This window comes from Phyllobates terribilis, unplaced genomic scaffold, assembly GCF_046119375.1.
Source record: "Phyllobates terribilis strain yellow unplaced genomic scaffold, ASM4611937v1 Scaffold_10__3_contigs__length_209671492, whole genome shotgun sequence".
Taxonomy (NCBI): Eukaryota; Metazoa; Chordata; class Amphibia; order Anura; family Dendrobatidae; genus Phyllobates; species Phyllobates terribilis.
In genome coordinates this window covers 134,287,536-134,431,714 of record NW_027362770.1, presented here as the reverse complement: position 1 = coordinate 134,431,714, position 144,179 = coordinate 134,287,536, and the positions used below count along the sequence as shown (strand labels likewise).

Genomic DNA, 144,179 nt, shown 5'->3' with positions numbered 1-144,179 from the left:
AATTTGATGGCAATCTCGCAGAGCGTTGTTGAAATTTGGCGCCCATAACGCTGATTGGTCGCGGGCGTCGACCGCGACCAATCAGCGTCGTATTAGTGAGGACCGGGGAGCGGCGCTGCCTGTGCTGCTACTTCCGCTGCGAGAAGCCGGGAGATGAGCGGCTGCTCGCAGCAGAAGTATCCCGACCGGCGGCGCCGCACCCCGGTCCTCCCTTCACACTTGTCCTCTGGAGATCAGCGGGCCAAGCCACTGATCTCCCAATGTTAGCCGCATGGAGGTGAGCGGCGCCGCCTGTTGGGGTACTTGTGCTGCCAGCAGCGGGGAGATGAGCGGCTAGCGCTGGTCATCTCCTGGCTGCATCGCCGCTGACCTCCGTCCGGCAGATGAGCCGCTAACGGCCGCCATCTTTTTCTGAAATCCCGCGTCGCTGATTGGCCGTGGCCGGACCAATCAGCGACGCGGGATTTCCTGGACAGACAGACGGGATAAGACGATTATATATATATATATTATATATATATATATATATATATATATATATATATATATATATATATATATATATATATATATATATATATATATATATATATATATATATATATATATATATATATATATATATATATATATATATATATATATATATTATATATATAGACTAGATGGTGGCCCGATTCTAACGCATCGGGTATTCTAGAATATGTATGCGGCCGACCGGGCGCAATCAGCAGAGCGGTATTTTAATTTGACGCCAATAATGGTGATTGGTCACGGCCGCGACCAATCAGCAGAGCGATGTTTAAATGTGGCGCCAATAATGCTGATTATTCGTGACCGGTAACCGCGACCAATCAGCAGAGCAGTGTTTAAATTTGGCGCCAATCTCACTGATTGGGCGCGGCTGGCGTCCACGACCAATCAGCACAGCGGTGTTTACATTTTGCGCCAAGATCACTGATTGGTCGGGTGCAGAGACCGCGACCAATCAGCGAATCGTATTGGTGAGGACCAGGGAGCGGAATCGTATTGGTGAGGACCGGGGAGCGCCGCTGCCTGTACCGCTACTTCCGCTGCGAGAAGCCGGGACATGAGCGACTGCTTGCAGCAGAAGTATCCCGACCGGCAGTGCCGCTCCCCGGTCCTCCCTTGACACCCTAGCCGCTGATCTCCCGACAGTAGCCGCATGGTGTTACTAAGGTCCGGACATTTGTGTTCAAAATCGCTGATTAGTCGCGGGCGCTGCCTGTGACCAATCACCCATTTGGGCGCCACATTTAAATATCGGCCGCGACCAATCACCGATCTTGCAGACACATTTAAACACCGCTGTGCTGATTGGTCGCGGACGCTATTTAAATGTGGCACCCAAATCGGTGATTGGTCACGGCCGCTGCCCGCAACCAATCACCGATTTGGGTGCCACATTTAAATAGCGTCCGCGTGTTTAACTTTTGGGCCAAGATCAGTGATTGGTTGCGGCGAGAGATCGCGACAAATCAGTGAATCGTATTGGTGAGGACCGGGGAGCGGCGCTGCCTGTGCGGCTACTTCCGCTGCGAGAACCCGGGACATGAGCGGGCGCTCGCAGCAGAAGTATCCCGACCCGCAGCGCCGCTCCCCGGTCCTCCCTTGACACCCTAGCCGCATGGAGGTCAGCGGCGCCGGCGGTCGGGAGATGAGCGCTTCGCGCCGGTCATCTCCCGGCTGCATCGCTGCTGAGCTCCGTCCCGCAGATGAGCCGCTAACGGCCGCCATCTTTTTTCAGAAATCCCGCGGCGCTGATTGGCCGCTGCCGGACCAATGAGCGACGCGGGATTTCTTGGACAGACAGACGGGATAAGACGATTATATATATATAGATTCTGGGGGCAGCATAAATGTAAGATTTCAATTGCCAGCTGCCTATTTGTTAAATGCACCATCCCATAATTTAATCCCAATAAAAAAAATAAATAAATAAAAAAAAAAAATAAGAAAAGTCAACATCAGGTCAAGCCTGATTCCCGTACTGACACCGCTGGAACGGCGCCGACACTGAAGGGAAGTATAGGTGTCATTATTTTTACTGGGGGGGAAACATAGGGATTGAGAAGGGGTTATCCAAGTAGTGGAACTGAATGAAGGTTCCTGCGTGCATTTAGTGCTGAGCGGCATCATGACAATGTGCCAGGTGTCTACTTTCCACAGACCCTGGCAGCCATTGGCTCCCTGCGATCGTATCTCACCAGTTAAGATCCATAGGAAACCATAAAAGTTTTCTTACATACTGCAATAGTATTATATTGCATTATCAGTTTAAAAATAAAAAAAAGGGAAACAAAAATAAAGAAACATTTGATATCACCATAAAAATCCAATCTATCAAAATAAGAAGAAACCCATAGGGCAAAGAAAAAAAAAAACAATCAAAACGTTGTATGTGCCCCAAATTGGTATCAATGACAACATGAAATAAAGAAATATCTCTAATATATTTCTCTCATGTATAGTATGTATAATAGTATGTATATACAGTGCTGGCCAAAAGTATTGGCACCCCTGCAATTCTGTCAGATAATACTCAATTTCTTCCTGAAAATGATTGCAATCACAACCGGAAGCGGTTGTTCGCAGTTATTTTGGCTAAAGGTTGTGCAACCAAGTATTAGGCTGAGGGTGCCAATACTTTTGTCTGGCCCATTTTTGGAGTTTTGTGTGAAATGATCAATGATTTGATTTTTTCTTCATTCTCTTTTGTGTTTTTTTCCTTGCAAGCAAATTAAATGAAGAGAATAATACCAAAGAATTTGTGATTGCAATCATTTTCAGGAAGAAACTGAGTATTATCTGACAGAATTGCAGGGGTGCCAATACTTTTGGCCACCACTGTATATATACACACACTACCGCTCAAAAGTTTAGGGTCACCCAGACAATTTTGTGTTTTCCATGAAAACTCATACTTTTATTTATCAAATGAGTTGCAAAATGAATAGAAAATATAGTCCAGACATTGACAAGGTTAGAAATAATGATTTTTATTAGAAAGAATCATTTTCTCCTTCAAACTTTGCTTTGGTCACAGAATGCTCCTTTGCAGCAATTCCAGCATTGCAGACCTTTTTCTAGCTGTGAATTTGCTGAGGTAATCTTGAGAAATTTCCCCCATGCTTCCAGAAGCCCCTCACACAAGTTGGATTGCCTTGATGGGCACTTTTTGCGTACCATACGGTCAAGCTGCTCCCACAACAGCTCAATGGGGCTGAGATCTGGTGACTGCGCTGGCCACTTCATTACAGATAGAATACCCGCTGCCTGCTTCTTCCCTAAATAGTTCATGCGTAATTTGGAGGTGTGCTTTGGGTCATTGTCCTGTTGTAGGATGAAATTGGCTCCAATCAAGCGCTGTCCACAGGGTATGGCATGGCGTGGCAAAATGGAGTGATAGCCTTCCTTATTCAAAATCCCATTTACCTTGTACAAATCTCCCACTTTACCAGCACCAATGCAACCCCAGACCATCACATTACCTCCACCATGCTTGACAGATGGCGTCAGGCACTCTTCCTGCATCTTTTCAGTTGTTCTGCATCTCACAAATGTTCTTCTGTGTGATCCAAACACCTCAAACTTTGATTCGTCTGTCCATAAAACTTTTTTCCAATCTTCCTCTGTCCAATGTCTGTGTTCTTTTGCCCATATTAATCTTTTCCTTTTATTAGCCAGTCTCAGATATGGCTTTTTCTTTGCCACTTTGCCCTGAAGGCCATCATCCCGGAGTCGCCTCTTCAGTGTAGACGTTGACACTGGCATTTTGCGTGTACTATTTAATGAAGCTGCCAGTTGAGGAGCTGTGAGGCGTCGATTTCTCAAACTAGAGACTCTAATGTCCTTGTCTTGTTGCTCAGTTGTGCGGCGGGGCCTCCCACTTCTCTTACTTCTCTGGTTAGAGCCCGTTTGTGCTCTCCTCTGAAAGGAGTAGTACACACCGTTGGAGGAAATCTTCAGTTTCTTGGCAATTTCTCGCACAAGAATAGACTGTCGAGTTTCACATGAAAGTTCTCTTTTTCTGGCCATTTAGAGAGTTTCATAGAACAAACAAATGTAATGCTCCAGATTCTCAAGTAGCTCAAAGGAAGGTCAATTTTATAGCTTCGCAAATCAGCCAAACCGTTTTCAGCTGGGCTAACGTACTTGTGCAAGGGTTTTCTAAACATCCATTAGCTTCTTACACAGTTAGCAAACACAATGTACCATTAAAACACTGGAGTGGTGGTTGTTGGAAATGGGCCTCTATACACCTGTGTAGATATTGCAATAAAAACAAGCCGTTTGCAGCTAGTATAGTCATTTACCACATTAACAATGTAGAGAGTGTATTTCTGATTCATTTAAGGTTAGCTTCATTGAAAAAAAATGTGCTTTTCTTTCAAAAATAATGACATTTCTAAATGACCCCAAACTTTTGAATGGTACTGTGTGTGTGTGTGTGTGTGTGTGTGTGTGTGTGTGTGTGTGTGTGTGTGTGTGTGTGTCCTAGATCTGAATGAAATATTCTCATTGAATACTTTATTCTGTACAAAGTTGAATGTGCGGACAACAAAATCACACAAAAACCATCAATGGAAATCAAATTTATTAACCAATGGAGGCCTGGATTTTGAGTCACCCCCAAAATTAAAGTGGAAAAACACACTACAGGCTGATCCAACTTTGATGTAATGTCCTTAAAACAAGTCAAAATGAGCCTCAGTATTGTGTGTGGCCTCCACGTGCCTGTATGACCTCCCTACAACGCCTGGGCATGCTCCTGATGAGGTTGAGTATTGTGTGTGGCCTCCACGTGCCTGTATGACCTCCCTACAACGCCTGGGCATGCTCCTGATGAGGTTGCAGATGGTCTCCTGTGGGATCTCCTCCCAGACCTGGACTAAAGCATCCTCCAACTCCTGGACAGTCTGTGGTGCAACGTGACGTTGGTGGATGGAGCGAGACATGATGTCCCAGATGTGCTCAATCGGATTCAGGTCTGGGGAACGGGCGGCCAGTCCATAGCTTCAATGCCTTCATCTTGCAGGAACTGCTGACACACTCCAGCCACATGAGGTCTGGCATTGTCCTGCATTAGGAGGAACCCAGGGCCAACCGCACCAGCATATGGTCTCACAAGGGGTCTGAGGATCTCATCTCAGTACCTAATGGCAGTCAGGCTACCTCTGGAGAGCACATGGAGGGCTGTGCGGCCCTCCAAAGAAATGCCACCCCACACCATTACTGACCCACTGCCAAACCGGTCATGCTGAAGGATGTTGCAGGCAGCAGATCGCTCTCCACGGCGTCTCCAGACTCTGTCACGTCTGTCACATGCGTTCAGTGTGAACCTGCTTTCATCTGTGAAGAGCACAGGGCGCCAGTGGCGACTTTGCAAATCCTGTTTTTCTGTGGCAAATGCCAAGCATCCTGCACAGTGTTGGGCTGTGAGCACAACCCTTATCTGTGGATGTCGGGCCCTCATACCACCCTCATGGAGTCGGTTTCTAACAGTTTGTGCAGACACATGCACATTTGTGGCCTGCTGGAGGTCATTTTGCTGGGTTCTGGCAGTGCTCCTCCTGTTCCTCCTTGCACAAAGGTGGAGGTAGCAGTCCTGCTGCTGGGTTGTTGCCCTCCTACAGCCCCCTCCACGTCTCCTGGTGTACTGGCCTGACAGACATAGTGAAAACCTTCTTGCCACAGCTCGCACTGATGTGCCATCCTGGACGAGCTGCACTACCTGAGCAACTTCTGTGGGCTGCAGAGTCAGTCTCATGCTACCACGAGTGTGAAAGCACAACCAACATTCAAAAGTGACCAAAACATCAGCCAGAAAGCATTGGTACTGAGATGTGGTCTGTGGTCCCCACCTGCAGAACCACTCCTTTATTGAGTGTGTGTCTTGATAATTGCCAATAATTTCCTTCTACTGTGTATTCCGTTTGCACAACAGCATGTGAAATTGATTGTCAATCAGTGTTGCTTCCTAAGTGGACAGTTTGATTTAACAGAAGTTTGATTTACTTGCAGTTACAGTACAGACCAAAAGTTTGGACACACCTTCTCATTTAAAGATTTTTCTGTATTTTCATGACTATGAAAATTGTACATTCACACTGAAGGCATCAAAACTATGAATTAACACATGTGGAATTATATACTTAACAAAAAAGTGTGAAACAACTGAAAATATGTCTTATATTCTAGGTTCTTCAAAGTAGCCACCTTTTGCTTTGATGAGTGCTTTGCACACTCTTGGCATTCTCTTGATGAGCTTCAAGAAGTAGTCACCGGAAATGGTTTTCACTTCACAGGTGTGCCCTGTCAGGTTTAATAAGTGGGATTTCTTGCCTTATAAATGGGGTTGGGACCATCAGTTGTGTTGTGCAGAAGTCTGGTGGATACACAGCTGATAGTCCTACTGAATAGACTGTTAGAAATTGTATTAAGGCAATAAAAAAGCAGCGAAGTAAAGAAAAACGAGTGGCCATCATTACTATAAGAAATGAAGGTCAGTCAGTCCGAAAAATTGGGAAAACTTTGAAAGTGTCCCCAAGTGCAGTTGCAAAAACCATCAAGTGCCACAAAGAAACTGGCTCACATGAGGACCGCCCCAGGAAAGGAAGACCAAGAGTCACCTCTGCTTCTGAGGATAAGTTTATCTGAGTCACCAGCCTCAGAAATCGCAGGTTAACAGCAGCTCAGATTAGAGACCAGGTCAATGCCACACAGAGTTCTAGCAGCAGACACATCTCTTCAACAACTGTTAAGAGGAGACTTTGTACAGCAGTCCTTCATAGTAAAATAGCTGCTAGGAAACCACTGCTAAGGACAGGCAACAAGCAGAAGAGACTTGTTTGGGCTAAAGAACACAAGGAATGGACATTAGACCAGTGGAAATCTGTGCTTTGGTCTGAGGAGTCCAAATTTGAGATCTTTGGTTCCAACCACCGTGTCTTTGTGCAACGCAGAAAAGGTGAACGGATGGACTCTACATGCCTGGTTCCCACCGTGAAGCATGGAGGAGGAGGTGTGATGGTGTGGGGGTGCTTTGCTGGTGACACTGTTGGGGATTTATTCAAAATTGAAGGCATACTGAACCAGCATGGCTACCACAGCATCTTGCAGCGGCATGCTATTCCATCCGGCTTGCGTTTAGTTGGACCATCATTTATTTTTCAACAGGACAATGACCCCAAGCACACCTCCAGGCTGTGTAAGGGCTATTTGACCAAGAAGGAGAGTGATGGGGTGCTACGCCAGATGACCTGGCCTCCACAGTCACCAGACCTGAACCCAATCGAGATGGTTTGGGGTGAGCTGGACCGCAGAGTGAAGGCAAAAGGGCCAACAAGTGCTAAGCATCTCTGGGAACTCCTTTAAGATTGTTGGAAGACCATTTCCGGTGACTACCTCTTGAATCTCATTAAGAGAATGCCAAGAGTGTGCAAAGCAGTCATCAAAGCAAAAGGTGGCTACTTTGAAGAACCTAGAATATAAGACATATTTTCAGTTGTTTCATACTTTTTTGTTAAGTATATAATTCCACATGTGTTAATTCATAGTTTTGATGCCTTCAGTGTGAATGTACAATTTTCATAGTCATGAAAATACAGAAAAATCTTTAAATGAGAAGGTGTGTCCAAACTTTTGGTCTGTACTGTATATTCTGTTTAAGTGTTCCCTTTATTTTTTTTGAGCACTGTATATTATCTATCAATGTCTGTTTGCCATCAACACAATCACACTGACTACGACTATAGTTTCCAGGTCCATTTTATGAAACAAAAAAAAGTATTTTTTTTTCTCCACCTCCCCCAAATTATAAAAATTAGTCAATAAATTACATGTGCCCTTAAATTAGAAAAAAAAAAAATTCCATTCATACCATAAAACAATTAGTTACAGCACTCGGGATGCAGTAGCACAAAATTAATTTTTTCCCCTTCATAAGAGATGCTTGTGCAAAAAGTAAAAAAAAAAAAAAAAAGTACATGTTTGATATAAGTGCAGCATTCTGCTCCGTAGAATAAAGGTAACTTCATAGTTCTACTACACGAAAAGGCTACAAAAGAGCAAGAAAAGGCTAGAAAGAGCAAGAAAATGCTACAAAAGAGCAATGATGGAATTTGCAGTATTTTTTATTTTTTTATTTTTAAATCTCTTTACGCAAAAAAGATTTATAAAAGTTAATAAATGATATGTGCCTAAAAATGGTGGCATAAAAAGAGAAAAAAAAATATAATATATATAAAATATTATTATCTCTTTGAATAAAATCAAATATTAATCATTACTTGATCAGTAAATATCAAAACAGGCCCGATTGTTTGTAATTGAGGCATATTACTCTTCCCTGCTATCAAGAAGCCCCGGGAATGACTTATTCCATACCTTCCCCATATGGCGTGTGTTCTCAGCCACTGACTCGGAGAGGCCTCCATGCCGAACATCACTGCATCGCCGTAATCCACAAACGGCCGCTGGTTCCTTGGGGTTAAAGAAAATAGGATCAGAAAAGAAATTTCCCAAAATTCCATAGTGGCAGACTACCACTAGGGGAGCCGTAATAGGGTCATCTATGGCACAGAGTGTCTCTGCAAACCCGAAATGGTGCAATTCCAGAGGGGTATTTTTCGGCTTTCTTCAAGTGATATTGGCCATGCACAGGTCGTAACGTAGACCATGACGCGCTCAGTATTCACCTCTGACAGATGTGATTTGCACATTTTACTAGGAGGTCCATGCAATGAACAGCAATGATTCCCATCACAACCAGACTCAGGGGACCCAACTGCAAGATAAAAGAGGGGAAAAAAAAAATCAATGGAAAGAATAATAATATAATTCATTATACAGAGTTACTGAATGGACGCAGATCTGAACATGCTCAAAAACAGCAATCATTACAGGGATTGTAGCAAGTCTGTAAGTTATATTCTAAGTTACTGATCACTGGCAGGTGACTGCACAGACCCCCGCAGATCTTGGAGAGGAGGTGGAGAATGCACACTGCTCCATCATTGTCTGGGGGGGGCTTGGAGACAGGATCCAGCCCTTCCATCTCCGGCACTCCCATAGGAAATGAATAGAGCGTGACCTCCAATCCTTTCAGTAAAGACTCTTGGGATCACTGGGGGTCCCAGCAGTCAGACACCAGTGATAAGTAAGCTACCCCTTATCCATGGGTCAAACATTGGCTGGCTGCTCATTTCAGTAGCTAAACCAGCCCAATGCATGGCAGAGAAGGGGGCTGGCTTGGGTAGTTAGCCAGCCCCCTCCATACACAGCACTAGTGACATATTGGATGTAGAGGAGCACAGGACCGGTTATAGCTAAAGATAAGAACACCATTATAAATAGCAAAATAGTATTTAGTGGAGTAAATTTATATCGAGAACATCTGAAGATATTTTTTTTTTTTTTTTTTTTTTTTAGGTGCAGAACCCCTTTAAATCACAAGATGGTCTATGCTCCTTCGTACGATGAGCAGTAGATTGGTGAACACTTCCTGTGCATGCAGAAGACCTTCTTTCTTCTATATGGTCTTGTTTTTCTGGTAAGGTCTTCAGAAGCGGGCCATTGTCTCACTATCAAAATCCGTTCCAATCAAGCAAATGAAACAAAGCTGCAATACCAGGGTCAGCCACTACAAAATGTAAGGCGCTGTGCCTGGAGACCCATGAAGAGGCCCCATCGATGGCTCCGGTCTCTGCGATCATCTGGTCAGTGGGGTGTTGGAGAGTCAGACTTTCGCAAATCTGATATTGAAGATCAGTCCTAAAGGTCACCAGACAAATTAGACTAAAATCTGCCAATATCAGCCTTGATCATATGTCTACGGGGGCCTCCAAACTCTACAGGGGTCAGAGAAGGGTGCGACCTGTTGAATTTCAGCAGCTGACCCTTTTGTTCCGGCAGCAATTCTCTTAGCTGAACGTTCCCATGATCGAGGGGACAGTTAGTCAGAAGAGTTGAACGTCAGATGAACGACTGTTTGTAGGCCTAAAAGTGGATGTTCCCTTTCAGTAAATGCGGGTCCTCGGCTGCATGTTCTCATAAAGAAATAAACCGCGTTGTACTCACCGTCCCCGGGTCCACCAGCGAGTCTCGCAGCTGCCCCTGGTGTCTGGAATTGGCTGCAGCAGATCGGTGAGCTCAGCAGCTTTGAGTGGAGAGTTCTGTCTACACCGACTGAGCAGCAGAGCCCACCGACTGAGCAGCAGAGCCCACCGACTGGCTGACATCTTGCATGCTGAGAATCCCGTGATACCATTGGCCTGGAACGGAGATACTGTGGTAAGAACTGAAAGAAGGGGGGGGGTCTTCCATGCTGGTACACAGCAGGTTATGAGGTTTCATAAGGAGGGGGGTCTACTCCTTTAAAAATGTGTTGAATATATCTAACATATTCCTACATCCTGTGATGAAGCTGGTTTCCATTCTCTTGAGGAGTAAAGCGCTGCCCCTCGTCCTTCCAACCTTCGGGCCCCTGTAGAGTGGCTGATGAGGACGGGCATGTGACCAGACGTGTTACTTGACTACCTCTGCTTAGTGGCTTAGTAAAGTGTTAGGTTAGAGGTCGCTTCACCACCAGCGGCTAACTTATAAATGGGAGCAACGGCCCCCGAAGACTGGAACAAACAGGGGGGAAGGGGCAGCTCCTTACTTGTCAAAGGGACAGGATTTTAGCAAGGGATATAAGAGTAATTGGTATATCTGCACCATTACAGCACATTATCTGTAAAGTGGCCCATCCCTTTAAAGAGGACCACCAAGGTCCCCCTTTGAGGAATAGTTTTTTATTATGTTTTTTTTTTTTCAACTTAAATGCATGCAATGGTGTCTAAAAATATTTTCTGCAATTAAAATTTTGCATCGTTTGCCTCATCTATTGCTGGCTGAAAAAGGAGTTAACTGAATATCCAACAGTGAGCTCATCAGATTGAAAGACAAGGAAGTTAGTAATGCTTAGCTGTCTTTCTACAGTCCCTTCAGCAGATTTATCACCACAGCTGAAAGGAAGTCTGTAAAAGATAAACGGTGTAAAATTTGCAATACAACCCAATTGCGTAGCCCGAACTATATGCATGTAAATAATAATGACCAGAAGGTGGACAATCCCTTTAAGTGCAGCTTCCAGCTATGTCAGGCCTGATGCATAACACTGCCTCCAGCTTTGTGCCATTACCTTATCGCTCAGCGACCGCTGCAGAAAGAACATCTTTTTTGATCTTTTTGATAAAGAAAGAGTCAATTATAACCACAAAAAAATGGAGTCATTTGTCATCAAAGCCAAGTGATGCACAAACAAGATAAAAAACAGAAAGCTTTCTGTCTCTCCAGTCATCCAGATAAGTAGCCGATAACTAAGCGTAGCGTGGCCGTAACATGAGCAGCGTCCTGTGATCTGAACGCCGCGGAGAAGAAATATATACAAAGCAAAGGGAGACGCTCCTCATTACAGCAAAATCATCTCAATTTGTTAGATTGTTCATTGTACTTAATTGTTCTCTGTTATCAGCCTTGTCAAGGTGCGGACAGATCGGCTGTAGTGTTATTTAATGGAATTCAATGGTATTACAACCAAGGACATTAAAGGGAATGTGCAGAACTTATAGATCGAGGACATATCCCTAGGACTGCCGCATAAATGGGACGCAGAGCTGAGCTCTGTGTACGGACTGGCCGGCGGCTCTACCCACCCGAGCGTGACAGCTTCATAGAAATACATGTAGCTGTCACACTCAGGTAGGAGTGTGTATGTGTGAGTGTGTGTTGTGGAGATGAGTGGGGCATTATACTAAGTGTGGTTTCTACCGTGGGAGTAAAATGTGAGGGTCAATGAACTGTAGAAAAGCCATGAAAAGGGCATCAAAGTGAGCAACCTAAATGAACCCCCTTAAGGGCTTCATTAGGGATTAGGGTCATTAATTCAAGCCCCTCTCCCTTTCTTTAAAAGTTGGGCAGTACGCCCTTCTGTGTCTGTGTGTTGACCAGTTCATTTTGAGGGGTAGTAAGGGGACAATTCAGACTCTCACTATGGGACCCTATGATTTCTATGTACACCCCCTTATAAACTCCTAGGTTCTTTAAGAGCAATTTAGGTTTTCCATACCACAATCCCGGCATTTTTCACAGCCAATGGTAGGCCGAGGAGTCCGGTCCCAATGTTCCCTTTTAGTAAATGGATCAAAGTCTGGAACCATCTGTAGGAAAACAGAAGAGGAGGGTATCACAACGAAATCAGGATATACAGTTTTCAATAGGCACAATGTAACACTCATGAGTACATGGGAGATTTATGATTTGGGACTTTACAGTGTTACTATTTGATGCTCAGGTCTTTCACTTCTTGAGGCTGCAGTTTGTGCTCCACAGCAGCCATTCCCTCCTTCAACTGTGGTCAGATAATTACAGGCAATTTATTGGCTGTGGAGGTCACATGTGATGAGGCAGCGTCAAAGGACGATTTATTGGGAATCAGTATCAGTTTCTGATCGTGGACAACCCCTTTAAGGGCAGGGTAACATAGGTGCTGGCTCTTGTGGTTTTCTTTATGTATAGGGTCAGTGCTTCTGTACACTACAATGCCTGTAGGTCTGTGCTGGGTACGCGGAGCTCAGTATGAGAGAAGCGAGCCTTTATCCCCTTCCCGACATGGCTAATTTTAATTTTTTAGCGCTTTCGTTATTTCCTCCCCTACTTCCAAGAGCCGTAACTTTTTTATTTCTCCATTGACATAGCCATATGAGGCCTTTAGGCTTAATACTAGACTCGCGCTTCCTGTTCTGTACATGAGAATTTTCAGCAGTCTCATTATCATCACAGAGGACTATGATGAAAACCATTCTGAAGAAATGATAGTGACCGCTCACCATTTCCCCCTCCTGTCACTATGACCTTAGATTGAAACACAGCGTGCATCTCCTGTAGAAGTCAATGACTTTGAGTCACCATTTCTGTCTAGAAGACGGGAATAATAGGGTTTATTTTTTTGAGGATGACACCGGTATAGTACACGCAAAATGTTCAGAAGTTACAAGCTGACGTGTACAAACGTTATGCATCTGGGTACTAAAAATTATGCCAGCATCATATGTTCTAGAGCAGGGGTCCTCAAACTACGGCCCGCGGAGGACTTTTATCCGGCCCGCCGGGCTGTGGGCAGAGGGGAGCGGTGCCATTGCCCGCCCTTCCTCCCACTTTCTCAGAGCCCCGGCAGCCCGATACTTACCTCTCCCCGTGCCTCCGCAGATCCGCTGTCTTCCTGGTCTGCGCTCCCTGTGACGTCTCAGGTCACAGGGTGTGGTGACGTCTTTACACCGCGCCCTCCCCTGAGCCGTCACAGGCAGAGCAGAGAGGGACGACGCCGGAGACGCTGGAGTCCGGACCTGAGCAGCGGCAGCAGGCAAGGAGGGAGGTGAGTATTGGATTTTTTTTTTTTTTTTAAATGTATGGAGGTATGGGACATAATATTAGGGGTGACATGCTGCATGGGGCATTATATGGGGGGGTGACATGCTGCATGGGGCATTATATGGGGGGGTGACATGCTGCATGGGGAATTATATGGGGGGTGACATGCTGCATGGGGAATTATATGGGGGGGTGACATGCTGCATGGGGAATTATATGGGGGGGTGACATGCTGCATGGGGAATTATATGGGGGGGTGACATGCTGCATGGGGAATTATATGGGGGGGGTGACATGCTGCATGGGGAATTATATGGGGGGGTGACATGCTGCATGGGGAATTATATGGGGGGGTGACATGCTGCATGGGAAATTATATGGGGGGGTGACATGCTGCATGGGAAATTATATGGGGGGGTGACATGCTGCATGGGAAATTATATGGGGGGGTGACATGCTGCATGGGAAATTATATGGGGGGGTGACATGCTGCATGGGAAATTATATGGGGGGGTGACATGCTGCATGGGAAATTATATGGGGGGGTGACATGCTGCATGGGAAATTATATGGGGGGGTGACATGCTGCATGGGAAATTATATGGGGGGGTGACATGCTGCATGGGAAATTATATGGGGGGGTGACATGCTGCATGGGAAATTATATGGGGGGGTGACATGCTGCATGGGAAATTATATGGGGGGGTGACATGCTGCATGGGAAATTATATGGGGGGGTGACATGCTGCATGGGGAATTATATGGGGGGGTGACATGCTGCATGGGGAATTATATGGGGGGGTGACATGCTGCATGGGGAATTATATGGGGGGGTGACATGCTGCATGGGGAATTATATGGGGGGGTGACATGCTGCATGGGGAATTATATGGGGGGGTGACATGCTGCATGGGGAATTATATGGGGGGGTGACATGCTGCATGGGACATTATATGGGGGGGTGACATGCTGCATGGGACATTATATGGGGGGGTGACATGCTGCATGGGACATTATATGGGGGGGTGACATGCTGCATGGGACATTATATGGGGGGGTGACATCCTGCATGGGACATTATATGGGGGGTGACATCCTGCATGGGACATTATATGGGGGGTGACATCCTGCATGTGGCATTATATGGGGGGGTGACATGCTGCATGGGGCATTATATGGGGGGGTGACATGCTGCATGGGACATTATATGGGGGGGGTGACATGCTGCATGGGACATTATATGGGGGGGGGTGACATGCTGCATGGGACATTATATGGGGGGGTGACATGCTGCATGGGACATTATATGGGGGGGTGACATGCTGCATGGGACATTATATGGGGGGGGTGACATGCTGCATGGGACATTATATGGGGGGGTGACATGCTGCATGGGACATTATATGGGGGGGTGACATGCTGCATGGGACATTATATGGGGGGGGTGACATGCTGCATGGGACATTATATGGGGGGGTGACATGCTGCATGGGACATTATATGGGGGGGGGTGACATGCTGCATGGGACATTATATGGGGGGGGGTGACATGCTGCATGTGGCATTATATGGGGGGGTGACATCCTGAATGGGGCATTATAAAAACAGGGGAGTGATATCCTGCATGGGTCATTATATGGGGGGGGGGTGACATCCTGAATGGGGCATTATAAAGACAGGGGAGTGATATCTTGCACGGGGCATTATATGGTGGGCGAAAGGGAAATCCTGCATGGGGCATAATAAAGGGGGGGGGGGGGGGACGACAGCCTGCATAGGGCATTATAAGGGGGAAACAGCCTGCCTATTGAGGACCTATGCTGCCTATTGGGGACCTATGCTGCCTATTGGGGGACATTTACCTGCCTATTGAGGACCTCTGCTGCCTATTGGGTACAGTTACCTACCTATTGAAATACCAGTTGATTTAACTTTACTTGTTCTTCATTTTAAATACTGTATTTGTTCCTGTATTGTTTTTTTCTACTACAAAATAAGATATCTGCAGTGTGCATAGGAATTTGTTCATAGTTTTTTTTAAAAACTATATTCCGGCCCTCCAATGGTCTGAGGGACCGTGAACTGGCCCCCTGTTTAAAAAGTTTGAGGACCCCTGTTCTAGAGGGAGAAAAACTAGGAGAGTCACTTATAGAGAAGGATCTGGGTGTACATGGAGATCACAGACTAAATAACAGCATGAAAGGTCAAGTAGCCACTTCTAATGAAAACAGTATACGGTCATACATTAAAAAAGGTATTATTAAAGTTGTGGGACAGGGACGTAATACCGCTACTTCAGCGTGACCTCATCTGGAATAGGAGGTTCATTCTGGGCACCGGTTCACAGAAAAGTCACAGCAGGAATCCATGATGGTTTCAAGAGAAGCCTAGATGTTTTTTTGTTGTTTTTTTTTTTTGTTTTTTTTAGAAGATAATAAGATACTTAAATAAATGTACAAGGAGTAGCGGCTCTCCTTGTGCAGTGACATGCCAAGAGGAGCATTGCATGGCCTATAAGTCTCCTTACACTGCCATGTCTCCTTACACTGCCATGTCAGACAAGTCACCCTCCACAAGGAGAAACATTACCACTTAGACCCCAGTCTAATCATATAGCCAAATTAGATATATTTTGTTTTGCACTGAGGAGGAGCAACAACCCAAAACACGTGTCTGAAAATAGAGATTCTGGTTTGGCTTTTTTCCTAAGTCACATGGCAAGGCTCGTTAAAGGGTCGACAGTCGAACTTGACAGTCATGTGTCTTGTCAACCGTACTAGCCATGTTATTATAGTGCACTCTCCATTCATTTCTATGGGAGATGAACAGAAACCACAATAAGAAGATAACGGTCCAGCCATGAACTTACGTGGTGCTGCTGCTTCCGTGTTCTCCGAGCCTCTCGTACTGGTTGGGTCGGGCTACGAAGCTATTGATGATCCCAGGAGAAGATTCCTCGCTGGGACTGACCTCTGTGGAGCTGTAGTCATTGTATGCGTCACTTCTCAGCCTGGTGGTCGCCATGATTCCTAAACCAACAGAAGAGTGAAGAGTGTAAAACCAAGGAAAGCAAAGTACTGGGCTCTGGAGACAGCACATCTACTTAAAGGGAATCCGTCAGTAGGATCAACCCTTCTAAGCCGTCTATATGAGCACACAGGTCATAGGAAGCTGAATGTGACACCTTGATATCTGTGATCTGATGTCTTGTTCCAGAGAAATCCACATTTTTCTTAATATGTAAATGAGCTGATAAAATCTGTGGGCCGGACATAGATCTCCCTGAGAATCTGCCTCCAGAGCTTATGTTAAATGAAAGGAAGCATTACCAGTGTGAGACATGTAATGACTGACATGACAGTCTGCTCTCGGATCTTCATGTCTCACACTAGTAACGCGCTCTTTCAGTTAACCTAAACTCTATTTGCTTACAAGGCATCACCTGCTGACTAGACATGAGCGGCCTTGCTCAATGCCCGTACATTTAGTGAGGCCGGACATGTCTAGTTGGATTGTGGCTGGATCTATTCAAATCACATACTTGCGGTCCTATAACCGCCTGCTCCCAGCAAGGAGAATCCTGACAGTGCGTGCTGTGATGATTCACTTGGACAACCCCTTTAAAGGATAGTAAACTATCCCCTGTCCTATGGATTCCCACTGGAACCCCAAGAATTGGGTTCTAGATCTCAGGAATCCAGAATGTTGAATAGATCGGAGGTGTGTATGCTTGACCTTTCCGCAACCCAATGTCTATGAGACTGCAGAAAATAGCAATGGAAAAAAAAAAAAGAAACCGGTCACCGTTTTGATTTCAACAGATTCTGTATGAATGTAAAACAATCCCGGGCGATAACCGTCACGCCACTGTGGGCTGCTAAAGAAGCTGCCCGAAACCGGGCGAGGATCATGCACAAGTCCTATCTGATAAGTGGGACCCTGCACAACAATAATGATGGCAAATCAGACAATTGCCTGACAAACTAGACCGCCGCCGGCACGTGGGGCTATCCCTGACAATCTAGACCGCCGCCGGCGCGTGGGGCTACGCCTGACAAACTAGACCGCTACCGGCCCTATGCCTGGGACACTAGACCGACAACGTGTGGGGCTACAGCTATCTTATGCCAAAAGTCTCAAAAAAATAACCAATATACATCAGTCGTCTGCAATCAGTATGACTACAACTCCCAGCATGCACTACCAGTCATTATCACAGGTAGGGAAGTCGTCTTATCAGTCCAGCTAAATCCTTGTTCACACGTTCAGTATTTGGTGAGTTTTTTACATCAGTATTTGTAAGCCAAAACCAGGAGTAAATGAGAAATCCAGAAGTGGTGACGTGTTTCTATTATACTTTACCTCTGATTGTTCCACTCCTGGTTTTGGCTTACAAATACTGACCGTGTGAACATGACCTAATAGGTAGAAATATATGTCCAGCAATTATCGCAGAAAACAGGTCCCTTCATAGCCCCATATAAAAAGCTAATATACTGATGTCGGTGCAGTGATTCTCCATTCATCAGGGAACCTGCTCACATTTGGTCTGGAGATTGCACAATCTGAGACTTTTGCACTGAATTAATATAGGGAACTTACAAATCAGAAACCAGCAAAAAAGTGCAGAGTCGGGAGCACAGTGCTACATGACACACAAAGGGGCTGATTCAATATATATATATATATATATATATATATATATATATATATATATATATATATATATATATATATATATATATATATATATATATATATATATATATAATCACACACACTGATAAAAAGAAAAAATAATTATAAATATTTTAATAATATTGCAATTAACCTCCTTATTCCCATTTGAAAATAAAGGAATTATACAAAGATAAATAAAATAAGTATATACATTACCACAGCACCCAGAAAATTCCAATCAAAATTATTTAACCCATGTGGTAAACGCCATAAAGGAACGGGAAAAAAAAAAAATTGCAGGTTGTTTTGGAGTTCTTGCATTTCCCTCTAAATATAATAAAAAGTTATAAAAGAAAAAAAAAAAAAAAAAAAACTTATTTACCCTAAAATGGTGTCATTAAAAATTTGAGTTCACCATGGAAAAAAAAAAAAAGCCCCCCACAACCCTCTGATGACATAAAAATAAAGAAATTAAGACTCAGAAAATGGCGACAATTTTTTTTTTTAACCAACTTCTGAATCTTTTTAAAGCACTAAAATTATTATAATAATAATAATAATAATAATAATAATAAATACACGTCTAGTTTCTCCATAATGGTGCAGACCTGGAGAATCATATTTAAGGGTCTTTTTTGGCTGCACAATAAACGCTGTAAAAACAAAACCCCAAAACAATGTCGAAATTGAGGTTTGGGGGGTTATTGCAGGGGGTCCCATTTCAGCACATTTGGTTTTAATTAACCTGCTTTTCAGCAGCCTGTACCTTACACCTGCCTGCAGGCAATATGGGGGAACACAGCAGTTATTTCTTGGACAGGTGGATCCAGGAGGGTCATGAGAGCTGCTGAATGCTCCAGGAAGACCCTCCTTACAGTATCTGCACCTTCCTGCTCTGATATTATGCATTTCCATATGATAAATCACAATATTGACCCTCGCTGGCCCCCGTACTGCCGATATTGCCCTTCTAACTGACCATATCACCACACTGACCCTCTCCGGCCGCCGTACTGGCCGGCTAATTCCACGCTCCCCAGTACTTACATGCTCAGGGCCCCGCGGTCTCGGCAGTGACACCAGCAGCAGCGGTCTTCACACACTTCCTGCTCCTCCGCTCTGTCAGCTCCTCATCATTACCTCCAGCACCAGCAGCAAACACTACAGTCACGTGAGGGGCTGATCAGCTGATCGTCGCCATGACAACTGAATTATAATTTATTTTTTTTTTCTTCCTTTTGAACCTCGGAAACTTTATTGTTTTATCTACAAGGAAGAACCGTGTCCCTGTTTAGGCGTTTATGTCGTTATTTATTTATACCTTTATGTCTTTTCCGTGAATATTATTTATATAAAGGCTGTCAAAGTAGGTTTTGTGTTTGTCGCTTTACTGACGGGTTACTTGCAATAAACAGTTGCTTACACTAGGTGGCGATAGAGCCTAATAGAAAACTATAGTGTCATGGAGTTAGCCGGCCACTTGGTGGCGCTGTGTATACAAAAATAGATAGAAAGATTATTATTATTATTTATTATTATAGCGCCATTTATTCTATGGCGAGATAGCTAATTATGGCAGACAGAAAAATAATGTTTTGCTTCTATAGGGACCGTGCCTATATATAGTCTGTATAAGGGAAAATATATCAGAAGGAATGAAAATTTATTAAAGGGGTGGTCGCAACATAAATTATGGTTAAAGGGGTTATTCACTATCTGGACAACCCCTTTTTTTTAAGGTAACATGTTTTCTGATTGGAGTCGTTCTCTTTCTTCTCCATCTTGTCCAGACGCCATGATGACTTTTCCCATCCACAGCCGTCTCTGCAGACTCCCTTCATCTCCAGTCTTCTGCAGCACATCCCGACATGGTGCCCTTAACAATAAGCATTATAATGCTCCTGCATAAAAATATCTGCCCTACGCTGAGCCCCTGAATAATTGCCCCTCACTATATTCCCTGCACAAAGTATGACCCCCACACTGTCCCTCATATGGTACATAGTGTTGAGCGAGCACTAAAATGCTCGGGTGCTCGAAGCTCGGGCCGAGCTCACTGTGATACTCGGGTGCTTGACCCGAGCAACGAGCCCAATGTTAGTCTATGGGAGACCCGAACATTTTTGCGGCGGCTCCCCCGGCAGTCTGTAGAAAGCCTAAAAAGTGCCCAAAACGATAGTGACAGTGCTCAAATGACATGGGGACAGCATGGGGATCACCCCAGGAAGCATTTCTGACCCCCAGGTCACTGCTGTCAACAACATGGTCAGAGGTATTAATACACTTTTACAGGCTCACAATAAAACGTTCAAAAACGAAAGTGAAAGTGCTTTCCTGTGAAATATGTTAACCCCTTAACGACCATGGGTCTTTCTGTTTCTTCCCAGAGCCAGAACTTTTTTAATTTTCGTTCAATATGGCCATGTGAGGGCTTATTTTTTGCGGGACGAGTTGTACTTTTAACCCCTTAAGCCCCGCGGGTGGTTTGCACGTTAATGACCGGGCCAATTTTTACAATTCTGACCACTGTCACTTTATGAGGTAATTACTCTGGAACGCTTCAACGGATCCCCCTGATTCTGAGATTGTTTTTTCGTGACATATTGTACTTCATGATAGTGGTAATATTTCTTCGATATCACTTGCGTTTATTTGTGAAAAAAACGGAAATTTGGCGAAAATTTTGCAATTTTCAAAATTTGAATTTTTAAGCCCTGAAATCAGAGCGATATGTCACACAAAAGAGTTAATAAATAACATTTCCCACATGTCTACTTTACATCAGCACAATTTTGGAACCAAAATTTTTTTTTGTTAGGGAGCTATAAGGGTTAAAAGTTGACCAGCGATTTCCCATTTTTCCAACAAAATTTACAAAACTATTTTTTTTAGGGACCACATCACATTTGAAGTCACTTTGAGAGGTCTTTATGACAGAAAATACCCAAAAGTGACACCATTCTAAAAACTGCACCCCTCAAGGTGCTCAAAACCACATTCAAGAACTTTATTAACCCTTCAGGTGCTTCACAGGAATTTTTTGAATGTGGAAGAAAAAAATGAACATTTAACTTTTTTCACAAAAATGTTACTTTAGACCCAATTTTTTTTATTTTCACAGGGGTAACAAGAAAAAATGGACCCCAAAATTTGTTGTGCAATTTCCCCTGGGCACGCAGATACCCAATATTTGGGGAAAAAATACTGTTTGGGCGCACGGCAGGGCTCGGAAGGGAAGGAGCGCCATTTGACTTTTTGATTGTAAAATTTGCTTGAATAATTAGCGGACGCCATGTTGTGTTTGGAGAGCCCCTGTGTGCCCAAACTTTGGAGCTCCCCCACAAGTGACCCCATTTTGGAAACGAGACCCCCCAAGGCACCTTTCTAGATGCATAGTGAGCACTTGGAACCCCCAGGTGCTTCACAAATTGATTCGTAACAATGAAAAAGTGAAAAAAAAAAACACTTTTTCATTTTTATGAATCAATTTGTGAAGCACCTGAGGGTTCCAAGTGCTCACAATGCATCTAGATAGGTGCCTTGGGGGGTCTAGTTTCCAAAATGGGGTCACTTGTGGGGGAGCTCCAATGTTTGGGCACACAGCGGCTCTCCAAACGCAACATGGTGTCGCTAACAATTTGAGCCGATTTTCCGTTAAATTTGTTAGAGGACACCATGTTGCATTTAGAGAGTCCCTGTGTGCCCAAACATTGGAGCTCCCCCACAAGTGACCCCATTTTGGAAACTAGACCCCCCAAGGCACCTATCTAGATGCATAGTGAGCACTTGGAACCCCCAGGTGCTTCACAAATTGATTCGTAACAATGAAAAAGTGAAAAAAAAAACACTTTTTCATTTTTATGAATCAATTTGTGAAGCACCTGGGGGTTCCAACTGCTCACTATGCATCTAGATAGGTGCCTTGGGGGGTCTAGTTTCCAAAATGGGGTCACTTGTGGGAGAGCTCCAATGTTTGGGCACACAGGGACTCTCTAAATGCAACATGGTATCCGCTAACAAATTGAATGGAAAATCGGCTCAAATTGTTAGCGGACACCACATTGCGTTTGGAGAGCCCCTCTGTGCCCAAACTTTGGAGCTCCCCCACAAGTGACCCCATTTTGGAAACTAGACCCCCCAAGGCACCTTTCTAGATGCATAGTGAGCACTTGGAACCCCCAGGTGCTTCACAAATTGATTCGTAATAATGAAAAAGTGAAAAAAAAACACTTTTTCATTATTACGAATCAATTTGTGAAGCACCTAGGGGTTCCAAGTGCTCACTATGCATCTAGATAGGTGCCTTGGGGGGTCTAGTTTCCAAAATGGGGTCACTTGTGGGGGAGCTCCAATGTTTGGGCACACAGGGACTCTCTAAATGCAACATGGTATCCGCTAACAAATTGAATGGAAAATCGGCTCAAATTGTTAGCGGACGCCACATTGCGTTTGGAGAGCCCCTCTGTGCCCAAACTTTGGAGCTCCCCCACAAGTGACCCCATTTTGGAAACTAGACCCCCCAAGGCACCTTTCTAGATGCATAGTGAGCACTTGGAACCCCCAGGTGCTTCACAAATTGATTCGTAATAATGAAAAAGTGAAAAAAAAAACACTTTTTCATTTTTACGAATTAATTTGTGAAGCACCTAGGGGTTCCAAGTGCTCACTATGCATCTAGATAGGTGCCTTGGGGGGTCTAGTTTCCAAAATGGGGTCACTTGTGGAGGAGCTCCAATGTTTGGGCACACAGGGACTCTCCAAATGCAACATGATATCCGCTAACAATTTGAGCCGACAATTTGTTAGCGGATATCATGTTGCATTTGGAGAGTCCCTGTGTGCCCAAACATTGGAGCTCCCCCACAAGTGACCCCATTTTGGAAACTAGACCCCCCAAGGCACCTATCTAGATTCATAGTGAGCACTTGGAACCCCAGGTGCTTCACAAATTGATTCATAAAAATGAAAAAGTGTTTTTTTTTTCACTTTTTCATTTTTACGAATCAATTTGTGAAGCACCTGGGGGTTCCAAGTGCTCACTATGCATCTAGAAAGGTGCCTTGGGGGGTCTAGTTTCCAAAATGGGGTCACTTGTGGGGGAGCTCCAAAGTTTGGGCACAGAGGGGCTCTCCAAACGCAATGTGGTGTCCGCTAACAATTTGAGCCGATTTTCCATTCAATTTGTTAGCGGATACCATGTTGCATTTAGAGAGTCCCTGTGTGCCCAAACATTGGAGCTCCCCCACAAGTGACCCCATTTTGGAAACTAGACCCCCAAGGCACCTATCTAGATTCATAGTGAGCACTTGGAACCCCAGGTGCTTCACAAATTGATTCATAAAAATGAAAAAGTGTTTTATTTTCACTTTTTCATTTTTACGAATCAATTTGTGAAGCACCTGGGGGTTCTAAGTGCTCACTATGCATCTAGATAGGTGCCTTGGGGGGTCTAGTTTCCAAAATGGGGTCACTTGTGGGGGAACTCCAATGTTTGGGCACACAGGGGCTCTCCAAACGCAACATGGCGTCCGCTAACAATTTGAGCCGATTTTCCATTCAATTTGTTAGCGGACACCATGTCGCGTTTGGAGAGCCCGTGATGTGCCTAAACAGTGGAGCTCCCCCACAAGTGTCCCCATTTTGGAAACTATACCCCTCAAAGATTTTATTAAGGTGTATAGTGAACATTTTGAACCCAGAGGTACGGCACATTATTTGTTTACATTAGGTCATCATATTGAATAAGTTGTCATTATTCTTGAGCGCAAGTGCTCGCTACTTGAGTTTGCATCGGGTACTCAGGTATGCACCATATACAGCGTGTGCTCGAGTGACATGCTCGAGTCCCTGCTCCGCATGTTTCACGGTTATTATACACCCAAAAAAAAACATGCGGGGATCGCTCGTGCATGGCAGGCAATCCCCGTAAAGTTTTTTGGCCGCGAAGCATATGGGGCAGAGACTCGAGCATGTCACTCAAATACCCACGATACTAAATGCATACCAGAGCACCCGATGCAAACTCAAGTAGCGAGCACTTGCTCTCAACACTAGTCGCCATATCGTCATCTTTTTTTCTTACTTTTGAAAAAAATCCCAACCCCAGCCCTAACCCTAGCACAACCCTAGCCCCAGCACAACCCTAGCCCCAGCACAACCCTAGCCCCAGCACAACCCTAGCCCCAGCACAACCCTAGCCCCAAACCCAGCCCTAACCCTAGCCCAATCCTAACTCAAGAGTTTATTTTTGACGCCGTTCCTTGTGCGGTATAAGTGATTAGACGACTTTATTCTTCGGGTCGGTGTGATTACAGCAATGCCAGAATCATATGGGGTTTTTATGACTGACAGCTGTCACACACTAAAAGACGCATTTTTTGTAAAATCTAGTTTTTGCATCGCCATATTTTGAGAGCTATAATTTTTCCAGATTTTGGCAGACAGTCATGTGACGGCTCGTTTTTTGCGGGATGACTTGACGTTGTTATTGGTGCCATTTTCAGGCACGTGACATTTTTTGATCGCTTTCTATTCTGATTTTTGGGAGGCAGAATAAACAAAAACCAACAATTCAGGAATTGTTTTTTTTTTTTTTTTTTTTATTCTGTTCCGCGTGTGGTAAAATTGATGAGGCAGCTTTACTCTTCGGGTCAGTACGTTTACAGCGGTACCACATTTGTATCATTTTTCTATGTTTTGGCGCTTATACACAATAAAAGCTATTTTATAGAAAAAAATATTTTTTAGTATCGCTTTATTCTGAGAGCTATAACTTTTTTATTTTTCGGCTGATGGAGCTATATGGCGGCTTGTTTTTTGCGGGACGAGATGACGTTTTCAGCGGTATCATTTTTATTTATATGCGTCTTTTTGATCGCGTGTTATTCCACTTTTGTTTGGCGGTATGGTGATAAAGCATTGTGTTTGCTTGTTTTTGTTTTTTTTTTTTTTACCGTGTTCACTGAAGGGGTTAACTAGTGGGACAGTTTTATAGGTCAGGTTGTTCCGGACGCGGCGATACCAAATATGTGTACTTTTATTGTTTTTTTTTTATTTTTTTTATAATAATATTTATTGATGGGTACATTATATTTTTATTTTTGGTGTATTATTTTTTTTATTTTTTTATAATATTTTTGCACATTTTTTTTTTTTTTTTTTTCCACTTTCACACAGTTTATACACTTTATTACTTTGTCCCACTCTGGGACTTTCACTTTTTTTTTCTGATCGCCTGCATGGCACAGGAATGGAGCACCATCCCTATGCCATGAAGGCTGTCAGAAGTGCACAGTGTGAAGATTGCTTGGAGATGCACTGCGCATGTCCAAGCAATCTTCCTGCTCTCTGGTGACCCGGATGTTGTCATGACGACATCGGGTCGTCATGGCAACACCCGGGAAGCCTTTGCAGACTGCGCTGGAAGCCGGAAGAGGAGGTGAGTATCGCCGATCACCTCCCCTTGCCCCCGCAATGCCGCAATCGACTTCGATCGACTTCGATCGCAGCATCGCGGGGGTTAATGTGCTGGGAGCGGTGCGTGACCGCTCCCTGCACATAGTACCGGGTGTCAGCTGTGACAATCAGCTGACACCCGGCGGCGATCGCACCCGCACAGCCTGTGTGCGCGCGCGATCGCCATGACGTACTAATACGGGTCTGGCTCTTAAGTCCCAGGGCACAGACGCGTATTAGTACGTCAGATGTTATTAAGGGGTTAAACACCATCACTGGTTTTACCATATCGTGTGCTGGAAAATGGGAAAAAAATTCCAAGTGCAGTGAAACTGCAAAAAAAATGCAATTCCACAGTTGTTTTTTGGGTCCTTTTTTTACCACGTTCACAGATTGCTAAAACTGACCTGCCATCATTATTTTCCAGGTCGTTACGAGTTCATAGACACCAAACATGTATAGGTTCTTTTTTATTTAAGTGGTGAAAAAAAAATCCAATGCTTGCTAAAAAAACAAAAAAAAATGACGCTATTTTCCGAGACCCTTAGCTTCTCCATTTTTCGGGATCTGGGGCCAGGTGAGGGCTTATTTTTTGCGTGCCGGGCTGACGTTTTTATTGATACCATTTTGGGGTAGATCCGATGTTTTGATCGCCCGTTATTGCATTTTATTGCAAAGTTGTAGTGACCAAAAAAACTTAATTCTGGCGTTTAAAATTTTTTTCTCGTTACACCGTTTACTGATTGTATTAATTCTTCTTTTATATTGATAGATCGGGCGATTCTAAACGCGGCGATACCAAATATGTGTATGTGGTTTTTTTTTATATATATATATATATATATATATTTTATTTTGAATGGGGCGAAAGGGGGGTGACTTAAACTTTTATATATTTTTTATTTTTTAAAAAACTTTTTTTTTACACTTTCTGCTTGCTTCTATAGTCTCCAGAGGAGACTAGAAGCAGCAGTTGTCGGATTGCTTCTACTGCATACAAGCGATGAGCAGATCGCTTGTATGCAGGAGAAATGCTCACTTGCTTTGAGCGCTGACCACTAGGTGGCGCTCATAGCAATTGAGACATGACAACCACAGGCGTCTGCTGCAGACCCAGAGTTGTCATGCCCACCCATTGGTGACCCGCGATCACGTGACGGGGTCACTGATGGGCGGGGCTTAGGACTCCCGGAAGCGCGAGTTAAATGCCACTGTCAGAGATTTAACATGTTAACAGCCGTGGGTGGATTGCGATTCCAATAATCAGCTGACATGTGCTCGCTTCAGTGCGGCCTCACCGCCGGAGCCCCCGCTGAACCGGCCTTCCCGACCTGGTGCGTACTATTACTGACCAGGTCGGAAAGGGGTTAAGGAACATCCTTTCCAGGGTAAAGACTTGTGTATAAGGTAAAATAAATAACGAAAAACAAAAATACTCCTCCACACCTTGGGCTATGTTCACAAGTAGCATTTTTTATGCGTTTTTGCACTTTTGTATTGCTTTCAACCGTGACAAATGCATTCACCGGGAAATGTCATTTTAACATTTTACAACCTTATCTGGCCATGTGCTGTGTGACACATGCATACAGTGCTAAAAAGACATGGGAACAGCATGGGGAAGACCCCTGGAAGCATTTCTGACACCCAGGTCACTGCCTAAAAGTGTGCCCATCAGAAGTGATCCTTGCCGCATCAGAAGATGCAGACTTGCAACTATCCCCGTGCAAGTCCTTGTCCCAGGGCAGTGTTCAATTGTACCTCCCCCATAACTTGCAATACAAGCGCAAGTACGCAGCCTGCCACCCACCCACCCGCAGGCTGCAATACCATACTGCTAGCTTTCACTACCTCATGGCCGCTTCGGCAGCGAGGTATCCATACTCTGTCCTCAGCCGCCCGGCGGCCGGGTGTCCACGCTCGGTCCCCAGCCGCCAGGTGGCGGCCAGGTGTCCATACTCGGTCCCCAGCCGCCCTGATTTCTCCTGTCACCTTCAACCACACTTTTCTTAGCCCGGCCTGCTTTAGGGCAGCATTGGACGAGCCCACCAGAGAACCAGACTCCTCCGGTGGGCCCTGGCTTCTCCATCAGGGGAGTTGAGAGTGCCTAGGTGAGGAGCATGATGATGATGATAGAAGTTAGCATCCGCTTTGTTTTCTTGGAATGCAAGCGCATGTATGTAGTAGCGGCTAGGCCTGAGGTGGTCCGCGTTTTGGCGCATATCCTACCTCCTCCGAGGATTGCTGGATGTTTTCCTGCTACTATCCCAGTTCTATGACTCCCGTTAAAACAAAGCTTCAGGTGATAAATGATGGATGAGGTGGTGGCAAAGGAGAAAGAGCAGGAGGAACAGGGACCATTCACATCAATATCAGGCCAGTCAACCAGATATGTCTTGTAGGATATGTTTCTGTAACAAAAGGAGCGGTTCAGCTACACAGTTATAGGGCATACAGTGAGTGCAATGCCTAACAAAAATTTCGAGCCACTCCAATGCCCCTTGGAAATGACATGGAGGTCAGAGGGCGTTAACTAAACCTTTTTTTCGATTTATAGCAACTGGGTCTCCCGTGCACTGTTGGCCTAAGCAGTGAATGGAAGGCTTTCCAAAAATTATGAGGAACTGCAATGCCCCTTACAAGAGCCATGTGTGGCACCCCAGGGGTCTGGTCACCACAGTAATAGAGATATTACGTCGGAGAGCAAGTGGGAGGTTTCCTGGTCAGGATCCCTTAAACATGCAACATCCTCCTGCCCCAGTCCTGGGAGGGGAGAATTCTGCCCTTATAAACTGGATCTGGGGCAGGGTTGAGTGAGTCAGAGAACAGTCAGAGTCAGAGTGAGAGCAAGGGAAAGTAACAGCAAGGAGCTCTGTAGGAGCTAGGAGCTAAAGACCAGGGGCTGGAAGCTGAGCAGAGCTCGCCCTGGCAGAAGACAATAGGAACCGGACACAGGAGTCCGAAGCTGTGAGGACTTATATATCCAGCAGCAGAAACCAGCCGGCAGGGGATTTCAGGTCCTCTGGCCATAGAAGCCCGGAGGCTCAGTCACAAGCAAGGGACCAGCACCGCCGTCGTGGAGCGGAGGCTAACAGAAGGCCCCAAGTCACCAGCCATACGGGTGAGCACCACACGGTATACTCAGGGACGTGGGCTACTTCTACCCGCTTACAGCAAGGTAGCCAGGAAGAGTGCAGACAGACGGGGAGGCCTACAACTCCACCTGGCCAGGGGAACTCCTGCTTGCTCACAGACTGACCAGGCCTCTTATGCTAGCCAGTACTTCCGGGAGGGTCTACCTTATAATCATCAGTAAAGACCCTGAACTGCACTGCAAAGACTCTGAGTCGTTCCTGCTGCGCTCGTGCACCATCACCCCCATCATCCACACTCACTGCCCTGAGGCTATACTCCTCCCGAGGGGAGTTATCCCATTCTATGCTGCGCACACAACACCAGCCTCAGCGGTCTGCCTCGCAGCGGTGGTACTCCCTGACCGCAACCCACGGGTGGCGCAGTCGGACAATTAACCTCAAAACCTAAGAAAGACTGCCACTGGTTTGACCAGCCTGAGCCATGGGACCGGGTCACCGCCACGGAGACTACAGACCCCAGAGACCCGGCACAGGGTATCCCACACACGTGTACACACGGCCCAGGGGGCGCGTCACTTGCAATGCCCCTTACAAGAGCCATGCAGTACAGCATATTACAAACATAAGTCCCATTATTGGGGAGTGGGTGTCCCATAGTATTTGCTTATGCCTTGCAAGCAAAAGCTGCCAAAAATTAGGACGGAGCAACTTGCAATGCCCCTTACAAGAGCCATGCAGTACAGCATATTACAAACATAAGTCCCATTATTGGGGAGTGGGTCTCCCATAGTATTTGCTTATGCTTTCCCAGCAAAAGCTGCCAAAAATTAGGACGGAGCAATTTGCAATGCCCCTTACAAGAGCCATGCAGTACAGCATATTACAAACATAAGTCCCATTATTGGGGAGTGGGTGTCCCATAGTATTTGCTTATGCTTTCCCAGCAAAAGCTGCCAAAAATTAGGACGGAGCAACTTGCAATGCCCCTTACAAGAGCCATGCAGTACAGCATATTACAAACATAAGTCCCATTATTGGGGAGTGGGTGTCCCATAGTATTTGCTTATGCTTTCCCAGCAAAAGCTGCCAAAAATTAGGACGGAGCAACTTGCAATGCCCCTTACAAGAGCCACGCAGTACAACATATTACAAACATAAGTCCCATTATTGGGGAGTGGGTGTCCCATAGTATTTGCTTATGCCTTGCAAGCAAAAGCTGCCAAAAATTAGGACGGAGCAACTTGCAATGCCCCTTACAAGAGCCATGCAGTACAGCATATTACAAACATAAGTCCCATTATTGGGGAGTGGGTCTCCCATAGTATTTGCTTATGCTTTCCCAGCAAAAGCTGCCAAAAATTAGGACGGAGCAACTTGCAATGCCCCTTACAAGAGCCATGCAGTACAGCATATTACAAACATAAGTCCCATTATTGGGGAGTGGGTGTCCCATGGTATTTGCTTATGCTTTCCCAGCAAAAGCTGCCAAAAATTAGGACGGAGGAACTTGCAATGCTGGCACCCTGGTGGTATAGTGGTGGTGGAGGCTGAGGATAAGGAGAAGAAGATTAAACAGCCGAAACGAGGAAGCGTATACCCATGTGTGGGTGTGAAGCGGTGCATGTGAATACACCTCCCGAAATAACACAGTGGATTTGACTTTATGTTACTCTGCTGTCATTTGGTGGTGATGAGAAGTCTGGCCCAATCCAGCCCTTGTTCATTTTGATAAGGGTCAGCTTGTCAGCATTGTCAGTTGACAGGCGAGTGCGCTTATCAGTTATAATTCCCCCAGCGGCACTAAAAACACGCTCCGATAACACGCTAGCGGCAGGGCATGCCAGGACCTCCATGGCGTACAGAGCGAGTCCATTCCAAGTGTCCAGCTTGGATACCCAATAATTAAAAGGCACAGAGGAATCACAGAGGACGCTGGTACGATCGGCAAGGTACTCCCTCACCATCTTTTGAAACTTTCCACTCCTTGTGAGAGTACCCCGCGCCTCAGGGCCTGTAAGCTGGGCGGGTGTCAGAAAACTGTCCCAGAACGTTGACAGTGTTCCCCTGCCTCTGCTGGATTGGAGTTGCATCTCTCTCGCCTGTACGCCTTGGTTGGGCAACGAACTGTGACCTCTGCCGCTAGCGTGTTCAGATGGGAATTTTTTTAAGAGTTCTGCAGCAAGGGCCTTCTGGTATTGCCCCGTTTTTGTAGACCTCTCCACCTCAGGAATAAGAGAGTGAAAGTTCTCCTTGTAGCGGGGGTCTACAGGTGTCACCAACCAGTAATGACTGTCACCCAACATTTTGACAACGCGAGGGTCACGGTTAAGACAGCGTAACATAAAGTCAGCCATGCGTGCCAGACTGGTAACGGGCAAGATTTCCGTGTCCTCACCAAGATGACGACTTGTACAGGTACTACCGTCTACAACGCATGATAGCAGCTCCTGTTCTTCCTCCTCCTCCTCTCCCTCATTGTCCCCCAATGCACGTTGGGATGAGATGAGGCTGGGCTGTGTGTAATCGCCCGCTACGGCTTCTTGATCCATCTCATCATACTCTGGCTGCAATGCCTCCTCTTTAATTCTCTGCAGAGAGCGTTGCAAAAGACAGACAAGTGGGATGCTAACACTAATGATGGCGTCATCGCCACTCACCATCTTGGTGGCCTCCTCAAAGTTTGTCAGGATGGTACATATGTCAGACATCCAGGTCCACTCCTGAGGTCTTATGTGTGGAGTCTGACCTGAATATCGACGGCCTTGTTGCAGCTGGTACTCCACAACTGCTCTCTTCTGCTCACAAATCCTTTGCAACATGTGGAGGGTAGAGTTCCAACGTGTGGGGACATCACACACCAGTCGGTGTGCCGGAAGCTGCAAACGCTGCTGCAACACAGCAAGGGCGGCGGAAGCTGTAGCCGACTTGCGAAAATGAGCTGACAGGCGGCGTACTTTCACGAGCAGATCTGGCAACTCGGGGTACGATTTAAGAAACCGCTGAACCACGAGGTTAAGCACATGAGCCAGGCATGGTACGTGTATGATCTCACCTCGCCTCAGAGCCGCCACCAGGTTACGGCCATTGTCACACACGACCATGCCGGGATGTAGGTTCAGCGGTCTCAGCCACAGATCTGCCTGCTCTTTCAAAGCTGTCCACAACTCACAAGCAGGGTGAGGTTTATCACCTAAGCTTATGAGTTTCAGCACAGCCTGTTGCCGCTTGGCGGAGGCAGTACTGCAATGCTTCCAGCTTGTAACTGATGTGGTGATATCTGAGATGGAGGCTGAACATGAGGAGGAGGAGGATGATGCGCAGGAGCTGTACACTGTGGGGGCAACTCTGACTGACATAGGGCCCGCAATCCTCGGTGTGGGGAGGATGTGTTCCGTCCCAAGGTCCGACTGGGTCCCGGCTTCCACTATGTTTACCCAGTGTGCCGTCAGAGAGATGTACCGTCCCTGGCCACAAGCACTTGTCCACGTGTCCGTTGTCAGGTGGACTCTCCCAGTAACTGCGTTGTTGAGGGCACGGCAGATGCTTTGGGACACGTGCTTGTGTAGTGCGGGGATGGCACACCGGGCAAAATAGTGTCGGCTGGGGACCGAGTACCGAGGGACGGCCACCGCCATAAGATTGCGGAAGGATTCCGTCTCCACCAGCCTAAAAGGCAGCATTTCCATTGCAAGCAGTCATGAAATGTGCGAATTTAGGACTGTGGCCTGTGGGGCGTTAGCTGCGAATTTCCGCTTTCGTTCAAAGGTCTGGGATATGGACAATTGAACGCTGCGGTGGGACGTGGACGTGGACGTTAATGCTGTTTCTTGAGAAACTGCCATAACAAGTGAAGACTGAGAGGAGGGGGCATCTTTACATGCAGTATGGACAGGGGATTGCCTTGCACACAGAACAGGGGGTTCTATTGCACGCACAACAGTGGAAGAAGCAGTGGTGACACCCGCTGACACTGGTCGTGGACCCTGGGTTTCGCCCCACAAAGTCTGGTGCTTTGCTGCCATGTGCCTGATCATGCTGGTGGTGGTCAGGCTGTTAGTTTTGTCACCCCTGCTGATGCTGGCATGGCAGGTGGAACATATGGCATTTTTGGGGTTATCAGCAGAGTCTTTGAAGACCTAGCGCTTGTACTGGCAACGTCCCTCGTGTTGGTGTTACGGGGAACGGTTGCTTGCCTTCTGTCTGCGGCCACCACACCGCTTCTTCCTGCCTGTTGGGGTACTCTGCCTCCCTCCCCCTGTGTGCTGCTGGCCTCACTCTGCATGTCCTCCTTCCACATTGGGTCAGTTACTAGATCATCCACCACCTCCTCCTCTTCCACTTGCGCACCACGATCCTCCTCCTCACTTCCTGGCAATTGTGTCTCGTCATCGTCCACCTCTTGTGACAGATTGCCAACGTCGACTTCCTGTGGCCGTGGCTGTTCAAATATTTGGGCATCGCAACATGGGATCTCCTCTTCCACCACTTCAAGCGTATCAGGCGAGGGGCCCAAATATGGAAATGGACCAGTGAACAGCTCTTCAGAGTGTCCAAGTGTGGGATCACTTGCTGTCTGACGACACTCGGCATGGTGGGAGGAAGGAGCATCAGGGTGAGGAGGAGTATGCGGTCGAGACTCACGGCTATTAAGAGTTGACCGTGTGGAAGACAGACCGGAGGTGGTGGTGCCCAGGTAACTGGAAGTATTGTCTGCTATCCAATTAATAACTTGTTCACACTGATCAGTTCTCAATACTGGTGTTGTTCTGTGCTTCCCTAGTAATTCGGTCAAGAAGTGGGAGCGAGAAGATGTGGCTGTTGGTTGTGGCACATTTTCACCTTGGCCACGGCCCCATCCTCTGCACGAACCATCACCAGAACGTCCACTTCCACGTCCCTTGCCACTCGCCTTGCCCATTGTAAATGAAGTAAAATAGCTTACACTTGCACTATCAATGGAAAAAGGGTAATAAAGAGTAGATTAGAACCGTGGAAGAGGAAAACCACAGTTATTGTTAACTGGGGTATACCACACTTTTTTAAATAGAGATATTTGCGGCTGAACAGTGAGCGACACACTCAAACTGCTTTTTTTTTAGATACCAAAGGCCCAAAACTGGATAGTACAGCGATTTGACCCGTGGAACTGCAAAACCACACTGGGATGTCGGGCCTACACAAGACTATTTTCAACAGATATATTTTTGTGTCACAACAGTCAGGAGACACTACTGTTTTTCTTTACGGAAAAAACTACCAAAACCTGAATAATAGAGATTTTTTACCGTGGAACAGCAAAACCACAGTTATAATTTACTGGTGTATACCAGGCTTTTTAAAATATATATATATTTGCGGCTGAACAGTGAGCGACACACTCAAACTGTTTTTTTTAGATACAAATGGCCCAAAAGTGGATAATACAGAGGTTTGTACCGTGGAACTGCAAAACCACACTTGTATTTCTCGGGCCTACACCAGACTATTTTCAACAGATATATTTGTGTCTGAAAAATCAGGGAGACACTATTATTATTTTTATACAGCAAAAAATGCCAAAAACAGGATAATAGAGATGTTTTACCGTTGAACATCAAAACCACAGTAATAATTTACTGGTGTATACCAGGCTTTTTAAAATATATATATATTTGCGGCTGAACAGTGAGCGACACACTCAAACTGTTTTTTTTAGATACAAATGGCCCATAGAACTGCAAAACCACACTTCTATTTCTCTGGCCTACACCAGACTATTTTCAACAGATATATTTGTGTCTGAAAAATCAGAGGCACACTTTTTTTTTTTTGGGGGGGGGGGGCACCAAAAGGTTAATAAGATGGGTATTTGTACATTGTGAAGGAGGAAAAAAAAAGAGGATTTAGATTAAAAAAAAGGATCTTTCCTGGCCCCCGGGACCTGGAGCTAAGTCCAGCAATTTCAGCAACAGGAGCAGCACATAGGACTGTAATGCAGCGTTTGCTGGTATAACCACAGCGTCTCCTATACAGCCTGCCTGCCTGCCTGCCTGATATACCTGGGATGGATATTAGTCCTGAGAAGGACTGTTTGTTTGATCTGGCAGCCTTTACAGACCCTACACTAACTATTTTGCAGGATATATCTCTCCCTAAATCAGCAGCGCTGTCCCTACACTGTCTGATCCGGAGCGACTGTGTCCAAGATGGCGGCGCCTGATTTTAAATACTCGAGGTGACGCTGTGCGGCCAGCCAATCACTGTAATGCCCACAAACAACATGGCTGCGGCATTACAGTGACTGGCTGGCAATCCCTGCATGTTCATTGGCTCTGTAAAGAGCGCCAAACATGCAGGGCGGAGACCCGAGCTCCCACCCGAGTAACCCGGAAATGCTCGGTGCTCGCCGAACATCCCGAGCAGCGTGATGCTCGGGCGAGTACCGAGCAGTGTCGAGCATGTTCGCTCAACACTAATGGTACATGATCTGCACACTGTCCTCTCCTTCACATACTGGGCCCCCTCTCCACACCGTCCTCTCCTTCACATACTGGGCCCCCTCTTCACACCGTCCTCTCCTTCACATACTGGGCCCCCTCTCCACACCGTCCTCTCCTTCACATACTGGGCCCCCTCTCCACACCGTCCTCTCCTTACCATACTGGGCCCCCTCTTCACACCGTCCTCTCCTTACCATACTGGGCCCCCTCTCCACACCGTCCTCTCCTTACCATACTGGGCCCCCTCTCCACACCGTCCTCTCCTTCACATACTGGGCCCCCTCTCCACACCGTCCTCTCCTTCACATACTGGGCCCCCTCTCCACACCGTCCTCTCCTTCACATACTGGGCCCCCTCTCCACACCGTCCTCTCCTTCACATACTGGGCCCCCTCTCCACACCGTCCTCTCCTTACCATACTGGGCCCCCTCTCCACACCGTCCTCTCCTTACCATACTGGGCCCCCTCTTCACACCGTCCTCTCCTTACCATACTGGGCCCCCTCTCCACACCGTCCTCTCCTTACCATACTGGGCCCCCTCTCCACACCGTCCTCTCCTTCACATACTGGGCCCCCTCTCCACACCGTCCTCTCCTTCACATACTGGGCCCCCTCTCCACACCGTCCTCTCCTTCACAAACTGAGCCCCCTCTCCACACCGTCCTCTCCTTCACATACTGGGCCCCCTCTCCACACCGTCCTCTTCTTCACATACTGGGCCCCCTCTCCACACCGTCCTCTCCTTCACATACTGGGCCCCCTCTCCACACCGTCGTCTCCTTCACATACTGGGCCCCCTCTCCACACCGTCGTCTCCTTCACATACTGGGCCCCCGCTCCACACCGTCCTCTCCTTCACATACTGGGCCCCCGCTCCACACCGTCCTCTCCTTCACATACTGGGCCCCCTCTCCACACAGTCCTCTCCTTCACATACTCGGCCCCCTCTCCACACAGTCCTCTCCTTCACATACTCGGCCCCCTCTCCACACAGTCCTCTCCTTCACATACTCGGCCCCCTCTCCACACCGTCTTCTCCTTCACATACTCGGCCCCCTCTCCACACCGTCTTCTCCTTCACATACTGGGCCCCCTCTCCACACCGTCCTCTCCTTCACATACTGGGCCCCCTCTCCACACAGTCCTCTCCTTCACATACTCGGCCCCCTCTCCACACCGTCTTCTCCTTCACATACTCGGCCCCCTCTCCACACCGTCTTCTCCTTCACATACTGGGCCCCCTCTCCACACCGTCCTCTCCTTCACATACTGGGCCCCCTCTTCACACCGTCCTCTCCTTCACATACTGGGCCCCCTCTCCACACCGTCCTCTCCTTCACATACTGGGCCCCCTCTCCACACCGTCCTCTCCTTCACATACTGGGCCCCCTCTCCACACCGTCCTCTCCTTCACATACTGGGCCCCCTCTCCACACCGTCCTCTCCTTCACATACTGGGCCCCCTCTCCACACCGTCCTCTCCTTCACATACTGGGCCCCCTCTCCACACCGTCCTCTCCTTCACATACTGGGCCCCCTCTCCACACCGTCCTCTCCTTCACATACTGGGCCCCCTCTCCACACCGTCCTCTCCTTCACATACTGGGCCCCCTCTTCACACCGTCCTCTCCTTCACATACTGGACCCCCTCTCCACACCGTCCTCTCCTTCACATACTGGGCCCACTCTCCACACCCTCCTCTCCTTCACATACTTGGCCCCCTCTCCACACTGTCCTCTCCTTCACATACTGGGCCTCCTCTCCACACTGTCCGCTCCTTCACATACTGGGCCCCCTCTCCACACTGTCCGCTCCTTCACATACTGGGCCCCCTCTTCACACTGTCCTTTCCTTCACATACTTCCCCACACTACCTAGTCTCCGTATTGTGCCCCTTCACACTTTTCTCCCCCCATACTCTCCCCTCACATTCCCCCCATTGACCCCTCACACATTCCCTACCCTGTACTACCTCCTTACACATTCTTACCCATTTTGCCCACACTGTCTCCTCACACATTTCCCACCCCCTTGCCCATACTGTCTCTTAATACATCCCCCCACTACCCATACTGTCTTCTTACACATTTCTCTCCCCATTGTCAATTTTGTCTCCTAACATATTCTCCCTTCCAATACTTTGTCCTCATACATTTCCCCATCCCCATACTTTCTCTACAAACTCACTCCCTGCCCATACTCTCTCCTCATATTTGCCTCCTGCCCATACTGTCTCTTCACACATTCCCCCTGCCATAATGTCTCCTCAAACATTCACCACTCACATGCCTATTCTGACTCCACACACATTCCCCAACTCCATATCCATACTGTCTCCTCACATATCCCTCACCCTCTTGCCCATACTGTCTCCTCACACATATCCACCTTGCTCATACTGCTCCTTCACATATACATCCCCTCCACATACTGTCTCCTCACACATTCACCCTCCCAATACGGTTTCTTCACATATTCCCCCCACACTATCTCCTCAAACATCCCCCATACTGTCTCCTTACACATTTTCCCTCCCCCTACTGTCTCCTCACACATTCCTCCTGCCCATTCTGTCTCCTCATACATGCCCTTTCCTCATACTCTCTTCATGCATTTCATTCTGCCCATACTCTCTCCTCACATATTTCTCTACTTTCACTGCCCATACTGTGTCTTCACACATCCCTTGCAAATGCTGTTTCCTCATAGATTCTCCCCTACCATACTGTCTACTCAAACATTCCCCACCTCCTGCCCATACTGTCTCCTCACACATTCCCCACTCCTTGCCCATTATTTTACACATTGTGCCCCACATACGGTCATAAAAGACATCTGGAAGGCATTTAAATATTTTATTTTTTTATTTTCATCTTATTTCCCTTGTGACTGGGACTGGTATATTAGCCTCAGTTACAAAGAAAATGTAGCCTCCTAGCTGCATAGCAGTGTGGTAGTAAACTGTCTTTGCCATATCTTTAGGTAGAGACGCTGTCTCTTTTTTTTTAATCAGTGAGTACACTGGGATGATCATACTGTGTGGTGGTCAATGTGGGGTTCATTATACTGTTTGGAGGGCTATGTGGGGCCATTATAATGTTTGGAGGGCAATGTGGGGCCATTATAATGTTTGGAGGGTTGTATGGGGGCAATTAAACTGTGTGGGGGTTTTTATACAATGTTGGAGCCACGATGCCTTTTTGGGGCCTTCATGCTGTATGGGGGATATTATACTGTATGGAGAGCCATTATACTGTATGGAGGGCTGTGTGGGCTTGATCATACTGCATTGAGTGTCATCATACTATGTGGAGGGCTGTGGGAAATCATACTATGTGGGAGGACTGTCGGAGCCATTATATTGTGTGGGAGCCATCATACTGTATTAAGGGTCATCATACTGTGTGGGGGCCATCATACTGTATTAAGGGTCATCATACTGTGTGTGGGGCCATCATACTGTATTAAGGGTCATCATACTGTGTGTGGGGCCATCATACTGTATTAAGGGTCATCATACTGTGTGGGGGCCATCATACTGTATTAAGGGTCATCATACTGTGTGGGGGGCTGTGAGGCATCATACTATGTGGGAGGACTGTCGGAGCCATCATACTGTGTTGGGGTCACTGTGGGGGTGTATACTGAGCATGTGGAGGATATTGTGGAGGGATTCACTGTAGGGATATTATACTGTTTGAGTGGCACTTTTGTTGGCATCAGTCTTTACGGGGGCCATGAAAGTGGTATCTAAAGGGCTTCAATAGGAACAAAATTACTTTGTAAGGGCTGCAGAGATGTGAGTAGGGATGAGCAGACCCATGGAAGTTTGGGTTCGTCAGGTGCTACCCGAGTATCAGAACTTGAACCGTAAAGTTGGGGTTCACTCAATTCTACTTGTGAGACATGTCCTTCTGTGATACTGCCGAATATTTAACTTTTTGGGGGGGGGTTTGGAGGGATGCCCAATTAGGATTTTGCTATGCCATTTGTGTCCGCCGATGCTTCCTGTGTCTATTATTGTCTGCAGCGTTGATTTCACTTCGCTGCAGTCAATCAATGAGCTCAGTGGCTTGTAAAGTCTACTTGGCGCTAGCCGCAGAGCTCAGCTAATGGCTGCAGAGCTTTCAACGTGACGTTAATGCTGCAAATAAAACAAGAAGCAGCGGCAAAGGCTCAGAGCTGGACCTGGGAAGGGTGAGTAAAGCACTGTTTTTTTCCGAAACCTGAAAACACCTTTAAAGTCACTGCAGTTCCTCCCTAATATATCATAGGACAATGTAAGACATTTGGTTTTTAGGCTTAATGATTCATTGAAGGACAAACTGAGTCATGTAAGGATATTTTATTAACATTTGTCATTATCATGTGACATCATTAATTATTAGTATTCATAAAAGCAAAAATCCATTTACATCTTATACAGCCAAGGCACATGTGAGTCTTCCAGAGACAGAGCTTCAGAGCAGGAAATCAGCTGCAGACGTTAAGCAGGACACAGACAGTCACTCTGCCACTTTTTTATGTGGCCAAAATGGTCAAGGTCCGGTGAGACATCAAACCCCAACATCATTTACTAACAATTTCAAGTTTTCTTAAAAAGATGGATGGGGACGGCGGGTAGCATAAAATAATAAAAGACACAGACACAGAGACCCTGATTCTAGCGATGTGTCACTTACTCGGCTGATCACTGTAATTTAGATAAAATCACTGTTTTAACAGCAGGAGATTAGGACTAGTAAACCTGCTGCAAGGTAGTCCGACCATGCCCCTCACCACTGATTGGCAGATTTCTGCCTATGCACAGTAATGTGCCAATCAGTGGTGTGGGCGGGGTTATACAGAGCTCAGCATTCAGAGAACTGCTAGATCTGCAGCAGAGAAAACAGTTTTTAATCAAAACTGCAGCAAACAGCCCAGTAAGCGATACATCGTTGGAATCAGGGTCTCTGCCCCTACATCATGCTACTTTCAAATAAGGTAGTAAAAACCCGGTGACAGATTCCCTTTAAATTCATGTAATTGAAGCTAAAGATCATTTTTTACAAATAGATTTCATAAAAATGTTTGCACCTTTTGCCTTCTATAGCTGACTGCAGAATGAGTTCACTGAGAACCTGTTAGTGAGCTCATGCCGATGGCCTGACAGTGAGGTCGTAACTCTTTCATCTATCTTTTTCTGAGCTCCTCTCAGCTGATTTCTGACTACAGATCACACCAAAGTTGACTATGAAGAGACACAAAGAGCCATAAAAAGCCAAAAATTTTAATGATACTCAATTGTAAAAATATTTTATTTTAGCCCAAAATACATGCATTTAAGAAAAAATAAATAGTCCCCAACAATAGACAGACCCTTTAAAGAGTAATTAAAGAGGGTCCTTAAAGGGTTATTCCCCATCTTCATAAACAGATATTGTCAGATTTTGCTTGCAAATACAAGCAATTTTGCAATTGACAATTCATTAAAATTTTCAGCTGTTTGAGATATTATCGCTTTTTCTTTTGTTTACAGCTCGTTGCCTTGGAGACCGACCAATCATGGCTAGACAACAGAACGTGTGCAGTGCTTACAAGCTCTTTTCTGTAGAGTTTGTAAGCAGTGTTTTGGATTTGGCCAAGATCCTTAGAGTGGACCATTACTTCCTAGACCCAGCCATCTTCAGTGCAGAGCTTAAAAGCTAGATAGCAGCGGTGGTCGGTCTCCTAGGCAACCAGCTGTAAACTAAAGAAAAGTGTTAATATCTCAAGAACGGCTTAAAATTTTAATAAGCAGTAAATTGCAAATGTGCTTATATTTATATGCAGTATCCGGACAATATGAGGATGGGAATAACCCTTTAACCCATTCAGGGCAGTAAATAATAATGAACGACAGCCTCTGTAGAAGCTGTCATGGCAGCTATATTAGCAAATGTGACCAAGTAATGACCGAAAAAGACATCTTAGGCTATAACCACCTGTATAATCTAAAAAAGACAGTGATTTGTGATTTATTATTACCTATACTCCGTATTAGTCTATTTATTGCTGTATTTAATCTCCCTTTTTACAGATTTTTCCCATAGAAGGATCCAGATCCTTACTTGTTACATAATAAAAACTCTTAGGCTATGTTCACACATCATGGTTCTTTTGGCGTCAATTTTCTGCAGCAAAACCAGATCTTCAAGGGCATTTTGTTCAGGATTTTTCTTCCAATTTTGGTGCTTTTTTATGCGTTTTTTCAGTGTCTCTTTTTATGCATGTACATAAAGTTCAGTTAAAAAAAAAAGAGCCCCATTCTTTTTTGGCATCAAAAACGCTGGAAAAATGCTGATACAAATTTTGATGCGTTTTTTTCACCACCCATTACTTCCTATGGGTGAAAGAAGTGACATGCTCTATTTTCCCCAAAAAAACATGCAAAGCACAAAATCCTTGACAAAAAAAACCCATGATGTGTGAACAGAGAATTCTGGTTTCTCCTAGACTTTGCTGGTACTGCAAAAGGCAGCTGAAAATTTGCATAAAAAACTGCATCAAAAAACGCTGGAAAAAAACACGATGTGTGAACATAGTCTTACAGTGATAAAACATCACGTTAATATTTTATCTAAAAGCGTTAAGAGACGTTACACACATCTAGAAGTAGAAGGACGCGGTTTCTTAGGGCTTGGCACATCCCATTGCTCCATGTGTAGGGTGCCAGGAAAGGTATAAAGTGTCCCCAAATTCCATCAGAGATAAGAGCCGGCTAGAGAAAAAGTGAGCTGGGCACAACCGATCTCCTGGTCTCTGTGGCTAACGACAATTTTTGTGCGGTAATTGCCGTGGGTGAACCAGGACGGGATAGAAAGACTTGGGATTTCAAAGCTGGTGACAGGAAGATAGTAGGCCCCCTGGAAAATAAGGAGAAAATAGAATTAAATGCTACATTATTGCAAGACGATATAGATTGGGCTCTGTTCACATCATCTGGTGCAAATGTTTGACGTCAATACGGTCGCTTCCTCCAGTGACATTAAGCATGATTGTGTCACCTTCCATGAATGTTTAATTCTTTTACCTGGTGTAAATGCTGCTGTTCTCCTGAATCTGGCGATGTTTTACTTTTGTTCCTGCTCCTCTCCGTTCCTGAGATATGGACCCTTCTTCCCTATATATAAATCTAGGGGGTGGGGGGTTGTCAACTGGGCGTGGTCCTTAAGTTCACGCCCATGAGGAACAGCTGGAAGCCACAGCCACAAGGATTATCGTAATATGTATTCTTTACAGTAGCTGCTAATCAAAACCGTAGAATTTGTTACACCCACTGGTGGCACATGTGGATTAGTGGACCCACTGTGCCACAGGGCCGGGTCTGTCTAGGTAGGGGCTTAGCTAAGCAGCTACCTGGTGTTCACTGCAGCTCTAGATGGTGAAGAAAGGCTGAGCTGCAGGTAGCCACCAGGTACCACTCCTAGGCAGTCCCTGCTACTGCAGAAGATGACCCCAGGGGTCAGGTTAGCTGACACAGACTAGGGCTCCGTTCAAACTAATAGGTTCAATTTACGATCACTGCAGGGCGGTTACTGACACGAAGATTCACATAGGGAAACATTCTGATACTGGCCACACCAGGACCAGGTGACTTCGGGAACAGGACTGGCCACACCAGGACCAGGCGACTTCAGGAACAGGACTGGCCACACCAGGACCAGGCGACTTCGGGAACAGGACTGGCTGCACCAGAACCAGGCGACTTCAGGAACAGGACTGGCTGCACCAGAACCAGGCGACTTCAGGAACAGGACTGGCCGCACCAGGACCAGAGGACAATGTTCAGGAACTGGCCACACTGTGCCCAGGGGACAATGTTTAGGCACTGGCCGCTCAGGGACCAGGGGACTTCGGGACAGGACTGGCTGCACCAGGACCAGGAGACAATGTTCAGGCACTGGCCGCTCCGGGACCAGGGGACTTCGGCGATGGGACTGGAAGCACCAGGACCAGGGGACAATGTCAAGGCACTGGTCGCTTTGGGACCAGGGGACTTCGGGAACAGGACTGGCAGGACCAGGGGACAATGTTCAGGTACACGGACCAGGGATTTAGGTTAAGTGCATTAGCCACACAAGGACCAGGGGTTCAGGTTCAGGAGACTGGCCACACATGTACCGGAGGAACTAACAACTCACTAGTAGGGGAGACTACATACTATTGAAAGCTGTAGCTTCGTCGTCTCCCTAAGAGAGAGAGAGTCTTTTCTACAGGATGACTCCCAGCAATAGGCTGAGAGCCATCCAGCAGGTCAGATCATTATGCTACATGCCTCTCAGCAACAGGCTGAGGACATTTACCATATGCGCGTGCTGCCCGTTTAACAGCAGGAAGCGCGAGCACTAGAAGTGCCACCGAGATACAGTACAGAGCAGGAAGCAGGTAACGCGCCGGGGACCAAGCTGTGGGGCCAGGGGCAGTGAGTAAGCCGGCATCCCTGCATGGAGGGAGAAGGGTACTCCATGCAGGGGCGCCGGCCATTGCGCTACAGAATTTACTGCTAAAGTTAATATTGAGCAGAATTGCTGTTGGTTTGGGGCTTCCTCAATAGTTCTTGTTTTTTATGTGGCCCATTGGGAAAATTAATTGGCCATCCTTACGTGGAACATATGCAGTAGTTTATCACTTCACTCGCCCCACTCAGAGGTGAATGACAGGTGACTGCTAAGTACTGGATACACAGAGGCCTATCAGTCGCTGTGAGGAGGACAGGAAGAGGCAGGGAATGGGGTCTTCATGAATGCACCAGACCCACAATTATGTGTCCCATATATTTTTGGATCGCTCCGATCAATCAAATATTTTTGCTAACAGGAAAGTGGAGTTGAGCCTATACTAGTTTGCCCTTTTAGCAGTGGCATAACGTGGGTGAGGGCCACAGGGGCAATTGCCTTAGGCGCAAATAAAGGCTGTGAAGCCACTATCGCCAAAGACCCTGCACAATGTACATGTCGCAGATTTCTGACCAGGTGCCCGCGGATCTCGGGGCAGGCGCCACATTGAACTGTATTGACGTACAGTAGTATTGTTGGATCCTGTGGTAGAGGAGGGAACCATCGTCACCATCCCCATCACTCTCCATCCTGTAATCCGCACACTGCTGTCAGTGTCCTGCTGCCGGCAGCACAATGACATTACCGCATTACACCGCCCGCGGTGACCCCCACTATAGCTTCAATTAGGTGACCATAAGTTTTTTTTGTGTGGGGGCAACAAAAGGGGCATTAATACTGTCTAAATGAGACACTCAGGGGGCTATTTGTTTTAAGAGACGACAATGTGGCCCTTTGTGAAAAATAATTGACTGAACAGAGGAAATGTGTGATAAGAATGTACTGATGATGGATGATGGAGGGATCCAGCTCACGGGCAAACAGGGGTTCATTATACAGGTGAAAATAGCACAAAGGATTAAGGGTAAAATCTTCATGTCAGCAAAAGCATCTACAAGCTTCAGGCGTCTCTGCACCCGATGATAGATAGAGGGATGTAGAATAGATGATATATAGATAGATATTAGATAGATAATAGATAAATAGATAGATAATAGCTAGATATTAGATAATATATAGATATTAGATCGATAATAGATAGATATTAGAAAGATAATGTAGATACAGTGGTGGCCAAAAGTATTGGCACCCCTGCAATTCTGTCAGATAATACTCAGTTTCTTCTTGAAAATGATTGCAATCACAAATTCTTTGGTATTATTCTCTTCATTTAATTTGTCTTCAATGAAAAAACACAAAAAGAATTGTCCTAAAGCCAAATTGGATATAATTCCACAGCAAACCTAAAAAAGGGGGTGGACAAAAGTATTGGCACTGTTTGAAAATTCATGTGATGCTTCTCTAATTCGTGTAATTAACAGCACCTGTAACTTACCTGTGGCACCTAACAGGTGTTGGCAATAACTAAATCACACTTGCAGCCAGTTAACATGGATTAAAGTTGACTCAACCTCTGTCCTGCGTCCTTGTGTGTACCACATTGAGCTTGGAGAAAAGAAAGAAGACCAAAGAACTGTCTGAGGACTTGAGAAACCAAATTGTGAGGAAGCATGAGCAATCTCAAGGCTACAAGTCCATCTCCAAAGACCTGAATGTCCCTGTGTCTTCCGTGCGCAGTGTCATCAAGAAGTTTAAAGCCCATGGCACTGTGGCTAACCTCCCTAGATGTGGACGGAAAAGAAAAATTGACGAGAGATTTCAACGCAAGATTGTGCAGATGGTGGATAAAGAACCTCGACTAACATCCAAACAAGTTCAATCTGCCCTGCAGTCCGAGGGTACGACAGTGTCAACCCGTACTATCCGTCAGCATCTGAATGAAAAGGGACTGTATGGTAGGATACCCAGGAAGACCCCACTTCTTACCCCGAGACATAAAAAAGCCAGGCTGGAGTTTGCCAAAACTTACCTGAGAAAGCCTAAAACGTTTTGGAAGAATGTTCTCTGGTCAGATGAGACAAAAGTAGAGCTTTTTTGGCAAAAAGCATCAACATAGAGTGTACAGGAAAAAAAAAGAGGCATTCAAAGAAAAGAACACGGTCCCTACAGTCAAACATGGCGGAGGTTCCCTGATGTTTTGGGGTTGCTTTGCTGCCTCTGGTACTGGACTGCTTGACCGTGTGCATGGCATTATGAAGTCTGAAGACTACCAACAAATTTTGCAGCATAATGTAGGTCCCAGTGTGAGAAAGCTGGGTCTCCCTCAGAGGTCATGGGTCTTCCAGCAGGACAATGACCCAAAACACTTCCAAAAGCACTATAAAATGGTTTGTGAGAAAGCACTGGAGACTTCTAAGGTGGCCAGCAATGAGTCCAGACCTGAATCCCATAGAACACCTGTGGAGAGATCTCAAAATGGCAGTTTGGAGAAGGCACCCTTCAAATATCAGGGACCTGGAGCAGTTTGCCAAAGAAGAATGGTCTACAATTCCAGCAGAGCATTGTAAGAAACTCATTGATGGTTACCGGAAGCGGTTGTTCGCAGTTATTTTGGCTAAAGGTTGTGCAACCAAGTATTAGGCTGAGGGTGCCAATACTTTTGTCTGGCCCATTTTTGGAGTTTTGTGTGAAATGATCAATGATTTGATTTTTTGCTTCATTCTCTTTTGTGTTTTTTCCTTGCAAGCAAATTAAATGAAGAGAATAATACCAAAGAATTTGTGATTGCAATCATTTTCAGGAAGAAACTGAGTATTATCTGACAGAATTGCAGGGGTGCCAATACTTTTGGCCACCACTATAGATATTAGATAATATATAGATAATAGATTATGTAGATAGATATTAGATAGATATTAGATAGATAATGTAGATAGATATTAGATAGATAATAGCTAGATATTAGCTAATATATAGATACTAGATGGTGGCCCGATTCTAACGCATCGGGTATTCTAGAATATATATGCGGCCGACCGGGCGCAATCAGCAGAGCGGTGTTTAAATTTGGCGCCAAAATCGCTGACTGGTCGCGGCCGCAACCAATCAGTGAATTGTATTAGTGAGGACCGGGGAGCGCCGCTGCCTGTGCGGGTACTTCCGCTGCGAGCAGCCGGGAGATGAGCGGCTGCTCGCAGCAGAAGTATCCCGACCGGCGGCGCCGCTGCCCGGTCCTCCCTTCACACTTGCCGTCGGGAGATCAGCGGCCCTAGCCACTGATCTCCCGACTGTAGCCGCATGGAGGTCAGCGGCGCCGCCGGTCGGGGTGCTTATGCTGCGAGCAGCCGGGAGATGACCAGCTAGCGCCGGTCATCTCCCGGCTGCATCGTCGCTGACTTCCGTGCGGCAGATGAGCCGCTAATGGCCGCCATCTTTATCTGATAGATAACAGATATATAATGCAATGTAATTCCTGCCATACCTGTAAGTATATGATGCCAGTGATGTATATGGAGCATATAGCTGTGTATAGCTGCCGCTCCTGGCACTCACCTCTTTAAACGGGCAGTGGCACGGCAGGCCGTATGTGTGCAGCGGTTCGGGACATGGCAGTCCTGGTGGAATTAAAACATCCAGAACATCACAGAAATCATCATAGACGCAGCTTCCCACATCATCCAAGCAGGGAATCTTCAACCACTCGCCCATTATCTCTTTCTCCGCTGTAACCACCACCTATGGGAAGAATGAAAAACAGGAATGTCTATGTCTGACACACAGAGAATGGTCTCATCTGGTGGTCAGGATGTGAGAAGGGGAAGCTGTGCGGCACTTGTGCCACTGAGTAATGTCCTGAGCTCTCACAGCGGTTACAATCTTCCTCCAGGGACAGCACCCCACCAGATAGTATCACTGTTTGGGATATCCAGTGGTGGTCAGCCCTGGTGTTTAGAAGGAGTAGGACACTCTTGCTGTCACTGCTAAGGGGTCAAGTAGCTTTGATAGTAAGGGATGGATGGGTAAATCCCTGACATGAAGTCACACATACATGCTGTGCACACAACAGGTCCTGTATTCCCTCCCGGAGAGGCAACAGGCTTTGTGGTTACACTGAAATGTGCACTTTCAGCAGTGAGCTACAGTAATACAGAGAGTTGTAACTCCTCTATCTGTCATTTACTGAACTCTTCTGAGCTGATTCATGATCACATGAATGTTCAGCCAAGCCCCAGAGCACTATACTCCGGTCTCCATTTAGCCCAGCCCCAGAGCACTATACTCCGGTCTCAATTTGGCCCAGCCCCAGAGCACTATACTCCGGTCTCAATTTGGCCCAGCCACAGAGCACTATACTCCGGTCTCAATTTGGCCCAGCCACAGAGCACTATACTCCGGTCTCCATTTAGCCAAGCCCCAGAGCACTATACGCTGGTCTCAATTTGGCCCAGCCACAGAGCACTATACTCCGGTCTCAATTTAGCCCAGCCCCAGAGCACTATACTCCGGTCTCAATTTGGCCCAGGCCCAGAGCACTATACTCCGGTCTTGATTTGGCCCAGCCCCAGAGCACTATACTCCGGTCTCAATTTGGCCCAGCCCCAGAGCACTATACGCTGGTCTCCATTTAGCCCAGCCACCGAGCACTATACTCCGGTCTCCATTTAGCCAAGCCCCAGAGCACTATACACTTGTCTCAATTTGGCCCAGCCCCAGAGCACTATACTCCGGTCTCAATTTGGCCCAGGCCCAGAGCACTATACTCTGGTCTTGATTTGGCCCAGCCCCAGAGCACTATACTCCGGTGTCTATTTAGCCCAGCCCCAGAGCACTATACTCCGGTCTCGATTTGGCCCAGCCCCAGAGCACTATACGCCGGTCTCAATTTGGCCCAGCCCCAGAGCACTATACGCCGGTCTCTATTTAGCCCAGCCCCAGAGCACTATACGCCGGTCTCAATTTGGCCCAGCCCCAGAGCACTATACTCTGGTGTCTATTTAGCCCAGCCCCAGAGCACTATACGCCGGTCTCAATTTGGCCCAGCCCCAGAGCACTATACTCTGGTGTCTATTTAGCCCAGCCCCAGAGCACTATACGCCGGTCTCAATTTGGCCCACCCCCAGAGCACTATACGCCGGTCTCAATTTGGCCCAGCCCCAGAGCACTATACGCCGGTCTCAATTTGGCCCAGCCCCAGAGGACTATACTCCGGTGTCTATTTAGCCCAGCCCCAGAGCACAATACTCGGGTCTCTATTTAGCCCAGCCCCAGAGCACTATACTCCGGTCTCTATTTAGCCCAGCCCCAGAGCACTATACACCGGTCTCAATTTGGCCCAGCCCCAGAGCACTATACGCTGGTCTCCATTTAGCCCAGCCCCAGAGCACTATACGCCGGTCTCAATTTGGCCCAGCCCCAGAGGAATATACTCCGGTGTCTATTTAGCCCAGCCCCAGAGCACAATACTCGGGTCTCTATTTAGCCCAGCCCCAGAGCACTATACTCCGGTCTCTATTTAGCCCAGCCCCAGAGCACTATACACTGGTCTCAATTTGGCCCAGCCCCAGAGCACTATACTCTGGTCTCCATTTACCCCAGCCCCAGAGCACTATACACCGGTCTCAATTTGGCCCAGCCCCAGAGCACTATACTCTGGTCTCCATTAAGCCCAGCCCCAGAGCACAATACTCGGGTCTCTATTTAGCCCAGCCCCAGAGGACTATACTCCGGTGTCTATTTAGCCCAGCCCCAGAGCACTATACTCCGGTCTCTATTTAGCCCAGCCCCAGAGCACTATACTCCGCTCTATTTAGCCCAGCCCCAGAGCACTATACGCCGGTCTCAATTTGGCCCACCCCCAGAGCACTATACGCCGGTCTCAATTTGGCCCAGCCCCAGAGCACTATACTCTGGTCTCCATTTATCCCAGCCCCTTGAGCACTATACGCTGGTCTCCATTTAGCCCAGCCCCAGAGCACTATAAGCCGGTCTCAATTTGGCCCAGCCCCAGACGACTATACTCCGGTGTCTATTTAGCCTAGCCCCAGAGCACTATACTCCGGTGTCTATTTAGCCCAGCCCCAGAGCACTATACGCTGGTCTCAATTTGGCCCACCCCCAGAGCACTATACGCCGGTCTCAATTTTGCCCAGCCCCAGAGCACTATACTCCGGTGTCTATTTATCCCATCCCCAGATCACTATACTCTGGTCTCAATTTTGCCCAGCCCCAGATCACTATACTCCGGTGTCTATTTATCCCATCCCCAGATCACTATACTCTGGTCTCCATTTATCCCAGCCCCAGATCACTATACTCCGGTGTCTATTTAGCCCAGCCCTAGATCACTATACGCTGGTCGCGATTTGGCCCAGCCCCAGATCACTATACTCTGGTCTCGATTTGGCCCAGCCCCAGAGCACTATACTCCGGTCTCGATTTGGCCCAGCCCCAGAGCACTATACGCCGGTCTCGATTTGGCCCAGCCCCAGAGCACTATACGCTGGTCGCGATTTGGCCCAGCCCCAGAGCACTATACGCTGGTCTCAATTTTGCCCAGCCCCAGAGCACTATACTCCGGTGTCTATTTATCCCATCCCCAGATCACTATACTCTGGTCTCCATTTATCCCAGCCCCAGATCACTATACTCCGGTGTCTATTTAGCCCAGCCCTAGATCACTATACGCTGGTCGCGATTTGGCCCAGCCCCAGATCACTATACTCTGGTCTCGATTTGGCCCAGCCCCAGAGCACTATACTCCGGTCTCGATTTGGCCCAGCCCCAGAGCACTATACGCCGGTCTCGATTTGGCCCAGCCCCAGAGCACTATACGCTGGTTGCGATTTGGCCCAGCCCCAGAGCACTATACTCCGGTCTCGATTTGGCCCAGCCCCAGAGCACTATACTCCGGTCTCGATTTGGCCCAGCCCCAGAGCACTATACTCTGATTTCAATTTGGCCCCAGAACACTATTTTGCGGTCTCGATTCGGCTCGGAGCACTACGCTCAGGGCTGTCTGATCATCGGTGCACTTTCCACTGCATCATAACCACTTCATGGTGGCATGCACAGAACACGTGTACATCCAGCAGAGGTTCTGGCACCAAGTTCCCTTTATATAAGGTTTAATTTTCTCTGCCTCACATCCGCCACAACTCGCTTGTTCCCTTTCAATTCCTGCACATGACAAACCTCCACAACAGAAGTTCCCATGATCACAGGATCATATGACATGTGCATTGTTAAAACATATTTGCTTATCCAAGAGGAAAGACTTGGATAAAACAATAATTCTTTGGAAATTGCTTTTTAAGCAATTCTTTAAAGCTGATCAAATAAAGCATGTACTCCGGCACTTAAGACTTATATATAATCCATGAAGTGTTTAAACAGTCCGCTCTACTTATCTTAAGAGCATAAGGGAACAAACAAGAAAAGAAGGAAGAAAAACTGTGATCAAATACCGTTTATGACTTTCCCTGTAAATAACAGTGGACCACGGAGGGCTAAAAAAATGCATTAATGTGAATGGAGCCTATTAATGGAAAGCATGATAACTCCCCTGGGCAAGCAATGTGATCAGTATGGATATGCACGAAAATGGCTCATTTTTAGAATGAAGGGGACGGATGGGGTGCTGGATGTAGCTGGCATCTGGCCATACTGCACAGGCATCATGTAAATGTAGAATCTAATGCAAAATATCCAAACCAGTTTCTCTGACTCCCAAATGTGTTGAAGAAAATGATCTATTTGGGCTGAAAAGCTTAAGGAGATCCTAAAAAAGCAGCTTTTCCTGCTTTTTGACAGCAGCATGATGTAGGGACAGAGACTCTGATTCCGGCGATATGTCACTTACTAGGTTGAGTTTTGTTGATTCAATACAATCACTGTTTTATCAGCAGGAGATTATCAGAGGAGGACTAGGGGTCTCCTGCCTCCTGGTCCAACCCCGCCCCCATCACTGATTAGCAGCTTTCTGTTTATGCACAGTGTACACAGAAATCTGTCAATCAGTGGTGTGGGCGGGGTTATCCAGGGCTCAGCATTTAGAGCTCTGCCAGAGAAAAGTGTGATTCTATCACAATTGCTGAACCAAGTAAGTAATACATCACAGGAATCAGGGTCTCTCTCTCTACATCACGCTGCTGTCAGATTACATAGCAAAAAACTGCTGACAGATTCTGACAAAATACTGTGCCAGCAGCCACCACTAGGGGGAACTGACTCATTATTTATCATAAAGGGGTTTTAAATGATAAAATACTGTTTGCCAGCAGCCACCACTAGGGGGAGCTTACTGAATATTTATCATGCAGGGGTATTGAATTGATGCTTGCTGGAGGGCAGTGACAGCTGTCCACATCGATGCTCCGCAGGCCTGATGTTTGCACTCTCTAATGCCAGTATATGGGGCAGCTTTGGATACAGTACAGGGACACTGAAGATGTCCGTACTCCAGCGATCCCGGACAGCCCCAGTGCAAGATCTGTTGGATAGAGCTTGTAAGCGCTGCGCGATGTTCGACCACCTAACCTAAGCAATAAGCAGTAAATTGCAAAATGAATAATCGTCCCGTCCTTGAGAACAGGGAGCTTGTTTTTACAAGCACTCACAATTTTTCCCACATAAGAACATGGGCGTAACCCTTCAATGTGGTTTTCTGGCAAAACACAGGTCTAAAAAGCCAAACCAGGCATAGCCGCATGAATGATATATAGCTGGGCTGTGCTCCCGGATCACTGTGCAGAGATATACGAGATCAAATCTCCGGCAGAACATTGTCTGATATCAGCGGCTAAATGTTTATCTGTCCATCAAGTAAGTGTCTGACAGACGATAGACCTTACACTAATGTGTAGATTATCTTAACGCTGTTTTACCCTTTATTAAAAAAAAAAAAAAGCTGAAAACCCCAAAGAGAAATATCAAACCATAATCAGAAGGGGAAGGCAAAATAGGCAGCTGCCTGGGGCACATTAGGTGAAGGAGGGGATTTAAATATTTCTGTACATGTATGGGGTGGGTTGAAAATGGCCTAGGTCAGCTTAAAGGCAACCATACATATAAGATAAATATGGGCCAATGAATGGTCATTCATCAGTGGAACAATACCCATCTCAGAACACATCGGCCATGTTGGATTTTTTCAGCCAGTGATTATGGTTGGCCGAAAAAAATCAACATGGCCGATCAGTCTTTTGATTGATAATGAACGTTTATCAGTCGGTCATCGGTCAAAACAATTATTTATTTCACCGACACCGATTATCCATCATTTGTTATGATCGAAATCGTCCATTTCAGCCAACTTTTCTCTGATGTGAGTGGGGTAATAAGAAAGCTTGTCCCGTCCCTGGGTCAGGCAGCATCTCCTTATACATGTTTGCCATTATTACCTTTTCATTACCCAGTTTTCATGTGGGTGACGCCATTTTCCCTCATAATCCCACAAAATTTATTGAGGACCAGTTATCTTGTGTGCGCAGCGCTGTGGAGTATGTCAGCGCTACATAGATAGCAGGTAATAAATCCAGGGTAAAGGTCTGTGCTACGTCTAGGAGCAGTCAAATGTTTCCCTCATGTGACCTTCATAGGTTTACTGCTTAGGGCAAGGATCAGAGTAATGACTCCTGGACTGTGCACTCTTCTCTATTTTTCACAATTTTTGTGCATCTTTCCCCAGTTTTCACTATTATACTGTACCCCTCTCTATTTTCACTATTATGCTTTACCCTTCTTTATGCTCACTATTAGGCTATGTTCACATATCATGGGGGTTTTTTTGCGTCACTTTTCTGCAGTAAAACCTGATCTTCAAGGGAATTTTGTTCAGGATTTTTCTTGCAGTTTTTGTGCTTTTTTTATTTGATTTTTTGACTTTGCTGGTACTGCAAAAGGCAGCTTAAAATTTGCATAAAAAACTGCAACAAAAAACGATGAAAAAAACATTATGTGTGAACATAGCCTTAAGTTTCGCTCACATCTGCATATAAATCTGGCGAGTGAAATGCGAGAAAAAAATCGTATTGCACTTGCGCCAATGTTATTCAATGAGGCAGTGATCATCTGCGAGTTTCTCAGCTGGAATTGGGCTCAGAAAAAAAAAAAAAAAAAATCACAGCATGCTGCATATGGCCGCGTAAAACGGCCAAGACCTGCCAATGCAAGTCAATGGGCACGACAGAAAAATTGCACGGCACACGGACCATACGTGTGTTTTCTGATTTTTATGAACACATCTCAAAGGAAATCCAATATCTCATCAGCCGCGTACAGAAAATTCCCAGCCCGAATCATCAGAATAGAATAGATAGAAATATGTCAGTGAGCTATATAATTAGTGCAGTGCATGTGTAGTACATGTATTTAGCTAACAAATAAATACATAAAAAAAATGGTGTGGGGGTCCCACCTATTTTTAATAACCAGCTAGGGGAAAGCAGACAGCTGCGGGCTTATATTATCAGACTGGGAAGGACCAGATAACCATGGAGCTTCCCAGCCTATTAATACCAGCTCACAGCTGTCTGTTTAGCCTCCACTGGTTATCAAAAAAGGGGACCCTAAAAGAAAAATTGACGTGGGGTCCCCCCTATTTTTAATAACCAGCAACATTTCTGGGGCGGCTGAGGGCTTGTATTTTTAGGCTGGGAAGGGGACAATATCCATAGCCCTTCTCAGCCTATTAATATCAGCCCGCAGCAGTCTGCTTTCCCTTAGCTGGTTATTAAAAATATGGGGGGACTGCACGCCATTTTTTACATTTATTTATTAGCTAAATACATGTACAGTAAACTACACAAGCACTACACTAATTATGTACAGTATCTCACGGAAATCTTTCTATCTAATCTATCTATCTATATTGTAGGGGTTTTACTCACTTGGGTGCAACGGGAGGAAAACAGGGAGCATGTTCCTTTTAAGAGTCCATCTCGGTTTATTGCTTCATAAATCAACAAGCAAGAAAAAGAAAACAAACAGCCTTTAGTTCAGACAAACAAAGTAAAATGTCCATAGAAGGTCTCTGCTTAGTCAGTCCTGTGGGCACACAGGCTGCGTAACGTCCAGTATCCTGGCTCGGTCTGTAGACAACCACACACAGGAGTACTTCTCCCTCCAAACACACAGACCATGTGACAAACAACAGCCTCCAGTATATAAGCTGTTAACCACACCCAGAGGTGAGGTATGTGGGTTGCTAGACCTGCCTAACTCTAAACAGCAACCCGTAACCCAGTCCTACGTGCACCAATTAGTCCTCTTACTGCGTGCGTGCACTAGAGAAAATACACCGGGTTACATCACAGAGACCAGCCGTCTCTGTGATACATACCTCCCATCGACTACGCGACCATTAGCCACCTTACATACCTCCCCCCTCTGCCTAAAGCCGCGGAGCTTGGCACTACCAGACAGCGGATTCTCGAGAGGGCATCTTCATTGCCATGAAACTTCCCTGCTCTATGTTCTACATGGAAGTTGAAGTCCTACAGGGCTAAAAACCAGCGTGTGATCCTGGCATTTTTTCTCTTTGTTTCCCTCATTCATCTGAGTGGGGTATGGTCGGATACTAATCTAAATTTTCGACCTAACAGGTAGTACCGTAACGTGTCCACCACCCACTTTATGGCCAAGCACTCCTTCTCTATGACCGAATAATTTTTCTTGCAGGAGGACAGCTTTCTACTCAGGTAGAGGACAGGGTGCTCCTCCTCATGTATCGCCTGGGAAAGGACTGCTCCTAAACCGACATCTGAGGCATCTGTCTGGAGTATAAACTCTTTCTTGAAGTCGGAGGCAACCAGGACTGGTTGCCTACACAGAGCCACTTTCATCTTTTGAAAGGCCGTCTCCGCCTCTGCAGTCAACTTGGCCATGGCTGATTTTGTCCCCTTAAGGAGGTCAGTCAGGGGTGCGGCCATCATGGCGAAGTTTGGAATGAACCTCCTGTAGTATCCCACAATCCCCAGGAAGACTCTAACCTGCTTTTTTGACAATGGTCTTGGCCAGGTTTGAATTGCCTCCATTTTACTGATTTGGGGTTTGATCTTGCCTCTACCAACTATATAACCCAGGTATTTGGCTTCTTCTTTCCCCATGGCACATTTCTTCGGGTTTATTGAAAACCCCGCCTTCCTTAAAGCATCAAACACAGCTTGGACCTTTTCCAGATGACTATCCCAGTCCGGGCTGAAGATATCAATATCATCCAGGTATGCTGCAGCGTATTGCTTATAGGGAGCAAGGATTCGATCCATAGTTCTCTGGAAGGAGGCAGGGGCCCCCAGCAGTCCAAACGGCATCCGGACATACTGGAAGCATCTGTCCGGTGTAGAAAACACAGTCTTCTCTTTGGCTCCTTGTGCCATGGGGATCTGCCAATAGCCCTTAGTCAAAACCAAGGTGGTTATGTACCTTGCTGGCCCAAGTCACTCGATCAGCTCATCGAGGCGTGGCATGGGATATGCATCGAACTTGGAGACCTCATTCAACTTCCGATAGTCGTTGCAGAACCTCCATTCCCCATCGGGCTTTAGGACCAGGACAATCGGGCTCGACCACCCGCTCTTGGATTCCTCAATGACCCCGAGCTTCAGCATACAATCCACCTCTTTGGAGATCAACTCTCGTCGGGCCTAAGGTATGCAAGAAGGCTTCAAATTCACCCGCACATGTGGCTCCGTCAGAACCTTGTGTTCTATGACCCCTGTGCAGCCCGGCAATTCTGAGAACAGATCCCGGTTCTCACTTCTCTTCTACTTCTCTGCTCAGGATCTTGCTATCCCCTATCTCTGTCCACTCCTCCGTCACCTTCTGGCTTGCCCAGCAAGCATGGAGCTTCCACAGCCTCTCTGTCTTGCCAGGGCTTGATGAGGTGGACGAGGTATATCTGGTACGGCTTGCATTGTCCTGGTTGATGAACCTTGTAGTTCACCTCACCAATTTTTTCCACCACCTCATACGGCCCTTGACACTTGGCCAAGAACTTGCTTTCCACCGTAGGAATCAGCACGAGGACTCGGTCTCCCGGATTGAATTGCCTCACTCTGGCTGACAGGTTCTAGACCCAGTCTGAGCTTCTTGTGCCTTGAGGAGATGTTCCTTTACGATGGGCATCACCTTCGCAATCCTTTCCTGCATCAGAGCGATGTGCTCAATGACGCTCCTGTGGGGCGTGACTTCGGCTTCCCAGGTTTCCTTGGCTATATCCAGGAGACCTCGCGGATGTCGGTCATACAGAAGTTCGAATGGCGAGAACCCCGTAGATGCCTGTGGAACCTTTCGGATGGAAAACAACAGATACGGTAGGAGACAGTCCCAGTCTCTACCGTCCTTTTCTATGGCCTTCCTCAGCATACTCTTCAGCGTTTTATTAAACCTTTCCACCAGGACATCTGTCTGAGGATGGTACACTGAAGTTCTCAGTTGGGAGATTTGCAGGATCTTGCATAACTCCCTCATCACCTTACTCATAAAAGGTGCTCCCTTGTCGGTCAGGATCTCCTTTGGTAAACATGTCCGGGAGAAAATGTGGACAAATTCGCGAGCTATACTCTTTGCGGAGGAGTTTCTCAGGGGAATTGCTTCCGGCTAGCGTGTGGATGTTCAGGATGACCAAGATATATGGATGCCACGAGCAAATTTAACCAGGGGGCCGACCAAGTCCATGGCAGTTCTCTTGAAAGACACTTCAATAATGGGCAATGGCACGAGGGGACTTTGAAAGTGAGAGGTGGGGGCAGTTAACTGGCACATAGGGCAAGACCTGCAATACTTTAATATTTCCCCATGACACCTGGGCCAATAGAACGTCTGCATAATCCTTTCCTGTGTTTTTTCCACTGCTAGATGTCCCCCCAAAACATGCAAATGGGCCATGTCCAACACCTTCCGTCTATAGGGACCCGGCACTATTAACTGTTCCACCAGCTCTTCCCTCACTTTTGTGACACGGTACAACAACTCCCCACTCATCATAAAATAGGGAAACCTTGTATCAGCCCTCAGCTCCTGTGCAACCCCATTTATGAAGGTGACATTATTGAAGGCTTCCTTCAGAGTTAGGTCCCTATGTTGGGCAGACCCAAAATTCTCACTGGTCATCCCTAACTCCGGAATGTCAGACTCAGGGGACACTAGCTCCTCATCCCCCACAAGGACACAAAAGGGAAACCTGTCTGACTCTGGGTGTGGTGATACCTCATTTATTTATTTTACTCACTTATATAGCGCCATTAATTCCACAGCGCTTTACAGACATTATGGGCACTGTCCCCATTGGGGCTCACAATCTAAATTCCCTATCAGTATGTCTTTGGAATGTGGGAGGAAACCTCATCAGGGTTAACTGGTTTCCTATCTCAGCCAGCGAACCCGGAACCCTTCCCCCACAGATCCCAAAATAAACAAAAGTCCCGGCCTATAACAATAGAGTGCAACAAGTCCTGAACGACGCTGACCTCGTGGGACTCAGTACTGTGGGCCGTTTCAATGTCCACTCTGGCCATCAGGTAGTCCTTAGCATCCCCATGAATGCATCGTACACCGACTGGATACCCCACCCCCTTTTGGCCCTCCGCTCCCTGCTGGGAACCCCAGTATGGAGTGGGCTGCCTTCCCAAAGAACTTTCAACCCCCTGGTATCTCTCGACCAGTCCGACCAGTTCATCCGCATTCCGGGGATCACCCTGGGCAACCCGAGTCTGTATGGGCCGGTATGGTAGGAAGTGCACAAACCGGTCCATCACCACCTGCTCTACCATCTGCGCAGACATAGATGATTCCGGCTGCAGCCACTTCTGGACCAGGTGCAACAAGTCGAAAATTTGGGAGCGAGGTGGTTTGTCCGAGTGACACACCCAGCGGTGAACCCGCTGCGCCCTTATAGATATTGTCACCCCCAAGCGCACGAGAATCTCGGTTTTTAGCTTGCCATACTCTTTGGTGTCCTGCAAAGCTAAATCATAGTACGTCTTTTGGAGCTCTCCCATCAAGTATGGCGCCAGTACCTCTGCCCACTGCTCTGGCGGAAGTTTCTCCCTCTCAGCGACCCTTTCAAAGGCCTCAACGTCATCCCCCGGGGTCATTTCCTGCAAAGCCCGTCTTACCGCCTTCCGGACATGGGTGTCATCAGCCAGACTTGGGGTTGCAGCGCTCGTCCTGCCCTGAATGGTGGTTGCCAGAAGCTGCATCTGCTGCCGTTGTTCCTGTTAGTGCGGCTGTAACAACAGCCGGTTGGTCTCCTGCTGCTGCGACTGAACCAGGTGTTTCAGCAGGTCCTCCATTTTGTCTGGCGATGCTTGCTGGATTGCGACAGATTTCCTGTAGCAGTCACACGACTCTGCTGGGAACGCTGCCCGCATTCTCCAACAATTGTAGGGGCTTTACTCACTTGGGGGTGACGGGAGGAAAACAGGGAGCATGTTCCTTTAAGAGTCCATGTCGGTTTATTGCTTCATAAACCAACAAGCAAGAAAAAGAAAACAAACAGCCTTTAGTTCAGGCAAACAAAGTAAAGTGTCCTTAGCAAGTCTCTGCTTAGTCAGTTCTGTGAGCACACAGGCTGCGTAACGTCCAGTATCCAGGCTCGGTCTGGAGCCAACCACACACAGGAGGCCTTCTCCCTCCAAACACACAGACCATGTGGCAAACAGCAGCCTCCATTTTATAGGCTGTTAACCAGACCCAGAGGTGAGGTATGTGGGTAGCTGGACCCGCCCAACTCTTCACAGCTACCCGTAACCTGGTCCCAGGTGCACCAATTAGTCCTCTAGAGAAAATACACCGGGTTACATCACAGAGACCAGCCATCTCTGGGATACATACCTCCCATCGACTACACGACCATTAGCCACCTTACAATATCTATATATAAGATTGCTTTATTAGATAGAAAACTAGCTTTAAATTACATATAGAATGACAGTATGTAACAGCTGGTGTTAAAAACGCATTGCATACAGATGTAATATGGATGCTAGGTGAGAAAGCAAAAACGCATGACACCAAGTTTTCTGGCTAAGAATCTCATTGATTTTATATATGCAGATGTGAGCAAACCCTTATGTGGTACCTGTCTAGATTTTTCAGTATTCTGGTGCACCCCTTTATATTTTCACTATTATGCTGTACTCTTCTACATTTTTCACTATTATGGTGCACCCTTCTCCATTTATCAATATTTTGCTTTACCCTTTTCTATGCTCACTATTATGCTTTACCCTTCTCTATGCTCACTATTATGCTTTACCCTTTTCTATGCTCACTATTATGCTTCACCCTTCTCTATGCTCACTATTATGCTTCACCCTTCTCTATGCTCACTATTATGCTTCACCCTTCTCTATGCTCACTATTATGCTTCACCCTTTTCTATGCTCACTATTATGCTTCACCCTTCTCTATGCTCACTATTATGCTTTACCCTTCTTTATGCTCACTATTATGCTTTACCCTTTTCTATGCTCACTATTATGCTTTACCCTTTTCTATGCTCACTATTATGCTTTACCCTTTTCTATGCTCACTATTATGCTTTACCCTTCTCTATGCTCACTATTATGCTTTACCCTTCTCTATGCTCACTATTATGCTTTACCCTTCTCTATGCTCACTATTATGCTTTACCCTTCTCTATGCTCACTATTATGCTTTACCCTTCTCTATGCTCACTATTATGCTTTACCCTTTTCTATGCTCACTATTATGCTTTACCCTTCTCTATGCTCACTATTATGCTTTACCCTTCTCTATGCTCACTATTATGCTTTACCCTTCTCTATGCTCACTATTATGCTTTACCCTTCTCTATGCTCACTATTATGCTTTACCCTTCTCTATGCTCACTATTATGCTTTACCCTTCTCTATGCTCACTATTATGCTTTACCCTTTTCTATGCTCACTATTATGCTTTACCCTTCTCTATGCTCACTATTATGCTTTACCCTTCTCTATGCTCACTATTATGCTTTACCCTTCTCTATGCTCACTATTATGCTTTACCCTTCTCTATGCTCACTATTATGCTTTACCCTTCTCTATGCTCACTATTATGCTTTACCAGTGCTGAGCCTGCATGTTTTCAGGCACATGACAGCTGATCTGATCAGCTGTCATATGCCCTTAACAGCCGCGATCCGCCCGCAGCTGTTAACTAGTTAAATGCCGCTGTCAATCTCTGAAAGAATTTTTAATTCGCGATTGCTGGAAGCGTGTAATAAGACCCTCCCATCGGCGCGCCCGTCACATGATCACGGGGCGCTGATGGGTTGGCATGACAACCGGAGGACTGCAGAAGACCCCAGTGCTTGTCATTGCAAATCTCCTATGACCGGCGTTCATAGCAGATGAAGCCCTGCTATGTGTAGCACAGGCGACCTGATGATCGTAGCTTCAAGTCTCCCATGGAGACTATTGAAGAAAGTAAAAAGTAGAAATTTAAAAAATATATATATATATATATAAATTTAGACATTTACATTACCCCCCTTTTGCCCCATTCAAAATAAAACAATAAAAAAATACACATATTTGGTACTGCCGCTTTCAGAACCACCCGATTTATCAAAATATAAAAATAATTAATCCGATCAGTAAACGGCATAACAAGAAAAAAATCAAAACGCCAGAATTACGTCGTTTTGGTCACCGCAACATTGCAATAAAATGCAATAACGGGCGATCAAAACATCGGATCTACCCCAAAATGGTATCAATATCTCGGCACGAAAAATAAGCCCTCACCCGGCCCCAGATAATGAAAAATAGAGACGCTACGGGTCTCGGAAAATGGCGACCTTTTTTTTAATTTATTTTTTTTAACAAACTTTAGATTTTTTTTTCACCACTTAAATAAAAAAGAATCTATACATGTTTGGTGTCTACGAACTCATAATGACCTGTAGAATCATAATGGCAGGTCCGTTTTATCATTTAGTGAACATGGTTAAAAAAAAAAAAAAAATTGTGGAATTGCAGTTTTTTAGCAATTTCACGGCACTTGGAATTTTTTTCCATTTTCCAGTACATGATATGGTAAAACCAATGGTGTCGTTCAAAAGTACAACTCGTCTCACAAAAAACAAGACCTCACATGACCATATTGATGGAAAAATAAAAAAGTTATGGTTCTGGGAAGAAGGGGAGCAAAAAATGAAAACGGAAAATCCCAAGGTGTTAAATCACTTTGCTGTCATATGAGGAGCTTTTGAAAAGTGCCTGTCACTTGTTCAAAGTTGATGAATAAGGAAACATCTCCAAACTAAGCAATGTGCAATTAAAAGGCTGAAAAAGTATTTCCTGAAGCAGTTTTCCCTTGAAAAACTTGTTTTTGAACGTCTAATCCTAATTATATGAAGTGTTGTTGTCCAAGGATCCTCTAGTTTCTACCAGTACGTGGCTCCTCGTGATGACATCCCCACCAATTATTCACCATATAAGTGCACTAGTAGCAAAATTTTGAGATTGTATATCTTAGGCTAATACCACAGGCTTACTGTTAGCCAGACCTGAAGGGCAATATCTGAGTGTGTTGTGGGTTGCGTAAGAGTATTTTGTACACACAGGGCATTGTGACACGAGCTGATCGTTGTCGGTAGCCCTATTATCTGGGTCAGCTCTAATCTGCGTCTTTCTATTGAAATCCTTGAATCAGCAATGCCATTTCCATAATAATTTGCTAGAACTCCCTCCATTCTGGAGCAAAAAGGGAGCCATCGGATCTCTTCAGTCCCTGTACTTCTTGCACAGTGTGGTGATTTTACATAAAGTGGGAACTGGGCAAAAATTAAAAAAATTTAGACCGTTAAAAGAGCGCCAATTCACTTTCAAGTGGTTCAGCGCTTGTCTCCCGGCCTCCTTACAGCGGCTGATGAGGAATGATGGGGACACAACGATAATAAGATCACTCTGTGTCCGTACACATCTCGTTATCGGCAGAGTTTATATTGGCGATCTGCTGCAGAGAACTAGGATTTTTGTTTTGGTGTAAATAATCCAATGAATGAGAGATTTGCTTATTCGATGGAGGATTTACACCTACAGTACAAACCCTTGTCTGCACTGCTAGTATTTATAAATGTGGATACCACACACATACTGTATGTTACACACACTACATGCTACACACACACACTGTATGTTACACACACTACATGCTACACACACACACACATACACTGTATATCACACACATACTGTATATTACACACACACACATCCTGTATATTACACACACACTGTATGTTACACACACTACATGCTACACACACATACTGTATATTACACACACAGACATCCTGTATATTACACACACACTGTATGTTACACACACTACATGCTACACACACATACTGTATATTACACACACAGACATCCTGTATATTACACACACACTGTATGTTACACACACACTACATATTACACACACTGTATGTTACACACACTACATGCTACACACACATACTGTATATCACACACACACACATCCTGTATATTACACACACACTGTATGTTACACACACTACATGCTACACACACATACTGTATATTACACACACATACTGTATATTACACACACTGTATGTTACACGCACTACATGCTACACACACATACTGTATATCGCACACACACATCCTGTATATTACACACACTGTATGTTACACACACTACATGCTACACACACATACTGTATATTACACACACTACATGCTACACACACATACTGTATATTACACACACATCCTGTATATTACACACACACACTACATGCTACACACACACTGTATGTTACACACACATCCTGTATATTACACACACACATCCTGTATATTACACACACTGTATGTTACACACACTACATGCTACACACACATACTGTATATTACACACACTACATGCCACACACATACTGTATATTACACACCCTGTATGTTACACTTCATGCTACACACACACATCCAGTATATTACACACATACTGTAAGTTGCACACATACTGTATATTACACACACACTGTATGTTACACACACTATATGCTACACACACACACATGCTGCATATTACACACATACGGTATATTACACACACTACATGCCACACACATACTGTATATTACACACACACTGTATATTACACACATTGTATATTGCACACACTACATGCTACACACAAACATACTGTATTTTACACACACATACTGTATTTTACACACACTGTATGTTACACACACACATACTGTATATTACACACACACTGTATGTTACAAACACTACATGCTACACACATACTGTATATTACACACACTGTATGTTACGCACAGTATATGCTACACACGCACACTCTATATTACACACACTACATGCTACAGACATACTGTATATTACACACACTGTATGTTACACACACATATGGTATATTACACACACACACTACATGCCACACACATACTGTATATTACACACACACTGTATGTTACACACACACATACTGTAGATTACACACACTGTATATTGCACACACTACATGATACACACAAACATACTGTATATTACATACACATACTGTATATTACACACACACTCTATGTTACACGCACTCCATGCCACACACTGTATATTACACATACACACACTGTATATTACAGACACTACATACTACACACACACACTATATATTACACACATGCCCCACACATACTGTATATTATACACACACTGTATGTTAAATATGCACATACCCTGCATGTTATAAACACTGCATGGCACACACACACACAATGCATGCTAGGCGTCTTTCTCGTGTCCGGATATTTCCAGCACTGGAAAAAACAGTACTGGAGATATCCGTGTCCATGTGCACCTGTGTGGCAACCTGTGTGCCGCATCAGTATCACACATACGAGTGCCTGGGAATCTGTACAGTTAGCACTGTTCCCAAGCACCGGGGGCTGAATGTTGCCCTCATCATTGTCCCCTGCCGGCGCTGTGATCAGCACCAGCAAGGGACAATGTTGAGAGTAGTATTCTACTCCCGCTGTGTCCTGGTGTAAAAATAAGACTAAAATTAAAAAAATCATTATATTCACCTGCCCTAAGGTGTCCCCCGCTGTAATCCATCTGACCGCTCACACTGAGGAGCCGGGGAGAATGACTTGCTCCAGGGAGCGGTGTCCTGTCACTCACTGAGCTCAGCGCAGCTCCGGGGCTCGCTCGCTGGAGCGAGTCATTCTCCCCGACTCCTCGACGTGAGTGGTCAGATGGGTTACAGTGGGGGACACCTTCATACAAATGAGTATAAGAATTTTTTATTTTATTCTTATTTTTACACCAGGACACAGCGGGAGCAGAATACTACTCTCATCATTGTCCCTTGCTCGCGCTGATCGCAGCGCTGGCAGGGGACAATGATGACAGTTGCCTGCAGCACCCGGTGCTTGGGAACAGTGTTAACTGTACCGGTGATTCACAGGCGCCGGTACGTGTCACATTGATGACACACAGATGTCATCCATGTGTCATCAGTGTTCGTTTTGCGGCCCATGCTGCGAGAAAAAAACGGACATGTCAGCGTGTTTTGCCCACAGACACACAGTCCGTGGAAACACACTGACATGTGCACAGTCCCATTCATTTGAATGGGTCTATGTGTGTCAGTGTCTTCAGTACGTGTGAAAACGGACACAATGACGTGTGAAAGAGCCCATATACATACCACATGCTACACACACACACACACTGCATGTTATACACACTCCATGCTACTGTTGTAGCTGTTTTTGTTCTGACCCAAAGTCAGATATGCCGGACCAGCAGTGAGGCCGAATTAAGATATTAGGCCCTCCAAAATAAAGAGTGCTCAGAGAAATGAATGCACACTTGTGGGCAAATCAATTTCTGTTTATTCATACTGCGAAGACTACAATGGCGAACAAAAGTTTTGTATTTTTTTAAAGTGTGATTACTTCTGTCTGGTTGTTGTGATGCTATTTTCCTGGTGATTTTAGTAAACTGGAAGCAAATGGTTGTCAGCTATAAGGACGAAAATTGTGTGTGGCATTGTTTTATCACTTTATGCGTTAGTTTTCAACATTGCTGGGCCAAATGTTTTGCATATTTTGTCATGGGTAGTCGAATTTTGAGTAATTTTTATTTTTTTTTGTGTGTGTTTGTAGGTTAAAACATGGCAAAGACAAAGCCAAATGTATCACCAGATGTCAGGAAGCTTATTATTCTGAGAGTGAAGTCAGGCAAAAACCAAAAAGAGGTATCTATGGAATTCACCTGTTCTCAGAGTCAGGTATCACGTATATTAAAGAAATAAAAAGAAGGTTCTGGAACAGCTGACAAACCTTGAAGTAGACAACCACGGAAAACTTCCCCGAGAGTTGATCAAATTACCATATATTCCGGCGTATAAGACGACTTTTGAAGACTGAAAAATCTTCTGTCTAGTCTGGGGTCGTCTTATACGCCGGTAATGTTTTTGAACTTTCAGAAATTGACATGCGGGGATACTCTGGGGGTGTTAATAAGCTGCCGTGGCCGTATCCCTGCCATGTGGGAGTTAATATAAGGTGGAGGGAGTTAAAATACGGCGGCGGTAGGTCCAGACAGTCAGCGCTTCTGTGCTGAAACTGACACATCGCTGCGCTGTGTCTTCTCAGGCCTGGGACACAGCGCAGCGTATTCCCAGCAGCGGAGACAGACAGAACCTAGCAAACTTTTCTGACACATCGCAGTGTCTTCCCAGCTCCGGACACAGCGCAGGGCTTCTGTGCCGACAGCTTTCACTTGTCACAGAAGCGCTGCGCTGTGTCCGGAGCTGGGAAGTTCGCATCGCTTCTGTGACAAGTAGTGTTGAGCATTCCGATACTGTAATATCGGGTATCGGCCGATATTCGCGGTATTGGAATTCCGATACTTAATTCCGATACTTTTACAATATCGAATACCGGAATCGGAAGTTCCCATAATGCCTGCACTCTGCAGTGTCTCTGAAGGATGACAAGCTGGATGGCAGAGCTCAGCTGAGATCCAGCCTGTCATCAGAATGCCATCCCAGCGTGGGAGAATTCTCCTGATTGTTTAAAAGCCGGCGGGCGGTAAAAAGCCGCCAGCTTTTAAACAATCACACAGCCCCATACTGCTTCCCCGCAGCCTCCCACCCCGATCCTCCGCTCCCCTCGCCACCTCCCATCCCGATCGTAAGTTAGGACCGGGCGGGGAGTGCAGCACAAAGGAGCGGGGAGCGAAGGACCCGGGCGGGGAAGCCGGCAGTGAAAAGACTTCACAGCCGGCTTTCCCGTTCTGTGCTGCGCTTTCCCGCCGGTTATTTCAAATGAACAGCTGAGGTATCAGGTGATGCCGATCAGCTGTTCATTTGAAGTCGCCGTGGTGCCCTCAGACGGTTCATGTGAGTTCATGCTTGACTGCATTGCATGAACTCACATGAACTTTCCCACGGTCTCACAGGTCAGCCTCACCTCCCAGACCCGTCATGATTGGTGTGTGCGGGTTTCTGTGCGTGTGTCTGCGAGTGTGTGTGGGGTGTCTGTGCGATGTCTGCGGGTGTGTGCGGTGTCTGTGAGATGTCTGCGAGTGTGTGCGGGTGTGCGCGGTGTCTGTGCGATGTCTGGGTGTGTGTGCGGTGTCTGTGCGATGTGTGCGGTGTCTGTGCGATATCTGCGGGTGTGCGCGGTGTCTGTGCGATGTGTGCGGGTGTGTGCGTGCAGGCAGACATAGGCCGATGTGACACTACTACTCCCATCGGCCTATGTCTGTCCCCCGTCCACTCCTGCCAGCAGGATCAGCTCGATGGGAGCAGTAGTTCCCATCAGCCTGATCCTGCTATATAAATTGCCCTACTGTGTCCCCAATAAATGTTAAATACATGTCATTGGTGGCCAGTGGTTACCTACAATAAATTAGTTTATACATTACCTGTCCCCACCGATCGCCACCTAAAATAAAGTAAAAAATAAAAAACTACACCTATACTCACCTAGACACCTAATTCCCCGAAGCCATCGATCTCCTGTAATAAAATATAAAATAATAAACCACAACCTTATCCTTACCCCTCCGTAGTAGTCCACGAGGGTCCCACGATGATCTCCAGTTTAGAGCAGCCACATAGAATGTGACCGCTCTGAACCGCTGCCGCCGCTAGAATGACGGGGCCGTAAAGCAGCCCCGTCATTGCATAAGCGGGTTCGCCGGAGTTCAGGCAGCGCTGCTCCGGTTAGCTGCTTTACGGCCCTGCAGTATCGTGAGAAATTCCCACGGTACAGCAGTGCCGTAAAGGAGGTCTCCGGAGCTGCGCTGACTGAATGCACTCCGGTGACCTCAGTCAGTGGCTCCCGCTGCCGGGAGCGGACGTGTTCCCGGCAGTGTGAGCTTACAGCAGCCATGCACAGCTGTCACCATCTCCAGATGTGACAGCTGTGCATGGCAGATCAGCGCAGGAACGTGGACAGGTAACTATTTTTTTTTTAGTAAACTAAGAATTAAATAAAATGGTGTGGTTTATTTCAAATAAATTATTTTTTTCTTGGTGTAGTGTGTGTTTTTTCTTTTTAACACTTTGTAGGTTAGTAATGGGGGTGTCTTATAGACGCCCATCATTACTAACCTGGGCTTCATGGCAGCTGGCGCTGACATGAACCCCAGCCCTATTACCCCCTGCCACCGCACCAGGGCAGCGTGGAAGAGCGAGGCTAAGTGCCAGAATTGGCGCATCCTATGGATGCGCCATTTCTGGGGCGGCTGACGGCTGGTGTTTCTAGCCTGGGAGGAGGCATATATTCATGGCACCCTTCCTGGGCTATTAATATCAGCCCCCAGCTGTCTGCCTAGCCTTTGCTAGCTATTAAAATAGGGGGGACCCCACGTCATTTTTTAGGGGGGGTCCCCCATTTTAATAGCTAGTAAAGGCTAGGTATTCAGCTGGGGGCTGATATTAGTAGCCTGGGAAGCTCCGTGGGTATTACCCCCTTCCCAGGCTTCAAACATCTTCCCCAGCCGTCTGCTTAACCTCCGCTAGAGACTAAAATTAAGGGGAACCCCACGCCAATTTTTTTTTAAATAAATCCTTTATTTTAACACTAAATGACAAGTACAGTAATCAACACTGTCACTGTACTTCATATATATGTGACTGACATATTTCTATCTATCTAATCTATGTGTGAAGCTCTATTCTTTCTGTTGTAAATTGTCGGGTACCGGTGTATGCCGCTGATGAAAATGGATGATAGTAATGTTGTTGTTGTATGCCTTATGTTTATGAGTGACAGTTTTCCTGCTATATACCTGCATGTCATAAGAATTTAAATTAAAAAAGGACCATGTTAAATTCAAATCTGTTTTTTTTTAATTTTTACCGGTGTTTGGTATGCGTTGGAAAAGGGGTAGTCTTATACGGTGAATATATCCTAAACTCTATATTTTAACAGGAAAGTAGGGGGGTCGTCTTATACACCAGGTCGTCTTATACGCCGGAATATACGGTATTAAGAAAAAGTCAGTATTTGATGTCCATAAAAATGCTGTACAGATTTCACACGAAATGAACGAAGAATATGGGGTCAAAGTGAGTCACCAAACTGTGGTGTGACGGTTAAGAGCAGTAGGGTTGAATGCACGGGTTCCAGTCAAGAAGCCTTTCATCTCTGCAAAGAACCGGAAGGTCCGACTTGAGTTTGCCAAAGAACACAGCAATGGAAAGAGACAGATTGGTCTAAGGTGTTGTGGTCGGATGAATCCAAGTTCAATTTGTTTGGTAGTGATGGCAAGCACTCTGTATACCGACCAATTGGAAAATGTAATGATGTAAGGTCCAAACGCCTACAGTGAAACATGGTGGTGGCAATGTCATGGTTTGGGGCTGCTTTTCTGCATCTGCCATTGGTCCTCTGCATAGAATTGATGGAAATATGAATGCTATCATGTACAAGGATATACTAGGGAATGTAATGCTGCCACATGGTAAAACCAAGGTAGGCAGGGGATGGAAATTCCAGCAAGACAATGATCCTAAGCACACATCCAATTTAGTCAAAAATTGGTTAGCAAAGAAAACTGTTCACCTGTTGCAATGGCCAAGCCAATCCCCTGATTTACACCCTATAGAGCACCTTTGGGATGAGTTAGGGTGATGAGGCTGGGCCTGTACCCATAACAATAAAGATGAAATGCTTGCAGATTTGCAAATGGAATGGAGCAAGATCCCTCAAGATGTCTTGAATACCCCAGTGGCTTCAATGCCCCGTCGGTGAGGTGCAGTACCTAAAGCAAGAGGTTGTACTACAAAATACTAAGTTATAGCATTGTAAGCAATGAATTACTCTCTAATTATTGTGATCAATAAAAAGTAAATGCAAAACTTTTGACCGTCAATTTTCTTTAATTAAAAGACCATATTTATATTGAAAAGCAGGTTCGTTAAAATTAAGGTCTTGTATGATGACAACTTCATGCACTTTCAATTCATCAGCAAAAAAATGGCAACAAAACAACCAGATAGAAGTCATCACACTTTAAAAAAATGCCACTGTAGATCTTATGCCATTTACAAACAATGTAACTCAATATAACTCATGTAGCCCCCCGTTACCCAGGTCATGATGACTTTATTTATCATGTACCCATAACACAGGTATTGCAGAATCTTAAAAACATTTCATATGAGATAAGAAGTAAGAAATCCTTGACAATGAGACTATAAGGCTGGGTATACGAAAACAAAATGAAGGACAGAGAAGAGAAACCATGAACCCTTCTACATTACTACACACACACTGCATGTTACACTGTATATTCTACATATACTATATATTACACACACACTGCATGTTACACTGTATATTCTACATATACTATATATTACACACACACACTGCATGTTACACTGTATATTCTACATATACTATATATTACACACACACTGCATGTTACACTGTATATTCTACATATACTATATATTACACACACTGCATGTTACACTGTATATTCTACATATACTATATATTACACACACACACTGCATGTTACACTGTATATTCTACATATACTATATATTACACACACACTGCATGTTACACTGTATATTCTACATATACTATATATTACACACACTGCATGTTACACTGTATATTCTACATATGCTATATATTACACACACACTGCATGTTACACTGTATATTCTACATATACTATATATTACACACACACTGCATGTTACATTGTATATTCTACATATACTATATATTACACACACACTGCATGTTACACTGTATATTCTACATATACTATATATTACACACACACACTGCATGTTACACTGTATATTCTACATATACTATATATTACACACACACTGCATGTTACACTGTATATTCTACATATACTGTATATTACACACACACTGCATGTTACACTGTATATTCTACATATTCTATATATTACACACACACTGCATGTTACACTGTATATTCTACATATACTATATATTACACACACACTGCATGTTACACTGTATATTCTACATATTCTATATATTACACACACACTGCATGTTACACTGTATATTCTACATATACTATATATTACACACACACACTGCATGTTACACTGTATATTCTACATATACTATATATTACACACACACTGCATGTTACACTGTATATTCTACATATACTATATATTACACACACACTGCATGTTACATTGTATATTCTACATATACTATATTTTACACACACTGCATGTTACACTGTATATTCTACATATTCTATATATTACACACACACTGCATGTTACACTGTATATTCTACATATACTATATATTACACACACACACTGCATGTTACACTGTATATTCTACATATACTATATATTACACACACTGCATGTTACACTGTATATTCTACATATACTATACATTACACACACTGCATGCTACACTGTATATTCTACATATTCTATATATTACACACACACTGCATGTTACACTGTATATTCTACATATACTATATATTACACACACACACTGCATGTTACACTGTATATTCTACATATACTATATATTACACACACACACTGCATGTTACACTGTATATTCTACATATTCTATATATTACACACACACTGCATGTTACACTGTATATTCTACATATACTATATATTACACACACACTGCATGTTACACTGTATATTCTACATATTCTATATATTACACACACACTGCATGCTACACTGTATATTCTACATATACTATATATTACACACACCCTGCATGTTACACTGTATATTCTACATATACTATATATTACACACACACTGCATGTTACACTGTATATTCTACATATACTATATATTACACACACACTGCATGTTACACTGTATATTCTACATATACTATATATTACACACACACTGCATGTTACACTGTATATTCTACATATACTATATATTACACACACTGCATGTTACACTGTATATTCTACACATACTATATATTACACACACACTGCATGTTACACTGTATATTCTACATATACTATATATTACACACACTGCATGCTACACTGTATATTCTACATATACTATATATTACACACACACTGCATGTTACACTGTATATTCTACACATACTATATATTACACACACACTGCATGTTACACTGTATATTCTACATATACTATATATTACACACACACTGCATGTTACACTGTATATTCTACATATACTGTATATTACACACACACTGCATGCTACACTGTATATTCTACATATACTATATATTACACACACACTGCATGTTACACTGTATATTCTACACATACTATATATTACACACACACTGCATGTTACACTGTATATGCTACATATACTATATATTACACACACTGCATGCTACACTGTATATTCTACATATACTATATATTACACACACACTGCATGTTACACTGTATATTCTACACATACTATATATTACACACACACTGCATGTTACACTGTATATTCTACATATGCTATATATTACACACACACTGCATGTTACACTGTATATTCTACATATACTATATATTACACACACTGCATGCTACACTGTATATTCTACATATACTATATATTACACACACACTGCATGTTACACTGTATATTCTACATATACTATATATTACACACACACTGCATGTTACACTGTATATTCTACACATACTATATATTACACACACACTGCATGTTACACTGTATATTCTACATATACTATATATTACACACACAATGCATGTTACACTGTATATTCTACATATACTATATATTACACACACACTGCATGTTACACTGTATATTCTACATATACTATATATTACACACACACTGCATGTTACACTGTATATTCTACATATACTATATATTACACACACACTGCATGTTACACTGTATATTCTACATATACTATATAATACACACACACTGCATGTTACACTGTATATTCTACATATACTATATATTACACACACACACTGTATGTTACACTGTATATTCTACATATACTATATATTACACACACTGCATGTTACACTGTATATTCTACATATACTATATATTACACACACTGCATGTTACACTGTATATTCTACATATACTATATATTACACACACACTGCATGTTACACTGTATATTCTACATATACTATATATTACACACACACTGCATGTTACACTGTATATTCTACATATACTATATATTACACACACACTGCATGTTACACTGTATATTCTACATATACTATATATTACACACACTGCATGCTACACTGTATATTCTACATATACTATATATTACACACACACTGCATGTTACACTGTATATTCTACATATACTATATATTACACACACAATGCATGTTACACTGTATATTCTACATATACTATATATTACACACACACACTGCATGTTACACTGTATATTCTACACATACTATATATTACACACACACTGCATGTTACACTGTATATTCTACATATACTATATATTACACACACACTGCATGTTACACTGTATATTCTACATATACTATATATTACACACACACACTGCATGTTACACTGTATATTCTACATATACTATATATTACACACACTGCATGTTACACTGTATATTCTATATATACTATATATTACACACACACTGCATGTTACACTGTATATTCTACATATACTATATATTACACACACACTGTATGTTACACTGTATATTCTACATATACTATATATTACACACACTGCAAGTTACACTGTATATTCTACATATACTATATATTACACACACACACTGCATGTTACACTGTATATTCTACATATACTATATATTACACACACTGCATGTTACACTGTATATTCTACATATACTATATATTACACACACACACTGCATGTTACACTGTATATTCTACATATACTATATATTACACACACACACACTGCATGTTACACTGTATATTCTACATATACTATATATTACACACACACTGCATGTTACACTGTATATTCTACATATACTATATATTACACACACTGCATGTTACACTGTATATTCTACATATACTATATATTACACACACACTGCATGTTACATTGTATATTCTACATATACTATATATTACACACACTGCATGCTACACTGTATATTCTACATATACTATATATTACACACACACTGCATGTTACACTGTATATTCTACATATACTATATATTACACACACACTGCAAGTTACACTGTATATTCTACATATGCTATATATTACACACACACTGCATGTTACACTGTATATTCTACATATACTATATATTACACACACTGCATGTTACACTGTATATTCTACATATACTATATATTACACACACACTGCATGTTACATTGTATATTCTACATATACTATATATTACACACACTGCATGCTACACTGTATATTCTACATATACTATATATTACACACACACTGCATGTTACACTGTATATTCTACATATACTATATATTACACACACACTGCAAGTTACACTGTATATTCTACATATGCTATTACACACACACTGCATGTTACACTGTATATTCTACATATACTATATATTACACACACTGCATGTTACACTGTATATTCTACATATACTATATATTACACACACACTGCATGTTACACTGTATATTCTACATATACTATATATTACACACACACTGCATGTTACACTGTATATTCTACATATACTATATATTACACACTGCATGTTACACTGTATATTCTACATATACTGTATATTACACACACACTGCATGTTACACTGTATATTCTACATATACTATATATTACACACACTGCATGTTACACTGTATATCCTACATATACTGTATATTACACACACACTGCATGTTACACTGTATATTCTACATATACTATATATTACACACACACTGCATGTTACACTGTATATTCTACATATACTATATATTACACACACTGCATGTTACACTGTATATCCTACATATACTGTATATTACACACACACTGCATGTTACACTGTATATTCTACATATACTATATATTACACACACTGCATGTTACACTGTATATTCTACATATACTGTATATTACACACACACTGCATGTTACACTGTATATTCTACATATACTATATATTACACACACTGCATGTTACACTGTATATTCTACATATACTATATATTACACACACACACTGCATATTACACTGTATATTCTACATATACTATATATTACACACACTGCATGCTACACTGTATATTCCACATATACTATATATTACACACACACTGCATGTTACACTGTATATTCTACATATACTATATATTACACACACTGCATGTTACACTGTATATTCTACATATACTATATATTACACACACACTGCATGTTACACTGTATATTCTACATATACTATATATTACACACACACACTGCATGTTACACTGTATATTCTACATATACTATATATTACACACACTGCATGTTACACTGTATATCCTACATATACTGTATATTACACACACACTGCATGTTACACTGTATATTCTACATATACTATATATTACACACACACACACTGAATGTTACACTGTATATTCTACATATACTGTATATTACACACACACTGCATGTTAAACTGTATATTCTACATATACTATATATTACACACACACACTGCATGTTACACTGTATATTCTACATATACTATATATTACACACACACTGCATGCTACACTGTTTATTCTACATATACTATATATTACACACACACTGCATGTTACACTGTATATTCTACATATACTATATATTACACACACATTGCATGTTACACTGTATATTCTACATATTCTATATATTACACACACTGCATGTTACACTGTATATTCTACATATACTATATATTACACACACTGCATTTTACACTGTATACTGTACATATATTATGTAAAAGTAAAAAATAGTTTTCCAGCACACGATGTAGAAAAATTAAAAAAAGCCTTTATTTAATCCATCATTAAAAAATACAATTCCAACAGAAATAAAAGCATGTGTAGGCTTACGCGTTTCGGATTATATTTGACCCTTAGTCATAGCATAAAGCACTGAATAAATGTTGCACTTTTCAAGGAAAACAGTCAAGGAAAGCTGCCAAGGGTAACACCCACCAAAATCAGCTGTGATATCAGAGTCACTAATTCAAGGCTAGCAGTGATCTAAACACTATATATTACACACACACTGCAAGTTACACTGTATATTCTACATATACTATATATTACACACACACTGCAAGTTACACTGTATATTCTACATATACTATATATTACACACACACTGCATGTTACACTGTATATTCTACATACACTATATATTACACACACACTGCATGTTACACTGTATATTCTACATATACTATATATTACACACACACTGCATGTTACACTGTATATTCTACATATGCTGTATATTACACATACACTGCATGTTACACTGTGTATTCTACATATACTATATATTACACACACTGCATGTTACACTGTATATTCTACATATACTATATATTACACACACTGCATGTTACACTGTATATTCTACATATACTATACATTACACACACACTGCATGTTACACTGTATATTCTACATATACTATATATTACACACACTGCATGTTACACTGTATATTCTGCATATACTATATATTACACACACTGCATGTTACACTGTATATTCTACATATACTATATATTACACACACTGCATGTTACACTGTATGTTCTACATATACTATACATTACACACACACTGCATGTTACACTGTATATTCTACATATACTATATATTACACACACTGCATGTTACACTGTATATTCTGCATATACTATATATTACACACACACACTGCATGTTACACTGTATATTCTACATATACTATATATTACACACACACTGCATGTTACACTGTATACTCTACATATACTATATATTACACACACTGCATGTTACACTGTATATTCTACATATTCTATATATTATACACACTGCATGTTACACTGTATATTCTACATATACTATATATTACACACACTGCATGTTACACTGTATATTCTACATATACTGTATATTACACACACTGCATGTTACATTGTATATTCTACATATACTATATATTACACACACTGCATGTTACACTGTATATTCTACATATACTATATATTACACACACACACTGCATGTTACACTGTATATTCTACATATACTGTATATTACACACACACTGCATGTTACACTGTATATTCTACATATACTATATATTACACACACTGCATGTTACACTGTATATTCTACATATACTATATATTACACACACACTGCATGTTACACTGTATATTCTACATATACTATATATTACACACACTGCATGTTACACTGTATATTCTACATATACTGTATATTACACACACGCACTGCATGTTACACTGTATATTCTACATATACTATATATTACACACACGCACTGCATGTTACACTGTATATTCTACATATACTATATATTACACACACACACTGCATGTTACACTTTATATTCTACATATACTATATATTACACACACACTGCATGTTACACTGTATATTCTACATATACTATATATTACACACGCACTGCATGTTACACTGTATATTCTACATATACTATATATTACACACACTGCATGTTACACGGTATATTCTACATATACTATATATTACACACACTGCATGTTACACTGTATATTCTACATATACTATATATTACACACACACTGCATGTTACACTGTATATTCTACATATACTATACATTACACACACACTGCATGTTACATTGTATATTCTACATATACTATATATTACACACACACTGCATGCTACACTGTATATTCTACATATACTATATATTACACACACACTGCATGTTACACTGTATATTCTACATATGCTATATATTACACACACACTGCATGTTACACTGTATATTCTACATATACTATATATTACACACACTGCATGTTACACTGTATATTCTACATATACTATATATTACACACACACTGTATGTTACACTGTATATTCTACATATACTATATATTACACACACACTGCATGTTACACTGTATATTCTACATATACTATATATTACACACACACTGCATGTTACACTGTATATTCTACATATGCTATATATTACACACACACTGCATGTTACACTGTATATTCTACATATACTATATATTACACACACTGCATGTTACACTGTATATTCTACATATACTATATATTACACACAAACTGCATGTTACACTGTATATTCTACATATACTATATATTACACACACACTGCATGTTACACTGTATATTCTACACATACTATATATTACACACACACTGCATGCTACACTGTATATTCTACACATACTATATATTACACACACACACTGTATATTCTACATATACTATATATTACACACACACTGCATGTTACACTGTATATTCTACATATACTATATATTACACACACATTGCATGTTACACTGTATATTCTACATATACTGTATATTACACACACACTGCATGTTACACTGTATATTCTACACATACTATATATTACACACACACTGCATGTTACACTGTATATTCTACATATACTATATATTACACACACACTGCATGTTACACTGTATATTCTACATATACTATATATTACACACACACTGCATGTTACACTGTATATTCTACATATACTATATATTACACACACACTGCATGTTACACTGTATATTCTACATATACTATATATTACACACACACTGCATGTTACACTGTATATTCTACATATACTATATATTACACACAATGCATGTTACACTGTATATTCTACATATACTATATATTACACACACACACTGCATGTTACACTGTATATTCTACATATACTAAATATTACACACACACTGCATGTTACATTGTATATTCTACATATACTATATATTACACACACTGCATGTTACACTGTATATTCTACATATACTATATATTACACACACTGCATGTTACACTGTATATTCTACATATACTATATATTACACACACACTGTATGTTACACTGTATATTCTACATATACTATATATTACACACACGCACTGCATGTTACACTGTATATTCTACATATACTATATATTACACACACACTGCATGTTACACTATATATTCTACATATACTATATATTACACACACACTGCATGTTACACTGTATATTCTACATATACTATATATTACACACACACTGCATGTTACACTGTATATTCTACATATACTATATATTACACACACTGCATGTTACACTGTATATTCTACATATACTATATATTACACACACACACTGCATGTTACACTGTATATTCTACATATACTAAATATTACACACACACTGCATGTTACATTGTATATTCTACATATACTATATATTACACACACTGCATGTTACACTGTATATTCTACATATGCTATATATTACACACACACTGCATGTTACACTGTATATTCTACATATACTATATATTACACACACTGCATGTTACACTGTATATTCTACATATACTATATATTACACACACACTGTATGTTACACTGTATATTCTACATATACTATATATTACACACACACTGCATGTTACACTGTATATTCTACATATACTATATATTACACACACACTGCATGTTACACTGTATATTCTACATATACTATATATTACACACACTGCATGTTACACTGTATATTCTACATATACTATATATTACACACACACTGCATGTTACACTGTATATTCTACATATACTATATATTACACACACACTGCATGCTACACTGTATATTCTACATATACTATATATTACACACACACACTGCATGTTACACTGTATATTCTACATATACTATATATTACACACACACTGCATGTTACACTGTATATTCTACACATACTGTATATTACACACACACTGCATGTTACACTGTATATTCTACACATACTATATATTACACACACACTGCATGTTACACTGTATATTCTACATATACTATATATTACACACACACTGCATGTTACACTGTATATTCTACATATACTATATATTACACACACACTGCATGTTACACTGTATATTCTACATATACTATATATTACACACACACTGCATGTTACACTGTATATTCTACATATACTATATATTACACACACACTGCATGTTACACTGTATATTCTACATATACTATATATTACACACACACACTGCATGTTACACTGTATATTCTACATGTACTAAATATTACACACACACTGCATGTTACACTGTATATTCTACATATACTATATATTACACGCACACTGCATGTTACATTGTATATTCTACATATACTATATATTACACACACTGCATGTTACACTGTATATTCTACATATACTATATATTACACACACTGCATGTTACACTGTATATTCTACATATACTATATATTACACGCACACTGTATGTTACACTGTATATTCTACATATACTATATATTACACACACTGCATGCTACACTGTATATTCTACATATACTATATATTACACACACACTGCATGTTACACTGTATATTCTACATATACTATATATTACACACACATTGCATGTTACACTGTATATTCTACATATGCTATATATTACACACACACTGCATGTTACACTGTATATTCTACATATACTATATATTACACACACTGCATGTTACACTGTATATTCTACATATACTATATATTACACACACACTGCATGTTACACTGTATATTCTACATATACTATATATTACACACACTGCATGTTACACTGTATATTCTACATATACTATATATTACACACACACACTGCATGTTACACTGTATATTCTACATATACTATATATTACACACACTGCATGTTACACTGTATATTCTACATATACTATATATTACACACACACTGCATGTTACACTGTATATTCTACATATACTGTATATTACACACACACTGCATGTTACACTGTATATTCTACATATACTATATATTACACACACTGCATGTTACACTGTATATTCTACATATACTGTATATTACACACACACTGCATGTTACACTGTATATTCTACATATACTATATATTACACACACTGCATGTTACACTGTATATCCTACATATACTGTATATTACACACACACTGCATGTTACACTGTATATTCTACATATACTATATATTACACACACACTGCATGTTACACTGTATATTCTACATATACTATATATTACAAACACTGCATGTTACACTGTATATTCTACATATACTATATATTACACACACACTGCATGTTACACTGTATATTCTACATATGCTATATATTACACACACACTGCATGTTACACTGTATATTCTACATATACTATATATTACACACACTGCATGTTACACTGTATATTCTACATATACTATATATTACACACACACTGCATGTTACACTGTATATTCTACATATACGATATATTACACACACACTGCATGCTACACTGTATATTCTACATATACTATATATTACACACACACACTGCATGTTACACTGTATATTCTACATATACTATATATTACACACACACTGCATGTTACACTGTATATTCTACATATACTATGTATTACACACACACTGCATGTTACACTGTATATTCTACATATACTGTATATTACACACACACTGCATGTTACACTGTATATTCTACACATACTATATATTACACACACACTGCATGTTACACTGTATATTCTACATATACTATATATTACACACACACTGCATGTTACACTGTATATTCTACATATACTATATATTACACACACACTGCATGTTACACTGTATATTCTACATATACTATATATTACACACACACTGCATGTTACACTGTATATTCTACATATACTATATATTACACACACTGCATGTTACACTGTATATTCTACATATACTATATATTACACACACACACTGCATGTTACACTGTATATTCTACATATACTAAATATTACACACACACTGATTGTTACATTGTATATTCAACATATACTATATATTACACACACTGCATGTTACACTGTATATTCTACATATACTATACATTACACACACTGCATGTTACACTGTATATTCTACATATACTATATATTACACACACACTGCATGTTACACTGTATATTCTACATATACTATATATTACACACACTGCATGTTACACTGTATATTCTACATATACTATATATTACACAAACACTGCATGTTACACTGTATATTCTACATATACTATATATTACACACACACTGCATGTTACACTGTATATTCTACATATACTATATATTACACACACACACTGCATGTTACACTGTATATTCTACATATACTATATATTACACACACTGCATGTTACACTGTATATTCTACATATACTATATATTACACACACACTGCATGTTACACTGTATATTCTACATATACTATATATTACACACACACTGCATGTTACACTGTATATTCTACATATACTATATATTACACACACACTGCATGTTACACTGTATATTCTACATATACTATATATTACACACACACTGCATGTTACACTGTATATTCTACATATACTGTATATTACACACACACTGCATGTTACACTGTATATTCTACATATACTATATATTACACACACTGCATGTTACACTGTATATTCTACATATACTGTATATTACACACACACTGCATGTTACACTGTATATTCTACATATACTATATATTACACACACTGCATGTTACACTGTATATCCTACATATACTGTATATTACACACACACTGCATGTTACACTGTATATTCTACATATACTATATATTACACACACACTGCATGTTACACTGTATATTTTACATATACTATATATTACACACACTGCATGTTACACTGTATATCCTACATATACTGTATATTACACACACACTGCATGTTACACTGTATATTATACATATACTATATATTACACACACTGCATGTTACACTGTATATTCTACATATACTGTATATTACACACACACTGCATGTTACACTGTATATTCTACATATACTATATATTACACACACTGCATGTTACACTGTATATTCTACATATACTGTGTATTACACACACACTGCATGTTACACTGTATATTCTACATATACTATATATTACACACACTGCATGTTACACTGTATATTCTACATATACTATATATTACACACACACTGCATGTTACATTGTATATTCTACATATACTATATATTACACACACTGCATGTTACACTGTACATCCTACATATACTGTATATTACACACACACTGCATGTTACACTGTATATTCTACATATACTATATATTACACACACACACACTGCATGTTACACTGTATATTCTACATATACTATATATTACACACACTGCATGTTACACTGTATACTGTACATATATTATGTAAAAGTAAAAAAGTTTTCCAGCACACGATGTAGAAAAATTAAAAAAAGCCTTTATTTAATCCATCATTAAAAAATACAATTCCAACAGAAATAAAAGCATGTGTAGGCTTACGCGTTTCGGATCATATTTGACCCTTAGTCATAGCATAAAGTACTGAATAAATGTTGCACTTTTCAAGGAAAACAGTCAAGGAAAGCTGCCAAGGGTAACACCCACCAAAATCAGCTGTGATATCAGAGTCACTAATTCAAGGCTAGCAGCGATCTAAACACTATATATTACACACACACTGCAAGTTACACTGTATATTCTACATATACTATATATTACACACACACTGCATGTTACACTGTATATTCTACATACACTATATATTACACACACACTGCATGTTACACTGTATATTCTACATATACTATATATTACACACACACTGTATGTTACACTGTATATTCTACATATACTATATATTACACACACTGCATGTTACACTGTATATTCTACATATACTATATAATACACACACACTGCATGTTACACTGTATATTCTACATATACTATATATTACACACACACTGCATGTTACACTGTATATTCTACGTATACTATATATTACACAAACACTGCATGTTACACTGTATATTCTACATATACTATATATTACACACACACTGCATGTTACACTGTATATTCTACATATACTATATATTACACACACACACTGCATGTTACACTGTATATTCTACATATACTATATATTACACACACTGCATGTTACACTGTATATTCTACATATACTATATATTACACACACTGCATGTTACACTGTATATTCTACATATACTATATATTACACACACACTGCATATTACACTGTATATTCTACATATACTATATATTACACACACACTGCATGTTACACTGTATATCCTACATATACTATATATTACACACACACACACTGAATGTTACACTGTATATTCTACATATTCTATATATTACACACACACTGCATATTACACTGTATATTCTACATATATTATATATTACACACACACTGCATGTTACACTGTATATTCTACATATATTATATATTACACACACACACTGCATATTACACTGTATATTCTACATATACTATATATTACACACACACTGCATGTTACACTGTATATTCTACATATACTATATATTACACACACACTGCATGTTACACTGTATATTCTACATATACTGTATATTACACACACACTGCATGTTACACTGTATATTCTACATATACTATATATTACACACACACTGCATGTTACACTGTATATTCTACATATACTATATATTACACACACTGCATGTTACACTGTATATTCTACATATACTATATATTACACACACACTGCATGTTACACTGTATATTCTACATATACTATATATTACACACACACTGCAGGTTACACTGTATATTTTACATATACTATATATTACACACACACTGCATGTTACACTGTATATTCTACATATACTATATATTACACACACACTGCATGTTACACTGTATATTCTACATATACTATATATTACACACACACTGCATGTTACACTGTATATTTTACATATGCTATATATTACACACACACTGCATGTTACACTGTATATTCTACATATACTATATATTACACACACACTGCATGTTACACTGTATATTCTACATATACTATATATTACACACACACACTGCATGTTACACTGTATATTCTACATATACTAAATATTACACACACACTGCATGTTACATTGTATATTCTACATATACTATATATTACACACACTGCATGTTACACTGTATATTCTACATATACTATATATTACACACACTGCATGTTACACTGTATATTCTACATATACTATATATTACACACACTGTATGTTACACTGTATATTCTACATATACTATATATTACAAACACTGCATGTTACACTGTATATTCTACATATAATATATATTACACACACACTGCATGTTACACTGTATATTCTACATATGCTATATATTACACACACACTGCATGTTACACTGTATATTCTACATATACTATATATTACACACACTGCATATTACACTGTATATTCTACATATACTATATATTACACACACACTGCATGTTACACTGTATATTCTACATATACTATATATTACACACACACTGCATGCTACACTGTATATTCTACATATACTATATATTACACACACACACTGCATGTTACACTGTATATTCTACATATACTATATATTACACACACTGCATGTTACACTGTATATTCTACATATACTATGTATTACACACACACTGCATGTTACACTGTATATTCTACACATACTGTATATTACACACACACTGCATGTTACACTGTATATTCTACACATACTATATATTACACACACACTGCATGTTACACTGTATATTCTACATATACTATATATTACACACACACTGCATGTTACACTGTATATTCTACATATACTATATATTACACACACACTGCATGTTACACTGTATATTCTACATATACTATATATTACACACACACTGCATGTTACACTGTATATTCTACATATACTATATATTACACACACACTGCATGTTACACTGTATATTCTACATATACTATATATTACACACACACACTGCATGTTACACTGTATATTCTACATGTACTAAATATTACACACACACTGCATGTTACATTGTATATTCTACATATACTATATATTACACACACTGCATGTTACACTGTATATTCTACATATACTATATATTACACACACTGCATGTTACACTGTATATTCTACATATACTATATATTACACGCACACTGTATGTTACACTGTATATTCTACATATACTATATATTACACACACTGCATGCTACACTGTATATTCTACATATACTATATATCACACACACACTGCATGTTACACTGTATATTCTACATATACTATATATTACACACACATTGCATGTTACACTGTATATTCTACATATGCTATATATTACACACACACTGCATGTTACACTGTATATTCTACATATACTATATATTACACACACTGCATGTTACACTGTATATTCTACATATACTATATATTACACACACACTGCATGTTACACTGTATATTCTACATATACTATATATTACACACACTGCATGTTACACTGTATATTCTACATATACTATATATTACACACACACACTGCATGTTACACTGTATATTCTACATATACTATATATTACACACACACTGCATGTTACACTGTATATTCTACATATACTATATATTACACACACACTGCATGTTACACTGTATATTCTACATATACTGTATATTACACACACACTGCATGTTACACTGTATATTCTACATATACTATATATTACACACACTGCATGTTACACTGTATATTCTACATATACTGTATATTACACACACACTGCATGTTACACTGTATATTCTACATATACTATATATTACACACACTGCATGTTACACTGTATATCCTACATATACTGTATATTACACACACACTGCATGTTACACTGTATATTCTACATATACTATATATTACACACACACTGCATGTTACACTGTATATTCTACATATACTATATATTACAAACACTGAATGTTACACTGTATATTCTACATATACTATATATTACACACACACTGCATGTTACACTGTATATTCTACATATGCTATATATTACACACACACTGCATGTTACACTGTATATTCTACATATACTATATATTACACACACTGCATGTTACACTGTATATTCTACATATACTATATATTACACACACACTGCATGTTACACTGTATATTCTACATATACGATATATTACACACACACTGCATGCTACACTGTATATTCTACATATACTATATATTACACACACACTGCATGTTACACTGTATATTCTACATATACTATATATTACACACACACTGCATGTTACACTGTATATTCTACATATACTATGTATTACACACACACTGCATGTTACACTGTATATTCTACATATACTGTATATTACACACACACTGCATGTTACACTGTATATTCTACACATACTATATATTACACACACACTGCATGTTACACTGTATATTCTACATATACTATATATTACACACACACTGCATGTTACACTGTATATTCTACATATACTATATATTACACACACACTGCATGTTACACTGTATATTCTACATATACTATATATTACACACACACTGCATGTTACACTGTATATTCTACATATACTATATATTACACACACTGCATGTTACACTGTATATTCTACATATACTATATATTACACACACACACTGCATGTTACACTGTATATTCTACATATACTAAATATTACACACACACTGCATGTTACATTGTATATTCAACATATACTATATATTACACACTGCATGTTACACTGTATATTCTACATATACTATACATTACACACACTGCATGTTACACTGTATATTCTACATATACTATATATTACACACACACTGCATGTTACACTGTATATTCTACATATACTATATATTACACACACTGCATGTTACACTGTATATTCTACATATACTATATATTACACAAACACTGCATGTTACACTGTATATTCTACATATACTATATATTACACACACACTGCATGTTACACTGTATATTCTACATATACTATATATTACACACACACACTGCATGTTACACTGTATATTCTACATATACTATATATTACACACACTGCATGTTACACTGTATATTCTACATATACTATATATTACACACACACTGCATGTTACACTGTATATTCTACATATACTATATATTACACACACTGCATGTTACACTGTATATTCTACATATACTATATATTACACACACACACTGCATGTTACACTGTATATTCTACATATACTATATATTACACACACACTGCATGTTACACTGTATATTCTACATATACTATATATTACACACACACTGCATGTTACACTGTATATTCTACATATACTGTATATTACACACACACTGCATGTTACACTGTATATTCTACATATACTATATATTACACACACTGCATGTTACACTGTATATTCTACATATACTGTATATTACACACACACTGCATGTTACACTGTATATTCTACATATACTATATATTACACACACTGCATGTTACACTGTATATCCTACATATACTGTATATTACACACACACTGCATGTTACACTGTATATTCTACATATACTATATATTACACACACACTGCATGTTACACTGTATATTTTACATATACTATATATTACACACACTGCATGTTACACTGTATATCCTACATATACTGTATATTACACACACACTGCATGTTACACTGTATATTATACATATACTATATATTACACACACTGCATGTTACACTGTATATTCTACATATACTGTATATTACACACACACTGCATGTTACACTGTATATTCTACATATACTATATATTACACACACTGCATGTTACACTGTATATTCTACATATACTGTATATTACACACACACTGCATGTTACACTGTATATTCTACATATACTATATATTACACACACTGCATGTTACACTGTATATTCTACATATACTATATATTACACACACTGCATGTTACACTGTACATCCTACATATACTGTATATTACACACACACTGCATGTTACACTGTATATTCTACATATACTATATATTACACACACACACTGCATGTTACACTGTATATTCTACATATACTATATATTACACACACACTGCATGTTACACTGTATATTCTACATATACTGTATATTACACACACACTGCATGTTACACTGTATATTCTACATATACTATATATTACACACACTGCATGTTACACTGTATATTCTACATATACTGTATATTACACACACACTGCATGTTACACTGTATATTCTACATATACTATATATTACACACACTGCATGTTACACTGTATATCCTACATATACTGTATATTACACACACACTGCATGTTACACTGTATATTCTACATATACTATATATTACACACACACTGCATGTTACACTGTATATTTTACATATACTATATATTACACACACTGCATGTTACACTGTATATCCTACATATACTGTATATTACACACACACTGCATGTTACACTGTATATTATACATATACTATATATTACACACACTGCATGTTACACTGTATATTCTACATATACTGTATATTACACACACACTGCATGTTACACTGTATATTCTACATATACTATATATTACACACACTGCATGTTACACTGTATATTCTACATATACTGTATATTACACACACATTGCATGTTACACTGTATATTCTACATATACTATATATTACACACACTGCATGTTACACTGTATATTCTACATATACTATATATTACACACACTGCATGTTACACTGTATATTCTACATATACTATATATTACACACACACACTGCATGTTACACTGTATATTCTACATATACTATATATTACACACACACACTGCATGTTACACTGTATATTCTACATATACTATATATTACACACACTGCATGTTACACTGTATACTGTACATATATTATGTAAAAGTAAAAAAGTTTTCCAGCACACGATGTAGAAAAATTAAAAAAAGCCTTTATTTAATCCATCATTAAAAAATACAATTCCAACAGAAATAAAAGCATGTGTAAGCTTACGCGTTTCGGATCATATTTGACCCTTAGTCATAGCATAAAGTACTGAATAAATGTTGCACTTTTCAAGGAAAACAGTCAAGGAAAGCTGCCAAGGGTAACACCCACCAAAATCAGCTGTGATATCAGAGTCACTAATTCAAGGCTAGCAGCGATCTAAACACTATATATTACACACACACTGCAAGTTACACTGTATATTCTACATATACTATATATTACACACACACTGCAAGTTACACTGTATATTCTACATATACTATATATTACACACACACTGCATGTTACACTGTATATTCTACATATACTATATATTACACACACTGCATGTTACACTGTATATTCTACATATACTATATATTACACACACACACTGCATGTTACACTGTATATTCTACATATACTAAATATTACACACACACTGCATGTTACATTGTATATTCAACATATACTATATATTACACACACTGCATGTTACACTGTATATTCTACATATACTATACATTACACACACTGCATGTTACACTGTACATCCTAAATATACTGTATATTACACACACACTGCATGTTACACTGTATATTCTACATATACTAAATATTACACACACTGCATGTTACACTGTACATCCTAAATATACTGTATATTACACACACACTGCATGTTACACTGTATATTCTACATATACTAAATATTACACACACTGCATGTTACACTGTATATTCTACATATACTAAATATTACACACACTGCATGTTACACTGTATACTGTACATATATTATGTAAAAGTAAAATAGTTTTCCAGCACACGATGTAGAAAAATTAAAAAAAGCCTTTATTTAATCCATCATTAAAAAATACAATTCCAACAGAAATAAAAGCATGTGTAGGCTTACGCGTTTCGGATCATATTTGACCCTTAGTCATAGCATAAAGCACTGAATAAATGTTGCACTTTTCAAGGAAAACAGTCAAGGAAAGCTGCCAAGGGTAACACCCACCAAAATCAGCTGTGATATCAGAGTCACTAATTCAAGGCTAGCAGTGATCTAAACACTATATATTACACACACACTGCAAGTTACACTGTATATTCTACATATACTATATATTACACACACACTGCATGTTACACTGTATATTCCACATATACTATATATTACACACACACTGCATGTTACACTGTATATTCTACATACACTATATATTACACACACACTGCATGTTACACTGTATATTCTACATATACTATATATTACACACACACTGCATGTTACACTGTATATTCTACATACACTATATATTACACAAACACTGCATGTTACACTGTATATTCTACACATACTATATATTACACACACACTGCAAGTTACACTGTATATTCTACATACACTATATATTACACACACACTGCATGTTACACTGTATATTCTACACATACTATATATTACACACACACTGCAAGTTACACTGTATATTCTACATATACTATATATTACTCACACACTGCATGTTACACTGTATATTCTATATTCTACACATACTATATATTACACACACACTGCAAGTTACACTGTATATTCTACATATACTATATATTACACACACACTGCATGTTACACTGTATATTCTACATACACTATATATTACACACACACTGCATGTTACACTGTATATTCTACATATACTATATATTACACACACACTGTATGTTACACTGTATATTCTACATATACTATATATTACACACACTGCATGTTACACTGTATATTCTACATATACTATATATTACACACACACTGCATGTTACACTGTATATTCTACATATACTATATATTACACACACACTGCATGTTACACTGTATATTCTACATATACTATATATTACACAAACACTGCATGTTACACTGTATATTCTACATATACTATATATTACACACACACTGCATGTTACACTGTATATTCTACATATACTATATATTACACACACACACTGCATGTTACACTGTATATTCTACATATACTATATATTACACACACTGCATGTTACACTGTATATTCTACATATACTATATATTACACACACTGCATGTTACACTGTATATTCTACATATACTATATATTACACACACACTGCATATTACACTGTATATTCTACATATACTATATATTACACACACACTGCATGTTACACTGTATATTCTACATATACTATATATTACACACACACACACTGAATGTTACACTGTATATTCTACATATTCTATATATTACACACACACTGCATATTACACTGTATATTCTACATATATTATATATTACACACACACTGCATGTTACACTGTATATTCTACATATATTATATATTACACACACACACTGCATATTGCACTGTATATTCTACATATACTATATATTACACACACACTGCATGTTACACTGTATATTCTACATATACTATATATTACACACACACTGCATGTTACACTGTATATTCTACATATACTGTATATTACACACACACTGCATGTTACACTGTATATTCTACATATACTATATATTACACACACACTGCATGTTACACTGTATATTCTACATATACTATATATTACACACACTGCATGTTACACTGTATATTCTACATATACTATATATTACACACACACTGCATGTTACACTGTATATTCTACATATACTATATATTACACACACACTGCATGTTACACTGTATATTTTACATATACTATATATTACACACACACTGCATGTTACACTGTATATTCTACATATACTATATATTACACACACACTGCATGTTACACTGTATATTCTACATATACTGTATATTACACACACACTGCATGTTACACTGTATATTCTACATATACTATATATTACACACACACTGCATGTTACACTATATATTCTACATATACTATATATTACACACACACTGCATGTTACACTGTATATTTTACATATGCTATATATTACACACACACTGCATGTTACACTGTATATTCTACATATACTATATATTACACACACACTGCATGTTACACTGTATATTCTACATATACTATATATTACACACACTGCATGTTACACTGTATATTCTACATATACTATATATTACACACACTGCATGTTACACTGTATATTCTACATATACTATATATTACACACACTGCATGTTACACTGTATATTCTACATATACTATATATTACACACACACACTGCATGTTACACTGTATATTCTACATATACTATATATTACACACACACTGCATGTTACATTGTATATTCTACATATACTATATATTACACACACTGCATGTTACACTGTATATTCTACATATACTATATATTACACAAACACTGCATGTTACACTGTATATTCTACATATACTATATATTACACACACTGCATGTTACACTGTATATTCTACATATACTATATATTACACACACTGCATGTTACACTGTATATTCTACATATACTATATATTACACACACTGCATGTTACACTGTATATTCTGCATATAATATATATTACACTCACTGCATGTTACACTGTATATTCTACATATACTATATATTACACACACTGCATGTTACACTGTATATTCTACATATACTATATATTACACACACTGCATGTTACACTGTATATTCTACATATACTATATATTACACACACTGCATGTTATACTGTATATTCTGCATATACTATATATTACACACACACTGCATGTTACACTGTATATTCTACATATACTATATATTACACACACACTGCATGTTACACTGTATATTCTACATATACTATATATTACACACACACACTGAATGTTACACTGTATATTCTACATATACTATATATTACACACACACTGCACATTACACTGTATATTCTACATATACTATATATTACACACACACACTGCATGTTACACTGTACATTCTACATATACTATATATTACACACACACACTGCATGTTACACTGTACATTCTACATATACTATACATTACACACACACTGCATGTTACACTGTATATTCTACACATACTATATATTACACACACTGCATGTTACACTGTATATTCTACATATACTATATATTACACACACACTGCATGTTACACTGTATATTCTACATATACTATATATTACACACACTGCATGTTACACTGTATATTCTACATATACTATATATTACACACACTGCATGTTATACTGTATATTCTGCATATACTATATATTACACACACACTGCATGTTACACTGTATATTCTACATATACTATATATTACACACACACTGCATGTTACACTGTATATTCTACATATACTATATATTACACACACACACTGAATGTTACACTGTATATTCTACATATACTATATATTACACACACACTGCACATTACACTGTATATTCTACATATACTATATATTACACACACACTGCATGTTACACTGTACATTCTACATATACTATACATTACACACACACTGCATGTTACACTGTACATTCTACATATACTATATATTACACACACACTGCATGTTACACTGTATATTCTACATATACTGCATATTACACACACTGCATGTTACACTGTATATTCTACATATACTATATATTACACACACACTGCATGTTACACTGTATATTCTACATATACTATATATTACACACACACTGCATGTTACACTGTATATTCTACATATACTATATATTACACACACACTGCATGTTACACTGTATATTCTACATATACTATATATTACACACACACTGCATGTTACACTGTATATTCTACATATACTATATATTACACACACACTGCATGTTACACTGTATATTCTACATATACTATATATTACACACACACACACTGAATGTTACACTGTATATTCTACATATACTATATATTACACACACACTGCATATTACACTGTATATTCTACATATACTATATATTACACACACACACTGCATGTTACACTGTACATTCTACATATACTATACATTACACACACACTGCATGTTACACTGTATATTCTACACATACTATATATTACACACACACTGCATGTTACACTGTATATTCTACATATACTGTATATTACACACACACTGCATGTTACACTGTATATTCTACATATACTATATATTACACACACACTGCATGTTACACTGTATATTCTACATATACTGTATATTACACACACACTGCATGTTACACTGTATATTCTACATATACTATATATTACACACACACTGCATGCTACACTGTATATTCTACATATACTATATATTACACACACACTGCATGTTACACTGTATATTCTACATATAGTATATATTACACACACACTGCATGTCACACTGTATATTCTACAAATACTTAATATTACACACACACTGCATGTTACACTGTATATTCTACATATACTGTATATTACACACACTGCATGTTACACTGTATATTCTACATATACTATATATTACACACACACTGCATGTTACACTGTATATTCTACATATACTATATATTACACACACACTGCATGTTACACTGTATATTCTACATATACCATATATTACACACACACTGCATGTTACACTGTATATTCTACATATACTATATATTACACACACACTGCATGTTACACTGTATATTCTACATATAGTATATATTACACAGACACTGCATGTTACACTGTATATTCTACAAATACTATATATTACACACACACTGCATGTTACACTGTACATTCTACATATACTATATATTACACACACTGCATGTTACACTGTATATTCTGCATATACTATATATTACACACACTGCATGTTACACTGTATATTCTACATATACTATATATTACACACACACTGCATGTTACACTGTATATTCTACATATACTATATATTACACACACACTGCATGTTACATTGTATATTCTACATATACTATATATTACACACACTGCATGTTACACTGTATATTCTACATATACTATATATTACACACACTGCATGTTACACTGTATATTCTACATAAACTATATATTACACACACTGCATGTTACACTGTATATTCTGCATATACTATATATTACACACACTGCATGTTACACTGTATATTCTACATACACTACATATTACACACACACTGCATGTTACACTGTATATTCTACATATACTATATATTACACACACACTGCATGTTACACTGTATATTCTACATATACTATATATTACACACACTGCATGTTACACTGTATATGCTACATATACTATATATTACACACACTGCATGTTACACTGTATATTCTACATAAACTATATATTACACACACTGCATGTTACACTGTATATTCTGCATATACTATATATTACAAACACTGCATGTTACACTGTATATTCTACATACACAACATATTACACACACACTGCATGTTACACTGTATATTCTACATATACTATATATTACACACACACTGCATGTTACACTGTATATTCTAGATATACTATATATTACACACACACTGCATATTACACTGTATATTCTACATATACTATATATTACACACACACACTGCATGTTACACTGTACATTCTACATATACTATATATTACACACACACTGCATGTTACACTGTATATTCTACATATACTGTATATTACACACACATTGCATGTTACACTGTATATTCTACATATACTATATATTACACACACACTGCATGTCACACTGTATATTCTACATATACTGTATATTACACACACACTGCATGTTACACTGTATATTCTACATATACTATATATTACACACACACTGCATGTTACACTGTATATTCTACATATACTATATATTACACACACACTGCATGTTATACTGTATATTCTACATATACTATATATTACACACACACTGCATGTTACACTGTATATTCTATATATACTATATATTACACACCAACTGCATGTTACACTGTATATCCTACATATACTGTATATTACACACACACTGCATGTTACACTGTATATTCTACATATACTATATATTACACACACACTGCATGTTACACTGTATATTCTACAAATACTATATATTACACACACACTGCATGTTACACTGTATATTCTACATATGCTATATATTACACACACACACTGAATGTTACACTGTATATTCTACATATACTATATATTACACACACACACTGCATATTACACTGTATATTCTACATATACTATATATTACACACACACTGCATGTTACACTGTATATTCTACATATACTATATATTACACACACACTGCATGTTACACTGTATATTCTACATATACTATATATTACACACACACACTCTGCTTGTTACACTGTATATTCTGCATATACTATATATTACACACACTGCATGTTACACTGTATATTCTACATATACTATATATTACACACACTGCATGTTACACTGTATATTCTGCATATACTATATATTACACACACACTGCATGTTACACTGTATATTCTACATATACTATATATTACACACACACACACTGAATGTTACACTGTATATTCTACATATACTATATATTACACACACTGCATGTTACACTGTATATTCTACATATACTATATATTATACACACACTGCATGTTACACTGTATATTCTACATATACTATATATTACACACACACACACTGAATGTTACACTGTATATTCTACATATACTATATATTACACACACACTGCATATTACACTGTATATTCTACATATACTATATATTACACACACACACTGCATGTTACACTGTACATTCTACATATACTATACATTACACACACACTGCATGTTACACTGTATATTCTGCATATACTATATATTACACTCACTGCATGTTACACTGTATATTCTACATATACTATATATTACACACACTGCATGTTACACTGTATATTCTGCATATACTATATATTACACACACACACTGCATGTTACACTGTATATTCTACATATACTATATATTACACACACTGCATGCTACACTGTATATTCTGCATATACTATATATTACACACACACTGCATGTTACACTGTATATTCTACATATACTATATATTACACACACTGCATGCTACACTGTATATTCTGCATATACTATATATTACACACACACTGCATGTTACACTGTATATTCTACATATACTATATATTACACACACACTGCATGTTACACTGTATATTCTACATATACTATATATTACACACACACTGCATGTTACACTGTATATTCTACATATACTATATATTACACACACATACACTGAATGTTACACTGTATATTCTACATATACGATATATTACACACACACTGCATATTACACTGTATATTCTACATATACTATATATTACACACACACACTGCATGTTACACTGTACATTCTACATATACTATACATTACACACACACTGCATGTTACACTGTATATTCTACATATACTATATATTACACACACACTGCATGTTACACTGTATATTCTACATATACTGTATATTACACACACACTGCATGTTACACTGTATATTCTACATATACTATATATTACACACACACTGCATGTTACACTGTATATTCTACATATACTATATAATACACACACACTGCATGTTACACTGTATATTCTACATATAGTATATATTACACACACACTGCATGTCACACTGTATATTCTACAAATACTATATATTACACACACACTGCATGTTACACTGTATATTCTACATATACTGTATATTACACACACACTGCATGTTACACTGTATATTCTACATATACTATATATTACACACACACTGCATGTTACACTGTATATTCTACATATACTATATATTACACACACACTGCATGTTACACTGTATATTCTACATATACTATATATTACACACACACTGCATGTTACACTGTATATTCTACATATACTATATATTACACACACACTGCATGTTACACTGTATATTCTACATATACTATATATTACACACACTGCATGTTACACTGTATATTCTACATATACTATATATTACACACACACTGCATGTTACACTGTATATTCTACATATACTATATATTACACACACACTGCATGTTACACTGTATATTCTACATATACTATATATTACACACACACTGCATGTTACACTGTATATTCTACATATACTATATATTACACACACACTGCATGTTACACTGTATATTCTACATATACTATATATTACACACACACTGCATGTTACACTGTATATTCTACATATACTGTATATTACACACACACTGCATGTTACACTGTATAGTCTACATATACTATATATTACACACACACTGCATGTTACACTGTATATTCTACATGTACTGTATATTACACACACACTGCATGTTACACTGTATACTCTACATATACTATATATTACACACACACTGCATGTTACACTGTATATTCTACATATACTGTATATTACACACACACTGCATGTTACACTGTATATTCTACATATACTATATATTACACACACACTGCATGTTACACTGTATATTCTACATATACTATATAATACACACACACTGCATGTTACACTGTATATTCTACATATAGTATATATTACACACACACTGCATGTCACACTGTATATTCTACAAATACTATATATTACACACACACTGCATGTTACACTGTATATTCTACATATACTGTATATTACACACACACTGCATGTTACACTGTATATTCTACATATACTATATATTACACACACACTGCATGTTACACTGTATATTCTACATATACTATATATTACACACACACTGCATGTTACACTGTATATTCTACATATACTATATATTACACACACACTGCATGTTACACTGTATATTCTACATATACTATATATTACACACACACTGCATGTTACACTGTATATTCTACATATACTATATATTACACACACTGCATGTTACACTGTATATTCTACATATACTATATATTACACACACACTGCATGTTACACTGTATATTCTACATATACTATATATTACACACACACTGCATGTTACACTGTATATTCTACATATACTATATATTACACACACTGCATGTTACACTGTATATTCTACATATACTATATATTACACACACACACTGCATGTTACACTGTATATTCTACATATACTATATATTACACACACACTGCATGTTACACTGTATATTCTACATATACTATATATTACACACACACTGCATGTTACACTGTATATTCTACATATACTATATATTACACACACACTGCATGTTACACTGTATATTCTACATATACTATATATTACACACACACTGCATGTTACACTGTATATTCTACATATACTGTATATTACACACACACTGCATGTTACACTGTATAGTCTACATATACTATATATTACACACACACTGCATGTTACACTGTATATTCTACATGTACTGTATATTACACACACACTGCATGTTACACTGTATACTCTACATATACTATATATTACACACACACTGCATGTTACACTGTATATTCTACATATACTATATATTATACACACACTGCATGTTACACTGTATATTCTACATATACTATATATTACACACACACTGCATGTTACACTGTATATTCTACATATACTGTATATTACACACACACTGCATGTTACACTGTATATTCTACATATACTATATATTACACACACACTGCATGTTACACTGTATATTCTACATATACTATATATTACACACACACACACTGAATGTTACACTGTATATTCTACATATACTATATATTACACACACACTGCATATTACACTGTATATTCTACATATACTATATATTACACACACACTGCATGTTACACTGTATATTTTACATATACTATATATTACACACACACTGCATGTTACACTGTATACTGTACATATACTATATATTACACACACACTGCATGTTACACTGTATATTCTACATATACTATATATTACACACACACACACTGCATGTTACACTGTATTCTACATATACTATACTAGATGGTGGCCCGATTCTAACGCATCGGGTATTCTAGAATATGTATGCGGCCAACCGGGCGCAATCAGCAGAGCAGTGTTTAAATTTGGCGCCAAAATCGCTGATTGGTCGAGGCCGGCAACCGTGAACAATCAGCAAAGCGGTGTTAAAATTTGGCGCCTATATCGCAGATTGGTCACGGCCGGCGGTCGCGACTAATCAGCAGAGCGGGGTTTAAATTTGGCGCCAATAATGCTGATTGGTCACGTTCACTGGCCGCAACCAATCAGCAGAGCGGGGTTTAAATTTGGTGCCAATAATGCTGATTGTTTGTGGCCGGCGGTCGCAACCAATCAGCGAAGCGGTGTTTAAATTTGGCGCCAATATCGCTGATTGGTCACGGCCAGTGGTTGCGACTAATCTTTGGCGCCAATATTGCCGATTGGTCGCGCGCGGCGACCGCGACCAATCAGCAGAGCGTTGTTTAAATTTGGCACCAAAATCGCTGATTGGTCGCGGTGGCCGGCCGAGACCAATCAGCAGAGCGGGGTTTAAATTTGGCGCCAATAATGCTTATTGGTCACGGCCGGCGACTGTGACCAATCAGCAGAGCGGGGTTTACATTTGGCGCCAAAATCGCTGATTGGTCGCGGCCGGCCACCGCGACCAATCAGCAGAGCGGGGTTTAAATTTGCCACCCACATCGCTGATTGGTCGCGGCCGGCGGCCGCAACCAATCAGCGTCGTATTAGTGACCGCTGCCTGTGCGGGTACTTCCACTGCGAGCAGCTGGGAGATGAGCGGCTGCTCGCAGCAGAAGCATCCCGACCGGCGGCGCCGCTCCTTGGTCCTCCGTTCACACTTGCCGTCGGGAGATCAGAGCGTTGTTTAAATTTTGCGCCAATCTCGCTGATTGGTTGCGGCTGGAGTCCGCGACCAAACAGCAGAGCGTTGTTTAAATTTGGCGCCAATCTTGCTGATTGGTTGCGGCCGCCAGCTGTGACCAATCAGCAGAGCGTTGTTTAAATTTTGCGCCAAAATCGCTGATTGGTCGCGGCTGGCGTCCGCGACCAATCAGCACAGCAGTGTTTAAATGTGGCGCCAAAATCGCATTGTATATTCTACATATACTGTATATTACACACAAGACATGTTAAACTGTACATTACACACACACACTGCATGTTACAAAAACTCCATGCTACACATACATTGTATATTAAACATATACTATATATTACACACATACTGTATATTACACACACTGCATGTTACACTGTATATTCTACATATACTATATATTACACACACTGCATGTTACACTGTATATTCTACATATACTATATATTACACACACTGCATGTTACACTGTATATTCTACATATACTATATATTACACACACTGCATGTTACACTGTATATTCTACATATACTATATATTACACACACTGCATGTTACACTGTATATTCTACATATACTATATATTACACACACTGCATGTTACACTGTATATTCTACATATACTATATATTACACACACTGCATGTTACACTGTATATTCTACATATGCTATATATTACACACACTGCATGTTACACTGTATATTCTACATATACTATATATTACACACACTGCATGTTACACTGTATATTCTACATATACTATATATTACACACACTGCATGTTACACTGTATATTCTACATATACTATATATTACACACACTGCATGTTACACTGTATATTCTACATATACTATATATTACACACACACTGCATGTTACACTGTATATTCTACATATACTATATATTACACACACACTGCATGTTACACTGTATATTCTACATATACTGTATATTACACACACACTGCATGTTACACTGTATATTCTACATATACTGTATATTACACACACTGCATGTTACACTGTATATTCTACATATACTATATATTACACACACTGCATGTTACACTGTATATTCTACATATACTATATATTACACACACTGCATGTTACACTGTATATTCTACATATACTATATATTACACACACTGCATGTTACACTGTATATTCTACATATGCTATATATTACACACACTGCATGTTACACTGTATATTCTACATATACTATATATTACACACACTGCATGTTACACTGTATATTCTACATATACTATATATTACACACACTGCATGTTACACTGTATATTCTACATATACTATATATTACACACACTGCATGTTACACTGTATATTCTACATATACTATATATTACACACACTGCATGTTACACTGTATATTCTACATATACTATATATTACACACACTGCATGTTACACTGTATATTCTACATATACTATATATTACACACACTGCATGTTACACTGTATATTCTACATATGCTATATATTACACACACTGCATGTTACACTGTATATTCTACATATACTATATATTACACACACTGCATGTTACACTGTATATTCTACATATACTATATATTACACACACTGCATGTTACACTGTATATTCTACATATACTATATATTACACACACTGCATGTTACACTGTATATTCTACATATACTATATATTACACACACTGCATGTTACACTGTATATTCTACATATACTATATATTACACACACTGCATGTTACACTGTATATTCTACATATACTATATATTACACACACACTGCATGTTACACTGTATATTCTACATATGCTATATATTACACACACACTGCATGTTACACTGTATATTCTACATATACTATATATTACACACACTGCATGTTACACTGTATATTCTACATATACTATATATTACACACACTGCATGTTACACTGTATATTCTACATATGCTATATATTACACACACTGCATGTTACACTGTATATTCTACATATACTATATATTACACACACTGCATGTTACACTGTATATTCTACATATACTATATATTACACACACTGCATGTTACACTGTATATTCTACATATACTATATATTACACACACACTGCATGTTACACTGTATATTCTACATATGCTATATATTACACACACACTGCATGTTACACTGTATATTCTACATATACTATATATTACACACACTGCATGTTACACTGTATATTCTACATATACTATATATTACACACACTGCATGTTACACTGTATATTCTACATATGCTATATATTACACACACTGCATGTTACACTGTATATTCTACATATACTATATATTACACACACTGCATGTTACACTGTATATTCTACATATACTATATATTACACACACTGCATGTTACACTGTATATTCTACATATACTATATATTACACACACTGCATGTTACACTGTATATTCTACATATACTATATATTACACACACACTGCATGTTACATTGTATATTCTACATATACTATATATTACACACACACTGCATGTTACACACACATACAGATGGCATGATATTCTGACCCATAATGGCGTCTCAGCACAGGCAGACCTCAGTGGCTGCTCCAGGTCATCAGATGTAGGTAATATTGTGGTCTGCCCAAAAGGTCCTTATGGCCTACAGCATATGAGAAGACAGATACTATTAAACACCCATGATAGCTGAGGACCCTCTTGAGATTTTGAACTGGGAACCACCAGCTTCAAGTTACACCACAGACAGAGAACATGTCAGAATTTTTCCAAATGTCCTCAAATTTTTTACTTTCCTATGGAATTATTGTGCCCACAGTTTCCAGTGACAGTCATGGACCAGAGTATATGGGACGTATTATATACCAGAAGCTGTAAGGACTTACCCTGATTGGAGACTCGAGTGGTACAGTTGTATTCAGGATGGTGCACACTGTGATCTCCCCGGGAATGAATAAGGGGTCGGGTAGAATAGTAAGGGACTTTATTTTACCAGGTAGAGTCTCAGCGTCACAATTGGCCCATGAGAAACCATTAATCTGTAAAAAAAAATAAAATCATATAATTGTGAAATAATTTAAATAGTATTGTATCACCTCTCCTCTGAAGGAGGGACAATAAGCGCACTGGTACTTGGACACTTCACAATTTGCATTCTTGCTTGGATTATACCCTGTAATATTTGATGTCTCCATGGCAACAGACTACAAACTAACCCTGTGTAGTCTGACCAGTCTAGCATTTGTTCCCTATCTCCAAAAATATTGAATATATGTGAAAAATAAATAGGAAACAGATGGAAGTGAGCATGGCTGGAACATCAGACTACACAGGGGTTTGTAGTCTGTAACCATGGAAACACCTAGGCCTGTCTTATATATTAATCTCCATTTTTAAACAAGTTGTGAGAAAGGAGAAATGTACTGATGTGGTAAGGCTGAAGTGCGGCAACCCCAAACCAAACAGACCTGCAGTTTCATCACAAATATGCAGAGATTTTACTACATTACTTTTATTTTAGGCCACACCATTGGCCAAAAGTTGACACTATGCGTGTCCTTACCCTTAAAGGCATTGTCCGGGACTTTAACATTGATGGCCTATCTTTAGGATAGGTCATTAATGTCTGATTGGCGGAGGGTGCAGCACACGGCACCCCCAACGCTCAGCTGTTCCCAGTGTCGGCTGGAACTGCTCAGTTATGGAAGTGCACAGCACAGCTCCATCGACAGAATAGTGGCCACGGTTGGTACTGCACAACCGCCACCTTTTCAAGTCAATAGGTGATGGGTGTGTAGTACAAGTCTGCGGCCACTAATCCAACGATGGAGCTGTTTTGAGCAGTTCCATAACTGTCACCGACACAGGGAACAGCTGATTGGTGGGGTGCCGGGTGTCACACCACCACCATCAGACAATGATGACCTATAACATTGATGGCCTATCTTTACTTAAGTCCCGGACAACCCCCTTAAAGAGGTATTCCCATTTTAGTAAGCGATAGCATGTCGTTAGGATGTGCCATCACTTAACGATGGCTGAGAGTCCGATCTCAGGGACCCCCAATGATCCTGACAATGAAGGAACACAGGACCGCTTCAGGGTTATTCCCAACCACCAGCAATCACTACATATTCTACCGTTATACCATCACATCACTAAGATGGGAATACCCCTTTAAAATTTAAAGGGAACCTGTTAATCACAGGAAGTAGCAGTATGGCTGTGAAGGTACTTGTATCCCAATAAAAATTATACTTTTTCAATAGAGATCCGACGTGCCAGTCATGAGAAATTCAGCATGTAAGCTATATGCAAATCAGGCTGGGGGTGTGGCAATGCTCTTCCAGCCTAATCTGCATACGGCTTCTACACTGGATTTCTCAGGACTGGCACATCGAATCTGTAGAAAAAAGGTATCATTTTTATTGGGTGATAAACGCCCTCACAGCCATAACATTACTTTCACATGTAAAAACGTGATGCCAACATCCCTTTAAGGCAAACGTTTTCCACCCGATGTTGCAAAACTATAACTCCCACCAGGCCGCAAGGCTGTGACTCACCAGTATGTGTTGTTTTGTTTATAATTAAAGTTTATTGAAAAGGACATTGTCTACGACCATAGCCAAAAGGACAGGTGCCGCTCGTTTATAAACACTCGTTTCAATAAACTTTATTTCTAAAACGAATCCTTTAAAAATACAGTGAAATTGACCTCGTGAGCATTTAAAGGGTGGTAAAACTTACTGCCTTGATCCTCCATGGTAGTCGGTTGACTACTATTCTTCCAGAAGGTGTTGCCAATGGCACTACAGCGATGCACGCCAGGACAAAACACACATACAGATGTGCCATTGTGGAGGAATGCTGCGCCCTGACCCAGAGGCTTCACCTATAGATGCTGCCTGCTCTGCAGAGTGCTAACATGCACCAGCAGAAAGAGGAAATGCAGCAAAGTGTCCCTTCCCAGCCCTGAAGCTGGTAGTCAGCCAATCACATGACACAACAGCTCAAAAGGCTGCCTTGTTATGTCCTGTGTAACCAGCGGCATTGTGGGAGAGACACAACCTGCAGTAGTAGGTGCTCTGCTGCCCTCTGCTGTTAGCACATGCGATAGCATGGACGCAATTTTATTTTCTGGGTTTTGTTTCCTCGCCGCATCCTTACGAGTCAATTTTTTTTTATTTCGCCATTAACACTTTATTTACAAAATATAGGGGACGCCACATATTCCACCTACAGGAGCTTTTATTACTTCCCATTCTAAATCCATAGGCATTAATATGTTAGTTACCCCCTTTGCAGATATAACAGTTTCTGCTCTTGTCTGCGGAGGTTTTCTACAAGATTTTGGAAGCAATTGGGGAATTTTTGCCCATTTATCCAAACGAGCATTTGTGATGTCAGACACTGATGCTGGAGGAGAGGCCGGGGCTCACAATGTCCATTCTAGTTCATTCCAAAAGTGTTGGATGGGGCTGAGGTCCAGACATCAAAATCCCCCATGTCTTTATGGACCTTTATGGGCACGGTCATGGGGAACAGAAAAGGCCCTTCCTTCCCTTGTCTTAAAAGCTCCCTGGTGTTGTGGATTCTCTAAGCTGTTGCGTAGTATAGCCGAGTGTGTGTTTGACACCATGGAACAGCAGAGTCGTGTAGATGAACAGGTACCTCGATTCAGAGCCGAGTGAGTGCACGGCACCCAAGAACAACAAAGCTGAGATGGAAGACAAGCACCTGGAAGAACCTGAGCTAAGTGTGCAGACAGTACCCAGGAACAGCAGAGCAGAGTTAGTCGTGTGGCTAAGTTGGTGCAGGCATGCATGAGCATACTATCTTAAAAAGGACCTGTTATTAGGTAAAAAGTGACCAGTTTTTACTCTTAATTTATTCCCACTGCTTTTCCATTTTTTTATTATTTATTTATGTATTTTTATTAAATCCACTAACCAGAGATAGGGGTATTTTTTCATTTAGTGCTAATTTGTATGGCCTTTACCAAGGGGGCATTGCTCACAAAGTAATTATGCAGTAATTATGTAAAGCAGTCTAGAGGCACACTCCCAGAGAATCCCATGAGCAACAACCCCCTTGATAAACACCATTAATATTAGCACTAAGTAAAATGGCTCAAATCTGTGTAACCGTATGGCGGATTAAAAAAAAGATACTCAAGGGAGCAGCAGAAATAAAATAAGAGTGAAAACTGTCCACTTTTGCCCCGGTGACAGGTTCTCTTTCATACTCAGGCTTACCACCTTATTCAGGGTTACAATTGTAAAGGAGACGAGAGGAAGCAGAGCCCGGCACTGGAGCCTGGACAGCTGGAAGCATTTAGAGGGAACTTGTCACCTGTTTTTTTTTTACTTATAAACCCTTCCCATCACCTTTAAGATCATTCAGTGCAGGGCAAGTCTAAAACACTTTTTCTAAGGTATGCAGGGGCACATCTGAGGATACAAAGGGGTTGCAGGAACCCCATTTTTATGATCTTAAAGGTGATGGGCAGGGATTATAAGCCCAAAAACTGGTGACAGGTTCCCTTTAATAGTTTACAATGTCTAGAATATATTATACAGCACAGAAGTGGGGTAATATTAATTGTAGTTAATAGCTCCACACTTCTGAGCTGTGTACTATACTCTTCAGTGCTTATTTGGGCTGCACACTCCCGCTGGCAGGATATGTGGGCTCAGGTCATGTGACCTTGATGACATAATCACAGGTTCTTCTGCATTTCTATGTTGCCGCCTGCTTATGATTGGTCAGCGCCATACAGGAGTCAGAACAGAAGTACCAGTGAAAACGAACTAATAACACCCACTTAGGGTTAAGAAAAGTTGGAGTGTAGCAGATGAAATCCAGCTCAACGGTATAAAATTTTCAACTTTATTTGTATATGATTAAAACATCTTCACATGTATCATTAGTTCATAGATAGGAACATCTTCGCATTTCTGGTGCACTCAGCACCCTTACTCAAGATGTACTAAGTGAAGTAAGAAGTGCACCCAAATAGCTTTCAGATCCTGTAAGAACACTCATTCAGGGCCGAGATGAGGGGGGCCTAGGGCGCTACTTCTTGCCTCAATGTGGGGGCACAGTTTGAAAAATAAAAATAACTGACATTGCTGAATGCCTGCGGCACTCGGCACCTTCCTCTGGCCGCAGGCATTCAGCACACTGAAGGTACACAGGTGAGTAGTGTCAGTGAGTCAATATCTCCGCTCACTGCCTGTGCCCCGGCTGACATTACCTCTCTGCACTCAACTGTATTTGAGTCTTTAAGACGTGAATACAATTGAAGTGGGTGCCTTGATGGACAGGAGCAGAGGAGCTGTAATCAGCTCCTTGCACCACCGGGAACTCCAACAAGGTGCGAACTACTTCCAGCCTGCACCATGTTGGAGGACAGTGCCATGCAGGGGACGTCGAATGGCTCAATGACATCACTGCAATGCAAGATAGAAGAGGAGAGGGATACTGCATTGGGCCGGGAGCCTGGATTAGGTGAGTTAAGACTTTTTCCCCCTTATATTATTTGGACATTAAATGGGGGCTGTGAGGAACATCACATGATGGGCTGTGGGGGACATCAAATGAGGGACTGTGAGGGATGACATAGGAGGGTCTGTGGGGAACATCATGGTATATGAGGGTTTGTGGGGGAAATCATAGTATATGAGGGGTTGTGGGAGACATCACATGATGGGCAGTGGGGGACATCGTAACATATGAGGGGCTGTGGGGGACATCATAAAATATTAGAGGCTGTGGGGGACACCAAATTATATGAGGAGCATCATATTATATGAGGGACTGTGGGGGACATCATAATATATGAGGGGCTGTGGAGGACATCATAATATATGAGGGGCTATGGGGACATCATATTAAATGGAGGGTTTGGGGGACATCACATTAAATGAGTGGCTGTGAGGTTACCATATTATATGGGGAGCTGTGGGAGATATTATACCTGGACTGTAGGGTTATTATACTATATGGGTGGCTGTGGGGGGACATTACACCTGGGCTTTGGGGACATCATACTGTTTAGGGGTCAGTGGGGGACTGTCATGGGTGTGTCAAGTGTGACAGACAGTCATTCTGGATCCAGCTGTAGAAGGTCATTGCACTTGGCTCTACAGGCACCTTCTTGATCTTTCTATCTCTGCAGTGAGGTGATATCCTGCTTTCTCTAGGACCTAGAAGTTACTTTCTCCTTCTGCTGCTAATTGACACACCCTTGCTGGATGTTTAAATACTCGCAGTCTCTCCAGGGAGTCACCAGTGATAGCTCTATTTTACTCTGTTCAGGTTTGAAGTACTAGTAGTCGACTAGTGGCTTCTTGAAGTTCCCTTGGAGGATAGTTGGCGTGATCTCTCTGGTGTCTTCTCAAGCTAAGTGTATTCCCCTGTCTGTTTACCTGTTTGTCTTTAGTTGCAGTTTGGGCTGACTAGTGCTCACCTCGCCTCCTCCCTATCTAGAGCCTATCGCTAGGATTAGTCAGGGATTAGGTTTCCTCCTCGGCGATAGGTGTGGAACCTATTTAGGGACGTTAGGGAGACAGGGTGTTATCAGATCTGCCTAGGGGTCTCCATTCCCCCTTTCCCTAGTGTTTGGGCTTCCTCTCCCTCTTCCTGTCGTTGTGCACTTAGTCTTTCCCTCACCTTGCGTGACAGCGACATTATAGTCTGTGGGGACATCATGGCGTATAGGGGACTGTGGTAACCATACTGTATAAGATGGGGCTCTGGGGTACATTTTACTAGGGGGCTGTGGTGCCCATACTGTATAGGTGGCAGTGGGAGACATTACACTGGGTGCTATAGTGACGATACTGGATATGGGGCTGTGGGGGACATTGCACTGTATAAGGGGCTGGGATTACCATACTGTATAGGGGGTTGTGGTGGATGTCATACTGTGTGGGGTGCTGTGGGGGATATTATACTGTATATAAGGGGCTGTGGGGACCATTACACTGTATTGGGGACTAGGGGTGCATCATACTGTATAAGGGGCCATCATACTATATATGGAGGGCTGTGGTGGACATCATATATGGGTAGCTGTGGTGGTGTGCATACTATACAATGGGGTGCTTTGGTGGACATCATACTGTATATTGGGGGTTCTATTGTGGATACATACTGTATATATGGCTATGGTGACCTTCCTACTGTGTAGGGGGACAGTGTGGGGAGAGGGTACAGTTTGGAGAGGGCAAGTTTGTGGACAGTATGCGGGCATATTGTGAAGAGGGGGCACAGAATAGGTATGGAAAGTAGGACAGCATGTAATGGGGGCACAGAATGGAGAGAAGTTAGCATGGCAAGGGGTTGCATGGAGATATAGATAGTGTAAAACAGTGGATACAGTATAGGTAGGGAAAAGAGTTAGAGGGGACAGCCATGGCATAGGCAGTGGTTCATAAGGGAGGACAGTGTAGCAGTTATCTATATATATAATTGTCTTATCCCGTCTGTCTGTCTGTCCAGGAAATCCCGCGTCGCTGATTGGTCCGGCAGCGGCCAATCAGCGACCCGGGATTTCAGAAAAAAGATGGCGGCCGTTAGCGTCTCATCTGCGGGACGGAGCTCAGCGGCGATGCAGCCGGGAGATGACCGGGCGAGGCGCTCATCTCCCGGCCGCTAGCAGCAGAAGGACCCCGACCTGCGGCGCCGCTGACCTCCATGCGGCTAGGGTGTCAAGGGAGGACCGGGGAGCGGCGCGGCGGGTCGGGATACTTCTGCTGCGAGCGCCCGCTCATTTCCCGGCTTCTCGCAGCGGAAGTAGCCGCACAGGCAGCGGCGCTGACATCCATGCGGCTAGGGTGTCAAGGGAGGACTGGGGAGCGGCGCTGCGGGTCGAGATACTTCTGCTGCGAGCAGTCGCTCATCTCCCGGCTTCTCACAGCGGAAGTAGTCGCACAGGCAGCGGCACTCCCCGGTCCTCACCAATACGATTCCGCTCTCCGGTCCTCACCAATATGATTCGCTGATTGGTTGCTGTCTCCGCCCGTGACCAATCAGTGATCTTGGCGCAAAAGTTAAACACCGCTGTGCTGATTGGTCGCGGCCGCTGCCCGCGACCAATCACCGATTTGGGCGCCACATTTAAATAGCGGCCGTGACCAATCAGCGATTTTGGCGCCACATTTAAACACTGCTGGGCTGATTGGTCGCGGACGCCAGCCGCGACCAATCAGTGAGATTGGCGCCAAATTTAAACAACGCTCTGTTGATTGGTCGCGGACGCCAGCCACGACCAATCAGCGAGATTAGCGCCAAATTTAAACACCGCTCTGCTGATTGGTTGCGGCCACCAGCCGACCGCGACCAATCAGCGAGATTGGCGGCAAATTTAAACACCGCTCTGCTGATTGGTTGCGGCTACCAGCCGACCGCGACCAATCAGCGAGATTGGCGGCAAATTTAAACAACGCTCTGATCTCCCGACGGCAAGTGTGAACGGAGGACCGAGGAGCGGCGCCGCCGGTCGGGATGCTTCTGCTGCGAGCAGCCGCTCATCTCCCAGCGGCTCGCAGCGGAAGTACCTGCACAGGCAGCGCCGCTCCCCGGTCCTCACTAATACGACGCTGATTGGTTGCGGCCGCGACCAATCAGCGATATGGGGGGCAAATTTAAACCCCGCTCTGCTGATTGGTCGCGGTGGCCCGGCGGTCGCGACCAATCAGCGATTTTGGCGCCAAATTTAAACACCGCTCTGCTGATTAATCGCGGTCGCCGGCCGTGACCAATCAGCAATATTGGCGCCAAATTTAAACACCGCTCTGCTGATTAGTCGCAACCACCGGCCGTGACCAATCAGCGATATTGGCGCCAAATTTAAACACCGCTTCGCTGATTGGTGGCGGTGGGCGGCCGCGACCAAGCAGCGATATTGGCGCCAAATTTAAACACCGCTCTGCTGATTGGTCGCGGTTACCGGTCGCGAATAATCAGCATTATTGGCGCCAAATTTAAACACCGCTCTGCTGATTAATCGCGGTCGCCGGCCGTGACCAATCACCATTATTGGCGCCAAATTTAAATATCGCTCTGCTAATTGCGCCCGGTCGGCCGCATACCTATTCTAGAATACCCGATGCGTTAGAATCGGGCCACCATCTAGTAGCTGATAATGGCGGATGGTGTGGTGATTATTGTGCATTAAGGCGAATAGTATGGCGGGTGTAGCTCATAAAGTCAGACAGTGTGGAGGCCATATTCATTATAGGAGAGTGACCATCTTGGCTGCTTCTCTAATTAGTCCTATACTTGCTTGGGATGTCCGTTTAGGTGGACGGCCATGTCATGGTAGGTTAGGAGTTGCGCCACACTCCTTCCATTTTTGGATGGTGGATTGAACAATGATAAGTGAGATGTTGGATTATGTTTTTTTATAACCTAAGCTTGCTTTACTCTTCTCCACAACTTTATCCCTGACCTGTCTGGTGTGTTCCCTGATTTTCATGATGTTATTTTATCCCTAATGTTCTCATACAAACCTCTGAGGCCTTCACAGAACAGCTGTAGTTATACTGAGAATAAATTACACCCAGGTGGACTCAATTTACTAATTATGTGACTTCTGGAGGCAATTGGGCACTCAGGATTTTATTTAGGGGTATCAGACTACAGGGGGCTGAATACAAATACACCTCACAATTTTCAGATTTAGGTTTTTAAAACAATTAGAAAACCCTGTATCATTTCCTTTACACTTCACAAATACTTGCTGCTTTGTCACATAAAATCCCAATAAAATATATTTAAGTTTATGGGTGTAATGTGGAAAAGTTCACGGGGAATGAATACTTTTTCAAGGCACTACATATGAGCTGATATGTACATAAAACATGCAGACAAACTTATTTAAGTAGTAACAAGTTTATTGGCCGTGATTGCACATTAATCAGAAGCAGATGGATTTATATAGACCGATAAATACAGTCTGAATAGTCACCACCACCCTCTGACATAAGGAACTGAGATAGGAAGACAAGTTTTAATATTTTCAATGTTCCAAAGTCCGAAATGTTTTTCACAATTAGCCTTACTTTAAGGTCACTAATTCTAACATTTTCATAAGCCCGAAATACCGCGTATTAATTAGCAGGATAGGGAACGGAGCGTGCAGGACGGCGACACTTCTTATTGGAACCGTGAAGGACAAAGTTCAAGTGTCACCGGTTGTATATATCCAGGCTTAAGTAATGTACGTCATGTTTAAATAGCATGTCCTCACAGATGTAGCAGAGCTGAATTTGTCATTTACCTGTTACCAAAAAGTAAATGACAAACTCAGCTCTGCTACATCGGTCAATAAATATATGTATTTATCCACTAGGAATGAGGCTGCTGGTGGCGTCGATGGGATATAGGGAAATCATTTTGGAACTAGGGTCTCTCCTATGTCGGAGATAGTTGCAGGTTCCTCTCCTTACCACCACCAGGAGGAGGTAGATGACAGAGTGAACGTGAATTTAGCACATCCGATCTCCTTATTGTTGTGGGTCAGAATTCCGGTAACTCGGTAGCTGCCGTCAGCCATCCAGCTCGGGAGTGACAGGTTGGGGATCTTAAAGCTGGTAGTTGGGAGAGCGTAGGAACCCTAAAAATGGAGGAGAGTAGAATTATTATGTCCCTCCATAGTACATTCAAAGAGCCATTACATTATTATGTTTCTGTTAATGTATACGAAAGTGGAAGGTGACCCAAGCACCTTCTGAATAATGCCCACATTTCTTTAAAAGGGTATTCCCATCTCCAAGATCCTATCCCAATATGTAGTAGGTGTAATAATAATAATATTAGCAAATAGCTTCATATTAGAAATGTGGTATAGTTCTTCTGATTCGCTGTGTCTCTTTCCCCATGTGCAGGGCATTGCAGTAGCTTAGGTTACGACCAGTCAAATAGTGACAGTTAGTTAGATTGTAGTGGGTGTAACCATAGATACCTAATCAATGCCTTGCACATGAGGTAAGTGACATAGCGAATCAGAAGAGCTATTTTTTTATTACGTCTTTCACCATGTGAAATAATAGACAGTTTCCCTTTAAAGGGGTATTCCCGTCTCCAAGATTCTATCCCAATATGTAGTAGGTGTAATAGTATTAGCAAATATCTCCAATTAAAAATGTAATATAGTTCTTCTGATTCGCTGTGTCACTTACCTCATGTGCAGGGCATTGCCATAGATTAGGTGTCTATGGTTACAACCAGTACAATCTAACTAACTGTCACTATTTGACTGCTCGTAACCTAAGCTACTGCAATGCCCTGCACATGGGGAAAGAGACACAGCGAATCAGAAGAACTATACTACATTTTTAGTTGGAGATATTTGCTAATATTATTATTATTACACCTACTACATATTGGGATAGGATCTTGGAGATGGGAATACCCCTTTAAAGGGAAACTTTCTATTATTTCGCATGGTGAAAGACATAATAAAAAAATTACTGAATTGCTGGTTTTCGTTATTCTTAATATTTTTGTATGTCATAAAGGACATGTTAAAGACAAAATGTGATTTTTGTGTTTTTTTTCTACACTTTTTTTTAGCTTTTAATTTTACTTTTTTTGTGTCCCTCTAGGGGACTCTTGAATATCCAATCTCCTGATTTCTGTGTTGACCGCAATAGATACTTACAGCTTTGAAGGGACAGTGGCAGGGAAGGCCATAGGTTGCCAGTGGCCCTGGGCATTGCTGTCCTGGCTTGAAGAAAGAGTCCAGCAAATCACAGACGTCATTATAGGTACAGCTGCCAAATTTATCAACGCAAGGAACGGTCAACCACTCGCCCAGCAGCTCCTTCTCGGCAGAGATTTTGATCTGGGACATAGAGAGAAATATAGACAACTCTATGTAATTCAGTATACAACACACAGGTGATGACATATTTCAGGGCTGGACTTACAGCCCTGTTCTACGGACAGGATGATCCTCCCAGGAGGGAAAAAAGGATCGAACATGTTGGACTTTAATATGCCCAATTCCTTGTTCCCATGGGAGACAAGCAACTGCCAGAGGGATCTGCAGGGACTTATTCTCATCTCCCCATTAAAAACACATGAGCCGCGCCAAGTGCGTGTATGGGGGAAATGTGAGGAACCACTGTTGGCCTGAAAACCAAAATGTATGGACAGTTTCAATCCCACATACGATATGTACCTGTGGTTGAAAACATCAGATAAGACAAAACTTTTTGGTCTAAAGTCACTGTTGGAGAGTTATAGTCATGGACTACAAGGTGAGAAGGTGGTTTTAACTATGGGCTACATGGTGAGAAGGTGGCTACAACAATGGGCTACATGGTGAGAAGGTGGCTACAACAATGGGTAACATGATGAGATGTTGACCACAACAATGGGCTACATGTAAATAAGGTGGCCACAACAATGTTCTACAAGGTGGGAAGGTGGCCACAACAGTGGGTTACATGGTGAGAAGGTGGCCACAACAATGTTCTACAAGGTGAGAAGGTGGCCACAAAAATTGGCTACAAAGTGAGACGGGAGCCACAACAATGCAGTACATGGTGGGAAGGTGGCCACAACAATCAGCTACATGGTGAGAAGATAGCCACAACAATGCATTACATGGTGGGAAGGTGGCTACAACAATGGGTTACATTGTGAGAAGGTGGCCACAACAATAGGCTACAAAGGGAGAAGGTAGCTACAAGTATGGACTACATGGTGAAAATGTAACCAAAACAATGGGCTATATGGTGAAAAGTGGCCACATCAAAGGGCTACATGCTGAGAAGGTGGCAACAACCATGCGCTGCATGATGAGAAGTTGTCCACAACAATGGGCTACATGGTAAGAAGGTGGCCACAAAAATGAGCTACATGGGGAAAATGGCCACAACAATGGGTTAAATGGGGGGAATGTGACTACAATAATGGGCTAAATGGTGGGAAGGTGGCTTCAATAAGGGACTACATAATGAGAGGATGACTAGAACAATGTGCTCGAATGGTGGGAAGATGGTTACAACAGTGGGCTACATGGGGAAAGGTGGCCACAACAATGGGCTACATGGTGGGAAGGTGGCCACAACACTGGGCTACATGGGGGAAGGTGGCCACACCACTGGGCGACATGCTGAGAAGGTGGCAACAGCCATGTGCTACATGATGAGAAGTTGTCCACAACAATGGGCTACATGGTAAGAAGGTGGCCACAAAAATGGGCTACATGGGGAAAATGGCCACAACAATGGGTTACATGGGGGAAGGTGACTACAATAATAAGCAAATGGGTAGGTGGCTTCAATAAGGGACTACATAATGAGACGGTGACTAGAACAATGGGCTCGAAGGGTGGGAAGATGGCCACAACAGTGGGCTACATGGGGAAAGGTGGCCACAACAATGGGATACATGGGGGAAAGGTGACTACAATAATGGGCTAAATGGTGGGAAGGTGGCTTCAATAAGAGGATGCATGATGAGAGGGTGGCTACAATGGGCTCTAATAGTGGGAAGATGGTCACAACAGTGGGCTAGATGGTGGGAAGGTGGCCACAACAATAGGCCTATGGTTGTAGAAAGTTTCATAACTTGACGTGAAGGATTCAGGATGTTACCTCACCTGAAGGGGAGAACTTAGGGGCACATCTGTGTTCAGGACCACAGAGACGGTGACATCTCCGGGGATAGAGACGGGTTCGGGGCTAATAGAGAGGCTCTTGATCGTACCAGGGAGCTTTCCTGAATCACAGTTGTCCCATGTTATACTCTTCACTTCCTGCGGGAAACACAAAAATGTACAATTAGGACTTATTAATAGCAGTGATTCTTTAACAATCCAATATATCTACCACTCGCTGTTACTTAAGGGGGCTGTCTTCTACTAGACAACTTCTTATGAATGGGCCCGGGGAGGTGATCGCAGCACAATGCAAGTGAATGGAGCCGCCTTGCAACCCACGGGGTACGTAGACGACCTCGACAAACAAGTTGCAAACAATCTAACTGGTTCAAACTTTTGCCACTTGCTTTCACTTGTTTTGTGCTGCGATACAACAGCATAAATCGATCTTCGGCCACGAGACCATAGTCGCTATGTAGCCCCAGCTTAAAGTAGAAAAATTAGGTCTGCTTTTTTTTTTTTCTAAAAACAGCGCCACTCTTGTACATTGGTGGTGTCTGGTATTGCAGCTCAGACCGATTCAAGTGAATTGAAGGTTTTTTGTTTTTTTTTAGGTGAATTAGGATCACACGACCGATTATGCTAATCACACTCTGATCAGAGTGGGATCTGATTTTCTCCGATGAGGAAAATGAAAAAAAAAAACTCTGTCTTCTCCATTGAGTCTTTGCGTCCTTATTCTTGCAGGCAAATCGAGCATGCTGCGATTTTTATCGTACGGACCCTTAGAATAACATGGAGACGAGTGCTACCCGACAAAACGAAGAATAGCGCTCGTCCAATTTTTAGGGTTGTGTGCACGATCCCTTAAAGCTGCAATAAAATTAATTTTAAAATTTTAAATTTCCAATTTTAAAATTTTAAATTTTTTGATTGTTGGAGATTTTGTGATATCGGGGGAATAAACCTTAAGTCCCATAGACATAAGAGTTGAAATTGTTACAACCAAAATGTTACGTCTATGACCGGCTTACATAGGACTGCAGAAAAGCCTAAGGAATTTTCCTAACTCGTTATATGGGCGAATATATAGGTGCAGCAGGACGAAAGGAGCAAAGACGAATCCAGCTGGAATATTATAAAAAAAAAAAAATCTACAATGACCAATAATGGGACTTGCAAAAAAAATAAAATGGTATACTTGGTACGAGAGGGATGCAAGTGATGCACAATATACCGATCCCCCCTATAGTATGTCAGGTCTTACCGTAGCGAGCCTCCACCATGGGATTATTATCATACTTTCAGATACACGTCCTAATGCTGCAATGACAGCCAGACCCCAGAAGGCTAGCATTGCCATATTATCTATATACTGGAGCGGCAATCAGTCACAATGAGCAGAGAAATGCAGCGTAGACCCTACTGCTCTGCAGTCTGCTCCTACATCTACTGACGGAGAACGCTGCTGCTCCTTATCTTCGGATACAACCATTAATGGCAGATATTAGATGAAAAATAAAAAACGACAATCATATTGTGCAATCGATCGCTTTCTGCACCTCCCCCTCCCGGTGCAGACCGCCAGATGTGTCACCTTTCCCAGCGCTTTATATTGGCGGTCACTGAACAATACATTGAAATCTGCAGGAGCATGCTGCCCTCTAGTGGTAAACATGACAATTTCTTTTTTTACTTTTGTTCTTTCATTATTTCCTTCCCTTCTTTCAAGGGCCATAACTTTTTTTTTATTTTTCTGCTAATATAGGGCTTCTTTTATGCGAGATAAGTTCTTATTTTGAATGACGCCATCCATTTTACCATATAATTGTACTAAAAACAGAAGAAAAAAAATTCCAAGTGGGGTAAAATGGTGGAAAAAAAAGGAATTCTTCCATTGTAGCTTTGGTTTTGTTTTTATCACATTTATTACATGGAGCTGCCAGTATGAATTTCCAGGTCAGTACAATTTTAGTGATAGCAGATTTAGGGGTGTTTTTTTCCCCTTGATTTTACAGGTATTTCCTGATCGTTTTGCCCAAAAGCATTTTTTTTGGAGACTTTTTCTACAGTCTTTGTGAAGATTTTTTTTACTGTCCCTTTATGGTCGTTTTTTTTTTTTCACTTCATTGAATAATGAGTTTTTAAGTAAAAATGGTTGCAATTAGTGGCTCAAAAAAATGTCCGGGCATCTTTTCAGTTTTCCCATTTACTTGCATTGTATTCAGAAGTAGCAATTCTAAAAGTCAATATTAATCCTTTAACGAGCCTGGATTGCTACTTCCGACAGGTGGCGCTAAAGTTCTAGTCCTCTTTCTCTCTGAAGAGACAATTTGCATATTTAACTTCCCAGAGGAGCATGCATGGCCTATAAGTCTCCTCACTCTGACATGCCAGGCCTGGCTTGCCACTCTCGACAATAAGAAACGTTACCCCTTAGGTCCCTTGCATTGTAAGGTACAGAACGTCTTCCAAGCACAAAAATGCCAGACGTATGAACATATGAACATACCGGTTGGTGTTTTTAGAAACCTGAAGTTGTACCAGTCATATGATGTATGCTGCCCAAACTGCAGGCAGCATGAATCAGAGACTGTCGGGGGAGGTGTCAGACTAGTCTTGTCTTTGGGCTATGGTCACTAGTGACTGGATCTGCAAAGTATGTTTTCTCTGAAACGCCAGCCTGGATCTGATTCATGCTGCCCCTGGTTTGAGCAGCATGAATCAGATGCAGGCTTCTTTTAAATGGTTAAACAGCAATGACCAGAGCTTGGCTTTTATAGTTAAGAAAAACAAAACAAAAGAAGTCTGTAGCCTTTAAACAATTGTTTCACTAGGAGGGTTAGCTAGTGTGGCGCCCCTGCGTGTCCAGTTGCCACAGAGGTACTGCATCTCACCCAGAGGTGTGGTACCCCACTCTCAGGTAAGGATGGAGTACTACCCGGGACCCACCCACCTGCATCCAACACTACACCACTCCAGACCAGCAGGAGGGCAAGATGCACTTGTTCACTGCTGAGCCCTGTCCCTGGCTGGAAGGGGGGAACCAAAGGAGAGGGAACCATGTAGTGGGTGTGGGTGGAGGAAGAATATCAGTGGAGCACAGAGGGTAGGAGTATAAAAAGAAGGGTGGAAAGAGCTAGAGAATGGTCAGAAGGAGTTCTGCTCAGGGGAGCAAGAAGCCAGTCTCCTGCTCCAGTGCTTGGAGCAGGAGTGCAGAGTGAGTTGGGAGCTGGGAGCTCAGGAGGAGCTCTGCTCAGGAGGAGAGAGAGAGAGAGGAAAGAAGAGAGAAGCAGTGAGGAGGACTCCAGGAGAAACTGAAGGGATCCCAGGGGCACGGCGAGTGCAGAGGCCACCAGTGCGCCCGAATCCACACTGACGTGGAGGGATCAGGCCACAGAAGGGGACCGGCCCCAAAACTAATGAAGAACAACCAGGCTCAGCTAGCCAACCGGAGGCTGCAGCATTTTCAAGGTGTTGCAGCCAAAATCCACAATTACATCGCCGAAAAGGTGGCCACATAGGGTTCAGGGGACTGAGAGCACATCGCCCGGCAAGGCCCGAGGCCACTGGCTTGGGACACTGATTGTGAGGTGCAGGACAGGAGGGTGACAGCCAGCTCAGTGAGACGCCCAGAAAAGGAACATTAAACGGGGTCCCGTTTAAGTGCTCTTGAGGTACCTGAGAGATTGCTGGATCACTACCCCGGAGAACACAGGACGACATGGGCAGTTACACACCGGTAACTGTAACCTGGAGTCTTGAACAACTGTGAGTAAAACCTTGAAGACTGCACCCCACTGTGTCCTTGAGTAATTGCTGCGCCATCACCTGCCCTGCACTACACTGCACCGACATCTACATCCTCATAAAATCATCATATACTGCCCTGGAGCTAAGCTCTACCTGTGGAGAGTTGAACCAACTCTGCTGCGTCACCATCAGCTCCAGTGGATCTGCACCACAGTGGCAGCCACATATAGCCGCATACCACAGGTGGCATCACGAACATTATCCCCAAATCTTTATTTACCCAAATTGACTTTTCACTTTATTTGACCGCCCTGGGCCACGGACCGGGTCACTGCCACCGTGACTACCTCAGAAAGGACCGGCCCGGCTACCGAGTACCCCACGGCCCCAGGGAGCGCGTCATACTAGCACTAGAGAAGACAGATAAAGGATTCAGGAGGATCTAGATGAGCTTGAACAATGGACAACGACTAATAGAATGGTATTTAACAGGGAAAAATGCAAGATTCTACATCTGGATAAGAAAAATGAAAATGACATCTACAGAATGGGAGGAATAGAACTAAGCAACAGCATGTGTGAAAAAGACTTGGGTATACTAATAAATCACAGACTGCAGATGAGTCAACAGTGTGATGCAGAAGCAAAAATGAAAACATAGTTCTGGGATGTATTAAGAGAAGCATAGAGTCTAGATCACATGAAGTAATTATCTCCCTCTACTCATCCTTCGTCAGACATCATCTGGAATACTGTGTCCAGTTCTGGGCACCACATCTTAGACATGAAGAAACTGGAGCAAGTTCAGAGAAGAGCGACCAGGATGGTGAGCGTACTGCAAACTATGTCCTATGAGGAACGGTTAAAGGATCTGAGAATGTTTAGCTTGCAAAAAAGAAGGTTGAGAGGAGACTTAATAGCTGTCTACACATATCCGAAGGGATGTCACAGTGTAGAGGGATCATCCTTATTCTCATTTGGACATGGAAACAAGAGAAGCAATGGAATGAAACTGAAAGGGAGAAGATACAGATTAGATATTAGAAAACACTTTTTGACAGTGAGGGTGGTCAATGAGTGGAACAGGCGGCCACAAGAGGTGGTGAGTTCTCCTTCAATGGAAGTCTTCAAACAGAGGCTGGACAGACATCTGTCTGAGATGGTCTAGTAAGTCCTGCATTGAGCAGGGGGTTGGACACGATGACCCTGGAGGTCCCCTCAAACTCTAACATTCTATGATTCTCTGACTACCATGACATTGATGACAGATCCTAAGGATAGATCATCAATATCACATTGGTGGGGGTCCAATACCCGTCATCACCTCTACTAATCATCTGTTTTCAGCTCCAGCGGTAGCCAGATGTAAGCAATTGTGCAGCTCTGTCAACTGTTTAGAGACCACTCCTAGTCATTTGGCATTGGCCACAAAAAGTTGATGGAGTTCCGCAATTATTTACATCTGTTAAAGTTATCCTTTAAATGGTATTAGGAAAAAAGAGATGACCTCTGGGTTTCAGCTATGGATCAGTAGTTTGCGGGTCACAAACCTAGACTAGGGTTAAACCACGCCTGGTTATTTGCGGTGGTTTCTGAGCAGAATTAGCGCAGAAGTTCACCAATTGAAGACGTTTTAAAGACCCCAACTGCATTAACTGCAAGCAATGGTAGACGATCCCCCTTCCCTTGAGCAAGCACATCACATAATCTCAGGTCTTACCATGGCGTATCCGTAAGTAAGTTGTCCGACCACTGCAAAAGCGACCAGGACGCAGAGTGTTAGGTTTGCCATGGCTGCTACCCGAGGCAACGATTAGTCACAGTCAATAGTGAGAATGCAACTTGGATCATTTCGTCCTACAGCTACTTTTCCTTATATACATGTGCTTAAGCAAATACCCATTAACAGCAAACAGCGCAGCTACTTATCAGTAGATAAATACATTAAAAGTGGATATTGAATCAATAAGATAAAGAGATGACGATCACATTGTAAATAGAATTATTTTCAGAGCCTCGCCCTCCCAATGATCACGGATGTTATCCTAAAAATAAAAGTGCCAGCGCTGCAATGTATGAAGAAATGCAAAGCAGCAGAGAGGTGTCTGACCGGTGGGTGCAATGTTTGGCTGTGACTCTACAATCTGTTATTGTCTGATGTCACGTCAACAGCGCTGCAGCCAATCAGTGGCTCTCCCCGAGTTGACAGCACGAGTTGATCAGATCCACAAAGCTCACTGATTGGCTGCAGCGATGCCAACGTGACTTCAGTACTGCAGACAATAACAGACACCAGCAGCAGTGGTGGAGACTCAGTGCCGGACCCAAGAAGGGTGAGTAAGGAAAAGTTTATTTTTTTAAAAACAAACTTCACCCGAAGGATAGGGGTTATCTGAAACTGGAAAACCCCTTTAAGAATTAGGCAAGGGAGTATTTTGACCATATCATCATTTTTATGCAGATTTTCCAGCTCTGACCTGTATAAACCTGAATGCTTATTGGATGAAGCAGATCAGGTGATGTGTATTTGTGTAATGAGGAGGGTGCGGCCTAAGGATACAACGCCCTTTATCAGGGTGCAGAATTATTAGGCCGCTTGACTCTGAAAAGTCAAAAATTCTTATAAAATTTACAGAGGGATGCAGCACTCTTGAAAATTGCTAAAATATTGGGGAGGAAAAAAAATGTTTTTAATAAACCGGTGTGTGTTATAATCCGCTTTTGCGGTTGCTTACCTGGGGTGCGGCAGCGTTGGTGGAGCGGGGTCCCAGGTGGCAGTGTTGTTGCTGGCGGAGGCAGAAGCTGTGGAAGCAGGAGATGCTGCCGGCTCCAGGATGGTAGGGCGGGGTGTTTGGCGGAGGCAGGAGTTGGGAGATGGTTGCATACCCCATGCTGGCAGGATGAGGTGTTCGGTGGTGCGGGGGCTCTGCCGACATTTTATGACAGCCCAGAGCCCCGCACCTTCTATACTTTCTAATGCGGTGGACTCCGGAAAATGGCCGCCGGAGCAGCGCATGTGCTATTGAGATCTCGGGAGCGGACATCTCAACTGAGCATGTGTCGCCTCTGGCGGCCATTTTTCCGAAGTCCAATGCATAGAAGAGTATGGAGGGTGCGGGGCTCCGGCTTTCACAAAATGTCGGCAGAGCCCCCGCACCACTGAACACCTCATCCTGCCTCATGGGGACCACAGCTATTTCCCGACTCCTGCTTCTGCCAGAAGCTTCCGGCAGCAGCAACCCTGGGACCATGTTCCACTGCAGCCAGTAAGCTCCACCACAGCTACAATTCGGAGTATAAGACGCACCTCCACCCCCCCCCCCCAAAATTTGGGGGGGAACTTGAGTCTTATAATTCAAAAAATACGGTACATGCGATTTGAACACTTACAGTCATGTGCCGACGAGCTGCTTTTCCTGATTCTCGCAATGTTCAGTGAAATAATACAGCCCCTGCTTCACTGAGAGAACCGTGAAGTATGAAAATCGCACATGAGTAATCATGTGATGACCGCTGGAACTGGTAAGCAGAGCCAAATCCTGACAGTGAAAATATTACATGTTGTTAGGACTGGGCATACTACAGGGCTTAATGTTAAAATTAGGGGTTGTCCAGATTTGTGATGAAAGTTCTACGTGATGGCAGATATCTGAATTCTCACAACAAGCACACTACATGCTGTCAAGATTCTCTGGTGCCAGTGATGAGAGCAGGAGGTCATCACTGCAAACTCATCACAAACTTGGACAAACCTTTCAATAGTTCTAACATAAATACAAATGTAGTAACCCATAACTTGTCAGACAGCACAACACTTTATTAACATGACCATGGATCACGTAATCTTACAAGTTATAGATTGTAACATGTGTACAGGATCAGAACCAATAACACCACAAGAATACATCACCAGAACCACCATCAGTACAGAAATACAGCATCACATGCCCCATGAGTACAGAAATACATCACCAGAATTACCATCCGTAAAGAGTTTAGTCTCCAAAACCACCATCTGTACATGAATAAATCACCCGAACTACAATCAGTACATGAATAAATCACAAAAATCACAATCAGTACATGAATACATCACCAAGCTTAGTATAGCAATCAATTGTAATTTCAGGTCGGCCCTATATACAATTGCATCATATGAACCTAAAACTTCCAGTATGTCCTTAACAACAATTCCCAGTATCATTTTACCATTGTTATCAGTCATCATCAGATCACACAGGACTGATGAAAGTTAGTCAGTATCACAAATAAACATTTACATCCAGGTACCTTATTAGTGGAATCTAGTCTGATTCGAGTCATTCTATTTTCTACTTCATCTTGTTCAGACGCCATGATGACTTTTCACATCCACAGCTTGTTTCTGCATACTTCCATCTTCTCCGGTCTTCTGCAGCAGATCTTGACCCAGTGACCTTTAAAAATAGCAGCATGAATACAATACTTCTGCCCTACATTATACCTTTGAATAAATAATTGCCCCTCACTGTGTTACCTGCGCAAAATATGACTCCACACTGACCCTTTTATGGTACATTAACCTCCACACTGGCCTCTCCTTTCCATACTAGGCCCAATCTTCACATTGACCCTCTCAAACTGTGTCCCCTATAGTGCCCAGTCTCTATACTGTGCCCCCTCATCATACTCCCTCCTCCTCAGCATACTATCATCTCCTTGCTGTGTCCTCACACATTCCCTATCCTACCCCTCTCTATACTACCCCCACACTACCCAGTCTCTATTCTGTGCCCCTTCACACTTTTCACCCCCATAGTGTCTCTTCACACTATTCCCTCATTAGTCTCCTCACACATTTCCCCCTCCCTCCTCATACTGTCTTCTCAATTTCCCCCCTTGTTCTTCATACTGTCTCTTCAAACTTCATACATTACCATACTGTTTTTTCACCCATTCCCTACCCTCCTCATACTTTTTCCTCACATATTCCACACTCTCCATACTGTCTCTTCACAGATCCCCTCAGCAACCCAAACTTTCATACTGTCTTTTCACTGGTTCCCCTATTCTCCCTCGCTGACCATAATGCCATAATGTCTCTTCACAGGTCCCCTTTGCTCCCACATACTGTCTCCTCCCAGGTCCTCCTTGCTCCCCATGCTGACCTACTGTCTCCTCACAGGTCCCCTCACTTCTGATACTGTATCCGCACCAATGCCCCCCACCCCTGCTCCTCATAATGTGTTTGCACCAATCCCTCTCCTTATACTATGTCAACACCAATCCTATCCGTTCCCTATAATGTCTCTTCCACCGGGACAATAAATCTTCGGTCTCTTCAGCTCCAGGGGAGTGCTTACTTGACTGACGTTCACAGCTAACCTGATCACTCTTTTGATGTCACTCTGATCGGGAAGTGCCAGCAGTCCGGGCTTCAATTGTTCTCACGTCTGCCAGCTTATAGAAGACACCTTCTTCAAGCAGAGGAACTGAAAAAAAGTCTGCATCTTTCAAGAAAACCATTATTTTTATGCAGGACAATGCACGCAGCATTGAAGTCTACACTGCCAGTAACGGCATTATAAATCAAAGAATAATGACACGGCCCCTTCCTCACCTGACCTAAACCCTATTGAGAACTTACGGGCCCTTCTTAAACGGGACACTTTGCTGAACATTGTCTGGGAGGCCGTGGTTAGTACTACCCAAAAAGTTGATAGTGAACAGATTAAGAAACAGACAGACTCCATACATAATACATGTCAAACTCTGGCCCGTGAGTCAAATCTGGGCGGTTTTATTTGGCCTGCGACACCTGAATCACCACCCCTATGTTGTGCCATTATTCTGTATGGAGCACTATGTGACACCCATTATTTTGTATGGAGGACTATGTGGGGCCATTATACTGTATGGAGGACTATGTGTTGCTCGTAATACTGTATACTGGTTGTCCCGCGATTTTGTTCAAGTTTTTCATTTTGGCTCTCTGTGTGTTTGAGTTTGACATCCCTGCCATAGATGGAAGATTTATGGCTGTTACTCACCCTCGCCGGTCCAGTGTCTAGTCTCTGCCACTGCTCATGGTGTCCGGTAATGGCTGCAGTGTCACGTAGACAGTACGGTAGCCAATCAGTGAGCTCAACGGCTCTGCGCCCCCCTTAGTGCCACACTCTCAATATGATGTCAGCACCGCATCCAATGCGGGACACCTGGGAACCTGGGAAGGGTGAGTAAAACCCAATTTATTTTTATATACCAAATTGCAGACTGGGAACAGGAGTTCTCCAAAGCCAGAAAACCATTTTAGCAAATTACAAGATCCATGCATGACAATTGCTACATTTCAGGGTTTTTTTTTATATAGATAGTGATATGTAAAATTAAAAAAGACATTATCAATTAAAAAAAAAATACATTTAACAAACTTAATTTAAACAATAGGTCACTTTCTGATGACACATTCCCTTTAAGGCTTTTGGCTGAAGGTCTCCATTTGTCTGAAAACACTGCGTTATCAGAAATTCTGGAATTGCTGAATTTATTGCTCTCCATCTAAACAGTTTGATTTAGCAGTAATAAATCTGCCATTTTCACACATAAAACTAAAGGTTTGATGTGAAATTCACCAGACACGGAGCAGACGAGACGAGGTGTATGTTATTAGAACGATTAGATCATAAACACTGTACGTGAAAAGCTACGAAACGCAGGCTCCGCAGCTTAAAGCGACAGATCAAGACTTTACTGTCTGATATCCACACAAACGGACACCAGTCAGTAGAAAAAATGGTTCATAAAGCTCCATTCTTCATCCTGACTGTATCGACTAAAAGATATTCATATTTCATATTGAAACAAGAGTATGACAATATATCATAAAATGATGCGGACAATGAGAAGGTTTAGAAGGGTTGTCCGGACAGGAGAACCCCAAAAGAAAAAGGTGCCCAGGTAATATAATTAATTGCTCTACAGTGAGTTTGTAGGGTAGTCGCATAAAACCTAATGAAAACAATAAAAAGCAACCACTGAAATATATAATACACAGTACCCATTGTAATCAGTGAGCACCCATCCTTTAACTACTTCCAAACTGCCCATAGACAATAAATGACCGGGCGGTCCACGTTTTTCTTTGCAGTGACATTATAAAATGTCACTGCAGAGTAGTGCAGCTACAAGACATTATTCAGCTGTGGAAGCGTGGAGTCTGATGTCAGACACAGACAGATTCTCCATAGAAAAGGGAAAGAAGGTTAATTACTTTCTTTGCCTTCTGATAGATGCAAAGTGCTAGAATTCAAGAATAAAGGAACATTGAATTTCACCTTCGGATATTCACCTTTGGATATGCCGTTTACTCTGTTTCCCGTCCTAATAATACACAGTGCTAAACAAGCGCTGTGTATACAGTAATAGCTGTCATGTGATCGCTGGGTGTAGGTAAGGAAACTGGATTTCCACTATAACTGGGTTAGTATACCAGCCCCAGTTACAGGGAAAATCAGGTAAAAAAAATACACCCCAAAAGTCTTTTATGACCTTATGAAGGGGGATAATGTGTGAAATAAATGAAAAATAAATAAATACCTAAATAAAAAGCAAGAAAAAATAAATTTAAAAAAGCCACTGCCAAACTAACTCTAGCCCCACCCCGTAAAAAAAATGTGTGATATATAAAAATAATTGTTAGGGATAGGGAAACAAATATTAAAATGAATTTCAGTGGTCTTTGGTTATTATGAAAAAAATGCAATAAAGTGAAAAACAGACACATTTATTTTCCCACCAATATTGGCAAAAAAAAGGGAGTATGAAAATAACATAAAAATTACACCACATGAAAATGCAAAAATTATTTGACTGTCCGAATGAGAATTTTTTTATAGCTCTTTAAACTACATGTACGAAAAAAAAATGAAAGTGTACAAGGCAATGAACTGGTGTAAATGTTGAAGCTTTGAAGTCGTTAAAGAATATGGACACTTCTTTTTTATTAAATGCATGTATTTTGGGCTAAAAATTATCTTTGCAAGATGGTTTAATTAACATTTGGGACCATTTAGCGTCTGCAGCCTCCATTTATCACTGTACATAGCAGACTGCAGAATGAGTTAACTGGGAATCCTTCAGTGATCCTGTAACTCATATCTGTCTTCTCCTGAGCTTTCCTCACCAGATCAAAGTTCAACTTTCAGCTTGTCATAAACCAGATTTCTTGGATCTTTTACTGAAAAAAAAGATAAAGTTTACAGATCCTTCTATCAGGATGACCCCACTGATTGGTTCACTATTAAAGAGTTATTACCAAAAAAGCAAGTTACCCTCTATCCATCAGATAACTAGCTGATAGCTGGAGATATGACCTCTGGGATCCCTACTGATCCTGAAAATGGGGTTCTGGATTCTACACCCACTTCATTCATTGTCATGGAGCTGCCAGTAAATAGCCTAGTGTTTTATATGCCTTTGTCCAGCAGTCACAGACAATGAATGGAGCGGAGCCCGGTTATTCAAAGTTCTAGAGAAGAGCTCCGTTCTTGGGATCGCTGGGTATAGGTGATAATTTTTTGTGGGGAGAGTAACCCTTTAACTCATTCTGCAGTCTGCTATGTACTATGATACATAGATGCTGTAGAAGCCAAAAGGGCCAAAACTTTCAAATAAACCCTATTGCAAAAATACTTTTAGCCAAAAATACATGTGTTTAAGTGAAAAAAAAAAAATTCCCCTGAAGATATCCATATCGTCCTCCTGGCAGCACAAGCTATAACATACTAGGGTCTCCCTCCCAGTACACACTTACAAATAACTTAAAATCTTTTTTGATCCTGTATTTTTAACCCCTGAGCCAGAAATACAAGGTAGAGTATGAGCGAAGCAGAACTACATAGGATGTTCTTTCAGGTCTTTTGAAAGTCGTATGTGGCAGGATTTTGTTTAGTTTATATAAGGCAGCTTGATGCTACATATTTATTATGGCTGAGTCTTATCATTGGGCACGATGCCTCATTAAACATGGCTTAATCAGAGGATTTAGGATGGTCAAATGAAGGGCACAAGCAGTGGTGTAACTAGAGTCCGATGGGCCCCTGTGCAAGATTTGGACCTGGACCCCCTACCCCCCGCATGTTGGTCAGATGTATGGGTTCTTGTAGCGTTCTAAATCCTATAGGGACATACAAGTTGCACATCCTCCCCCATTATAAAGTAATGTCCCCCATCTTGGGCTCTTTCCTGATATATATGTCCCTCATGCTGGCCCCATCTTGTTGTATATATAAATATCCTGGTATATACTGTATATATATCCTCCATCATGGTATATATGTTCCCCTTCCTATCCCCATCCTGGTACATATATCGCCCATCCTGGTACATGTGTCCCTTATCCTGGGCCCCATCCTGGTATATATATCCTCCATCCTGGGCCCCATCCTGGTATATATATCCTCCATCCTGGAATATATGTCCCTTATCCTGGTGTATATATCCTCCTTCCAGGAATGTATGATCCCCATCCTGGAATATATATCCCCATCATGGTAAGTATGTTCCCCATCCTGGTATATATATCCTCCATCCTGGTATGTATGTTCCCCATCCTGGTATATATATCCTCTATCCTGGTATGTATGTTCCCCATCCTGGTATATATATCCCCCATCCTGGTATATATGTAGCACCCTGAGGATTCGGCTGCTACAGGGGTATTGCACCTCAACCCAGAGGTGTGATATTCCACTCCCGGGTAAGGATGGAGTGTGGAACTGAGCTCGGTAGGCTGCATGCACTACACACATCCCATTTCCGGGGAACAGACCAACGGTACTCCCACTTAGAAATGTGCAGGTACGACCGAGTCTGTTCCTGGCTGGAGTGGGAGGGGGGTGGTACATCCCAAGTAGTGTAGGGGCAGATAGGGGGAGCAGCCTGGGTAAAGATAGGAGCTCATTGGGTGCTGGTCACCTGAGCTCACACATAGAGGGAGTATTTAAGGTGGGCACCATCAAAGATCAGGGTCAGTCTGTCAGAGTGGAGTCAGTCAGTCAGCCTTTGCAGAGGAGTGAAAGAGAGCAGAGGAGCAGAGCGGCCTGAGCCAGAGTGAGAGAGGAGAAGGAAGAGAGACCCAGAGGGGGTAAAAAGAAAGGACTCTGAGAACCCAAATTCAATCCCCGGGTGAAGAGTCGGCAATAGGGTACCGGAGCCCAAACTGGTGGGGGCAAAAGCACACCCTAGCCAGAGACCGGAGGCCGTGGGCAGCGTCTGCCACGGCCACCCACCACATCCACCCCGAAGGCAGACCACGTGGAGGGTCAGGGAACCCAAGGCCAAGGGTCTCCCAACAGAAGGCCCGAGGGAGCTGGACCTAGGTGGATCACTAGTGGGGACGGCCAGAGGAAAGGACAGAAGGAGAGCTCAGGGTCACGCTCCGGACTTGCTTGGGGGTTGGCTGGATCCAGGACCTGGTGGACGCAGCACGGCTCGGGTGGTCACTTGAAGCTGGAGTGACCGGAACATCAGCAGTGAGTAAATACCCTAAACTGCACAACCCGACTCTGTCCTCATTTAACATCTACGCTGCACCACCACAACCCCCATCCTCTGCACCTGACCCCCTGAGGCTATACCCCACCCGTTGGGGGTTATACCATCAAAAGCTGCACCAACACCATCAGCCTCAGCGGACCCTGCTGCAGCGGCGGCCGTAGTGACCGCAATACAACGGGTGGCGTAGTCGACATTAAGAACTTAATAACATCTGTAGGACTGCCACATACAACTGAGCTTGACACCCTGGGCACGGACCGGGTCACAGCCACTCGGAAGACTACAACTCCCATCTGATCCGGCTCCGGGTATTCCCCTAAAGAATATGGCCCAGGGGGCGCGTCATATATATCCCCCATCCTGGTATATATATCCCTCATCCTGGTATATATATCCCCCATCCTGGTATAGATATCCCTCATCCTGGTATATATATCCCCCATCCTGGGCCCCATCCTGGTATATATATATCTCTTATTCTGGTGTATATATCCTCCATCCTGGTACGTATATTCCCCATCCTGGTATACAGGGCTGTCACTAGGAATTTCGGGGCCCCATACTGGCAACATTTTCGGGCTCCCTTGAGACTCCGTCCACGCTCCACCCCAGCTCCTCCTCCACCTAGCTCCGCTTCCACCCCTCGAACGTTCTACAGTCCCACCGCCCACTCTTGGAAAAACTCTACTTTCTGCACCACGTCTTCACCAATCACACATTAACAGTTCCCATCGATCACCATATCACACACATAGCCAGCAGCTTTTGATTTGGCCAAAAGATTTTTTAAGCCACCACCATGACAAGAAGAGTCTTTTGGCCGGACAATATGACGCGCCCCCTGGGCCGTGGGGTACTCAGTAGCCCGGCCGGTCGAGGCTGGGGGATGTCACAGTGGCAGTGACCCAGTCCGTGACCCAGGGCAGTCAATAAAAGGGGTTTTAAAGAAAAGGGAAGAGAGTTTTTATATAAATGTTTGTGACGCACCTGTGGTATGCGGCTATATGGAGCCGCCGCTGCGGTGCAGATCCTCTGGAGCTGTTGGTGAGGAAGCAGAGTTGGTTCAGCTCTCCACAGGTAGAGCTAAGCTCCAGGGCAGTGCTGTGATGATTAAAGAGGTAGATGTTGCTGTGCAGTGTAGTGCAGGGGATGGCGCAGATAATAATGCTAGGACACAGTGCTGTGCAGTCTTCAAGGTTTACTCACGGTTGTTGTACTCCAGGTTACCAGGACCAGGGTAACCTCCCACGCCGTCCTGTGTTTACCAAGGCAGGGGTTCAGCAAACTCCCAGGTGTTTCAGGAGTACATAACGGGACCCCATTCTGTGTGCCTTCCCCGCTGGCTCTCACCCTCCTGCCCTGCGCCTCCCAACCAGTGTCCCAAGCCAGTAGCCTCAAATCTTGGCGGGCAATGTGCAGTCCCCTGGACTCTATGCGGCTACCTTTTCGGCGATTTAGTTACGGTTGTGAGCAACTGCACCCTGAAAGTACAGAAGCCTCCGGTTTCTAGCTGAGCCTTGTAGTTCTCCACTAGTTAGGGGCCAGTCCCCTTTGGGGCCTGATCCCTCCACGCTCTGGTAGCTTCAGGCGCACGGGTGGCTTCCGCACTCGCCATGCCCCTGGGATCCCCTCACTTCTGGAGCCTTCCCCTCTGCTCCCGTCCTCTTCCAGCCTGTCCTCCTGGGCCTCTCAATCTAGGCCCTCTCCTCTGAGCAGAGCTCCTACAGAGCTCCTGCTCCCACTACTTCTCCTCAGACTGTCCTGTCTCCTTCCCAAGATGGTTCCCTTTTGTACTCCTACTGAAGTGCTCCCCTGTGCTTCTTCCTCCACTCACACCCACTACATGGCTCCACCCTCCAGCTAGGGACCAGGGACTGTGCTCTCCCTTAGGAGCAATCTCGCCCTTCCCTCTTAAGTGGAGTGTAATGGATGCAAGTGTGTGGGTCCCGGGCAGTACTCCATCCTTACCTGAGAGTGGGATACCACACCTCTGGGTGAGATGCAGTACCTCTGTGGCGACTGAACCCACAGGGGCGCCACACCTACTCTACATTTCTTATAATACCCAATACTCTTTTAGGTATATTTTTATTTATGGGAATGTATTGTGGCACCCCAGGGGTCTGGTTACCACAGTAATAGAAATATTATGTCTGAGAGCAAGTGGGAGGTTTCCTGGTCAGGAGCCCTTAAACATGCAACACTTCCTGCCCAGTCCTGGGAGGGGAGGAATCTGCCCTTATAAACTGGGTCTGGGGCGGGGTTAGGTTAGACAGTCAGAGCCTGGAGTTTGTTCCAGACACAGGGAAAGTAACAGCTAGGAGCTCTGTAGGAGCAGGAGCTGAAGACCAGGGGCTGGAGCTAAGCAGAGCTCGCCCTGGCAGAAGAATCTAAGAACCGGACACCGGAGTCCGAGGCTGCAAGGATCTTTAAGTCCAGCAGCAGAAACCAGCCGGCAGGGGATTCCAGGTCCTTTGGCCATAGAAGCCCGGAGGCTCAGTCACAAGGAAGGGACCAGCACCGCCATCGAGGAGCGGAGGCTATCAGAAGGCCCCAAGTCACCAGCCATACGGGTGAGCACCACACGGTACACTCAGGGACGTGGGCTACTTCCACTCGCTTACAGCAAGGTAGCCAGGAAGAGTGCAGACAGACGGGGAGGCCTACAACTCCACCTGGCCAGGGGGACTCCTATTTGCTCACAGACTGACCAGGCCTCTTATGCTAGCCAGTACTCCCGGGAGGGTCTGCCTTATTATCATCAGTAAAGACCCTGAACTGCACTGCAAAGACTCTGAGTCGTTCCTGCTGCACTCGTGCACCATCACTCCCATCATCCACACTCACTGCCCTGAGGCTATACTCCTCCCGTGGGGAGTTGTACTACACTCTGCTGCACCCTCAACACCAGCCTCAGTGGTCTGCCCTGCAGCAGCGGTTCATCCTGACCGCAATCCACGGGTGGTGTAGTCGGACAATTAACCTAAAACCTATAAAAGACTGCCACTGGTTTGACCACCCTGAGTCACGGGACCGGGTCGCCGCCACGGAGACTAAAACCCCCAGAGACCCGGCACCGGGTATCCCATACACGTGTACACACGGCCCAGGGGGTGCGTCAACTTTGGCGTAGTCGGCAGGATTGTGACCAACCCGCCACAAACGGGTATTGCCTGCTTGAAAAAGACTTCATACTTACCTTAAAAAGAGGATTCCCGCCATCCGGAGCCGTTTCCCGCCATCTTCGGTCGTCTCCCGCCATCTTCAGTCGTTTCCCGCCGTCTTCAGTCGTTTTCCCGCCATCGGACGCCATCTTCAGGACGCCGCGCGGACGTCCAAACCGCGCGAGAGCTGAAGCTCCGCCCCACGCACCGACGCTGCGCAAGGTCCTGGAAGGGAGAGAGAGCGACGCTGACGTCACCAGGACACGACACAAGGTCCTCGCCCGGAGCAGCACCTGCGGAGCCGCGGCCTACGGAAGAGGATCGTCGGAAGGTAGGCCACGCTTAACTAGGGGGGAGGAAGATGACGGACACGGAGGGACCCTCTACCACCAGCGCGGCCACTGCCGCAGTAATGCCGTTCACAATGCCATACATCCACGGAGAGCCTGGCTGCCCCAATACTCAGGGGAGTTGCATACCCTAAGCGACTTTAAAGAGAGACTGTACAGCCTATTTAAAGTATACCCTCTGACGGAGGGACAGAAAGTGAGCATATTGATAGGCCAGTTAACCGGCGCAGCCCAGCGTGAAGTAAAGTCCTGGTCAGTCCGGGACAAGGAGACCGTAAAGGAGATCTTGGCCCGTCTGAAGGACACTTTTGATACCCGCACCTCAGCCGAGATCAAAATGAGATTTTATGGGTGCAAGCAGCGGGCCCAAGACAGTATAAGAGACTATGCTTTGAGTTTGCAAGAGGCCCTGGGAGCCATTAAACAGGCAGACCCTGACAGTGTGCGGAACGCAGATGAACTGTTAACTGAGCAATTCATTGAGGGTCTGCTGTCCAACGCCCACCGAACCCAGTTACGTGCAATGGCCTTGCAGAACCCTGGTTTAGACTTTGCAAAGTTCAAAGACAGGGCCATCCGGGTGCTCAGAGAACCGGCACTGGGTAGCGCTGTAACCCACCGGCGCCCTGCTATTACCTATCACCAGGAGGCGGCGCTCTTGTCCGCAGAGCCTGTAGGAGCCGGTGCGCAGGCTTTGGACAACCACCCGGCTACAGACCTGCACTATCAGGTCCAAGAGCTGACTAAAAGCGTAGCCGCGCTAACCCGAACTGTGCAGTCTTTACAGGTCTCTCCTCCAGGAAAGATCCAGCTGGCATCCGGACCGAAGGACGTCCCGTGGCGCCAACAGAGGAGGATCCCAACGTCCAGAGGAAGACCCAGTGACAGATACAACGAGGACGGACAACCCATCTGCCGCCGCTGCAATCAACCCGGACATATGGCAAGGTACTGTCATTTAAGCAGTACTGGAATGACTCGGACATAACCCGCTACCCAGATGACGACTTGAGTATCATCGCCAGCAATGGTCAGCCCGTGCCGCAGGTGGGATTCAAAGAGGTGACCATTAAAATCGGTAAAGTCGAACTGGCGGCACAAGGTCTGATTATTGTGGACATTGACCGTCATGAGAGCCACCCTAAAATAACCTTGGGAACTAACGTGATTGAAAATTGTCTTGCAGAGATAATTCTCATTTTACAGCAGGTTGCCAAGAACGCCAGTTCCAGCCAGCAGTGTGTTCTCCAAAAAGAGATCCGGGCACTGATGAAACGGCAACAAGTGGAACTATCTGGTGGTGAGATTGGTAGCGTGAGAATGTGTGACCCGTTCCCTATTGCCATGCCCCCGAAAAGTGAGATGATGATCTGGTGCCGGGCAGCTATTGGTCTAAGAGGTAGAGACTACCAAGCCATGGTAGAGCCCGTCTACTCAGACAGTAGGCCCACCATTTTGACAGCACGGGGAGTGGTCGATGTACGCCATGGGAGGGTACCTGTCCGCATCGTAAATATCGGGGAGAGAAGTACACCTGCCCCGGTATGCCACGCTAGCCAAATTGTTCACCATAAACCAAAATTCTGTAAAGGCCGTAGAACCCTTGCCTCCATCTCAACCAGAGGAAGGTAACGGCTCTAAAAAACAAATGGAGGACTGGTGTCAGCAACTGCATTTGGGTACTGACTCCACTCCCTCACACCAAAAGCAGGGAGTCTACCAGGTGGTTCAGGAGTACGAAAGAGTCTTTAGTAAACACCCGCTAGACTTTGGGCGAGTAAAGGGGGTAGAACATCACATCCCCACAGGAGACCATCCACCCATAAAGGAAAGATACCGACCTGTACCCCCTGCACACTATCAGCATGCAAAGGGGATGTTGCGGGACATGAAGGAGGCTGGGGTAATCAGGGACAGCTGTAGCCCCTGGGCAGCTCCACTAGTTCTAGTGAAAAAGAAGGACAACACAATGAGAATGTGTGTAGACTACAGAAAGGTCAACCGTATCACACACAAAGATGCGTACCCGTTACCTAGAATAGAAGAATCTTTAGCTGCATTAAAATCTACTAACTTCTTCTCCACTTTGGATCTTACTAGCGGGTACTGGCAGGTTCCTGTAGCAGAGACAGACAAGGAGAAGACTGTATTCACTACCGCGATGGGTCTCAGCGAATTCAACTGCATGCCGTTCGGGCTCAGCAACGCACCAGGAACCTTCCAGCGGTTGATGGAATGCTGTCTGGGACACCGGAATTTCGAGACGGTCCTGTTATACCTGGACGATGTCATCGTTTATTCCAAAACCTACGAGAACCATCTGAAACACCTGGCAGAAGTGTTTGACGCCCTGGCAAGCTACGGCCTAAAGGTGAAACCCTCCAAGTGTCACCTGCTGAAACCAAAGGTGCAGTACCTGGGACACGTGGTGAGTGCTGACGGAGTGGCTCCCGACCCCGATAAGATCACCGTGATTAAAGACTGGCCAAGACCCTCCAGCATAAAGGAAGTGCGGCAGTTCCTCGGGTTGGTAGGCTACTACCGAAGATTCATTCCATGTTTCACCAAAATGGCAGCTCCTATGCAGGACCTCCTGATAGGTCAATCCAGGAAGGCCAAAAACCAGAAGCCACCCTTCAGGTGGGAAAAGCTGGAAGAGGAGTCCTTCCGCCAGCTGAAGATGGCCCTCATGGGGGATGAAATCCTGGCATACCCTGACTACGGCCAGCCCTTTATCCTCCACACGGACGCGAGTAACATCGGGCTAGGAGCCGTACTGTCCCAGATCCAGCATGGAAAAGAACGGGTAATCGCTTACGCCAGCCGAAAACTACGGCCCACAGAGAGAAACCCTGAGAATTATAGCTCATTCAAGCTAGAGTTCCTGGCAGTGGTGTGGGCAGTGTTTCAAGCATTACCTTGCCTCTTCCAAGTTCACCGTGTACACGGATAACAACCCGTTGACACACCTGGACACTGCAAGGCTTGGTGCCCTGGAGCAGAGATGGATGGCCCGCCTGTCCAACTATGAATTCACCATCAAATACCGGGCGGGACGCTCAAATGCCAACGCGGATGCCCTGTCTAGAATGCCAAACTTACCGGACGTAGGGGTAGATCCAGAAGAACTGGAAGAAGTCGAACTCCCTGCGTTCCACCATCATGGGATTACCCTGTATTCCCACCGTGTAAGGGACAGGCGCTCTGCTACGTTCAATCCCTTACCCCACTACAGCTGGGCGGAGACACAAGACAGTGATCCCGCAGTCCGTCTGGTGAAGGAAATGCTGACACAGGCTGATGCCCGTCTTGACCCAGACGCTCCGGAGGAGACCAAGCAACTGTGGAAGGAGAAAAGTAAACTGTTTCTTTACAAGGAGAAGCTGTGCCAGAGAATGGTCAACTCTAGAACACATGAGCTGACCTGGCAGGTAGTGGTCCCAAGACTAGACGCGGCTATGGTTCTGGAGGCATACCACGACGGAGCAGGACACTTCGGATGGAAGAAGCTGGAGTTCTTGTTGCGTGGACGGTTCTACTGGGTAGGCATGAGAGGAGCCATCGAGAGGTGGTGCAGAGACTGTGGCCCGTGCAGCCTAAGAAGAAGAGACCGTGCCAGCCAGAAGACTCCCCTGCAGCCCATCATCACCAGGCAGCCACTGGAACTGGTAGCCCTGGACCATGTGAAACTGGCTCCAAGCAAATCTGGGTACGTCTACGCCCTCACCATCATAGACCACTACTCCTGGTTCCTTGTGGTGGTCCCTGTCAAGGACTTAACGGCTCAAACAGCAGCTAGAGCCTTCCAGCAGCACTTCTGCCGTCCACACGGGTATCCGGAGTAAGTGTTGACTGACCAAGGGCCAGCCTTCGAAGTGGAGGTCTTCCAAGAGTTCTGCAGTCTGTATGGCTGCAGGAAGATAAGAACAACGCCCTATCACCCTGAGACCAACGGAGTATGTGAGAAAATGAACCAGGTGGTGATAGACTTGTTAAAAATGTTGCCCCTGGAAGAACGCGGTCTGTGGCCTGAAAAACTGCGTGATCTGGTGGACTTGTATAACCACATCCCCATAGGTTCCACCAACTGTACCCCGGCTTACCTAATGAGAGCAAGACCTGGTAAGCTGCCTATTGACCTGGATATGGGAGTCCTGACACCTGAGGACACCTCGCTAGAGGCAGACTGAGATACAGAACGGCAAAAGCAGTATCGGAAAGTACAGGAGAGCGTCGAGCGAAGTCTGTCTCAAGCAAGAGGAAGACAAGAGAGGACTTATAACCAACATGCTCCCGCTGCTCCCCTGGCACCTGGAGAGCAGGTCTTGAAGAGAAAGAGGCGGCTCCACAAGTTGGACGACCAGTGGGAGAAGGACCCGTACACAGTACTGCCTTCAAGTCATGATAATCCAAAAGTCTGTGTAATCAGTAAGGATGGAGGAGAGACCACAGCCATTGTCTCCAGAGACCACCTGAAAAAGTGTCCCGAGCAGCTGCAAAGCCCTGACGAAGATCAAGAGAACCCTCAACCCGCAGAGGAAAGGGAAGAAATGATCAGTACAGTACTCGGAGACTTTCCCCAGTCCTGGACACAAATCAACAATGCTATCGTGGTACCCGTCCTCACCTTTCTCCAGCCAGCCCCTCAAGAGCCTACAGAAGAACAGGTAGTGTCAGAAGAGCAGCCGGCGCAAGAGGCAGAAGAATCCATACCAGCAGCCCAGGAGAATCAACCTTCTGCTAGTAGTGAGCCTGCCGTGCCCCTAGTAAGCCAAAGAGTACGCAGAAAGCTGCCAGGCCTACCCGCAACACCTCCTACACCCTGTAGTGCAGAACCAGATAGTGGGTTACGTAGGTCCACCAGTAGCACTAGAGGACAGATGCCCGCTCGCTGGAGAATCTAAACTGTAATGAAAATTTACCTGTACACTCAGGGACGTGGACTACTTCCACTCGCTTATAGCAAGGTAGCCAGGAAGAGTGCAGACAGACGGGGAGGCCAACAACTCCACCTGGCCAGGGGAACTCCTATTTGCTCACAGACTGACCAGGCCTCTTATGCTAGCCAGTACTCCTGGGAGGGTCTGCCTTATTATCATCAGTAAAGACCCTGAACTGCACTGCAAAGACTCTGAGTCGTTCCTGCTGCACTCGTGCACCATCACTCCCATCATCCACACTCACTGCCCTGAGGCTACACTCTGCTGCACCCTCAACACCAGCCTCAGTGGTCTGCCCTGCAACGGCGGTTCATCCTGACCGCAATCCATGGGTGGCGTAGTTGGACAATTAACCTAAAACCTATAAAAGACTGCCACTGGTTTGACCACCCTGAGCCACGGGACCGGGTCGCCGCCACGGAGACTACAACCCCCAGAGACCCGGCTCCGGGTATCCCACACACGTGTACACACAGCCCAGGGGGTGCGTCAGTATCACATACATGTTTTAAAATGACCAATAATACCACATACAAGGGACAAATACCACCACACTATGACCATATCACATATTAACACCACATAGTGACCGAATAATACCACATACAAGGGACATATAGAAGGGACAAATACCGCTACACTATGACCAGACAACATATTACCACCACATAGTGACCAAATAATACCACAAACAAGGGACAAGTACCGCTACACCATGACCAGACCACATATTACCACCACATAGTGACCGAATAATACCACATACAAGGGACAAATACCGCAACACAATGACCAGATGACATATTACCACCACATAGTGACCGAATAATACCACACACAAGGGACAAATACCGCCACACCATGACCGGACCACATATTACCAACACATAGTGATCGAATAATACCATAAAGAAGGGACAAATACCGCTACACCATGACCAGACCACATATTACCACCACATAGTGACCGAATAATACCACATACTAGGGACAAATACCGCCACACTATGACCGGACCACATATTACCACCACATAGTGACCGAATAATGCCACATACAAGGGCCAAATACCACTACACCATGACCAGATCACATATTACCACCACATAGTGACCGAATGCTACAATACTGATCATTAATAAAAAAACAGAATACTAATACTACCAAAGTACCATTATACACAGGATCTCTGTATATAGTATAGTGTACAGTGTCAGTGTACAGATAACACACTGACTCATCATTGACGTCTCTAGTTGAAGTCTTTCATCTTCGCTTTTCCTCCTCATCCAGTGCAGACCGCCATCACTTCTTCCAGCCAGAACTTGCCTCTGCATAAAATAACACAGTTATCTAGAGCAGCTTATAGAGCACATTCCCCAATTTTTCCCAACTTCTCTATTACACCAGATGAAGAAAAAAAGTGACAGTGTCGCACTGCACAGTAGCAGGACCCCCCCACCTCACTGAAAACAGTATCCTCAAAAATAAAATACATCACAGCAGTAATAATATCCTTTAATTAGCCCCTACAGTAATAATGTCCTATATCCAGACCCCATGTCTCTATCCTTTCCCCACTGTCTCCATATTTAGCCCCTGCAGTAATAATGTCCTACATCCTGCCCCCATGTCTACATTCTGCCCCCCATGTTTCCCATTCTGCCCCACATGTCTCTCATTCTTGCCCCCGGTTTAAATTGTGCCCCATGTTTCCATTATGCCCCATGTTTCCATTCTGCCCCCATGTTTCCATCCTGCCCCCAATGTTTCCATCCTGCCCCCATGTTTCCATCCTGCCCCCAATGTGTCACATTCTGCCCCCAATGTGTCACATTCTGCCTCCATGTTTCCATTCTGCCCCCAATGTCTCACATTGTGCCTCCATGTTTCCATTCTGCCCCAATGTTTTCTGCCCCCAATGTCCCCCATGTTTTCATCCTGCTCCCAATGTCCCTCATGTTTTCATCATGCCCTCATGTTTTCTGCCCCCAATGTCCACCATGTCTTCATCCTGCCCCCATGTTTTCTGCCTCTAATGTCCCCCATGTTTCTATTCTGCCCCAAATGTTTCCATTCTGCCCCCATTTTTGTATTCTGCCCCCAATGTCTCACATTCTGCCCCCATGTTTCCATTCTGCCCCCAATGTGTCACATTCTGCCTCCATGTTTCCATTCTGCCCCCATGTGTTCATCCTGCCCCCATGTTTTCTGCCCCCAATGTCCCCCATGTCTTCATCCTGCCCCCATGTTTTCTGCCCCCAATGTTCACCATGTCTTCATCCTGCCCCCATGTTTTCTGCCCCCAATGTCCCCCATGTCTTCGTCCTGCCCCCATGTTTCTTCCCCAATGTCCCCCATGTTTTCATCCTGCCCCCAATATCCCCCATGTTTTCTGCTCCCATGTGTTTCCCATCCTGTCCTGGTGCGTCTTTATAAAAAAAAAAAGTCTCTTCTTACCTTGCGGCGCTCCCGCAGTGTCCTGCTCGTGCTCTGCCATTGCTGGAAGCACGATCGCTGGCGCATGACAGTGACATCATAAGCCAGCGACGTGTGTGCTGATTGATTTAAAGTGTACCAGTGTCCGAGGACGCACGTTCACTGAACCAGCAGAATGCTGCCGCTGGGGCCCGGTGAGCTCACTGGGCCCCATAAACCAGTAAGGGCAGTAATCCCCTGATGGCAGCCCTGATGGTATATATGTCACCCATCCTGGTATATGTCCCCCATTCTACCGCTGTTCTTCAATGCATAGAAAAAAAATAAACAATTATACTTGCCTTCCCTCCACTCCCCTGCCATGAGACATCCTCTTCTGAAGCCGGCAGCTGACTACAGCGTACAAGCGACGGGAGCGCATGACTTCACTGCCATGTGCCTCCAATCACGTGCACGTTGATGTCAGCTGCTGGCCTCTGATTGGCTGTAAGTGTGTATTGCAGCGCACGGACCCGACGGGTCTCTGCACCGCAATAAACTTCAGCTGAATGTGCGTCGGAGGACGCATATCCAGTTGAAGTTTGCACTGGTGTCGGCGGGTACCCTCACCTGCACGGGCCCAGTCGCAACCTCTGCGACCGCGATCATTACGCCCCTGGGCGCAAGCTCCTAACTGACTTTAAATTCACATCTTCTTATGTATGTGTCTAAATTTCTGAAATAATCTTAAAATTTTAGGTTTGGTTCTTATAAGAATTATAATGGCATCCTTTCTAGATTTTGGG

The 144,179-nt window shown here is 42.6% G+C and overlaps 3 protein-coding genes across 3 annotated transcripts in view; all 3 read right to left on the bottom strand.

Annotated features, from left to right (window-relative positions):
• Window positions 1–19,313, bottom strand: part of LOC141164496 (proton-coupled amino acid transporter 1-like) — a 72,445-nt gene extending 53,132 nt beyond the window's left edge. Inside the window, exons 1-5 of the mRNA XM_073649826.1 lie at window positions 19,162–19,313; window positions 16,304–16,463; window positions 12,134–12,224; window positions 8,721–8,809; window positions 8,410–8,505 (exon numbers count right to left, since the gene is read on the bottom strand). Of these exons, the coding sequence (XP_073505927.1) occupies window positions 8,410–8,505; window positions 8,721–8,809; window positions 12,134–12,224; window positions 16,304–16,458 (431 nt within the window). The 5' untranslated portion in view covers window positions 16,459–16,463; window positions 19,162–19,313. The remainder of the gene's footprint in view (window positions 1–8,409; window positions 8,506–8,720; window positions 8,810–12,133; window positions 12,225–16,303; window positions 16,464–19,161) is intronic.
• Window positions 19,314–39,476: 20,163 nt separating this feature from the next.
• LOC141164495 (ganglioside GM2 activator-like) lies at window positions 39,477–107,623 on the bottom strand. Its single transcript, XM_073649825.1, has 4 exons — window positions 107,340–107,623; window positions 105,476–105,628; window positions 47,116–47,298; window positions 39,477–42,030 (listed from the first exon to the last, which is right to left on the bottom strand). The coding sequence occupies exons 1-4, from the start codon at window positions 107,445–107,447 to the stop codon at window positions 41,869–41,871; spliced, it is 606 nt and encodes a 201-aa protein (XP_073505926.1). The 5' UTR covers window positions 107,448–107,623; the 3' UTR covers window positions 39,477–41,868.
• A 6,849-nt stretch (window positions 107,624–114,472) lies between these two features.
• On the bottom strand, window positions 114,473–123,845 carry LOC141164494 (ganglioside GM2 activator-like). Its single transcript, XM_073649824.1, has 4 exons — window positions 123,686–123,845; window positions 118,213–118,368; window positions 116,263–116,445; window positions 114,473–115,215 (listed from the first exon to the last, which is right to left on the bottom strand). Exons 1-4 carry the CDS (start codon window positions 123,755–123,757, stop codon window positions 115,045–115,047), a joined length of 582 nt encoding a protein of 193 aa, XP_073505925.1. The 5' UTR covers window positions 123,758–123,845; the 3' UTR covers window positions 114,473–115,044.
• Window positions 123,846–144,179: the final 20,334 nt, after the last annotated feature.

Excerpts from the sequence above, each read along its gene's own strand:
- LOC141164494 (XM_073649824.1), bottom strand. The coding sequence starts at position 123,757 with ATGGCAAACCTAACACTCTGCGTCCTGGTCGCTTTTGCAGTGGTCGGA. Across the intron at positions 118,369-123,685 it reads TTACTTACGGATACGCCATG|GAAGTGAAGAGTATAACATG; the intron begins GTAAGACCTGAG and ends TGTTTCCCGCAG. Across the intron at positions 115,216-116,262 it reads GCCACTGTCCCTTCAAAGCT|GGTTCCTACGCTCTCCCAAC; the intron begins GTAAGTATCTAT and ends CTCCATTTTTAG.
- LOC141164495 (XM_073649825.1), bottom strand. The coding sequence starts at position 107,447 with ATGGCACATCTGTATGTGTGTTTTGTCCTGGCGTGCATCGCTGTAGTG. Across the intron at positions 105,629-107,339 it reads TACCATGGAGGATCAAGGCA|ATTAATGGTTTCTCATGGGC; the intron begins GTAAGTTTTACC and ends TTTTTTTTACAG. Across the intron at positions 42,031-47,115 it reads GCCACTGCCCGTTTAAAGAG|GGGGCCTACTATCTTCCTGT; the intron begins GTGAGTGCCAGG and ends CTTATTTTCCAG.